At 38.5% G+C, this 132,235-nt stretch overlaps 4 protein-coding genes across 6 annotated transcripts; 3 read left to right on the top strand and 1 right to left on the bottom strand.

The window, feature by feature from the left end:
* Nucleotides 1–909: 909 nt before the first annotated feature.
* LOC120720130 lies at nucleotides 910–13,661 on the top strand. The gene is made up of 13 exons (XM_040009760.1): nucleotides 910–1,042; nucleotides 1,643–1,847; nucleotides 2,454–2,627; nucleotides 3,025–3,104; nucleotides 3,547–3,663; nucleotides 3,829–3,918; nucleotides 4,105–4,251; nucleotides 9,639–9,756; nucleotides 9,853–9,915; nucleotides 10,412–10,565; nucleotides 11,414–11,554; nucleotides 12,787–12,913; nucleotides 13,017–13,661. Exons 2-13 carry the CDS (start codon nucleotides 1,661–1,663, stop codon nucleotides 13,149–13,151), a joined length of 1,533 nt encoding a protein of 510 aa, XP_039865694.1. The 5' UTR covers nucleotides 910–1,042; nucleotides 1,643–1,660; the 3' UTR covers nucleotides 13,152–13,661.
* A 3,507-nt stretch (nucleotides 13,662–17,168) lies between these two features.
* LOC120716202 (complement C1q subcomponent subunit B-like) lies at nucleotides 17,169–21,300 on the top strand. Of its 2 annotated transcripts, none has more exons than XM_040003650.1 (5): nucleotides 17,169–17,299; nucleotides 17,731–17,896; nucleotides 18,144–18,360; nucleotides 19,909–20,029; nucleotides 20,860–21,300. In XM_040003650.1, the coding sequence occupies exons 1-5, from the start codon at nucleotides 17,297–17,299 to the stop codon at nucleotides 21,067–21,069; spliced, it is 717 nt and encodes a 238-aa protein (XP_039859584.1). In that variant the 5' UTR covers nucleotides 17,169–17,296; the 3' UTR covers nucleotides 21,070–21,300. The 2 variants fall into 2 exon arrangements, with proteins under 2 accessions (XP_039859584.1, XP_039859590.1); XM_040003656.1 differs by having other exon boundaries at nucleotides 17,179–17,299; nucleotides 17,708–17,896.
* Nucleotides 21,301–25,742: 4,442 nt separating this feature from the next.
* LOC120716214 lies at nucleotides 25,743–33,644 on the bottom strand. Its single transcript, XM_040003666.1, has 5 exons — nucleotides 33,573–33,644; nucleotides 32,902–33,080; nucleotides 32,338–32,515; nucleotides 26,899–27,001; nucleotides 25,743–26,009 (listed from the first exon to the last, which is right to left on the bottom strand). Exons 2-5 carry the CDS (start codon nucleotides 33,075–33,077, stop codon nucleotides 25,891–25,893), a joined length of 576 nt encoding a protein of 191 aa, XP_039859600.1. The 5' UTR covers nucleotides 33,078–33,080; nucleotides 33,573–33,644; the 3' UTR covers nucleotides 25,743–25,890.
* A 13,122-nt stretch (nucleotides 33,645–46,766) lies between these two features.
* Nucleotides 46,767–121,312, top strand: mtss1 (MTSS I-BAR domain containing 1). 2 transcript variants are annotated; one of them, XM_040003674.1, is made up of 14 exons: nucleotides 46,767–47,590; nucleotides 67,744–67,805; nucleotides 75,673–75,746; nucleotides 93,138–93,222; nucleotides 95,378–95,469; nucleotides 95,554–95,628; nucleotides 106,743–106,900; nucleotides 107,011–107,118; nucleotides 108,081–108,178; nucleotides 108,795–108,870; nucleotides 111,519–111,647; nucleotides 113,711–113,861; nucleotides 114,361–114,387; nucleotides 115,680–121,312. In XM_040003674.1, exons 1-14 carry the CDS (start codon nucleotides 47,519–47,521, stop codon nucleotides 116,825–116,827), a joined length of 2,355 nt encoding a protein of 784 aa, XP_039859608.1. In that variant the 5' UTR covers nucleotides 46,767–47,518; the 3' UTR covers nucleotides 116,828–121,312. The 2 variants fall into 2 exon arrangements, with proteins under 2 accessions (XP_039859608.1, XP_039859617.1); XM_040003683.1 differs by lacking the exon at nucleotides 114,361–114,387.
* Nucleotides 121,313–132,235: the final 10,923 nt, after the last annotated feature.

Consider the following 132,235-nt stretch of genomic DNA (forward strand, 5'->3'; position numbering starts at 1 on the left):
GTTTATAAAGCGCCAAATCACAACATCAGTTGCCTCAAGGCGCTTTATATTGTAAGGTAGACGCTACAATAATACATACAGAGAAAACCCAACAGTCATATGACCCCCTGTGAGCAAGCACTTTGGCGACATAGGAAAGGAAAAACTCCCTTTTAACAGGAAGAAACCTCCGGCAGAACCAGGCTCAGGGAGGGGCGGGGCCATCTGCTGCGAGCGGTTGGGGTTAGAGAAGGAAGACAGGATCGAAGACATGCTGTGGAAGAGAGACAGAGATTAATAACAAGTACATTTGAATGCAGAGAGGTCTATTAACACATAGTGAGTGAGAAAGGTGACTGAAAAGGAAAAACAGTGCATCCTGTGCAGCCTATGGCTATTGCAGCATAACTAAGGGAGGATTCAAAGCCACCTGGTCCAGCCCTAACTACATACTTTTAAAGCCTAATCTTACAAGGTCATTAAGATAAGATCGGGCCTGATTATTTAAGACCTTCTATGTGAGGAGCAGGATTTTGAATTCTATCTATCTATCTATCTATCTATCTATCTATCTATCTATCTATCTATCTATCTATCTATCTATCTATCTATCTATCTACCTATCTATCTATCTATCTATCTATCTATCTACCTACCTTTGAAACTGTGATCAATAAACCACATATCATGAACCATATTTTCTTGTTTTTTAACATCAGGTGTAACAGATTGTCTTTAAGTTTATAATGACACAGTTTATATTTAACTGAAACAGACTTGTACATCTCACAGTGCAGACAAGTCAAAAAGATCTTTGTGATGCTGAACTGAAACTATAACCTTTATTTAATCACTGTTCTTGTCGGATCATGAGTTTTACTTCCTTACTTATTTTGCACAGTGTGTGTGTGTGTGTGTGTGTGTGTGTGTGTGTGTGTATGCATGTCAGAAAGTGTCAGGATGAACCACTGACTCATTTTTTCAGTTTAATAAGAAGTCTGTTCACCAACAGAAGGAAATCCCGTCCTTTCATTGAAGATCCAACAATCAGAAAACCCGACAGGTGAGTAAAATAACACATCAACACACAGAAAACATGGAATATTGTTAAATATTTGTTTGTCAACAGCAGGGCAGTGTATATAATAGAAATGTTAAATAACTTAAAGATAAAGTTCACAGTGGGATCATCTCTGGACCAACTTTCAAGTCCTTGAGATTGTTAATCAAAGATAAATTAGCTACAATTAATGTGAACAAGAACAAAATCAATTTAAGCTGTTTGTAAACCAGCTTTCCCTTAAACTAAAAGCTTACATCAGCCACTAATTTTGTTATTTCTAGTAAATTAAATGTACCGAAGGATTATGAACAGTTATTATTATTAACGGTTTAGTCTTAAACAATACAACAATGTGATGTGTCATTTTATCCTCTATTCTATTCTAGTTTATTGAATTGTTTCAATTGAAATTTATGAATATATGCTTGGAAATAGCTGTTGTATAAAGTTTCTACAGGATTTGCAGAAATAAAAGTGAACAAGAGTCCAAAACATAAAGTGTCTTGAGGAAGCAGAATAAATGTAGAAAAAGACAGAATGTTTATGTCTTTACTTTGTTTCTTACATAGTTTCTTATTTGTAACTCTTGACTTTGACCAGATTCATCTTTGCAATCAAATGTTAAATCCAGTGTTTTGGACCATGGGTGGTAATTATGGGTTAGCGGTCTTGGTGGGCGTGGCCATACTTCTGGAGGCTGTCCAATGTCAAGTGAGCTGCAAAGGAGCTGATGGTGAGCGAGGAGTGAACGGCGCTCCGGGCAGAAATGGGTTGCTTGGAATGAAGGGAGAGAAAGGAGAGCCAGGTAACACCCTGCTAAATGCACAAACATTAACCTGCTTACCGCACTTGGTTTATGTACTTATTTTATCTTAACTGTCAATACAGAAGTTGAAAAAAATAAACAACAGAAGCTGAATAAAAACAACAGAATTTGAAGAAAAACAACAGAATTAGAATTAATCATTTATCTGCATTATTATGTTATTCTTTTAGAACACATTCTACTTTATCGTTCTTTCTCTCACTGTTAGTCCTCCGCTTCTTTTCAGCTCAGCTCAGTGCAATTCTTCACACGTTTCAGTTTCTGTCACTTTTGCAGCTCTTCCTTTACTTTATTGTCTCTCTACTGTTGTGTTTTTATTCAACGTCATTCTGTTTTGTGTGCTTTTGCAGTGTTTTTCTATTTACTGGTGTGCTTTGAAATTTTAGTTTACAGTTTGATGCTCCGTGTGTTACAGAACCACTACACTAAAGAGTCAGACGTGCTCCACTGATAATGAGTGACATTGTTACTCTGTAATTGCTGGATGTATAAATAAGAAACAAAGTCTTCACAGGTGCTTTTGTCACCCCTCAACTGGTATAAAACTCAAAGACTGATGTGGAATAATTCATTTTCTATTTGTAGCTGTGATGATTCAAGGTCCAGTGGATACAGCCAGCCTACTGAGGCAGAAAGGAGAGTCGGGAAATCGGGGCACGCAAGGACCCCAGGGCCCAAAAGGTTTCCGCGGAGATTTGGGGAAAGAGGGTGAGGATGGCCCCCCAGGTCCTCCTGGCCCAGACGGCAGGTTGTCCCAAGGTAACGAAGAGATCATTTCTGACCTCGCCATATGCTAACATACAGAGTATATCTTTTAAAACACAGCAAACATAATGCTGAACTCATATTGAGTACACAATAAGTTACACAATGGATAATAAAGCAGGGCAACGTGGAAATGAGAGTTTCTTTTCTTTACTGGTAAGTTTAAGCTAGCATATGTAGTTAAACAGTTATCCAGCATCTTGTGCATAATTTGTGACATTCACATGTTACTCATAAGCACACATAGTGTAACATCAGAATATCGAGTGACCACCAGCATTGAGTGTCCAGTCTCATAACATAGCCATGAGTTCTACCTTATAAATTACACATTAAACGCATCATTCATACTTGTGTGTATGTGTGTGTGTGTGTGCGTGTGTTCTCTCAGCAAGACACACCTCTCAGCAGGAGTCCCGTTCGGCCTTCTCAGTGATCAGAACCGACAGAAATTATCCTGCCTTCAACCAGGTTCAGTCTGATGCCCATCACACCTTTCACTCCCTCAGATGTTTCATTTCTCATATTCTTAGTCTTAATATCTGGACATGAGTCCCTCTTAATGTCACACACACGAGTTTGTCACCTCCCTTCAGCAATATTTACCCATGCAGATATTTTCAGTTTTATCAAGTCACAGTTTGTGTGTATAACACAGAGTCCTGACACAAAATACTCTTTTAAGAACAAGGTCCAAATGTGACGATTACATTTTTTTCATTTGAAGCCAAACAACTGCCACTTTTTGACCTCAATCTCAAAATTTTGACTTTGAAATCAAATAATCAATATTTTTTTCTTTTTTTAATGCGGCCCTAATACTGCTTCATAAACAACAGCCTCTCGTTTTTCTCTTACAGTTTTTAGTTACAAGGTCATTGTTTTCCTCTTTGTGTGTGTGTTTGTGTATCAGAAAATAACCTACCAAAAAGTTGTGGTCAACACAAATGGTGATCTTGACACACGCACAGGTGTCTTCACCTGCAGAGTACAGGGTACCTATTACTTCAACTTCCACTCTGTGGCCAAGGTAACTTGCTCCTGTCTGTTCCACTGTAAAATAAATCATACATATTGTGCACATTAGTGTGGCTTATACTATCATCTTGACAGGCACATTGTGTGTTAAATGCAGTGAAAGCTTTATAAGCTTATCCATATTTCTTCCCAACATTTGTGTGTTGTGTGTTTTTAGGTCAGCATGTGCCTGCAAATAGTCTATGGTGGACCAAGAAGAACCCTGGGATTCTGTGATATTAACAGGTCAAACAGGCAATCTGAGCAGGTTGGTTTCAGGTCCAGTGAGAAACATGGAGGGAAAACATTTGATCAAACAACCACACAAATATCTGTTTGTCTAAAAGAAATCCTCCTCTAATAATATCCCTGTATATTGCCTTGGGTTATTCTTTACACTAACTGCAGCATTTTGTCACGAAGCCTCGACTTGATCGGCTGTGTTGCCTTTCAGGTGCTGTCAGGTGGTGTGGTTTTACAGCTCACAGTTGGACAGAATGTCTGGCTTGAGTCCTTTAGGGAAAACCAGGGACCTACTGATACCAGGGACAACCAGGAAAAAAAGATCATCTTCAACGGCTTCCTGCTCTTCCCAAGTCCAGCATAGAGTTCAGCTGTACGCTCAGAAATTTAACTTCACAATGGAGTCTGTGCTCAAACACCAGACTGCATCACTTTGTCAGTTTAATATCTAAAAATCTCATATTTCAGTTGTTGTTTTAAAAGCAGCATCACAGCATTAACATGCATTATCATCTAAAGAACACAATTTCATGTGAACATGTAAGCAGGTAATTTTGTGTCTACTCATGTCAGACTCATGTAAATTTTGATTATTAGCATTGACTAAATAAAATTGAAGGCTATTATTCACTGTGATTGTGTCTGCTGATATTAAATCAATGAGAAATGTACTTTCATACAATTTGATAAATTAAATTGTATTCATCTTTAGCATCCAGTAAAGTAAAAATACAGAAGATATAAAACCTCCTCAGGATCAAGGCTAGAGAGCCCCAAAAAAACCTATTTCAAATGGGAGGGGTCGCCACAGCGTGTTTGAGATACAAACCTCCCAGTGATTTGTATCTCCTCCTGATATTGAACCAGAGAGCTTTCACATGCTAGGTTAACTACTAAACAATGTACATCATGCAATGCAACAGACAAGGCTAGAGTTAAAGATTGATGCTTTTAAAGGTTTTTGTTTTTTTTCCAAATACATGCTCTTTGGATTCCAGTACTCACAGATATAGATTGTAATATATCAGTCAGCACCAAGCCCATTATTTCTCACTGAAGAAGATGTCGTCTGCAGGTCATCTCAAGAACATTCAGGAATAGTTTCAAAAATCCACTGCTGTTGTAGTTGTAGTTTTAGATAACAGTGTTTTATGCTTTGTTGCAGTAATGGAAGACTCAGTGGAGTGCCTGGAAAAACTGTAAAACTTGTGAAAATACAGTTAAAAGTCCAAAATGTATGGAATAGATTTTGTGAATGGCTGCAAAGTTTTTAACGAAAAACATAAAAAATTAAATCTTTGGGGTAGCCTATTTTTAAAAAATATATTCTAACGATGGTTAAAGGTTATTTTACAGTGACAGATTGGCTATCTCTGCACACTGTTGTTGTTGTGACTGTCCGGGCTGAAGAGAGTGGGTTGTACCGGAGCACTCTCCCTGGAGTTAATGGCCCATTTGCCTGTGTTACTGAGTAAACAGACAAACTGAGATCAAAGCGTCCGGTTCTTGAGAACATATGTGAACATTACAGTATATATATACATATATGTGTATACTGTTAATATGGCTGCTCATATTAAACATCGTCAGTGTTTTAATAGAGGTCAATGTAAGGACAAATCACACCACATCAAATTCCCCAAAATGAGTGGTGTGATTTGTCCTATCCAGGTGCAAGTGATGAGATGGAGTGATGCTAAAATTTTACCCCCTGAGTCTGAACTCTCTGTGTAGAGATGAAACTCCTCCTATCTCTCTCTCTCTCTCTCTCTTTTTCTCCAGCTAAACAAAAACAAAACTGAGGTAATAGTCTTTGGTGCCAAAGAAAAACGATTACAGGTCACCAGAGAACTTCAATCTATACAACTAAAAACCACAATCCAGGCGAGAAATTTGGGTGTAGTGATGGATGCAGACCTAAACTTAGAAAAACACATTAAGACAATAACAAAATCAGCTTCCTATCACCTCAAGAATATATCAAGGATAAAAGATCTGATGTCTCAACAGGACCTGGAAAAACTAGTCCATGCATTCATCTTTAGTAGGCTTGATTACTGTAACAGCATCTTTACAGGTCTACCTATATTTCACTCAGACAACTACAGCTCATTCAGAACTCTGCTGCTCGAGTCCTCACTAAGACCAAAAAAGTGGTCAGTTTATCAGTTCCCAGAGTCAGAACCAGACACGGAGAAGCTGCATTCAGCTTTTATGCTCCTTATATCTGGAACGAACTCCCAGAAAGCCTCAGATTAGCTGAAACACTGAGCTTATTTAAATCCAGGTTGAAGACTCACCTATTCTCAGCTGCATTTGAATAAAACACCAAATCCACACTGTTAAGCTTAAATTTCAAAACTAACATTTTAACTACTGATTTTATCTACTGTTCTGATTTTATCTACTGTTCTGATTTTATCTACTGTTCTGATTTTATCTACTGTTTTTTTAATCAATTTTAAATCATGCTTTTTATTTGTTTTTGTTCTTTAATGTCTCTGTAAAGCACTTTGAATCACCTTGTTGTTGAATTGTGGTATATAAATAAACTTGCCTTGCCTCTTTTTTTTATTTTTTATTTCTGCCCATGCACAAACAGCTTTTACTGCCCATCACCCTTTAGCTGTCTAATTTATCAAACAGGAATATTTCATGTGAGCCCCTCCTAAGGTGGTGAGGGAAGCGAAACATGTTCTGTTGTTCGCACTTCTTCTTTTGGTAAACTTTTGTATCTCAGCAGACCTCTAACTTCTGTTTGTGTGTACATTTGGTTGAATTGCTCAAATCTGTTCTTCAGATTCTGTCATGAGTCAGAAACGTTTCAGAATCTTGTACTTTCATAATCCCACTTTTTATACCAGTTTCACTGTGGTGGTTCACAAACGAATAACATTCATGATTAGGTGACCTTTGTAAAGAATCAGTCACGTTTGGTCAGGACCCCAAGAGTCAGTTTTTAGGACCATGGGTTAAAATTTTTCATTTGGCATTAACTTTGTGAGCAGTTTGAACCAAATCTCAAGTATGTATTTCTGGTGCCTAAGTATCCCGAAACTGGGTGAAAGTAAAACAATACTTTATACCGAAATAAACATCTCTTTGTATTTAGCTTGATGAGATGACGAGATTACAAATACTTTATTTATCATCAAATACTTTTTATATGATTTGAACCTACTGTGCGCTTACCTCTCATTGTCATGACTTCCTTTCATAGTAAAACCTACTTCACCCCATAACCAGCAGCAGGTTCAGTTTCCTCAGAGTCTCTTCCACCATGGACCTCACCAGCAGCAGCAGCAGCTTTATTTAGGTTACAGAATGTAAAGCAGAATGTGACAGACTATCACCCCGGAACGAAATAATACAAATACTTCCAAAATGTGAAGGCCGTCCTGTCTGCCATCACGCTAGCTGACCATAATGTGGACTAACGCAGCTGTAGGTTTAAATACACTTCATTAGCAAGTAGCAAAATAAAAAGTAACACAGACAATACAATGTCAGTTTGTTTATTTAAAAAAGTAACTAAACTGATCACATTGCTTGTAATTTAAATTACACTGAAAAACGAAGAGCTTGGTCTGAGGGCAAAACAGTAAGCACAACATTATGAGTAATGCAGCAGGTAGTTTTTTTCAGGCAAAATGCATCACCATGGCAACCATAAACAGGGATACAAAATCAGAGCTGTTCCAAATCTAACTTAAACCTTAATCTTTTCCTAAATTGAGGTATTTTGTAATGCTTAAATTTAGCATAGTTCTTATATCCTAACCCGATCTATGTTATGAATATAAAAGTCTTTATTTATCCCAGAAGTCTGAGAAACTGTGTTACAACAACCAGTTACATTAAAAAAAACACCAAAAGAACCCAAGACATCAACAATGATACAAAATGTAGATTAAATATCATTTTAATGCAGGTATTTTTGTATGATGCAATGTGATATTTTGTGTCCGCAGAGCTAAAACACACGAGAAAGGGTTCATGCCTTATAGGTGGCATGCCATGGCATGCAGCACAACCTTTCACCACATCCACAGTGATTCTGTGTCAGCTGATGGAGGAATCCAAACTCATTTAAACAGCAGCAACAATGACAAAATCCCTCAGAAAGCAATGTAGAAGCCAATGATAATTCAAATAACAACATATTGAATTTGAGTCTTTGGCACATGCCAGTCTCCAAATGTTTTGGCCTTTAAAGTGGAAAATATTAAGCTTGTGTATATAGAGAGGGATTAATATATATAAGACCGTAAGGGACAGAAAATCTTGATTAGCAAAATGGAAAAAAATCCCCAGTAAAATTCATGTCCAGAAAAAAGAATCAATAGATTAGAGGTTGTGATTATTTCATTGAGTCTATGTGGTGTAATATTTTAGAATCGTGGAAAGGAAATTGAGTTGAAATGAGTTAAGGAAAAAAAGTGTACGGAATATTAGTTCAGTTTGTTCAGTTTGATGATGAATAGACAATGGTGTGGTTAATTTTGTTTATTTAATTGGATTTCTTGACAATGACAAAACCACCCATTTCCTTATGCATCACCAAGACCTCATCTGACAACTGCAGACAACATCTGAAATGTTCAGAAATCTTTTGGAAAGATTAAAAGAAGAAAACTGGAGCCTTTTTTTAGGTTCTGGTAACTTTGCTAACTTTCTAGTTTAGGATTTGCTTCTCCGTTCTCTCTTTCTTTCTTGTGCTTCCAGCTGTCAGTAAAACCCAGAAATGCAGAACTTCATTTGCTCAGCATAGAAAATAATCAGTGACGTAAAGTTGCTGAATCTTTGCTTTTGACTTTGGTTTCCTTGTGCGACTGTAACACGACTCCGAGCGTCTCTTCAGTTTGCGTTTAACTCATCGTGGTTGGTTTTATTCTCCCGTCTTTTCTCTCAGGTGAGGTTTCTACATTTATGATGAATTATCTGTTCAGCTACTGATTGATCTGTTTGTTACACTGAAGTGTTCATTGAAAGGGTCTCCTGTTTCCCGTTTGTTTATTATGTTTGTGTGTCCCGTGCATTAACAGAGGAATTTAAATTCAATAACTGATTTAAAAAAACCTTTCTGTTTCTGACAAATAATTTTGCACTTGTTGCTATTTCAGCGCTTGTTTCTCTCCTTGATGTTGTCCTTGTTTCCTCCTCTCCTTTCATTCCTCTTTGTCTTTGCTTTCCTTTCCTAATCCATTCTCCTTATCCATGTGCCTAGAGCGATACATGACTTGTTATAAATGACTTATTGGCCTATAATCTGTGAAAAATATGACTAACATTTTTCCCATGAACAATGTTAAGCCATTTTAAGCCAGAAAGAGTACATCTATCACAAGGTAGAAGCAAAGATACTGTTACATTTTGGGTACTTATCCAGGTGAAAAATGTAACTCACACTAAAAATGTCTTTTCAAGAGAGATCTGACCAAACATAAAATCACAGTTCTTTTAAAATATCTTAAGGAACCAAAGAGGGTTTGATTGATTATGATGTCAGTACAATAATGTGGAGCCATAAAGATACTTGCAAAATATTCATTTCTTCATTTTATATAAAACCCCTTCATAAATCCTCATCACTACAGTCTATCTACCAATATAAGTTAAGACATTACTAATAAAAAAAATTTGGGAGTGACATCATTGATTTTCCTATTTTCTTTGTTTTTCTCTTCTATTGCTTCATTATTTGTTTGCTTCTCATCTTTTTCCATCGCTTCTCCTCCCTCTCAGGATTTATCCATCATGCTCCACCATTGTTTCCTCACTGTTGGAGCCCTGCTCTCATTGGCAATATCCGGGCTAATCGCTATGGAGACCTGTCCAGCTACAGGGATGCCCGGAATGCCAGGCGAGTGCATTTTTGTGCACATGATTGTTGAGACTGATGTGTTTTTGTTCTCTATTGGTTTTTTGAGTTTCATTAGAACTTTCTGACCATCTTCAGGTATTCCTGGGCTTCCTGGAAGAGATGGTCGTGATGGACAAAAAGGAGAGAAAGGAGATCCAGGTATCTAGAACATAGCTGTGTAAAAGCAGGTTATGATAAGGGAAAAATCATTTTGTCACCAATGTATCCTCTACAAAAGGAGAGAACAAACAAAGCGCTGTATTTAGGTCATTCAGCCAGCGCTTCTTAGGCCTGCCACACATATATTGCTGGGTCTTATCACTCACTTAGAAGCCTTCATAACCAAAACGATTCCACTGCAACCATAGATGACCATAGATGGCTCTGGAAGCAATCCCTGTGGCTAATGTTAGCAGCAGAGCTATGAATGCACAGATTCATACATCTGAACATTGGAATTATTGGGACTTGCACGTGATATAATCATCTGCAAAAGTCTGTCTGCTGAAACCAAAATGACTTCTGTTTAAGTGCTGGTCAGATTTACGGCTCCTGGATTAATTCAACTAAATGTCAGATTGTAATCCCTTACGTTACTGATCACCGAGGAAAGTAATTACATTAATGTACTAATGCTTCGAACTTGTTTCTTTAGGAACAAAGTTGCAAGGTGGTCTTGGGCCTCAGAAAGGAGAGAAAGGGGAGCTCGGCCCAAAGGGGCCCCCTGGTAAAAGAGGTCAGATTGGGGAGTCTGGGAAGCCAGGTACCCCAGGAACTGCCGGACCTCCGGGAGAACCAGGAGAACAAGGGTAGGTAAACAGTTCAACAGTTTACTCAGTAAACTGTCAAAGCTGGATTATACCCTGGCCAAATGAGACAACTGCTTGCAACCTAAAGCAGGTTAAATGCTGCTCCAGCTTTATGTGTGCTACATTAATTATATGAAACAAAAAAGGCCATTCCTTGATTTAACTATATGAAATGTATAACTGCTAATGAGTTTATTTTTTAAACCTATGTTTAATTCATTCATTCATTTTAATTAAATTTTGTGTAAATAGTTCCAAATCAAAACAATAATTGCTTCAAGGCACTTCATATTGTTAAGTTAAGACTGTAAAATAATGTAGGAGCGAAGCCCCCCCCCCCCCCCCCCCCAAAATCAAACAACCCCTTATGAGTAAGCCCTTGACAACAGTAGGAAGGAAAAACTCCCCTTTAACAGGAAGAAACCTCCAGACTCAGGGAGGGACAGCCAAATGAGGGTCGTGGCATTTGGGAGGTGAGGGAGGGAAGGAAGACAGGACAAGTGGAAAGTGTGGAAGACAGCCAGAGATTAATAATTTCCCCACGGGGATCAATAAATTATACATTATCATTATTATTATTATTATTATTATTATTATTATTATTATAAGTAATGATTAAATGCAGAGTGATGTATAAACATGATGAGAGTCAAAAGAGGTGAATGAAGAAGCAGAATCATGCATCATAGGAAGGCAAGTATTGCAAAGGGAGGATTCAAGATGAGAGCATTATGTTCACTGTTAAAAACAAAACAAAAAAACAGTCCACTGCAGTTGTTCTGCATTAATTAGCTGCTTTAAAAAAATGGCACCCTCTTCTATTAAAAAAATACTCTCTGTTGCTGCAGGGCTGTTGTAGTCCAGCAGCAGGCGGCCTTCAGTGTGGCCAGAGCGACAAACCAATACCCGGATAAAGCCAGCGTCATTAAGTTCACAGATGCAATCACCAACATCAACGATGACTACAACACAAACACAGGACGCTTCAGGTGAGACATTTTTCTTTCAGGCCAGACCGATCACTGTAGGTGTGTTTGCCGGTTTAATGTTGAATGATTAATGTTAGTTTTAAAATTGTACAGACTCATTCGGCAGTGAAACGTGATGGCAACAATGATTCCTGCTCAAACTTTCATAATAATACATTTCATAATGATCATAGAGTTCAAGCACTCATACTATAACAATCAGAGACAACACTACCACACCATCATAATTAGGATTTTGGAGGACTGCACATGAGCATGTCTGCTATTTTATTTAAATAGCACTGAATCACAAAAACTGTTGCCTCAAGGTACTTTATATTGTAAGTTAAAAACCATAAAGTAATACAGAGAAAAAACTTGCACTTGGTGACAGAGTGAAGGAAAAACTCCCTTTTAACAGGAAGAGGCTCTCAGCAAAACAAGGCTCAGGCAGGGGCACGCATCTGCTATGACCAGTTTGGGGTGAGGGGAGGAAAACAGGACAAAAGACAAAATGTGGAAGACAGCCAGAGATTAATAATAAGTAATGATTAAAAGCAGAGCGGTGTATAAACCTGCATACATCAAAACACTACAGGGTCATGCACAGTTAATTCCAATCATCAAGCTCCACGTTCTTCTTGCTTCATGAGTTACACCAAGAGTCTTTGCATCCAGTCTTTGCGTCTTTCCCATCCACTTGATACCCCAGATTTAGCACTCTGTGGCTTCCTCTTGCCAAAAATCTTAACCTCCTAAGACCCCAGCTCTTCCATGGCATGCATTTTTAATTTCTCTTTGATATTTGGGGCATATTGGGACCTGATGAATGTAAAAACAAAGAATTACCAGAGGAGGTTAAGGGTTTAACAACAAAGGCTTTGAGGTTAGATTGGGTCTTCTACTGATTGCTCTAGAAAGCTGTCCAAATGTGCAGAAGCAAAGGAACTGAATTGAAACAGGCGTCAAAAGTCTTGAAACTTTATGGTCTCACCTTGTAGTTGCTGAGACACACTACATTGCAAAAAAAAAATATCACTCATCCATCCACATCACTGAACTGAGGGCATACCACCGGTGGAAGTCCAGTCCTGAAATTTCCTTGTTACCAAATATTCCAGAGTTAACTGTGAATAACATTTTGATAACTCCGCTGTTTTGAACAAAGTAATTCTGCCCAATATGACATAAGACATAAGACACAAATCCACTTGTATAGAATCATCTTCATTGTGTTGTTGTGTCGCATGTAGGTGTCGGGTCCCAGGAACGTACTACTTTGTGTACCATGCCTCGTTAGATGAAAAACTGTGTGTGTTGCTGAAGCGTGACAACATGCTGCTGGCATCGTTCTGCGATCATCGGCAGGGAGGGAAACAGGTACAAGCATCAGACGATAACAATTCCTATTATTGGGTCAGAGTGTATTAACCTCTGAAATAGATATATCCTCCATTTAATTTTTGAACTCCGCTGATCCTAGGTGACTTCTGGTGGCCTGGCGGTGTACGTGTCAAAAGATCAAGAGGTTTGGTTGGAGACTAAAGACTACAGAGCGATGAGAGGGACACGAAACGGATACAGCATCTTCTCTGGCTTCTTGCTTCACTCTCACTGACCACCCCCAGGACAGGAAACAGAAAACAGTTTGACAGCTGAACGACTGAAACAACATGAAAACATTTTCTTACTGTTTCTTCACAATGATCATTTACCTTTGTAAAAGGCACAGAATGTTTATTTTTCATTTTCATTTTTATTCAACGGCCAACATGCACCATTTTATTCTCTTTCTGCTGAATCAGCTCTGAGTTCCTATCAGTTGAAAAGCTGACACTTCAGATGGAGAAGATCTTTGTGTCTGTAACTGACTGTCGATGGTTCTGTCTAAAATTTGAAGTTTCTCTTGTTCAGTTTAATAAAGTTGGTTTCATACTCAGACTTTCTGCAGACTCAGTTGATATTAATGGGTGTGATTTTTAAATGCATTTCCAAACACAGTTTGATTTTTCTAATTTCCATCATTATCTCGAGTTCACATTTAAGCACAGAATGTCCCATCAGCTCCGTGCCTCGCTGTCACATAGTTTAAACAAACAAACTAAATAAAGAGCTGAGCATCAACCAAGCCTTTGTGTTGTTGTGATTCTTTGAATTAATGTCTCCATTTATTATATATTTTCCTTTTCTGTTCACTTCAAAAATGACCACACTTTCAATGATCACACACACACACACAGCAAAGAGAACAAAATCAGTAAAAGAAAGTCGCATTTGAACAAACTAGCAGTAAAATTGATTGTCAGAGACTACATACACCATGAGGGAGAATACGACAAAGAATAGAGGGAGACAGACACAGGAGGGGATTAGGGCAGAGTGGACACACCTGGGAAAACAACTGGACAGAATCTAACCGATGGGACAGAGGAAGTAAAAGTGAACGCACACGAGAAGACGTAGTGACCAGGACTAAGACATAAGAAGTTGACAGAACAAACAAAACAGAACACAGGGAGACCAGCGAGACACAGGGACATGACTGGGGATACAGAAATGGATCACAAAAAGAGAACAAACTAGGATATGAACAGACTACAAACAGAGGATATGATACATGACCTGGGAAAACAACAACATATTAATATTACCAAAAAACAAACTTAAACACAAAAAAACCAAATACAAAAAAAACTTAAAATACTGAGTTGGAGACCCAGGATGATGACAGGTACTATGTGATGTTCAATAAAACCTGTGGAATAGGTTTAGATGATTGTGGTGCATTAAGGTAACAATATCTATCCTCCACACTCTCAACTGCATGACCAGAGCAGAAATACAGGATTTGCTTTGGTTGCTGATGAAAGGAAGACAGTCAGGGACTTAGTTTCCCCAGTATGAAGTGAATGAATGTGGAGGTGTTTGTTTACATCCAGCTATGAATGACTTATCGCACCATAGTTAGTGACCATGAGTGCACACATACATTACATTGTCAAAAGCATTCACTCGTCTGCCTTCACACACATATGAATGTCAGTGAAATCCCATTTTTAATCAGCTGGATCTAATATGACGTCATCTGAGCTTTTGCACCTATAACAGCTTCAGATCTTCTGGGAAGGCTTTCCAAGTTTACAACTGTTTTTATGGAATTATTGATCATTCTTCCAGAAGTGCATTCGTGAGGTTAGACTGATGTTGGATGAGAAGGCCTGATAGTCTCCGCTCTAATTCATCCTAAAGGTGTTCAATCAGGTTAAGGTCAGGATTCAGTGTAGGCCAGTTAATTTCTTCCACACCAGACCTGCTCATCAATGCCTTTATGGGCCTAACTATATGCACTTATGTGCAGTTACGTTGGAACAGGACGGGATCATCCTCAAACTGTTCCCGCAAAGCTGGGAGCATGAAATTGTCCAAAATGTAGTATGCTCATATGTATGTTGAAGCAACATGAGTTCTTTTCACTGAAGCTAAGGGGCTGAGCACTGTAGCGCCACTGGGAAAAACATGCTCACACCATAATCCCCCCCTCCACCAAACGTGGCACAATGCAGAAAAGGTCTCCTGGCAACTGCCAAACCCAGACTCGTCCATCGGATTACCAGACGGAGAAGCGTGATTCGCCACTCCAAAAAATACATCGTCACTGCTCTAGACTCCAGTAGAGGTGTACTTTACACCACTGCATCTGGTATTTTGCATTACTCTTGGTGAGGTAAGACTTGCCTGGAACTGCTGGTCATGGAAACTAATTTCATGAACTTCTCTGTGCTTCAGGGAATGGAGCTAATCTGAAGGCCAACTGAAGTTTCAAGGTCTTTAGCAATGGAGTTGGCGAGCTGGACACTACATGTCTCAGCATCTGCTGACACTGCTCTGTGATTACATCCTACCACTTCGTGGATGATTTGCTGCTGCGATCTAAAATGCAAGAAATGAAAAGAGGATATGAGAAGAGAAAACGCCAAACTAGCAAATTAACAGGATGCCATTATTAAAAATAAACACCAGCTACATAATGTGGAGCAAATCAAATATTTTGTGGAACAGATACCAACATCCAGAATGAGGTTAGGAGTTCAGCCGCACACTGCCTGGAAACACTGTGTTTTTCTGACAATAAAAAAGAAGTTGATAGAAAAACAGAACAAAATGTTAATTTAGAGGAAAGATTTTTTTTAATCAGATGCACTCAGTGATGCTTCATCATCAATTCTTCATTTGGTGGAGACTTCTCTGACCTTATCTGAAACAATTTCACTTCCTTAGAAGGTTTCAGAAAAAAATTACTTTCTTGGGTAAAACTGACTAAATGCAATAATCATAAAGAATCAAATGAGAACAGAACAAACAGGAAAAAGTAGATAAATTGAAATATATAACATGCTGGAAATTACTGGTAGACTGTAAATAAGACTGATGGATGTAATTTCCATTTTGTTTTGCTATATTTTCACTTCACAATATTTTAATAACAATATATATTTGAGCCATTTAATTCAAAAGTTCTTTATTGATTAAATTTGGACTTAAAAACATAAAAACACAAAGACACTGATCAACTACAGCTGTCTTTGTCAGGACATTTGTCAATAAACATCATCCAAACTGAGTTATCCTGGTGGATGAGTTCTAAGAAATTTCCCCCACCCTGAGTTGTTATGAAGAAGGGGCCAAAATATTTTGTATCATGTATTTCAGCTTTAAAGTTGCCACCTCTTTAAAAACAAAAAACAAAAAAACAGTTATTTCCCTATAAAAATGTATTTTTGCTTCATGGATCCAATCAGTTTCACATGGGTTGTAAAATGATATCTGATGTGATGATGTTGGTTTATATTCCTCCAAGATAAAAAAAATAGTCTTAAACCAGTGTTGAATAAAAAATAAAACTGAATAACTGACGTTATATTTTTAGATGTAGCAGAGACAGGGCCTCACAATCTTTTTTTTTTTAAACTGTAAAATCAGTGTAGCATTTCCAAACATGCAGTTAAGAGTATGTACAATCATATATATAGTTGAAAGGCAAATCATTTCTGGATGTTCATGATGCAAAAACAATAAATCTCTGCTCAGTTTAACACTTCAGCGCTTCCTCCTTGGTATTGTTCATAACCAATGTCAAATTAGATGTAACATTTATTTCATTCATTTTTTGTGATTATTGGGTGTTTCATTTTGAATAAGTATATTTAGAGATGCAGTGGTTAGTAATGTTACTTCACAGGAAGACAGTCGTAGGTTTTAATCTTGAGGTCTGTGGACTCCAGTGTAGTTTGCATGCTCCCCCATTTCTGCATGGGTTCTCTCCAGGTACCCCAGCTATTCTATTCACTTTTTTTCACACACCACCAAATCACAACAACATCATCATCTCAAGGCAATTTTCATTGCAAGGTTAAGAGCCTACAGCAATAAAGAGAAAGCCCAAATAATCAGACCAGACCATATTTCTCTGGTGACCTAAACGGCCTATTAAAGACCTGCTGCAGTATCTTCAAAACCCAATAGGGGGGCCACAGATTGGATTTGTCCCTGTAAGTCCCTACAGAGTGAAGAATTAGTGTTGTACCACAGAAAGGATTAATAGTGACACCAATAGTTTTTCTTCTTGTTCTCTTAAGTTTCACTTCCTCTTTTTTCGCCTGATTGAGCTGTGGCAGTCACAGTGAAGCACAACGAAAAGTCTTCATCTCCGCTCCCCATCAGCTTATCGCTCCGCTGCAGCAGGAAACACTTTATTACCTGCAAATGGTGAGATGATTTTTACAGATACTAAAAAGCTAGCCAGACAAAACTGTACAGACTTGTACAGAAGTGTTGGGTTTCCTCACATTTCTTGCTGAATGGTTGTTCATGTTGGATTCAAATCTGTGTCAATTATCTTTCACTTTTTCAGTGTAGTTAAATGTTTTAGAGTTCTTGTCTTTTACAGATTTCTTTTTAAAGACTCAAATGTACTTATCCTAAACATTTTCCTGTATTTTTTGTATTTTAATCTATTATTTTTGTAAGGATTCAATACAATCTTTAAAAAGTTATATCTTCAGTTTGTAGCTTGTCGCTCCACTTAGATGGAAATTCTTCTGAAAGCTTTATTTTATTTTATTTTTATGTTTTGGTTTATTTGTTTTTTTATATGAGGGTCTATTTTTTTGAAAGGTAACTCATATCTGTGTGATCAGGCCCTCCAGTGGCTGAGCTGCAGTACTGCAGTGTTGCTGTTTCTGGTTCACATCACCCCAGCTGACATGCAGTCCTGCAATGGGGGAATCCCTGGGATTCCTGGGATACCAGGCACTCATGGGCCCAACGGCAATGATGGTGCTAAAGGAGAGAAGGGAGACCCCGGTGAGCGCAGACTGCACATGAAGAGAATAAATACTCAATATTAACTGTACACTATATGGAGTGCAGGTTTTCGTTCCTATTACTAAAACATCTGTTTAGTCAGAGGACTTCTTCATTAACAGATTTAAAAACACTTCATTGGTGCATTTGCCAAGCTGGCCAAAATATAACTGATTATCTTGTACTTCAGTTTCAATTTCCACTGATATTTTTATGCTGTGTAATAACTGTTTATTTGCATGAGCAGGTGAGGTAGATCATACCATCAGGGGTCAGAAAGGAGAACCTGGTCCAATTGGTCCTCCAGGGCGACCTGGACTGAAAGGGGACCCAGGCCAACCAGGCAGTAGGGGGTTACCAGGTCTACGCGGGCCGAAGGGAAGCCCCTTTGGCCAACAACAATCCTATTTCTCCTTGAAATCTACGACATCATCAGTAGTAGATACTCCCATCATCTTCAATGGGTCAGTGTGCTGAAAGTTTTAAATCTTCAGAATGAAAAAAGAGTGATATTTTATTTCAGAATTGCTAGGTAAATATAGAAACTACCCAAAGCTAGTGGTAAGGAAACAAAGAGGGAAAAACTTTTTGATTGGATGACAGATAAAGTGACCACTGAGCACCTGATTAACTTAGTTATTCTATTTAAAAAACACTGACTAAAACAGCGGCATATAGTAAAGTCTCCACACATAACAAGTTTTAGATTTTTGTTTAAAAACATGAACAGTAAGTAACAGATTCATCAACACTGTGTAATCTTAATTGAACCATAGACTGTATATGAAAGATGGCAATAGCTTCCAGGTTTGAAAAATGCAGCCACTGCTTAAACTTGCATTCTTTCTACTGGCCAGCAGGGGGTGACTGGTCCAAAAAATCTGATTAATAGAAAAACGACACTCAGCTCCTTCGATTTATGACCTCATTAAACATCATCCTGAGGTGGTTATTGTTTCAAATAGTGTTTTTTAAACTTTTTCAACCCAACAAGATGTTACTCTTTTAAAATGTGGTTTTAATTAGAGTAATACACACTAGAGGGGGAGCCGAACCCGAATATGGTATTCGGAAAGGCACAAATAACGTGTTTTTTACAAATATTTATTTTGAACAAATATTTTTTTAAAAAATTTGTGTTCGGGAATAAGAAAAACTTTATTATATTATATTATATTATTATATATTAAAAACCTGAGTTTCCTTATGAGACCGCAGAACATGACTAGATGAGTGAGTGACATGTGAAAGAGGTGACTGACACGCACTGCTCCACACAGCAACAGAGAAGGCTCGAAAAAAGAGTGAACTGCTTCATGATGTTTGCTGAATTGATATGTTTGTACCTTAACTGGGTTCCAGTTTATAACTTTTGCGAAGATCGGGAGATTATGCCATTGTGCTGCATCATTGACGTCTGCAGTTGGGTGCTCTGGTGTTCCTTTGTCTTTACATAGCTCTGTTAGCTCAGTAATTTAGACAATAGGCTGTTGACAGAGTAACGTTAACGTTCGGTTAAAAAGGTTAAAACAATGCTTGTGTAGTTGTCACTCATTAACTTAGCTGAAACTCCCCACATGGATTTGGGGAACTGAATAGAAGAATGTTGCTGCTGCTGAGCCATCTGGCAATGACGTTCAATGACGTTCCTTGTTACATGTTCATTGCTGGATTTATGGGAAAACATCAACTAATATTGCATATCCATAATTATTATAATGGATATAATTAAAGAATACTTACACTATAATGCTTGTTAAAAGTGCAACGCAAAAAAACTGGATTTTTACGCATTTTTAAAAAATATTACTCGAATACAAATACAAATACTTTTCCCTCCTCAACAAATACAAGTACAGATACAAATACCGGCTGCTTTGCACATCTCTAATACACACATTGCTATGAATAAAAAATAACCACAGCTCTTTGTTTTGTAAGAACTAGCACAACTCAAAACTTAAAAAAACAGAAAAACAAACTATCGTTGTTGATCTGTAAATCTCCCACAGACCAATTTTGGCTGAAGAGAATGAACCGTTTCGAGGAGAAAGACTGACAAATGATACAACGTACATCTGCACCGACAGAGGCATATATTTCTTCAGTTACCACATCTCAGGAAAGTATAAGGTGAGTATGAATAATTTATTCTTGTAAAACTACTCTGTATTTTCTGTTTCTGCCAAGTTCGTGTTTGTCCTTCTCCTTTTTAGTGTTCCAATATTGTATAGATTAAACTGCTGTCATGTTTCCTACTCAACTTTCAAGCTCAGTACTTACAACTTAAAGTATGAATATTAAAAGCCTCATAATAATTCCACCTGATAGTAAAAGGGAACAGTATCCACAATGAGAACATTGATATCAAAGTTTTCTTTTGCCTCACTATATTTAAATATCTCTTGAATTCTTACTTGAAATTAAATATTTCTACATTAACAAAAAAATACTTCATTCTGGATTTTGATTCCAAATTGGGAAATATTCAGAAAACTATAAATTAATATGCATTATCAGGGAGGGGAAACTACAACAACTCCAGTGATCAAATTTCATACATTTTGATAGGTTTGATTGTTTGCTTGTAAAATTCATTGTTAGCAATGATTGTTAAACATTTTGGAAAAAGCCTGTAAAAAAATGATTTTTTTTTCTCCATTACTTTATTTCTGCCAGTCTTTAAGCCAATCCTTGTCTTTTCTATTTTTGTATTTCCTCATTATGTTGGAAAATAAATGTAAAATACACAAATCTTTTAGAATATAAAGTTGCGATGATTTCCATGATTTCTATTATTTACAATATTGTTTGTTTTTGTATTATTTAGATTCTTACAAAAACAACTTTTGTAAAGTTTATTTAAATGCAGTCACACCTCTTGAAATAATTCTTATATAAGGAATGCTTGTTTACAATCTTATAATAAATAAAATTTCTGTGTGTGACTTGTGATCCTCTAGGTGTGCCTGAAGTTGGAGAAAAATGGTGTAAGTGACATGGAATTGTGTGACCAGTATAATGGGTTTCTGGTCGTCTCTGGCACGGCAGTTCTGGAGCTGGAAGTTGGCGACGTGGTCTCACTGAAGACAGTCAAGACGAACACCATCCTGACAGGCCAGGCCAGCGCCAGCACCATATTCACTGGCTTCCAGATCTTCCCAACCTCCTAAATCTGCAGTCTCCACAGTTTAATAAATTACAAACCTTCTGGGACAGTTAAAGGAACTAAATGATATTTGTGTCTTCTTTAACAGAGCAAAGACTATCCACATTTGTAAAGGTTAGCTCTGTGTTGCAGAATTCATCCCATTACACTAACCACAAATCATGTTTTACTCATGCATGCATTTTTCACTGGTTTACAAGAGTATGGAAACACAGTAAACAATTCCCCAGTTTTACTTCACTGTGTCTGTAGTGTTTTGTTAAAGGTCCAGTGTTTACTGCTTTCACATTAACTGATATGGAAATATTACAATAATGTGTTTTAAGCTTAAGTTTAGTTCTTTTGTTTAATTATAAGTTTAAGTCTATGAACACATTTAATTTTAAGCTCTTCTTTCACATGCCCTCAAAGTTTAACTTTCTGTACTCATAAAATTACTAAATGTTACTTTCATGATGTTTTACTATTATCAGATATTTTACAGGTTTACATGACTAGCAAATTCTTCCCTCTTGTGGTCAAATGTAAACACTCAAATGCAAATGTTTTTCATGTCCGCTGTGACACATCTTAAAACAGAATGAATTTTGTTAAATGTATCAGAATCAAAATCAGAACACTTTATTAATCCTTAAGGAAATTATATGGTTACAGTGGCTTCAAGACAATAAGAACAGTAACGCACTAAACTAAATTGAATAATACAATATATTACAATTATACAAAATATAAGAAATAGCTCTAATATATACAAATTACTAAATTATACATATCCAGAACATCACAGAGATTTAATATGTATGATTTACATTTTACTCTAAGCTGTAAAACTTGTCATTTGTTATTCTCACTGTAGAGGATGTGCACAGGAAGTAACTATTGCAATATGATGGAGGACTTGTACAGGGAGATGGCCACAAGCAGGAATGATTAACTGTGTCGTTCAGTGGTGCGTTTGGGTAATCTCAGTCTCTCACTGAACATGTTCCTGTGACTGGCCAACACGTCATGGAGTGGGTGGGAGGTATTGTGCAGCATTGTCCTTATCTTGGATAACATCCGCCTCTCCTACCTTAAGGTGCAGTGGTATTTTTTAACTCAGTCCAGTTTATTATCAATGTAAACTTAAAGGTATGTATGGTCCTCCACAATGTCCGTATCGACCCCCTGGATTGAAACAGGGGTCACAGGTTTCCTGGTCCTCCTAAAGTCCACAATCAGTTCTTTGGTCTTTGTCATATTGAGCTGCACCACATGACAAAAGAGAACCACAGCCTGGTACTTTGTCTCATCACCGTCACTGATGCATCCAACCACCACAGAATCATCAGAAAACATGAAGATGGCTGGTCTCTGTGCGGTGGCTTAAGTCTGTGGTGTAGAGGGGAAAGAGGTTGCTGATCACCGTGTGAATGGGTGGATGACTGGATGTGTAAAGCACTTTGGGGTCCTTAGGGACTAGTAAAGCGCTATACAAATACAGGCCCTTTTTGTCAGACACACAATGCTGAAGACGCATATCTTGGTCTTCCTGTCAGAGAGGCATCTACCTGCATCACTATCAGCTTATCACTATGGAAGGTCGGCCTGATGGTATTGAATGCACTGGAAAAGTCAAAAAACATGACTCTTACTGTGCTTGCCGACTGGTCCAGATGGGCATAGACACGATTGAGCAGGTAGATGATGGCGTTCTCAGCTCAAGGTCGGGCTGGTAGGCAACCTGAATGCACACCATAAAACTAAATCCAGGTTCTTATTTCAATTTTTATATACCATTATAAAACTTTGGCTAAACCTTTTAGCTCTACAAATAGCTAATATTCACAGTGTACTTACTACTAGTCATTGTCTTGAACAACAATTTGAACAACACAATTTTAAAATTAGCTCCACTGACTCGTTCTTATAAGGTTGTTATTGCTCTCAAATTTCTCTCTTTCTGGGCTGGTGATGGGGACATGGAAACTTATTTTAAAATAGTGGTAAGTATTATATAATAATAAGTGACAGTAAACGATGAACAGTAAATTGTTGCTGATTGAATCTGGGTAAGTGTTTTTTGACAAGTTATCTCTCAAGGTTAGCTGCTTGATATTAATTACAGTGATATGACTCGTGACATCAGGCACTGGCCATTGACTACATATAAGATGGAGCTTTTGTGGCATTAGTCAAGCTTCAAGGTGGATCCCTCTGTGAAACTGAGGGATGCTGTACTTTTAGTACATCGCCAACTTCAGGCCCCTCTTCTGTGGAACCAGCTTCCAGTTTGGATTCGGGAGACAGACTCTATCTTTACTTTTAAGATTAGGCTTAAAACTTTCCTTTTTGCTAAAGCATATAGTTAGGGCTGGACCAAGTGACCCTGAATCTTCCCTTAGTTATGCTGCAATAGACGTAGGCTGCCGGGGAATTCCCATGATGCATTTAGTTTTTCCTTTCCAGTCACCTTTCTCACTCACTATGTATTAACAGACCTCTCTGCATTGAATCATATCTGTTAATAATCTCTGTCTCTCTTCCACAGCATGTCTTCTATCCTGTCTTCCTTCTCTCACCCCAACCGGTCGCAGCAGATGGCCCCGCCCCTCCCTGAGCCTGGTTCTGCCGGAGGTTTCTTCCTGTTAAAAGGGAGTTTTTCCTTCCCACTGTCGCCAAAGTGCTTGCTCATAGGGGGTCATATGATTGTTGGGGTTTTCTCTGTATCTATGAAGCGCCTTGAGGCGACTTTTGTTGTGATTTGGCATTATATAAATAAAATTGAATTGAATTGAATTGAATTAAAATGAAAACGTGAGTACCAGCTCTCGTGGGCATCATAATTACAACTAATGATAAACAAAACAACGATAGTGAATTCAGTGAGACCTAAAACTAGAAATTGAGACCACAAACACATCAGAAATGTGTTTACTGAGATCATAAATCAGCTGAGCCGCAGCATCATTCCCTCATGGATGTCTAAATGCTCAGGCTTCTTTTGGCAGCCCAATAAGTCGCCTCCTCCTGGCCATGAGTAAGAAAGCAGGTCACAGTGGGTCGATTTTTTAGACACCATCCATCTTTTATCTGTGAAAAAAATATTTCCCCCCTCCTCGATTTCATTATTTGTTTGTTTGTTTGCTTAACTTTGTGTTGAACATTGGGGGGGAGGGGGGGTAAATCTGGGTAAACTCCTAGATGATTAAACATGCAGCTATTTTGCTGGTAATACCTGAAATTAGTAAATAAAATCAACAGTCTATTTATGCAAGATAATTCATAATTTTATTGGGGGGGTTATATTGGTTGGGTGTTAATATGGGGGGTGGGGGGTAGGGGGGGGGGGTCATAACCCCCCTAACCCCCCTGTAAATTACGCCCCTATCCCCCCCCCCCCATGAGTGAAATCAAAATTTAAAAACTGCATTTTGTAGATTCTGTATAGAGTCTACTTCCTCCACAAAACAACTGGTGAAAGTGGTTTTGTGAAATTGATTTAATGCACTTGTGACAGGAGTTGCAGGATTATAACATTCACTGTAAGATCAAACAATGTATGTGATTAATTAACAAAAAACACACACAGCTGACCTTATGAAACACAAACGCCTCAGTTGCAAAACACTCAGAGAAGGACCTTTAGCTAGAAATTATACTGATCTATTATTCTTTTTTTCTTCTGTCATATATGCTCTTACATAATTATAATGAAGGAACTGACCTCCCAGCCCATTGTTCCTTCAGTGGGCTGGTTTCAGTCATTATGCAAATGTACTGTTTATAAGATTGGGGAAACCTGCAGTCAGCTGAGACTGAAGAAGTCACTTGGATGAGTGACAAAACGTTTCTCCCACTGAAAATGCCACGTCCAGATGAACAGAATCAACTTTTGGAGATGCTCTTACATTAAACGTGACCAGACTGCTCTAAATGCCTGCTTGGTGTCAGGCAGTCTTCTTTATAATTTTGGCTCAGAATGAGCCATAACAGATAGGATCCACTAATATGGTCAGTTCATCTTAAGCTCCACTCACATTCTGTTTATAAGCAGCAGCAAATCAGAGGAAAGTTTCCTTTAAGATGAAGGAGCTGGACAACTAGTTTCAGACAGATGATAAACTGAGGAGCTGCACCAAACCCCAATAAAAATTAAAGAAGGGTTATGTTGTACTGTGAGTCATGCACTATTTGTACAGTCCAAGAGCAATTATGGAGCTCAAAATGAGCAGAAAATATAGTCTTTAAATAATTATGTTTAATTAGGAATCAATACTAGCCTGTGCTGTGTAACATTTCCTCTGGTGGCTCATTGGAATACACCTAGTACTCAGGTTTCAGGTGTATAAAGGTCAGTTGCTTCTTCCGGACTCTTTCCAGGCAAGATACTCATTAAATATCCAACACTTGGTATCAGGTTATTAGACACTTAACCCTACAGCCATGTGCATCGTAAACAGACAGCATTACAGGAAGTACTGGATTTCAGGATGGATTGATGGGCTGCATGTGCACTTTTTATTCCCATCACCATATTTCCTGACAGGACATTTTATCTCATGATAAATATGACCTCTTACAGGTGTACTCATGTATCAAAGCTTTGTTTTGTCTTTTGTTTGATAGGAAGTCAAAATCTAAATAGTTCAACACGTACCTTCGAAAACTTCTAAAACAAACAGAAAAAAGATACGATTTTTTTTAAGTAAATGAGTTTATAATACCAGGAAATTCCCAAATCACATTAGCCTGGGGTTATAGTTGGACATCTGTTGGCACGATTGCCTTTGAAGTGCTCTTTACCCTCATTAAAGAGCAGCCTCTGGTATGGGGTAACAGAACCTCAGCCTAGGGTGTCGGTGGCTGCTGGGCGGCTGAATACCCCGTTCTTTGCATAGAAGGTGTTCTTCACCAAGGATGACCTGGCGCTGGATGGAGTTCTGTAATCTAGCGTGTAGTCACCTGTGGATAAAGGAAGATTACAATAATCTGAAGAATTACAAATTTGAGCGGAAAGCATCTACAGATCTACAAATCTGTGGTGGCAGACTGGAACTGAGCACATTCACAGTAAAACCTGTCTGAGTTAATCACAGTCATGGTGTGAATGTTGTTCAGTTAAACTAAGTCTGACACTGGCCCAGTGACCTCCACAGGCTGGACCCAGTGATGCACTGAATAACATTTAGTTAATAAAAACTCAACAATTTCTATTACTACAACTGGAAGAAACTGACCTAATAACAAAAATCTGAAAAATATGATTTTGTATGAGTAGAAGCTGATAAGGTAAGCTAGCAAAAACTGTGCAGAGAGGATTGTCGCTTTAACTTTTTTTCTCTACGTTAAGGCAGGACCTTGTGTTTTTCTTTATTTTCATCATACATATATACTGTTTCAGTGGTGGATGTTCATATTAATCACGGCCAGAGTTTCAAATAATCTGTTCAGCACATGCACATGTAATCTCCCTGCATCAAAACCTCAGCTTTCAGACTGCTCTGAATACTCTAATTTACTTTTTTCCCCTCCTCTTGGATCTGTATGATGTTTGCGAGAAAGGTGGGACATGCCTGATATGAGGCACATACCTCTGACTGTGATCAGACTGGAAAAAAAAAACACCTTGCATTGTGTAACCTTTAAGATATTTAAATTCCAAATAGTGACTATAGTTTAATCATTCACTGTTACAAGATCTCCTGGTATTAAAACACAGGATTACTACCGATGTTATAGTACATTTAGTACCTAATGGTGATTTTTGATTCAACAAAGTTTATCTTTCTTAAGTTTATGCATCATTTTACAGTCACCACACCACAGGGGGCAGATTGTGACTCCATCGTACCAAGCCTCCAGCCATAATCCCAGGAGGAGAGCAGGGGAAAGTTAAACTTCTCCTCAGGTTTAATGTGTCCACGTCTGTGCAAGTACAGAGTTCTCCCTTTGCCCTGCAAAAGACACATAGATTACATAAAACATCACTTTTACAAAAATGTAGGAATATAGGGATATACTGAATAAAATTACTAAAATGATAAAATGGCAGGGTTTATTTTATTATAGCTAATTATTAGGGGTGCAACGATACACAAAATTCACGGTTCGGTTCGGTTTGATACTTTGGTGTCACGGTTCGATATTTTTTCGATACAAAAAATGTTCATGCCTTTTTAATTTGTCATTTATTAAAATTATAAATATACATTTTAACCCAAAAGTACAGTTTTTAAATTTAATGTTGGTGAAACAACAAAATAAAAAATAAAAAATAGATCTATCTGATCGAGGAATCACTCATCTTTGGAAAAGAGAGTTTATTACAGAGAAATGGCTCTTTCCAAAATAAAAGCTATACTATACGCTTCTTCTGAGCTATATTCTCAGCAGCATATTAAACATATCAGGTCCCCATAAGGAGAATCATGTGCTAACGGCTGTCTAAATGACTCGGGTAAAGTTTGTAGCATGCGTGCTTGTTGTTTTTGTCTGCTTCCACTTGTCTTTGCACTAGGATGATGTCGGAGTAAATGTGCAGTCATATTCGTTGTGTTCCCACTAGTGCTGTCAGTGTTAATCTCGTTAAAATGACATTAACGCCATAACGCGGCAAATCTCCGTTAACAAGTTACCGCAGATCGCCCCGTGCGTGGGGCTGGACGGTGTCAACACGTTAACAAGCTAACTGCGCTAACGCACTAGTTCCCACCAATGTAATTGAGCATTGCGTGGCACATCCGACATACTGTTTTACTTTTGTCCATGACGCGCTTACCTTCAGGGTCATGCTTCACATGAAGACCATGATAGTTCCAAACACCAGATCTGAATGAGGGTGGGGGAGGTTCAATTTCGGGTAGCGTTGAGGCAGTTGCCATGTTGCAACGAGCTTAGCTTCTGTCTTGTTAGCTTGCGCTGCGCTCAGTGGATCTGCACTCGACAGTGCAGCCTAGGCGGAGTAGTCGGACGCAGATCCACTGAGCGCTCAACACAGACAGCATCGTCAGAAGAAAAGTTGATAAAATAAATAAAAATGTTTGTATTGTTCGATACATATGCGTACCGAACTGAAAGCACTGTATCGAACGGTTCAATATTGATACGAGTATCGTTGCACCCCTACTAATTATCTTTCCAAGTATCTCAAAGGATTAAAGAGGACATTCATCATGGCTCCTGCCACAGCAGATACTTGCAGCTCACTTCACTCAGTTATGCTACAGTCACACTGTAGAAAACTGGAAATTGTGACACAACCAAAATATCGTGAACTTGCAGTCTGATTGCCTGAAACGGTTGATTTGAGCACAGGGACAGGTCTGTGACCACTTATGAGTTGCTATCTTCTATGTGTTGTCAGCAAGATGGAGTCAGTCCAACAGAGAGAGGTAAGTGGAACAGAGAGAGGTAAGTGACGGACAAGGTAAGCGAATCATGTTGTAACTGATGTCAGACCCCAGAGATTTTTGTGGAAAATTAAAGCGAATGGTAGTTTAGAATTTAGAATTGAACAAATTCCTTTAAGCTTCAGTATTACCAAATACACTTATCAATTGTCTTATAACTAACAACATTTGTCTAAATCATCTCCAACACCCTGGAGAACAACGGGGAGAGTTTAGAGGCTCTCTAAGATTACATCAATCAGTGCTTCCAGGATCTGGTAATGAAGAAGGCCCAGAGTGCATCTTCCCTGGCCAAATCTGAGACACCGTCGTCTTAAAGATGTCGCCCGGCAGATTCCCCCGGCATAACATCGCCAGCCGGCAAAGATATTGCCGACATACTGGAGTCAATCGACAAACGACAAACTGCAAGTCCAGTTTCGATGCAAGGCTGTCCTTGGTGGAGATTCCTCACTGGGAATTTAAGTCCTTGCAAGAATCCCTGGAGTTCAGCCAGCAGCAGGTGGAAACGCTCGCTGCTGAAAATGCCACGCTAAGGGAGTCGGTGAAATGTCTCACAGACAATGTTACCCAGCTAAATAGAGAAAATAAAAAACATAAAAGAGACAGTTATTGATCTACAAGCTCGTGGCATGCGTGATAATCTTGTATTTTCTGGTATTCCAGAAGCCGCTGGAGAAGACGCGGAGACTACGGTGAAAAGCTTAATCAAAACCCACGTGTGGGGGTGCCTACTGGGGTCAGTGGGGAAGCTGGCCCCAGGGATGGGTCACTTGCCCCTCCCTTCCTTCCCTCCCCATCTCCAGCTGCCTCCCTCTTCCCGCTCCACCACAATCACCCACACATGCAGGGCCTTGGGGTAAAGATGTGTCACCAGGGTGCAGGGGAGGCATCCCCCCCTCTGTCCCCTTCTGGCTGCCTGTGCCTCAATTTTATCCCACAACTTAGACATTCACATTACTCACACTCTCATAACACATACATATAGGATCTTGGGGGTGGGCACGCTACACGGAATCCAAAAGACCATCAGGGTGTACAACCTCACCCCTGGCGTCGTTGCCCACCTCTCAATTTTAAATACATGTAGACACTGAGGGCTATCAGGAGGGGCTATGCGCTTACCTGCTGCTCTCTGGCAGGTAGCTCCATGCCCTCCTGGGTTTTAAATGCACCTTAGAACACACATGCATCAACACTACATATGAGCGGGCGGAGGGAGGTTTGGAGTCTTCACACACCCCCGTTCTCTGCGACCTGCTGGAGCGGGGGGCTAAGAGGAGGAGTTGGCCGTCTGATTGGGGTCTGGAATGTGGGGCCTCCCTGCTGCTGCCGAGTCGGGGCAGTCTGCTTCTCTCCACCCCAGGGAAAAGGGTAACACTACCTGGGTCTGGGTGCAGTTTCCCCCTCCAGGGGCAAGGGTACCTAGACCTGGGGCTTAGAGTACGCTTGGGGAGTGTGATCGTGTGTACAGTGTCTCTTTATGTCTGTCACCACGTTGGGTGAGTGTTGAGTAATTGCATATGAGAGCATGAGGGTGGGAATGGATGTTTGTATCTGTGTGTGCCTGCATGTCTGTGTCTATATGTCAGGTTGGGTATCAGACGCCACCTCTCTAGGGACATCTCAGGTCCTCCAAGGTATGGAGGCCTATCTCCCCCCACTACTTCCCCTGCCAGTGGTAGATGCCCTCAGACATCGGTGCGTTGGCGGTTCTTTGTGTCCGGGGATGGGCGTCCGGGTACACACCGGCTCACTCCTTGGTGGCTGCCTTTCGGGCCCTGGAGCCTGGGGCTCGCTCGGGCCACTTTGGGGGTGGGGTGCCCTCAGCCTCTCGGCCTGGGGCTCGGTCACTCTGGCACAGCTGGCTGCCGGCGGAGCTCACGGGCACGTCACTGCAACCCCCCCGGCTTCTGCTCCGCGGCTGCTGAGTGACCCCTCATCTGGGACTCTCCTCAGCTCTTTCTGGGACAGTGGCGCGGCTGCCCCTCTGTTGGTCTCCCTTGGTCTCTTGTGTTCTGGGGGCCTCTGGATGTCTGGAGTTTTGATCTCCTCCATACCTGCTTCATGCCCTGGAGGACGGGGCTGTGGCTCCCCCACACCCTCTAGCACAGAGGTCGGCAACCCTAGGCACGCGTGCCACAGTTGGCACGCAAAGGGTTAACTGATGGCACGACCATAGCTGGACTGGCCATCGGGCATACCAGGCATTTGCTCGGTGGGCCGATGATTTTTTTTTGTAACGGTATAAACAATGAAAGGTGGTGGATTGGCCAGATGCTGGCCGCTGTGTAAAAATAACTTAGTTGTATGGTGGTGGCTGTGGCGGAGCTTCCACAGATTCAGTAAAATTAACAAGTGGAGGCCAGCAGGTGGATGAGGGAGAGGAGAGACCCGAAGAGGAGAGACCCAAGGCAGCCGATGGTCCGAGTGTGAACTGAACTTCAGGTAAGAAGTTATGACCTGCAGTCTATCTGGGTCAGATATAAACCAAGTTTTGTTTATTTTCGTTGTGCTGACTTTTTACAGTCAGTTACAATAACTCGTACTGCGTACTAGCTAGCATGACAGTTTCTATACAGCTGGGTGGGTGCTATGATGTTACTGATAGTGAACTTTATTTTATTCATAAGGTTAGTTAGTGGAGTTGCCAACCGTCCCGTACAAACGGAATCGTCCCGCATTCAGAGAAATTATTGCTCGTGTCGTGTTGAGCTGAGAAGGGACGCAGTTTGTCTAGGATGGAAAAAGACACAAAGGTGGATTTATTCTGTCGTTATGCTGCACAGCTGCCTCTTCTCTCATTCTCTCCCCCTCTCTCTCCTGTTGCTACTTTAATGATCAATGAGCAGCTGATCGGCTTTTCTCTCTTGTTTGTTTATCGCCCACTTTGCGCCAGAAAGAGGAAACCGCCGGTTGTCGTGCTAAACAGCAGCACGTTTAAGCTTTATCAGCTGTTGTTAGAATTTATTTAATATTAATTTCTAGTATCAGCTGATGTTTGCTGGAGCCACAGCTGTAAAAGCTGCTGGTCATGATATCGGTTTGTATATCTGGTGAGAGGGAAACATGAAGATGAAACCAGGAGATGTCCTTACTGAATCATCAGAGCTGAACAGGTGATGGAGAAACAGGTTTACCTTTTAGGTGACATGAATGGGTTGAAGGGAAGTTATGAACTGTTTCTGAGAGACAAATAACACCAGGATCCTTTTTTATGTACCTGACAGCTGGTAACTGTGCAGGGGCGGGTCTAGCAAAGTGTTGCCAGGGGGGCCAGGCGGGGCATTAACAGGGAAAGGGGGGCACAAAGAAATACTTTCTTATTCTCTTTTAAAATGTCGGGCTGCTATTAAATAATTATCTGAAGCTTACAACCAAAGTTTTTATCTGACATAAAATGTATAGAAATCATACATATACCAACAAGACTGTACATCACTGTCACAACAACGTTTGTTTTCATTCAAAGGCTTAATGGCTTTAATACCTGGTGGGCCGGTCTTTAGTCAAGCCCGGGCTGTTTTTTTGTCCCGGTCCAGCCCTGGGCACGACACGCAGTGAATTAATCTGAGAAAGTGCATCAAAAAACAAATGGCCGCGCCAGCGGTGCGCATCGCAAATCAGCTCGCATAGACACATTAGTTGTGCCTCTTCTTAATGACGGTATCTTAGCTAACAACCCAAACTACCAGATTCAACTTGTAATTGGCTAAAAATAACTTAGCCTACTGGTAAGAGGGATGTTGTTAGCTTTCCATATTCCGACACTTCAAAAGCTTCAGGAGCTTTCTGCTGAAAGCAAAAGTGATGATATTTATATTTAAATGTTTAAATGTTAATTTTACGAAAGAGAGTTTGACTGTCAAAGTGATACGTACATGGTGAGAGGAGTCCTGATACAGAGCCTCTCTGGTGTGGGGCGAAACCGGCCTCATTAGAGGAGGCACACTGAGCTGCTGTTCACCTCCCACAGAGCACACAGGAGGAGGAGAAGGGCGACGAGGAAGAAGGTCGCTCTGCTTCTCAGTAGTCCTGGCAACAAGAGGCACAACAGCCCTGATGGAAGATAAACAGAAAGTTAATGTTTATTTTCATGCGTGTGTAATGTCATGGTCGCTGGAATCTGTCATGTTTCTGAGGTTTGGACTCTTGGTTAATATTAAATCAAGTCACGTTTATTTATGTCCCACATTTAAGGCCAACAGACGCTGACCAAAGTGCTGCACAGCAATCATCTACAATGTTGGTTAATATTAGTGTCACATTCATGCCTAGCTACCCCCAGTAGGTTTAGTCTAATTATGTGGGTCTCAGTAACATCAGATAAATCTGCTTTTACCCAGACCATGAAAACAAATGATAGCTGAGCACATGTGGATACTCAAGACAACTAAGGTTTTAAATCTTCACTCTTCCACTTTAATATAAATGAAGGGGCTCACTGAGGGTCAGCAGGTAGCTTTGGCAGCTGTGTGGGCTCTTTGCTGTTGTTCCAGGGATTGTAGCAGGATGGGTAGAGTTTGGCATAGCGGCTCCTCCAGGTTAAACGGGTCAACATCTCCTTCTTGATCTGCTCCCTGTAAGAGTTCTGGCTCTGAGTCGTCAGCAGGTCGCGCATTTCCTGCCCGGAAAGCCAATTTTAGTGTGAGAACATCTAACACAGACGCACAAGTTGCTTTCGACATTGTTTTTCTGAAAGATTAATAGTTAACACATAGAACTAGAAGAAGCCCTCTCAGATAATGTTTACGCCCTAATTTTGAGTTTTAAAGAGCAGAATCACAATACCAAACATCTGTAAGATGCAAATAAATCACAAATGTCACTGTCTGGACAACTTTTCATACTTACAAATAATTGTGCATTTTAATTTAATTATCTTGTGTCCATTTTTTGATCCTTCTTAAGCTGGAGCTAGCTCTGAAGCTCTGAGTCCCTTTTATTTAAACAGCAGCTCCACAGAAACAACACAACAGCCATCACAAACTGGCCATAAGAACAGTCAATGAAAAAGTCACAACAACATATCCTACCAGAGTTATAAAACAGCAGATTATATTTTTATAGTATAAACAAATGGCAAAAGATAATTGTTAGATATAATATAGTTTACCTTTTGTTCAATGCCGAGCTGTGCAGGATCAGTTTCTCACTGTGGAAATGAGCTGTGGATCAGATAACGCTGGGGAACGCCAGGAAACACGACACTCCCTGTTTTTCAACTCCTACTGTGTGTTTGCAAATAGATACCATTGTGGGCACTAATATCAACTAATAAAATTCCTCACAAGTTTCTGACTGATAATTTTTCTTTAGTCACAAGCTAAACTTTTGGCAAATGTTGAGCAAATGGGAGGCCCTGCCTTTCAAAATAAGTCTCACACATGCGTTTTGGCAATTGAGTTTTTCTGTTAAAAGCTTTTTGTTGTTGGAAATAGGCAAGAATAAAGAAAGACAACAGAAAAAAAAGAATAAATCATTCCACAATCAATCCAATATAATTTTACTAAAATTATTTCTGTACAATGACTTTAGTATATTAGTCATATTAAAAAAAATAATCAGGAGGGGAAGTGCCAGATACCATGTGATGCTAATTAAATGCATTTTATTAACAGCAAATCACAATTATTATCAGCAATCACCTTCCCCCAACAGGGCGCAATAGATGGATGCACCTCCGTCAGCCTGGTTCTTCCAAAGGTTTCCTCCTGTCAAAAGAGAGTTTTGTCCTTGCCACAGCAAAATATTAGTAAAAGCTCTCCAAAACTAGAATGAGGAGTTGATTCTGATAACTGAGGAGTGTTTCATTTTGTGCCATTTAAAATGAAATCCAACAAACTCATTTATTCATGGCTGTTAGGAAATCTAGAAAAATCTTGGAAAGGAAGAGAACCATAATGTAGAAACTTATAAAGTGTCTGCTGTCATGCAGTCCTCCACTCATGTTTCAGCCCCATATTCTCTTGAATGCATCAAATATGAACTCTGAAATTTGCATCATAGAATTGAGTTGAAGTAAAGCTAAAATGCATCTTTACTTTATACAGTCAATGATTGATGACAACCCTGGTTTAAAAAATCTGTAATATTGCAATGATTTGATAACTTGACACATCAAATATTAAAAAAAAATATCACAGAGTTTGTTTGTTTTTTTAAACTTTGATTGGTCAAACAGCAGTAGTGTTAAAAAGCAGTTGCTTTGCTGAATCTTGGTGGTAATCTAAATTAAATCTCTACCAGGTTTTTGGAAACAGAGTTGTAAAAGAAGGCAGCACAGTGGCTCAGTGTGGTCTCACAGGAGTCAGGCTGGGGTACTTTTTGCAGCATCAGCTTCTTTCCGTGAAGAATTTCCATGTTCTTCCCATTCTGAGAGGTACACCCCCACCCCCACCCCTTTCCAGAAACACACTGTTCAGCTGGAAACTCTAAACTGGTGAGTCAGTTCTTAACTGGAAAATAAAATTGAATATTGAATCTGTTTCTGCAACTTGATAACGTTTGCAGTAAATCTCATCAACCACTAGATGGAGAAGTTAAAAGTACAGTCAGTGAGTATATTTACTGGATGGTTAACAGATTTTTTTGTTTTTTGAAATTTTCGGCTCAGAAGTAAATGGCCTGTATTTGTATAGCGCTTTACTAGTCCCTAAGGACCCCAAAGCGCTTTACACAACCAGTCATTCACCCATTCACACACTGAATGATGATGATGATGTGTAAAATAAACACATTACAAGTCCAGGTTTCTGGGCACCCACATGTCTGCTGATCTCACCTGGACCCATGGATCCACCTCTGCCAACCCTGGAGGCCATCATCAGATCCTCCTGTGTCAGAAAAGCCAGGGCCATCACAGGTGACTCCTTACACCCCACCCACTACCTGTTTGACCCGCTGCCTGATTGACCTGCCTGATTGACCTGCCAGGTCAATCAGGCCTGGATCAGGTCGTTGAGGTTTTTTTTTTTTTAATTTATAAACTGGCAACTCCCATCGTTTCTCCTCTTCCCACCAGTTCTTTAGAGACTCCCTCCTCCCCAGAATGGAAAGAGATCTTTTCTCCAAGTGAGGCTGACCTGCCAGGTCAATCAGGTCCCACATCTCCAGACTCACAAAAAACTTCTTCCTGTGCGCCAGTCTGGCTGTTAACAAGCACTAGAGCAAATCTGAGCGTCTCTCTGCTCAGATCCCAAATCTTTGTACTTTTAAATCATTTTCCCTCACTCAAGCCTAGCCTTCTAGAAACCAAAGAAGCTTTTTAAACTGTTTATTTATCTCCTTCGCTGCCTGCTGGGCCTTAATGTGTTGTGCTCTTTTAGCACAATTTTCTTTAACTTATTTGAGAGGATTTCAGATCCTACTGTAATGTGTTCAGGGTTTTCTGAAGCTTCTTTCTGTGATCCTGTGCAGCCTCCTTGATGGGTCTGTGAATTTGTGGTTGATGGGTGTTCTTGAATCTCAGCAGATGATACATGCTGACTCCTGATGGCCTCAGCTAGGTTCCTCAAGACCAAGTCTGACCAAGAATGTGGATCAGGTCGTTGAGGTTTTTTTTTTTTTAATTTATAAACTGGCAACTCCCATTGTTTCTCCTCTTCCCACCAGTTCTTTAGAGACTCCCTCCTCCCCAGAATGGGAAAGAGATCTTTTCTCCAAGTGAGGCTGAAAACACACGAAACTTTTAGTTGGGTATTTAAAAATGTTGCTTAATGCCTGCCGAAGGTGGAAGTGGTAATTTTCATTCAGCATACCAGTACTTCATCTATCAGCTGAAGTTGTGATTTTCTGTATTTATTTAGATGAATCTTCTCATGGTCCCCTGAAACGTTTCTCAGAAGAAGAGCTCTCAGACCTGAGTTTTATCTATTTTGTGTGGATCATCACAGCAGAGATGCGTTTCATTTTAAGGTGTACATTTGGTTTATCAGAGCATGTTTGTCGGGTCAGTCTTTTCATTTCTTCAAAGTTGGCTGTTTGGTAGTCTGTGATTTATAAATAGGAGCAAATTAGAAAGAGACAGTACACTTATGCTGTGAAATTACTGCTGCCACCTTTTACTACCTTAAACATTAGTATGTTACTGATGTAATCCAGATTTCCATTTGCATTTCTTTCTAACTGCACCTTTCTGTACTTTGGCCTTGAGCCCATGTTGCTTCAAAGACTTCATCCCCGCTCCTCCAGACTGTTGCTATGAATGATGACATCATCCAAATAGGTGGCTGCATATGGAGTTTGGAGGCACTTGGTCCATGAAGCAATGGAAGATGGTTGTAGCCCTAAATGGAAACCTAAATTTAAGTGTCATGAGCTCGTAAGTTTTTTTTTCCTAAAGGGAGTTCACACAGGAAGTGTGCAGAGATGAGGTGATCACATCACCACAGACCACAGAAAGTCAACCAATGATGGGTGAAGAAAAGGTTGGTGATAGAAAGTAGGCATATCCCAAGTTTAACTTCTTTCAACTTTGAGGCAAGTGACTGAGCGACTACCAATGAAAACAAAGGATACAACTGACTGACATATGATAGATATGTTAATATATTACAGGGTTACCTAGGCAATGCAGTCTTCAATCAACTCTTGCAACCAACCGCCAAAGGGACAAAGTGATGGATGATGAGCAAATCAGCTCCTGTTTGGATGTCCCTTTGGGCTCTGAAAAACCTAGGGATTAATCTGAATCCTGAGTCATTCACTTGACAAAATCCACACAGAACTGTACAGACCAAATCTTCTTAACCACAAGAACAATGAGGCTAGATAAGAATATCGTAACAACCCATCTTGCATTTTCAGACTAGCTTTCAGTTCTTTTTTTAATTTTCTGCAAGAACTGGTAGCATGTTGATTGCACTGACACATACAGATGAGTCTCACTCCCCCAGTCTCACTGTTTATGATTTTTGTTTCATTCGCTGTGACACCACAGAAGGTGTGTCCCACTTGGTGAGCAATTTAGAGCTAGAGATGAAAGCAATATAACTATCTCCCCTTGCAAGTTTTCTAAGCTTGGTATTGTAATGTTGCTGTTTCTTGCCCTGGAGCAAATTATGCAGTGTAAACTACCTTGATAACTCTCAGAGCCAGAACATACTGAATGTATGCCTGCCCTCCCTACCAGTTTTCCTAAAGTAGCCAACAAGTGTTTCTTTTCCCATGGAACCCACCAACAACTCCTGCACTGCAAACAACATAAAGTTGAGCCACTGCATTCATCATTGTGTATGAACCTACAAGTCATAAATTTTATATGCTTTGTCTAATATTCAGCAGTTCATACTTGGGTCCAGTGGCGGCTGGCCCATAGGGGGCGCTCGGGCTCCGCCCCCCCAAATGTGGAGGAGTAAAAATATATATTTTTAAAAAATTCATCAATGATAGTTTTACTATGTGTGTGCCCATATACAGCCAGGCGTATTTTAACATTTTCACCAGCTGACTCATTAAAGTTCAACCAACAAACGGTGTTTTTCTTCTTCTGGGGCGCTCGTCAAAGCGCCCTTGATATGCACCGAAATAGCCTATCATTAAATGGTTGCCAGGGGAAAATAATAAATATTTGACCTATCAGCGTCGCTGAATTAAATGGTTTGGGGGCGCTTAAAATTGCGCCCCTGCAGAAAACGCGCGAAGATTTGCTGTTCTAGAATTTTACCTCAGTCAGTAGCCTAAGTGAGCTATAAGGTCAGAGAGAGACGATGGCAGCGGTATTGTTAACGGTTGAGGCACAGCCTCCCCCAAATTCGGTTAGATCGCTTCTAACCTACCCTTTTGCCAGAAGGACAATGGCAGAAAAACTGCAAGTTAAAGAGTTGGGACCTGACAAGCCCGAAATTCAACTAACCCAGGCAACGAAGGAGAAGTCAAAAGCATACAACAGGACTTTTTGTCGGAGTTGGTTCCAGCGCAAGTCGTGGCTGACAGGCTGTGCATATTGATTTATATGATGCAGCCGGCTTTATATTGTTGCTTGATTACACCACACAACATTGGATTGATGTAGCCTAAGTAATGAGTAAGTGGACACATTCATTTTTGCTTAAAGGCTACTGGATGCTAATTTCTTTCGCTTTCTACCTGTAACTTATGTAGCTAGAGGAAAGCTTTCTGTTGTGTGTTGCCATCTAGTGGGCATGAGGTATCACTGTATGAGTTAATCACCTAGCAACAAATTAAAATTGTGTTGTTTGATGTACTCATTAAATGGGTCATTTTAGTCGATATCATAAAAATTGCCCCCCCTGAGATTTTTTTCAGGAGCCGCCACTGCTTGGGTCACTACCTTTGCAGAGATGTCGTGTAAAGGGATTGCTTTAGCACATTCCATTGCACAGCAAACCATCACAAAACATCTTTTTTTGCACACTTTGGTGAGACCTCTATTTAAGGTAAAGGATCTTTTGGAATTGACAGCTTATTAACTAGTTGTAATTCGAGACATATTAGCACAATACGACACAGCCCAGGTCATTATTCTATCCTGAGTTTTATCATATCTCATTTAACCAGCCATCAAGTTAGAATGAGCCACCTGGGAAATAATTTCCTGGTGCTTTTTCTTCACCAACAACTGAGTGATTTCTTCTCCATGTTCAGTCTCATGGCATTACTCTATACAGTCTATAGAGACAGCAACTGATGTCATCATCAGGTAATACTAAAAAAAAAAGACAAACTCTTGAAACTCTAACTCACCCATTTTATTGTTTTATTGTCAGAACATTTTTCTGTTGAAGAGTGAACTGGTTTGCAGTAAAATAAATTGACCACAAGGTGGAGACAAACACAAACGAACTTAAAGATGCAACCAGAGATGAACAGCCAGCAGTTTGTGGTTGAAACCAAGCACACCATTGTTTTTCTTGTGACATTACCAATAAGTTTGATGTGTCACATGGCCCTCTTCCTATTGAAAAAACAAAAGTTGTATTCAAGATGGCCGACTTCTAAATGGCCACCATGGTTACCACACATCTTGAGGAGTTTGCCCCTCACATATATTAATGTGGCACAAACAGGACTTTAATATCACCAACCATTCCCATGTTATTACGGTGTATCCATATAAATGGGCCACCCTGTAGATTAAATTTAACAATAATTTTCTTACATGACATTTGACAAAGGAAACATTGAACCCTGTAGATTAATCGGTTATAGATATAAAATACACACATCAAATGAGTTTATGTAAAAATATGTTTCAGGCATTGCAGTGGAGAACAAACAAATGTTTCCTGCAGCATCACTTCAAGTGGTTATAATTAGAGTAAATCTGCTGCTGGTTATCCTCCTAAAGGATATTTTTTTTAGCTCATTAGAAAAACTGTCAGTTTAACAATAGTGGTTTAGTATGTCGTAGTATTCAACCTTATGTGTTGATGTATTCATTCGTACAATTCAAACAGCAAAAAAATCATTTGATATGAATAACTGGTTTAAAAAACGCCTTAAAATATAATGCAACACATTTATACTTCAACCTAAAATTCATTTTTGAATGTTTTTCCTTGTTTCTCTGATTATTTTACTTGAGTACAGAATCTGATCTCTTTCTCCACAACTATTTTTTTTTGTTCTGTGTAACTCATGTGCTACCTCTGAAAAGTCTAACTTTATTTTTAAAAAATGCACAATGATGTTCAGTGTTTGCAGATGTTTGATCAAATTTCTAAGTGAACCTTCTCTCTGGTTTAAAAATAGAACAATTGCTGCTTTATTGTTGTTACATTATTCTGAGCAGATGTTTTGGTCTCCATGTAAACCACATTTGTGTTTGGTATATGGTAGTCAGTGATTAGGCACAGGCACAGGCACACACACACACACACACACACTTACTTACTTACTTACTTACTTACTTACTTTCAAACATGAGCACGTACCATTGTGGCATGCTGGTAGCCATGGGAACAAGATTGGTAGGAAGGCTGGTGTAGTGGTGACTCAGCTTGTTGCCGGGTGAATCAGGAAAATACACTGAGACACACACAGATGCACGCACACACAAACATTCGTACACACTTTGTGTTTATTATGTACTCGTTGCCACATAATAAATATGGAGTGAATGTGAACAGCCTGCATGTTTGATTAAGTGAACTGACAGCGCATAATCGCTAGTGAGTCATTTAATGGTGGTTTCCTGTCGCTTCCAGTGGTGCTTAAAACCGGAACAGACCAACACAAAAGAACTAAGTGGGACATCTGAGAAGGCTTTAGCATTTATCAACAATACCCAAGCACATATATGGACATTTTTAAATGCTCATTAATGTTAAAAAAAGCCTTCTATGAAGACCTCTTTTATGTTACAACACCTGTCTCCAATGGGAAATGGGAGCATTTTCCTTCATTACGCAGACTACTTGAAATTTGGGTCATCTTTGAGACATGCAAAAACAGTACATGTGTACATAGTACAAAATATGCAGCCACCACATCATAAACACAAGTATCAACTACAGTTTTACTATTAAAGATAAGTGATTCTGAATATTCAAAGCTCTTTAGTCTATGAGCCACATTTGCACATTAATAGCATGTTTTGTTCTATTAATTTTATCTGCCCCACATCCAAAGCTAATTTTGAATCTGGGAGGAGACTGTATTTTTAGCATTTCCTACAACTAAAGTCATACAAACTCCACACAGAATGACCCCAACCGCCTAGCCCTGGGGGCAAAGGTAACACTAAAAGAAGTCATTTTAAGAAGTCATATTAACCCTCCATTGGGCATGGGGAGCAAAATTTTATACACACAAAAGGGAAAATGCTCAAAAAAGTTCGGATGACCAAAATGCTGAAAAAGAACAACATGACATCAGAGCTTAATCTTTACTCACATCCCACACAACCCTGACTTTATTTCCTATGTGAAGTCAACTAAGGTTTTAAGGTTTATACAGCTTTGTTCAAGTTCACTAGCCAAGCATGCATTGCTCATGAGGCCTATTTTTAGTAGGTAATAAAACAATATTTGTGTGGCTTTTCTGTTGTCTCATACTAACAACAGCAACCACATTAAAAAAAAACCCACAGCAACAAGATGCACTCAAACTTATACATAACCCTACATAAGTAAAGGTTTTGTGAGAGCTGTTCGCAATAAACTTTTGAGCTGAATGACTGAGTTTGGATTTACAAAAAAATCAATGCACTATTTACTTATATCCAGTTATAGTAACATTGCAATGCTTTTTTATGCTTTTAATGCTTTTTATGCTCATTTCAATCTCGATATTTTTTTTTATCATTGGACTCTTCTGCAGGGGCAGCAAGGTGGGGTAGTGGTTATCACTGTTGCCTCACAGCAAAAATGTCCTGAGAAGATGGCCTCTGTGACATCATCAAGAGCAAAGAGTAGAAAAAAGCTCTTTGCTCTTTCTAAGATAGAGCTGGACTGGTCTGAAGTGAATTTGTAATTACCATATTTACTTGTGTGCATGATGATCTCAGTATGTGAAACTTTGTGCATAATACGAACGTCCAACATGACAATATAAAAATACTGAAAACCATAATAGGTTCCATTTATAAATATTAGCATTTATTAAATGTTGTTCTGCACTTATAAACAAAAATCCTGCCTGCCATAAATGGCAATAAGAGCCACATTTTCAGAAAGTCTCTCCTCTAAAGCATTTATGGTGCTTTCCTCTGGACTGTTCTCAGTCAAAAGACCTGCGTCAAGAATGAAAAAACAGAGGTCAGTCACCTACTTTCACATCTGGCTAATTGGTCCATGGCTTGGATGTGACTGTTGGGTTATTTGTTTCTTAAAGCTGCAATCTAAAAAAAAGTCTCACTCAGCTGCAGACAATAAAGAGGAAACAGCTGGACACCACTATAATTACAAGAAAACAAATGACTCCAAATGATTAATTTCAATTTTTTTAAGAATTAAAAACAGCAAGTGTGGCCTGTAAGATAACATGACCCTTGAGACACCTTTTTCCTGTGCAGGCATTATGGTTTGAGCACACTAAACCGTTCAGAGACAAGGATTTCTGAAGCCAAATGCATCTGTGGCTCCTCACGGACAAGAGTGCTATAAATGTAATGCAACTCACACAACTCCCAAATTTTTAAATAATCATCAGGACAAATGTGGAAAAGACAGCTCAGAGGCGAAGCGTTAGAGAATAATATAAGCAAAACCTGGTAGCAAACCATCAGGTGGCCCTCACTGAACTGCAAACCAGGTGTTGGAAACTGTAACTATTTCCTCTTTTTTAATTTCACTTCATTTAATTTCATATGCAGCGCCACTTCACAACAGTCGTCTTCAGGTGCTTAATACAATAAATAAAGATCTTTCAACATTTGAGAAAAACTAAAACAATCTTGTAATCCACTATGAGCAAGCACTTGGTGGTAGTGGGAAGACAGAACCTTGTTTATAAACAGGAAGACACCTCAAACAGAGGCATATAAACACATGGGAAGTGAAAAGAAGGGAGTGGAGAAAAGTGTTGATTACATCACGGGAAGTCCCCCAGCTTGCTGAGTCTATTTCAGCATCACTAAAAGTTGGTTCAGGGTCACCTGGTTCAGCCTTAAATACAAGTTTTATCAAAAGGGAAGTTTTAAGCCTGATCTTAAAAGTAAAAATGGTGTCTATCTTCCAAATCCAGACTCGGTGCTGGTTCCACAGGGTCTGCCTCCCATCCTACTTTTCAATTCTCTAGGAACCACAAGTAAGCCTGCAGTCTGATAGCGATTATGCAGCGATTATGTTAATATTATTACTATACTATACTATCATACTATTACTATGAGTTCTCTAAGATATGATGGGATCTGATTGTGAGAAAGAGATTTTTAAATTCAATTTTGGGTTTAATAAGGAGCCAATGAAAATAAGCTAATATGAGAAAAAATATGATATCTCTTTTCTTTAGTACTCTCACTTACATGTTTTTGATCAACTGAAGGCTCTTCAGTGAGCTGTTAAGGCAGCCTGACAATAAAGAATTACAAGAGTCCACCCTAAAAGTAACAAATGCACTTATTTTTCTGCATCATTTTAATTTAATGCTGTTTTAACAATAATGTGCAGATGATAGAAGGTATTAGGGCTGGGCCATATCATACCGTTCATGGTAACACCGGTATAATGTTAGGCAACGATAAGAAAATGAAATATCGCGATAGAATATGGGTAAAACGAGCGCGCAGTGCCTTTGTTTTCATACACACATGGTGGAAAAAGCATGGTGGCGACAGAGAATTAGAAGGGCGAAAGTGGATCGTTGATTGAAACAGATAAACCTGAATTGGTTTGTAAAAATTAGGGGTGGGGGAAAAAATTGATACTGTGTAGTATCGTGATATTTTGTTTGCTAATAATGTATTGATACAGGGACAGCAGAAATCGATATTTTGTTACAAAAAAAGTTTTTGTGGACTGGAACATGCTCCGACTTCAGAGCATGTTGATCCTTTTTCTGAGCAAGAATCCTGACATTCCTTCACTGTCCAAATGTGTTTAACTTGTTTTTTGGCAGCAATAAACATGACAGTTTACTTATTTTAATTTAAGACATGTTTTATGTTAATTAAGTTTAAAACTTTTTTTATTTAATGTAAAATTATATTTTGTTTTAATTTACTTTCAAATTCTTCAGTTGCTGAAGGGGCTGCATAGTTTTCATAAATTGCATAGTTCAGAATAGCTATAATTGTACCAGATGGTTGCATTCAGTTAAGTTGGACTAGACTGTAATACAAACTGTTCAGTTTGTCAACAATAAAACTGACTGAAATGAGAGAAAGACTGAGTGTGAGACTTTGTTATTAGAGAAAATGAATATTGATAAAGTTTACCTTTATGTACAGAATCTGAATATCGCAAAATATTTTTAAAAATTGCAATAATATTGTATCGTGCGTTAAGTATTGTGATAATATCGTATCGTGGGATGTATGGTGATTCCCACCTCTAGTAAAAATGGTGGCAACTTCAGTGGTGTGGAACTGGTTTGGTTTTTGTCTGTCAGATACACACCAAAGCACAATTTTTGGTAGAACATCTAAGCAGCCAAAAAACCTGGGGCTGCACAGCGTCAACGCATTAGCGTCCAGCCCCACACACTGGGCGATCGCGTTAACTCGCTAAGGCGAGATTTGCAGCGTTAACGCGGTTATGGCGTTAATGTCATTTTAACAAGATTAACGCTGACAGCACTAGTTTTAATATGACTTTGATAAGCTACAAAGCCGCAAGGCTTGATTCATTGTCGGAGTATTACGGCTACCATTTCAGGAGCCTTGCGGAGTGATAGGTACTGTGCTTCAACATAATATTATGGTTATGGATATTATACATGGTTATGCTCAGGATATGTCGGCCAATTTCCACTGGAAATGATTTTTGGTTAAACTGTCAGCAAGGAATTTGCATTTGCGCTGTTAAAATTTTATACAGCTTTAATGCACATAAAAAAGAACTGCTTGTTTAATTGAAAATATATTGATGGTTTTTTTTGCACTAATAAAGTTGTGAAGTGTGTAAAGCCTGTAAAGTATTTTGTCTCGCGTCAATTATATCATTATCGCAAATGTTCAAATATATATTGTGATAAATATTTTTGGCCATATTGTCCTGCTCTAGAAGGTATTCCTAGATATTTGTTTAATATGCAAGTTAAAGGACCTACCCTGCTCCAAACTCACTCCAAGGTTCCTCACAGTGTCAGTGGAGGCTAAGGTAAAGCCTTGAGAGTAAACACCTCGTTACACAGTGCGATTCTCAGATTTTTAGAGACAACTTGCTACAAGTCAGTTTTGGCAGAAGTGATGAATAAACAGACACACGTACGTTTTCTGCAAAGACTCCATTCGTGTTAAACTGGCTGAAGACCAGTTTAGCTCTTATTGTCATCTCCCAGTAAAGTCACATTAAAGTCACAGCTTGTAGCTCCGCCCCGGCAGACTGCCGCGTCTTCAACACACAACAAACCTCCACTATGCACGGAGGCAGCAGCTTCAAGTGAGCCGAACGCTGCTTCGACAGGAAATTACGTAGCACTACAAATAAAAAGCCCCAACAAAGTAAACCTTTAAAAACACATTTTGACTCAGGTCTACTTATCAATGCATTTCAAATGCAACTTTTCAAGATAATTTCTTGTATATAAAATAAGGGATTGTGCAAGATGTTAAGGACAAAAATAAAGTGAGTTATTTTATTTGTTTGCTTACAAAATAAAAATGAATTGCCGCCACTGGAACTTTGGTAAAAGTATAATGGTTTAATAAACTTCACACAGAGGCAAAATATCCATTTATCACATTTAGCCAAGAAGACTAATTTTCACTTGGAGTCCCCAGCCAGGAAGAGTTTTATTAGAATAAAATAGCAAAAAAAAAAAAAAAACCCAAAATAAATTTATAAAAGTTATCCCAAACAAATAAATGTTGTTGCTGTTGTTGTCAGATCATGTGACCTAATTGATTGTTCAATAGGAAACATTTTAAGGCAACATATTCATATTTGGAGGTAATAAATTCCAGGCAAGAACTGCTTGAGATGAGAGTGCTGACTGGCAAAAAAATTGTTATCCATAATAATATGCAACAATTAGCGGTTAAAACTGACCACATGACTCAATCTGTAGATGCAGTCACAAACTCCTAAAGTACTGATGGAGCACTCTATTTAAAATTTTACTATCTAAGAGAAGTCATCTTAAATTAAAAGTAATCTCATCTCAAATTACCAGTTCACAAACTAGTTCAATGGGCTTCAGGTGCTTGCTGGCGTGTGGTTAGGCAATTAGTAATATGAGAAGGGATTGTATGCTATTATCCTCCATGTACAATATTTTTGTATTTCAAATGCATTTTGTTTTAAAGTCTCATTTCCACACAGGAACAGGCAGGTAATTTTAATCAAGTAAAGCTGCGGAGAGCTGAAAAACTTACCTTGCTTTAATGTATAAATTTCCTGTAAAATAAGAAACAAAAAGTGCCTTTTAGAATTTATTAAATATACTGTTTAACGTTACATGTATAGATTTCAATGGGAACTGGAAATGTCCATCTCAAAATTTTGAGCACATGTTCCCCCGCCAGTAAAAACATGAAAGAAGCAAGTAAGAAAACAGCAAGTGCTTTGTGAGTTTGGTCCTTTTTTAATTATAACTCGCCGAAACGTGAAAACGCAATTTCGAAATGACAGAAAAATTAAAACTAATAAAAAAAACTACAGTGACTGAAATTTTAGATTGATGGCTTTTATTGTGAAACTCTTGACGGGATGTGGGCGCTGTCACTTCGGCTACCTTGATGCGCAGTTCGCGGACGCGCTCATTCACTTCAGGTTAGGACTCCCACTGGAGTAAGGAGAGAAGGACGGGGCAGCGTCTGTCGTTAAAACTCGCAGGAGGAAAACGTAAATCACTCGGATACACTCCTGGAAACAACGACTTTCAGAACGTTAAACCTGAGCAGCACACCAGCTGAAAGCCGCGTCGGTTTATTTTTGGGCCAACGGATTGATCCCGGACTGTGTGTGCGCGCGTGTTTTCCTTTGGATGCACATACACACACAAACACGCGCGCGCAGTCACACAGGTTGCTAGCGGAGTTAGCCGGGTTTGCTAGCTCGCTGTGGTTAGCTGGGCTTTCCGTCCGCAGGGAGTGAACGCAGAGCGGGGTTAAAGTTTAGAAACAGTGCCCGACATTTTCCAGACAGAAGGCTGCTGGTTCAGGCATGATGTGTGGGTTTTTCGGAGGTTTGTCAAGTTGGCCGGCTGGTAGCATTGGCTGACTGAAGCCCAGCATTAGTACCTCGGATTGGACTCATGTGTGTTCCCCCCTTCTTCCTTTTCCACTGCTGTTTTTAAACAGTTTTTTTTAAAAAGCGGACTTTGCCCTCGGGGTGTTGTAACTCCGCTCCCTATATTAAATAAAAAGCCTCAATTGATTCTTCTTTTGGAGTTTCTCAACACTTTGCTGGAAGTTTTGATTTCTTTCTCTTCAAGGAGGAGGTAAAAAAAAGTTGTTGGGAAGTTGAGAAGGATTTTTCCAAGCCTGTGGAAAAAATGGATGCGGGAATAGAGAAAGAATGCAGCGCCTTGGGAGGGCTCTTCCAGCTCATCATGAACGACATGAAGGTAAAAAAAAAACGGACATACAAGTCATCTCATTACATGTCGCTACTCGCTACATCTTTTTTTTTTTTAAATCAAGCTGTTTTTTTCCCCTTTATTTTTTACATACTTATCCCAATATATTGGGTTACCTGTAATATCAGTCTTCAAAAGTCATATCTGCTTCATATTAAGTAACTTCATGGCAGTAGCCTGTAATATTGTAAGCCTGTTATAATATTGTATTGAAGATTTGACCCTTGCAATGCTGATTTGGCAGTTCTATTTATTCTCCGTGAGACTTACACTTTAAAAAAAAATATATATATATTTTTTAAAATTATGACTGTCATGAACTATTTGATTGGGACAGATTTGGACATAACATCTAAAAAAAAAAAAGCATAAACAAAGTGGAATTTAAAATATAGAGTCTCAGGAAAGCACGAGTAAGCTTGAAATTTAGGTTATTAAAGGCTTGACATGGGATTTCTGGATGTGCAGTGCTGCTGATGTTGATTAGGTAATGAATGAGCAGAGGTTAAAACTGGAAGTGGGCCATCTGAGAGGGTAAGAGAGCTGGATGGGGGTGGATTTTACCAGCTGTGCACCCTTTGATGTTTGTCAAGCACTCTGCCCTTTTGCTGCCTGTCTGTCTGAGTTCCACTGCTCTCAGATGTTCATAGTTAGCAGCTTCTCTTTTCCAATCTCATCTCTTCTTTTTTTTTCTTCCCCCCCTTGGTCCAGAATAGGCAGCAAATGGCTCTGGTTCTACTGGCCTTTCACGTACTGGCACTGGCATGGGCATGGGTGATTTTTACTGATCAGGTTTAGCCATTTGTTGACATTTTGGAATCTGTTAATCAGACTTTGGGAGTTTTTAAATTTTACTTTTCACTGTGGATTTCCTTTAAACTCAGCTTATAAAAATAGATGCATAAATATGATCTGAAGTAAACTCAGCCTGCTGTACTTGTTTGGGCTTTTAGGTCATGCCAAAATGAAGGTAATGTATGCAATGCATTAAAAACATAGGATAATCCCATTGTGCTATGTTTAAGAAAAAAAAAAGGTGTCCGGTCCAATTGGTGTGCCAAAATGTCTATATTTGGGTAAGGTTGGGTTGAGTACAGTGGGTCGTCTACCAATGGGAAGGTCAGCTGATCAATCCCTAGCTCTTCCTGTAGAAAGGAGTACCATTATATAAGTACCAGTCTGTTTACCAAATCACCAAGAATTTTCTAACTTTTTTTAAGTGACCTTTAATTTACAGAAAAATCCATAGCTTACTGTTAAGTAAGGTAACTTTGGCAGTCTTCTAGAGCAGTTTATGTTTCTCATTTACATTTTTACCATAGAATTACAGATTAAAAGATGGAACTGTATACTGGGAGGCATATTGAGCCATGTTGTTGGACCAGGAGGTGACCATGAAGGGAGTAATGGATGTATATTCAGTCCTGTTCTTGGTTTTTATAGGGATGATCTCTGTACTTTTGAGCATGGCTGTGTACTTGAGTGCACCTGTTATTAATTATTTATTTTTAAGCCCAAATGTCCTTGTTCTTGATATATTTCTTCAATAACAACATTTTTTTTTCTTTGTCAGTATTTGCTGTTATGTATTGTCAGAGGGGGTGGTAAGAAGTAAGATTAATAGGTTAGCAAGGTATTCCAAAGCTTAAAGTCAGAGTTTTCTGTGTCATGAAAGTTGCTCTCTCCTTACCTGGCTAAATCACCATCATAACTTCTGCTGAACATATAACCAGAGCAGGTTATGTTCAGAGTCTGGTTTGAAATCGCATGTAAGCTCCAGGTTTTCACTGTTTCCTTTATTCATAGCACGTTTTGTGTGCAATATAGATTGTTTGTTGGGGAAATGTTAAAATGTGCAGCCTGATGAATAAAGACTGCTTTGTATTCTCACTGTGATGTGCAGGATTCAGCTGGTGATGCAAAAATGTGTACATATTTTAATACTTCATTCTGCAGGTGCTAGAACACAGAACAAACAGCAAGAATACCAAGTCAGTTGGTCAAATTAATTAATTGTCTACTTTATTATACTATGGGACAGTAACATTTAATGTTTAAATGTGTCTGGTTAATGTACCGGAACTCTAATGCGCCACCATCTTGTTAGAAGCACATACTCAGCCATAAAATAATAATGAAAACTGAAACGTTTTACTAGAGTATTGATTTTCTCCAGTAGCTTGTCTTATTTGTAACAGCGTTGCATTGTTATACATTTTTATGTTTCTTATAGGTCATCATTATGTAGATAATATTGTGGTAGGTGGCACTCATAGGGATCATTTTGTTATATGACATGTGAGCGCGCACAGAGCCTGAAGCAGATGCTTAACAGAGGAAGTTGAAAACCACCGTTGTGTTACCTGCCATCTCCAACTGGGGGTTTTAGCTTTTGTCAAGCCTGGTAATGCAAAAGAAGGTTGTTTGTGTTGAACTTGCTTCACTGTATCTTTATGCGTGCTCAATCATCCAGATAACTCATCCAAGTGACTTCTTCGCTACGTGCAGATGAACAGAAGCAACTTGTTGGGATTCCTTCATTGTACACTTTTCTGGTGTCCTGTTACGAAAACGACCTACAGCAGATGATTCAGTCTTCAGAAATACAGCGATATTGTGTAACAATGGATCTTCGGGTGACTCACGGAAGCTATAGCAGCTCTACTTTGAGCTGTTTTTATTTTTCTCAACATTGTAATGCACATTCTTGGACTGAATAATACACCTCTGATTGAAGCAGACCTTCATCCCTAATAGAGGGGTCATGTTGCTGTAGTGAGTGAGTGTTTGTTGTCTGTTACTGGATCTCTGTGTGATGAAGAGTCTGAGGAAAATTAGTTAAACATTTTGCGTGTAACATGATGGAACTTGCAGACGTCCTGTGGTGAGAACAGCAAGCAGTACACATGAGTCACTTCTGCTGTCAGATAACAAGGAAGCGGAATGGTTATGATCAAGTGTATGTGCGTGCGTGTGTGGCATCATATCCTGGTTCGCCAACATGGCACAGACCCAATAGGGGCACGGCTACCATCTGACTGACACACACACACACACACACACACACACAGAGAGAGAGAGTCATGTCTAATTAAGTAGAGTCTCTCTTCAGATAAATCTCTCCTCCGGGCATCATAACATGCCTGTGAAGATCTCACACTTCTGAATTAACCAATAGGCAGGGAGGCACAGATGCTTTTAGCAGATTGTAGGTCATTTTGTGATGCACTGATCCAACTTCTTCCAGTTCTGTTACTAAGTACTGATCCAGTACCGGTGTTAATAGTCAGGATTATCCCTATGTAGATTATGCTTTTCATCAGACTGTAAGGAAGAACATGAGAATATTATTTCCTGTGTAAGAGAATAAATCAGGAACTAGCAGGACCAGGATGGATTAAATAAAAATAAATATAACCATGTTTTTACATTATTTACCTAATTTATTTACACTAGTGTCAATTCAGCTCTGTGTGAGAGTTTTATACTGGATGCTGTTGTCATTTAATGTTAGCACATCTCACTTATGTGTTTAGACGAAACTTCTCTCCCTCTTCGGCACTTGTACAAATGGGACTTAAGAGTTGATTGGTGCAGTAGTAGTCCTGCATTTCCTCTCCCCATTGGACGGCTAGGAAAAAAAGTGACAGTGTTTCAACTCATGGTGGCCATGAAAAAAATTACATAATGGAAAGGAGAAACCAGTTCAGTTAATCTAGTTACATTCTGGATTATTAAGTAGATATTAATGGTAAATATAACTTCATTTCCCCCCCCCATGGACTCCTCAGAAAAAGGTGATGGGTGTGTCATGACATAGCCCAGCAGAGTGAATCATAATAGCACCAACAGCCCTCTTTACTTCCAGGCTATTGTCCACACATGTCCTGATGTGGTTATGCGTTGCTCCAGTGGAGTGGTTATTCTTACACTTATTCTTCTTTCTTACAGCAAAAATCTTAAACACAATTATTTTGCGAAATATTGGGTTATGGATTATTTGATTGATATTAATTACTCACTGACTTTGGAGAAATTGTGGATTGATTGAACTCTTCATTGCATTTAAGTGGATTTCCTTGAAGTTTATTTATAATTTTTATGAAAACGAGAAAATAAATGAATATGAGCTTAATTAAATTTGTCTGCCAGGGCGTTAACTTTGAACTCCACAGTGTAGCAAAAGCAAAGGAAAGGGTGTCATGAAAGTTTGAGTTAAAAAATTGCACAGCACAAACTTGCATACAGCAATTTAATTTCTATATTTAAATACAGCTTAACTGTGCTAGGTAGTGGCATTGTTATCTGCTTTACATTTGGCCATCATCGTTTAAAATTAAGAGAGAGCGAGCAAGGGCTGCAGCATTGGAAGCTTTGACTAACATGCACACCCACACCCAGGACCGGATGTTGCCTAATTTAAATGGACTATGGATTGCAGTGAAATATGTGGTTGATGTTTCACCATCATCTCAAAAATGTGTTGGATTGTGTGTTTTCCCCACATTATTACAATGCTGAATCAAGCATAATGAACTTTTAGATCCGAATGCTCCTTCAGTTCCCATTGGTAAACGAACACCGAGACGCTGCTGAGAGTTAAAGTGTCTTTCTCTCTCACCTCCAATAAAATAAACAGTGTATGTTCTTTAGGTGTTTAGGTGACATCCATAGATTTGGGGGGGGGATTCGAGGTCGAGCAAGTTATGGTCAGGCTAACATAAAAAAATTAGCACAGGGGAAATGGAGGATGAGGGTAATTTTTTTTCTGAGTAAATGTCCATGTTGAGGGTCCTTGATGGACAGTGATAATTGGCATCATAGAAAAGAAAGGGGGAAAAAAATGGACCAAACTTTAGCCAAGAAATCATCTGAGATGATACAAGATTAATAGTTCAAGTGTTTCCTTGTCGTTTGGATTATTTGGTATCGGTAAAGTCCCGATCCTAAGTTTAATGTTCACATAGAAATTTTAGTCTGACGAAGGGGGAATATTTTCTGAAGTGTTCTAATAGCACGAGTAAAAAAGCTGGAGAGTCCGAGAATAACTGTTGAATAGTTTTGCGAACTTGTGTCTGACAGAGCTCGGCAGAATGTTTACATCATCAGTTAACACACGGACTGTCTTAACAGCATGTGTGGAAATGCGTCCAAGAGCTAAAGAGGCTCTCAGTGTTCATTCACTTAAGACTCCTTAGCAAGCAGACTTTCTGTGCTGTCTTAAATTGAGGCTCCAGTCCACAGCTCTATAAGATAATTACATTATCTTATAGAGCTTACAAGTGGTCAGCTGTGTTTTAATCTCAACTCATCATCTCATTATTATATTCTCCTCCAACTTCCTCTTTGATGCAAAGACATGTTACCTATCAGAAGAAAATCCATGCTGCTGCAGCTTCATTAGACCTTTGAGTTCTCCTGGAGAGAGACAGACGGATTATTGATTTCTGTCTCGGCTATATCAGGAGTGGCGTTATGAGCCATCGACCTCCCACACTCATCTGTTTTTGCTCACATCTATCCTTCCATCCTGACATCCTTGGTACTTCTGTTTTCATGCTCTGACTGTATCCCCCCCCCCCCCCCCCCCCCCCGTCTTTATTGGTGACGTCACACTGCATTTGTCACATTGCTCATATAACGTTTATGGTTCCTCATAGTTTAGTGTGCGTGGGAGCGGCTGATTTCAGGGAAGTCTTAGTGTTGTTGACAGGATTATAGGCAGCCTCAGGTGAATGTGGGCGAGGACACACACTCTTAATGAGCATGCGTTTCTTCAGAACTAGCCAAACAAACTCACATGTAAAGGTGTGTCATCTGTGTGTGTTTATGTTGTGAGGGAAGGAGAAAGAATAATTAAAATGAGAGCAAATACAGAACTGAAGGAGGGACATTAGAAATAACAGGTTGAGAAATGGATAATTAGGAAAACGGAAGACAAAGAAGAAAAAGAAAAAAGTAAATGAAAGAAGAGATGTGCCTCAGGTGATGTTTTAAAGTTGAGACAATGAACAAAGACCTGAGCCTCCTCCCTGGATAAAATGATCAAACAAAGTAAAGCTATGATGCATTCAGGTGCTTTTAAATCGATCATTGTCATCAGTAAGCTGCCCTCTAGCGCATTAAAAAACAGTAAAATCCTGCTGAGAAAAGCTTAGTGCTCACCAGCTTTACACTGTTATGATTTTTCTTCTGAGCATATGATAGATTAGTGTGCAGAGTTCATTGCAGCTCTGAACTTTTCCAGATATTACTCAATGGAGCTGTAAGGAAAAAAGTGAACAAACTGTGCACATTAAAGAGTGCTAGCTTCCTGAGTACAAGGGTAAAATGATGTTTTATTGTGCCAATGTGAGAATAAGCTAGCTAATTGAAGCTAAATGTGGTGTCAAGTTTCCTTCTTTGCCAAAAACCAGTGTATTTTTCAGGACTAAGAAATGTCTAACTGCGTGTTGAGCTGGGGAATTGATAAGATTTTAATTTCATGAACAGTTTTGTCTTTCATCAATTATGAAAACTAGACAATCAGGATAAAAAAACAATACTTTTTATGTTTTCTTTTAATATCCCTTTACAGTTGTGCCCTGTTCTAGTTCAGCTAAAATGTCAGAAAGGTTGTCTGCAGCTGACTTTGTCTTGAGGATTACCTGTTCTAATTTTGTCAGCACATGACTGAAGTGTTGGTTGGGTGTATGCTCTTCGTTGCTGTCTTCATGGCTACCATGCAAATCCCTGTGAATCCCTGTGAGCAGTCTAGACCTCTCTTTCCCCCGTCTGTCTTTTATCTCCTTTGATTTTATCAAGAGATTTTTTTAAAACTGTAAATATACATGTAATTTAAAAGTTAAGTAAATTTTAAATTTCAGTAAGTATATGATATTGAAGTTAATAAATAACTGAACAAATGAACAACATTGAAAATATTGACTAAAAATAATAAACATACACCTTAATAAAAAGGTTTTAATGTTATTATCCAGGGCTTTTATTCATGTGGTCTACTTCTGTTCAAGCTGTCCTTTATGAGGCACTAAGATGTGTTAAACATTCTGGCCTAGCGTATTGTATTTCTTAATTACTGAACTTACAAGTGAACAGACATTAGCTGCAGTATTAAGGTATGACATTAACCTTATTTATTATCTCTTTATCAAACTTCCTGTTTTGTTTTATGTGTAAAATGGTTAAAGGCAGCAGTAAGATAATAAGTTTATAACTTTTCTATTAAAAAAAAAAAGAAGAAAGATTATTAGGCTCTGTGGAAGGTCACCTTAGGTCATGTAGGCTGCTGAGCTTGCAATACACTGGTTTAAACCCTGAGTAAACTAACCTAGCCTCATTGCCTTAACTATATTCGAACCAATAATGCTTAAGCATACAATCACCCCTGAAGGCAAATTTGAGCAGGAAAAGTCCTGTGAAGACAAACTGATCGTGCCCGTCTTATTCAGTTAAACAGACTACATTTCTCAGATTTTACTGCAGCCTTTCAGATCAGGCTGATCTGTTCTAACGTGCAGAAACGCAACCTCACGAGGATCCAGCTGGTGAATCACGATACAGCAACAGACTTGACTGTGCATGGAGTTCAGCTTAAAAGAGGGTGTTGGATTTAACTTACAAACACCTGGATATCATTACATACATTACCTATGAACAGTAGTCATTACATACTTATTTGGTAGTTCTTGATGCAGAACCTTTAATTAGGTGCAGGAAAACAGTTGAAAGTTTCTTTCAAGAACTGGAAATTTTCATCATTTTTGTTTTTGTAGCTCTGTAATGCTTAATGTTTTTTATGAGATGTGGAGAAATGGATGCCTAATCAGAAGGAGATTAAGTGGCAAGACTGAAGAGAAAGAGATACTCAAATCATATGCAAAGAAATGGTCACATGGAGATCTGCTGTCCTTTACTTCCTCTTCTCCACCCTAACGGGAACCCCTGTCAGCACTTTGGAAAACGACAACTGAAGATTAAGGAAAGAGCCAAGAAAATTACTTAACTGCTAGTTTGAGAACATGAAGTGATGAAATATTGAGCATTTCAACATGAAACTACAAGGAGCCACATATTCAGAAAACATTCAAGGCATCTGTTCAGTCTGTCTACAATGCATTAATGAATTTTTGTAACTAGAGTTAAACGAAACTACAAGTACATCAACTAATGGGCCTAAAATAATATAGTAAAGAGTTTAAAGTACTACAATGTTTTTCCACAGTTTTATGTTCTGTTTGTTGCAGGGCAGCTGCAACAAACGCCTATGATATCAACCAAAGCTGACTCATAAAGTGGTAGATAACAGACTTCTTGAGCCTGGGGATTTCATTCTTTTCTGTAAATCTATAATTAGCAATTTAAAAAAAAGTACATTTACCATTTACTAAACAGGGCTGAATGGGGACAGCAACAATTATATTTTGATCTGCTATGTTATCATCTGAGCAAAAGCAGCCTGCTTAGGGTCTCATCTCACCAAAATTAAAGAACTCTTTAGACTCTTTATTCTCATTCTCATTAGACTTCGCCTGTGGTAAAAGAGAAGCCATACACAAAGGGGGGTTAGGTTTAGTCTATCGCATTTTGGAAAGCAGATGGTTGTCCTTATTCTGCACTGCAGCCTTATGGGTCCTGGTTTGATTGATCTAACCAGGACATATCTAGTACCAACTTTTTCAGTTATGGAGAGGAGAGTTGGAGTATGACTGACTGTGAACCAGGATATTCTTTGGGGATGAAGCAGAACACTACATTTCTACATTTCCAAAATGAGAGTGATACATTCTGCACAAAGAAACTGGCCATGGACTGTGTTGGAGAGATGGAAAAATAGAAGTGCTATATCTTGGAGTCACAGCTTACCTGATATGAAAATTCAATGTTGAGATGAAGTGTCTGATGCAAAATGGCCACTGTTGTATAAATGAAGAGGAAGCACATGAATAGAGAAATATTATCTCTCATCTCTTTTAGTTCCTATTGTACTTCTAACGGTTCAGCATAATATTTTTAGTCTGGAATCAACTGACTGAGCTTGGCGGGTGTTTGTGGACCCTAAGGAGTAACCTTTTTGGCTCTTAAATATAGCAAACTACGTGAGCAACTTTATGGTATTACAAATGTTATATGAAGAAAGTAGGGAAAGATGCAGTCCAAAGGAAAAAAAATCATGAAACATAGGAGAGAACAACAAAGTGTACGGGAGCAAACTGAAAGAAAAAATATTTGCGTGACATCAAGGAATGTATAATAAAAGAAGAGAAAGTCCCTTTTCCCCTGCCATTTTCTTATGAAAAAGAAATTCAGATAAAAGATCAGACTGTCGAGTGTGGACCACGTAGACTTTATAGAACAAACCATTAACTCTGCGTTGACACATCCTTCCATCAACCCCCCACTCCTTTTTAGTCTTCTGTCTTTGAGTCAACCAGTGTTACTCAAACATAACGTCAAACAAACTATCAATGTGCTGTTTGAACAGTCTCACCCTCTCTCCCCTTTGCTTTCTGATGCCTTCAGCACAGTTCCTTTGAGTGCGCCGACTGCCTCCGACATAATTGGCAGGCCAGTGGACAAAATGTCTAGTTTATATTTCCAAATATATATATTTAAGCTAACGTAGTAATTATTAAGTTAACTTCTAAGCTTCAGCTGTGCTTTATCCCAGATGAGAAAACTTTGTGGTTATGTTCTAGTTTATTTAAAAAAAATTCTTTTAGTATCGCCATACCCTTCCATTATTGAATGAACAATCTCAAAAACAAACACTGATATTCCTGTGCCTTAAAAGTGCGACCAAAATAGGGTTGTGCCAGTGAATGATGGTCTTTTATTTCCAATAGCTTGCTATGAATCAGTCTTTTATTTAAAGAAAAAAAATCAAGCACATTCCATTTCTTTCTTTACAGTTTTGTGTTTTTGCTCTTCAATTAAAGCTCACTCACATCTTAGTTTGGCTCCAGTCAAGAAGACTAGGAAAGCCTGTGGCCAGCAAGACAAATCGATAGAAAGTAAAACTCTAAAGGTTTATGTGGGTGGGATTATTGAAGGGTGCATTTTTCTCCAAATTACTTAGGGTCTCTCAACCTCCATGACTGATGGCTTTGACGATCCGTCACTTGCACTGTTGTTACCATGCAGATCTCCCAAGGTGTGAACATCTGCTGCCCCTGGGACTTTATAGTTTGTGAGCTTTCGGATTATTGCTACTGATTTTTGTATCGACAGATGTTTTGCCAGATTACTTTTTGACATACTACTTTGGAAACCTGTGGTTCAGTTGATATTTATAAACGGGACAAGTTCTTTATAAAGAACACACAGAGATATAAATTGTTCAAGCAATTAAAATGTCATTTATTTAGCTGCAAACTCAGATTGAATTTTCCTGAAGGAAAAGGCTGTGTCCAAAAAGCAGCCAAGCAATATTGCAATCAAGAACAACTGGACTCTTCAAAATTTCCTAACTTCACCGTCTGCAAGTATTTTTGTGCCCGAAAAATGTAATTTATTAAACAGTTTGTGTTGCATAGACTGCATAAATTGCACTATTTTGACTAAAATCCTCACCCAGCGACCGTCTCAGCTACCAGGGAAAAACGCACAGTCAACCCGCCAGACAGTGAAATTTGCCCCCTTTGTGATGCTGGTAACTTTTCCATCTTCAACCTGTGGGGACTGTGGTTGCTCAGCGGTTTCTTATAAACATAGTGGAGTTGTTGTTTTTTTTGTTTTTTTTTTTTCATTTTTTGTCAGAAGTTCAATCATGTAAGAATGTGCTACAAGTGAGCATTTAGCCATTTGTATTTCTAATAAATAATACAATACAGTTTTACATTTTTAGGTTAAGAATTGAGCATAGATACATTTTTCAAACCTGAAAAACACAAATTCTTTTTTGAAAAATTTCTTTTAGCTGTTTTAGTATAAAATTTTCACAAATGGGTCAGTCTAACTCAAAATGTATATCTGGGTTTTCTAGATAAGTTTAAACATGCATCCAACAGATTTTTGGAGATTTATTGAACAATATAAAACAAACAAAAATAATGACGCTCAGAGTAAGAGCTCATTAGAACATTGTGTGCATTATCGAGTAGGTCAGTGAGATACTGAGAATGAAATGCAACCAAAAAGCCTACAACAATGTTTTCTGTTAATGAAATGAAGATGAAATGAAGGTAAAACTTAAACATCTTAGTGGTGTGTAATCGCCAGGTTTCGCTTTCAAACTGGTTTCTGTGGAATTTCAGCCATCATATTGTTTTAGCAAATAACTTTTCCACGGTGTGACACTCAGTGATTTATGAGAAGGTGTGTATCAATTGACCCACACATGTCAAGAGTGGATTTTTCCACTAATAAAACTGTGGAATTAGAAGTAAAAAATGGGAAGGCTTGCATTAGGTGATCAGATGTTTTTGGGTTTTTTTTTAAGTAGATTGATGCTTTACTCAAACAGTGATTAGTTTCCGATGGTTAAGTTAACATTTAAACGGACCATTCTGCATTCTTATCCGATAATCTGAGACTTGGTGAAATTGGCAGCGAGTAATCTTCTAGGTGTACTCAAAGACACTGAGGTCATAGGTAACTGTGGGTTGTTTGGGCAGTTTGCAGCAATGCTTTGTTCGGCCCTGCTGGTGAAGCAAGACAATTGGTTGATTCAGCTTCCTATGTGAAAGATGGAAACCAAACAATGCCTGTTAATCCATTTCACTAGGGTAAACATAGGGTTTTTCCCCATACAGAACTGCCCTTTTAGGGAGTGAATATGGATGCAAGTATGATTAGTCCACATTTGAACTGATGAGTCTGTGTCACCTTACCATTTCATCAAAATGAAACTCAAATAGAAAAACTTTAAATTTTTTTTAACCTCTTAAAAATATTTTTTTTAATTACAGCTGTCTGATTTTCCTTTGGAGGATGGTCAAAGCCTCTTCCATAAAATCTCTTTAAAATTTCTTATTTTTATTTTTTTATTAGTCTTTTTTTGCCTATATAAATTAATGGCATTTTTTTTGCATGTTGACTGATGGAGTGAGGTTTAGCCTTAATATCATCCTTTCATTAGGTTAAGCTTGTTCACTGAAGTTCATGTGAAACCTGCTTGTCCTGGAAAATAACAGCTCCTCTCTGTCAGTAATACCCACATCTACACAAACTCTTATCAGTTTATTTGTGTTTTCTAAAAGATGGAGCATAAAAAGCACACACACAAACTATGCAGTGAGCTGCACGCATGGCTGCACAAGTGCAAGTAAGACCTAAAGTACTTAACTATATTTGTACAGCAGCAAAATGCAGTTACATGGACTGAAAGAAATTCAATGGAAAATGCTACACAGCGCAGAAGAAAAGCTTAAAGATTATTTTAAGTACTCCTTGAATTATTAAGTAAAGTAGACAATACATAGTAAATAAACCAGGCGCTCTCTCTCTCTCTGTATGTGTGTGTGTGTGTATATATATATATATATATATATATATATATATATATATATATATATATATATATATATATATATATATATATTAAAAAAAAAAAAAAAAAAAAAGCTTCTGTTCTTCTTAATCTCTTGTTGTTCTAGCACTTTTGCTGTGCACTGCAGAAGTATTAGCTATTTTTCCAGACTGTTTTGGGAACGTCTCAGACTACTTGATGCCTTGATTGTACTTTCTCGGAGAGCTGGAGACATGACGGCCAAATAGTCATTCCTGTTATTATACTCTGTTCTTATACTTCTTGGAAGTCCACCACATGGACAGAATGCATAGTTCATGCAGTGTAACTTAAAATCTCTGTTGCCGAATCCTTGCGGCAAAAAACGAACAAAACCTCAAAGACTCACAGGTCTGTCAGACTCAAGCAGACCGTAGTGAACTTGCAAGTGCAGAAAGTGTAATTGAAACATTACCTGTTCGCATAGCTTAGGTTTGGTTAATTATGGTTAATTTACACTTTTGTGTTGAAGCATCATTTATACTTATTTATACTTATGTATGTGGTGTGTGTATATTGCTTTGCAATTTTGCCACCAAAACAATACTTGGTGCCGAGTTTGGCCTCTTCCAGTCAATTCAAATATTGGTGGTATCTTTGGAAATGCATAGGAGGTAGGAAACGCAATCGCAGTTATTGTGGGTTTCACTGAGGTGACATGTAGTCTAATTTCTGGGGAAGTTGGGGCATAGGGTTTCAGGAGGGTTTGATTACAAAATAGTTTTGGCACTGAAGCATAACCTCTTTCAGTATTTCTGACATGGCTTTGTTATTTTGATAATCCCATTGACGTTAGTATGTTGCACCAGTAATTGTGCTTTTCACTGGTATCTGAACCTCATGTTATATCTCTGTCTGGCTGATTGAATGAACCAATGAACTCTTGGCTCAGTGGTTGGCTGACTAGTTGAGTGAGTGGCTGAGTTAATCCTTGACTCTAGGAAGGTCACCAGGGCAGTATACTCACTTTCCTGAGATGTCACGTCTATCTCTCCTCTCTCGCTGCATCATTTCTTTGTGTTGGTCAGTAGAGCAAGTCAGGATTACCGTGGTAGGATTAGATGCTAATGGCAGGTGACTACACACACCGAGGTAATTCTATACCTATTAATGCTGCCCGGTTGACTAAGCAGATAGGATAACAGTGTGTGTTTGTGTGTCTGTCTATGTATGTATGTATGTATATGTGTTCTCTACAAGGAGAGCTTAGGCTGTGTGAATAGAGTTTACTGTGTCAGTGCCAGTGGGGGTTAGGTACAGTTTCCACTCTTTGGGCAGAGCTTCAAGCAGGTATAAAAGCTGTTTGCTTAAAAGAAGGGAAGATGTATAGTAATTATCAGACACCAAACCTAACACTGATTTTAAAACAACTCAGGGATTAAATTTAGGTTTCAACATTGGGGGAATTCCCCTTTAAATGTTTCCTTTAATCGTATTTATAGACTATAGGGGAGGGATACTAGCGATTGGAAGTACAGTATGTCCTATTCTTATCTCAGACTGTGCTTTGTCATCCTTTTTTCTGTCTTTGTTTTTCTTCTTCTTTTTTCTTTTTCTTTTTCTCTTGATCTCCTCTGTCCCATCACGTCACCACCTCAGCAATGGTCACAAGTTGAACAGCTTTTTAAACAGTATTTACATAAACATATTATAAGCCACTTAACCAAGAAATGTATGTTTGGACTAATGGTTCACCTTGGCGTTACCTATATAATGTTCTTGAGGATTCACATCGTAAACGTTGGCTTCAGTGGGACTTACGTTTGAACTAACCCTTCCAGAGTCAGTTGTTTTTTGCTGAGGTGTTTCCTCATTGGTTAATTTGCATTTTAGCTAACTGAATAGCTTGGAGTTTGCACGTTTGAACCTGCTCCATCTGTCTGCCACTTTTCTGCTGGAACACCTGAATTATCTCAATGAGGAACAGTAAAGGATATTTCTGTTCTGTTCTTTTCTATTCTATCTGTGTACATTGGCAAGAGTTTCATTCATATCTAAGGGAGATTTTTAGTCTACCTCTGCAGCACTTATTGCCAGTTGTTGTACCTGCTAGATTTGCAGGTATGTTGATATTGTTTACAATACCTGCAATTCAGAACTGAAATTCAAGCCCTGCAACCAGGTCAATAATTTATTTAGGATTTTCTTTAAAAAAATTGTAGACAAAATATTTATTCATATATAAAAATAGATTCTTATATAAACACAAACATTTACTAAGAGTACCTTGAGTTTTAACTATCAGAGCTTTTTTTTTTTTTTTTTTTTTTTTTTTTTAAACTGTAGATACCCATTACCAGTTGACCAATCAAGAAATCTTTTGGCTAATCTGCTGAATTTGTATGTGAGGGGAAACCGTCAATATTTCAGGACATCTGGTGAAATCAGGAAAGAAAATGTAAACACATAGCAAACAACAGCTACCCAGTACTTGATTTCCTGTTCCAGATGTTGCTCAATGGTTTTGTAAGCAGATAGATAAATGTAAAAAGCTAATTAAAAGCTAAATCAGCATACAAAGGGCTATTGTTTCCATGTTATATTTCGTCAAATGCAGTTCCCCTTGTTTTCCACGTAATTCATTTCAATTTGGACTGAAAGTGGACTACGAATGGAAACCAGAAAGCTTCCAAATCAAGGCTCTTTCACACAGATGGCTCATATTTCTACGCTGTGATATTCCCATGTGCTTAACAACAGCAGTGTAAAGAGTTACCATTTTGTTTAATTAAATTTGCCACTCTTGGAAAGGTTTTGGGAGCTTCAATAGGTGCATCTCTTTTGATGTTTTAGAAATGGACAATTTCTGATTTGGATTTAAACTGAAAAAAGACCCAAATGGCATTTTGGAGTAACAGTCAATACCACTAACATTTCCATTTGCATTTTCTACTAACACTCCAGAAATGTAGTGGAGTTAAAATGTAAAAATAGCTGTCCAGCCAGATGAGAGTAGACAGTTGTTTCATTGGCAGCTGTCTCAGGGAACCCGCTGGACATCATCAGGGACCCTAATTTAGCAACCACTTCTCGAAACCTCTTAGTATCAAGCTGCAGTGGACCCTGATACTCTGGCTGCCTGCGGTCTCTTCAGCCCTGCCTGCTGCAGAACCAGTGCTGGAATATTTTGTCTGCAACCGACTGTGACATTCCTGGCAGTCACAACAAAGCCAGGCAGAATTTTAGGTTTAGCCGAGAGGTGGCAGGGGAACAAGAAGAGGCCTCCAAGAGCTGCACAGACTGAAATACAAGCAGCGGGATGTGCTTTTTATGGTACGCATTCTTGGTTTGTAGCTTGACGTTCTTGTCCAGGATGACGCTTAGTGTCTGCTCAACTTTAAAATGGAGTCCAAGTTTAATTAGTATGGATTAGCAAGATTTGTAGGCAGTATAAAAGGAAGACTAGATTTGACTTCAGCACATTGGTCATAATTTCTACTTTGAAATTCAAGGAAATTTTAACATAATCTATGGGAAAGAAATGTCAGTTTGACCAGATTAAATTTATATGAACGCTAATAAACCTGGGTAAGCATATGCGAACCCAAAAATGATCAGAGATTTGCAGCAACACAATTCAACAACCATACAGTACAAAACATGCATATACCCAGGCACAAGAGGTCAGACCTCATGCTATTAGATGTTAGAAATTTATTTCACATCAATTTCAGTGTTTCCCACAGATTTAGTATAGTTTCTTAAATTAACTATCAAATAATATAATTTATAAGTTTCCCTTTGAATATTTTGCCATGTGAAACTCAAAATCTATTGCTTTGGACTGCCTGACCAGGCTGGTCCTAAATTTGCAGAGTATCTCCAGAGCATGCAATGGACTACTGCCTTATTACAAGTCAGTGTTGTTGTACTCTGTCTAGTCAGTGGAGGGAATCGTCACTGGGAATAAATCTGAATAATGTAGAGCATAGGTCTTCAGTTAAAATTTAAAGAGGTCAATTTAGAGAAAATGTCCTCAAACAAATGTCCAAAATGAGAGACACAGCACTACACAGCACTACTCTGGAATCAACAGGGTAGTTGGAACCATTTTTCTGGAGAGCTCATGGTAAATATTAGGGATGTTCTTGATGATCAATTTATTAGTTGATTAAACTTGGAAAATAGAAAAGCAGAAAAGCCTCAGAAAACATTCAGAACTGAGCACAATCAAATGGACATGTTTAAACATTGGCCATATATATTGTTGCTTAAAAATTTTAAATTTAAAACAATTTGATAACAAAATTGTAGTGTTTTAAAATGTTTTAAATGTCTCTGAAATGAGTGTCACACAATGCCACGCCTATGGAGAAAACGGTTAGGTAGCACTTCAGTCAAGTGGTTATATTGTTTTACTGTGACAAAGGCGACATACGACTGCTTGTTTTTGACATTAAGGTATTCCAGAAACGGTGCTGCTTTGCTCAGCTGCCATCTGCTTGCTTTGTACCTTGTTCATTTCCAACCTCCCATCACTGAAAGAGGGAAGGGTGTGGTTGCCCATCAGTGCTACAGCCCTGGTTAATCAAAGCTGCATCAAAACATTGTTAAACCAACTGGTTACTGCTGTTATACTTTAATATAAATAAATATATCAAGTTGTTTCTCCACAGATCAACTCTGTACTGTGTTAATGCCAATGCTGATAGAGATAGGATAATTAAAGTTGACTTAATTTGAAAACGTACTCGCTTATGTATATGCTAGTATATATAAGTTTTCAAATTAAGTCAACTTTAATTATCCTAAGTTATATAAGCTTTTTCTTAAACCCCAGTACAAATTTACTCCAAGTTCATTCTATCACTCCTCCACCCACAAGTCAGAAATGGATTTGGAGTGTAGTCTTTCCTTTTCTCTTAATTTTTGTAATTTTCTATTCATCACAGGCTCGCTGTTAGATGTTCACCAGAGACATTCTGCCCACCACCTGCAGTATTTCATCATGCACAGCTAAATCCCTGCAGCTAGTAAACCTGTCAGCCCCATGCTGCGTGCATACTTGGCTAGCTGTAAAGCGGGGGCTGGCTAACGGCTTTAGCAGTGTAGAGCTAAGAGGCTAATGTTGTTGTGTTAGGGGTTAAATCGGTATTATCCTCTCCTTGGTGGACCAGCAGAGACAGAGGACAGATAGGGTGACTGGGTTCATGAAAATAAAGAGAGAGAAAGTGGAATCGGACCTCTGTTCGAGCAGGGCTTTCCTGTGTTTTAATTCAATAACCAGGACACTGCACCAGCAGCTGTTCCTTCAGATATAACCCAAGGTCAGAGCCTGCATGAACCAGCGTTACATTATATAATCATTCAGCCGCTTTTACAAAATGTAGATAAAGAAGTAGCTTTGACCCCTCAACGGTAAATGCCAACAAGATATGTTAATAATTAATCTTTTTTCCAGCTCCAAAACAATGGTCTCTTTATTTTTCTTTTTTGTTACAGAGACCTGCTGTGATACTAGTGTTAAATTTAAAAGCTGTTTTACTCACTTTGAAGAAGTGCCTGAGCAATTATTCTTGTGTCTCAATCAACATCAAGTTCGACTTAAACATCACTTTCCCAACTTTGGAAGTTAAATATAAAAGGTTGAACTGAAATGATGTGAGTGGAGTTGACTGCAACATGTTATGGTAGTGCAAATGCAATAAAAGCTTCCTAATAAGTGTTAAACTAAAAGTACTGACAATGACACAGAGAGAATGAAGTCGACAGGGAGATTTTTTTTGTTTGCCACACTTTAACGCACTTTGTTATTTAAGTCACAAACAAATATACAAACTGCAAAAAATATTAAACTAAAAATTTTAAGAAATTATACAAAAAGTTAAATTATAAATAAATCACAGATATGACACACAACTGTTTTAATAGCTGAATATTCTGGCTTTGTAAAAGATCCCTGAAGCAAATTCAGTTAAATTTTTAGTTTTACATTTTTTTCCAGACAGAGTAGAGGGAAAATGAACACATTTCTAAAACAATTACTCGAATAAATCTGAATATGTAAATCAGTTACCAGAGCATGTTTGCAAACCTTGACAAGCAGTTGGACCTGGCTGATCGAAAGTAAGCATGGCCTCAAAAAGAGAGCTGGAATGCATTATACAACTCCTTTCAAAAAAGAAGTCAGTTTCTCGAGCAGTTCAGGCTGTTGACCAAAGAACTGATTATGATATATATGTTTAAAGATGCAATTAATTAAGCTAATTTGATTTGCTTGAAGTATGTTTCACAAAAAACTAGTTTTGCCTGTTATGTGGGATGTGTTTATTTGCTGCAAGTAAGCACATTTGGTGCTCCCATGATTTTTGCCAGGGGTTTGTACAAAACAAAACAAGTAGCCATGACAAGTCTCCAAACTACTAACATTTTTCTAACTTTGGTATTTTAATATGTTGGCTTTCCAGCTAGCAGTTAGTGCACTGATGACGTCATGTGAAGTAGGTTTTGCATTGAGATCCCTGGTGTTCATGCCATCTTTTGTTTTTGTTGAGCCCTTAGGGTGTGTTAAATTGGTAAGGAGATTTAAAGCTTTAGGGATTAGGCAACTAATTGATTAATCAGTTGAATTTCTCATGTTTTCAGTGTTTGTTTGTTTTTGAGTGCAGGTTAAAACTGACATCATGAACATTATGATGGATTCAGAGTGTGAACTGCAGTTTCATGGCAAATCAGCGACATCTGCATAAGAACATTAGTTTGCTCATGTTTAGCGCCACTCGGGTGTTTCTGCTCATTAGTTGTCAGGCTCAGAATCCCCATCCCCTGTCATAACACGCATCTAGAAGCAAAAAGTAACATGCCGAACAGCTGATAATTGCTTTGTTTTTTTTTTTTTTTTGTTATGTTAGAGAAAATCTGGAGAACTCTAAATATGTGAATGTTAGATCCCCTAGGATTCAGTTAAGAGCTGCATTTATTGCTTAAATCTGTCATTAGTTAACTGAAAACTGGCAATAAATTATCCAGCAAAATAGAAAACAAGGTTTTTGTCAAACGTTTCACTTATATTCAGTATTTATTTTTAGATTTTCCATCTCATTTGACCTAAATGTTTTACTTTCTTTAATACCTTCATGCTGCCCCCCCGCATTTGTACATTTCAGACCTCTGTTCTCTTTCTGTCATCCTGATTTTCATTTTGATTAAATCCCAAATTCATTTAAGTGGAGTCCATTAATCCTCACTGGATTTAATACTGCAGCTGTAATGCTCTGCTAAAGCACTGACAACATATTTTCTGTAGCGCCTTTCTTTCTCTTAACATAGTTTGTTGGAATATGAACTCCCCTTAGGTTTGTAATTTTTCAGTTTTTGTTTCACAGAGTGTTGATGTTGAATGCTCCTGTTGGATTCAAATAGGTCAAATGTTTCAGCTTTACGCGTCTCTGTTCAGTTTTGTGATTTGTTTTCTGCACATTCCAGTCCTGTGCAGACAAATGTCTGGCAAGTTTAATACTAATACCTAAATAATGCCCCTTTCTCCCTTCGTTAAGGCTACAACTCCTTCAGGATTATGGCTGTGAAAGAAATATTGTTAACATCTCTTTTAGACTTAAGGAATCTTGTTGCATCCTGACTTGTGTTACAGAGATTTAATGCCCTCATTTGTCTTCTCATTTCCCCCCCGCAGGCCAGTTATCCTACATGGGAGGACTTTGTATCCAAAGGAAATAAACTGCAGTCACAGCTCAGGTAAAAGGCACATTTTAACCCCTTTTTTGTGTGTGTTTTTAAATCAGCAGCTCATTATTAACATGAAACATTTTCACCTGTAGAGCAGATTAACCTGTAGATAAGTATGGGCTCAAAATGTGGTCATAAATATTTTGTACTTGTAAATCAGTTTTGTACTTGTAAATCAGGATTTGTATGTGTAAAAAGAATTTGTGTGCGTAAAAAAGATTTGTGTGTGGACTTAGCCAAAAAACCCCTGCAAGTTACAACTACGAATTTTGACCCTATTTTTCTTCCTTTCATCTGATTGGTGAATGTCATGTCAATCACAAATGTAACAATCCAATCAGAGAACAGATGGGTTTGGCTGTCGGAGGGGCGCTTTTTTTGAACTGCAGGTCTTTGAAGGGAATAAATGCCCTTTTACATGCCAACCCAGCGTTTTACTTCATCACCACGAAGTAAAACAGTCTGTGGTCGTCCGAGTTTGGTGATTTTTGTGTCACAGGACTACGTGTTTAATACAGGGACTTCCACAGCCTTTTCACCAGCGCTGCGGACGCGGGGGGGCAGTGTTTTGGAAATGACAGTCTTCATTACAAAGCTTTCTTCGTTATGAATTAGCATACATGTTTTTATTGAACATTTGAAGAACTAGCAAAAAACCCCACAAACTCTTGTAGTTCACATAAAGTCAGAGATAAAAACGACAAGGAGCAGGTGCATCTAGTACAGGTAGAGCTGCTGCAAAAACCCACAGAGCTCAGCAGCCAGCAACAAATTCTGGATCCTTTGCTTTTAGTTAGCAATTAGCATTAGCAGCACATCCTGCGTCCGATGTGAAAGGACTTTTATGCTGCGCACTGTGACTCACAGCAATGGTCCCGGGTCAGCCCTGACGTTGTGTTAAACTAATCCTAAAGTAATAATGGTATTTCTAACCACTGACATACCACAACTTTATCCTTTCAACAGCTGCTGAAAGTAAGGGGACCTAACTGCTATCGGATATTTATATAGAGATTACCCTTCAAGGACCTGCAGTTCAAAAAAGTGCCCCTCCAACAGCCAAACCCATCTGTTCTCTGATTGGATTGTTTAATTTGTGATTGACACGACATTGACCAATCAGCTTAAAGGAAGAAAAATAGGGTCAAAATTCGTAGTTGTAACTTGCAGGGGTTTTTTGGGCTAAGTCCACACACAAATCTTTTTTACACATACAAATCTTTTTTTACGCACGCACAAATTTTTTTTACACACAAAATTTTTTTTACACATACAAATCTTTTTTACGCACGCACAAATTTTTTTTACACATACCAATGTTTTTTACAAGTACAAAACCGATTTACAAGTACAAAATATTTCTGACCACATTTTGAGCCCATAGATGAGGTCTCCTAACTGTATCACTAATTTTTGGTCATAACCTATTGTATAAAACCAGATATTGCCGTTTCACGCAATGATACTGTTTTCAACCACTCATCAAATCATCAAAGACAAGCTGTTGAACATGTCATAAGTGTGTCACAGTGACATGTTAGTTTTAACAGTTTTGCATGTTTCTCCTCTATTTATTCTCTCACTACCGAGTGTTATATTTTTGTTGTTTAATAGTGACTTGCAAACTGTTTTTGGTGTTGGTAAGTAAGGCTGGGCGATATGGCCTAAAATCCATATCGCGGTATAATTTGAAGCATTTGCAGTAATGATATATATTGCAATATATTTTTTCTGCCGTATTTTCTGCACCATAAAGGTGGAATTAAAATCCTTTAATTTTCTCGAAAATCGAAAGTGCGCCTTCTGGTTGTGCTTACTGACCTTGAACCGATTTTATGTGTAACACGGCCCTCAAAAATCTATCAAAAATGTTTTAGTACCACTTTGGTAAACTACGAAGCCACACCACTTGATGGATTGCCGGAGAATTACGGCTTCCGTAGTCAGGAGCCTCAGTATATAATATATAATGATGTGCTACGTGATTGCTAGTGACACAGCTATGTTAGCATAACATAAACAGTGAAGCTAGAGGATGAACGCTAACTTCTTTCCACTCGATAAAAGTTAATGTGAGGGTCAAATGCAATCGCATGGCAGGATGCTGTAAACGAACCAAACTTCAGTCAGGACAACAACTGAGATAATCCATCCACAATACGAGGTTAGTTATTAATATACTGCAACAACATGGGAATAGAGCAGCTGCAAGAGAATTCAACATTCAAGCGCAGTTTTTGGCTTTCTTCAAATTCCAAAACGTGCTTCCTCTCTTCACTATTACTGTCGCCCGGCATAATTTGCAGATGATACTGCTTGCAGCTGCTGCGATGCTTTCGACCAAAGCAGGCGCAGCTTGATGACACTATCAACATGCGCTTTCGCGGTAGAGCGGTATAGTCAAAATCTCTACCGTTGGCCAAATTCATATCGTTTCTACCGTATACCGTTTCTACTGCCCACCCCTATTGGTAAGGGAAATTATTTATCTTAAAAGGGAAAAAATTGCTAAATGAACCAGAATTTTTTTTTAATAACTTCATAGTTTAAATATATGAAGGTCATGACCATCCCTGTTTAAAATAGGAATGTGACTGTTTGATATGTTTTATCAGTCAGAAAATCTTGTTGATCATCCTGCAACTCAGCAGAACATTGTCAGTTTCCCTGAACTATAATTGGATGGCATGTTGCCAAATACTTAGTCATGTTTTTTCAGTTCGTTTTTCCATAGAAAATATTTGCCCACGATGACAAATCAACCGCATCCTGTCTTGTGTCGTTGTGACATCAGTTTTAGGTCGCAGATGAAACACTAAGAGATTTGGGCTTTTAGAGATTAAGAGACTAAGAGATTTTTAGAGTGTAAGGTAGGGCTGCACGATTTTGCATAAAATGAGAATCACGATTTTTTTGGCTTAGAATTTAGATCACGATTCTCTCACGATTTTCTTTTCCAGTATAAATATTTATTGCACTTATTAACTGCACATCAACTTCGTAGCAGTTGAGACTGAACATAAAAACAATAAATAAACATAAAAACAACAAATGTCTCACGTTTTGTTGTTGCCGCAAAATGTTGTACTGCTTGAAATTCCGTCTCCACCGTTGCTCGACACTGCGTGTATAGAGCAGGTAGTGCAACAATAGAAAAATAGTTGCGGGACGGCACTGTGTAGCGTTTGTCTAGGGTGTTGATCATTTTCCTAAATCCCTCGTTTTGCACAGTGTTGATGGGAGCCATATCTTTGGTCAGGTGATAAGTGATAGCCTCCGTAATTTCTTTGAGTTAGACGTGTATAGGGAAGCGCTGTATAAGGTTCCCGTTATTGATGTTTGGGTGGTTGACCGGGACGGATTTTCTCCTGTCACTTTCTCGTCATCCCTGACGTGCTCTCCGTTGTTTTTTTCCCTGCTAATTTTAGCATCACACAGCACAGCTTCTGTATCACGTGGTATAAGGCTCCGCCCTTGTCATTTGTTGAGCAGGAAGAGTGAGCGCTTGTTTTCATGCAGATTACGTCCCGGATCAAAATGCGGTAAAATCGTCGTCGTCTTTTTATTTATTTATTTATTTATTTATTTTTTTTTAAAAATCGTTGTCATTTGGAAATGAGATCGCACATAAGTATGAATCGAGATCGCGATTTTCTAATGATTAATCGTGCAGCCCTAGTGTAAGGTTAAGGTGTGTACATGAGAATGTCCTGGGTCTTTTCACGTGTATTATGAATAAAGCTTCTTTTTTTCGGTACCGGTACTAGTTTTATTTTGTTGTATTTATCCGCCACACATTAAAGGCCAGTCCGTGAAAATATTGTCGGGCATAAACCGGTCCGTGGCGCAAAAAAGGTTGGAGACCGATGTTTTAACCGATGCATGAAACTATACATTTTTAGACATAAGTTGTAATGGCCGCCGTTTTCTTTGAGTATTTATTACACGGCGTGCTGCGGGGAAAAGCCTGTTCTAACGTTTGAGTCTAAGGTTTATTTTTAGCACCTGGCGGCTCTTTTTTTTTTTTTCTTCTCATCCGTAAATAATCTGCTCTTTCATGTGATTCAGTTTATTTTGAAAAGTCTCAACAGGATCTTGAGCTTTATTGTGAAAGGTTTATGTGGAACATAAACAAGCGGACACGCGATGCTGTTACCGTCGTTGTTGCTAACCACAACGCATAAAAACAGGCGCTTGTCCGTCTGTAGTGTGGTTATATAAAATCTAAGAGAAAGAGAGAACTTTAAGAAATTAATATAGCTACTACAGTGACCATCAAAACCATGATCAAAAGGGTGAAAAAATATTGCCGTAAACAGTTTATTTTGCGACACCACGAAACAAACGATAGCGTAAAATGAAACGATAGACGTTTTTATATCGTCATCCAATATATATCGTTATAACAAACAGCCCTACTGGTCATTGTTGTATTCTGTCGTTTTACATGAAAGCTGCACATGTTCTGACCCAGGCTAATTCTGTCCAGTAGCTGGCTTGGTTTAATGACAGTATAATTGCTGAATTTCCCAGTAGGCCAGTTTACTTTGATAAGCATCGCTCTGCTTGCTGTAGCCAGTCACAGTCCATTAGCCCTGCCAGTCAGCCAGCTATGCACACACAAAGCTACAGATACAGGCATAAATAAAGGGCATCCACTTTGCTCTAATGTTTAATGCTACTTAAAAGATCAGCTGTGGATAATTTGCACACACAAATCTTTATTTCACACATTAACTTCACAGTTATATTTATTCATACAGCCACCAATAAAGATTGTTTGTTTGTTTGTTTGTTTGTTTGTTTGTTAATTCACTTTTTCTCGATACCTTCTAGCCTCATTAACACTAAAACTTCACCAGGTAGTATTTCATAGCTTGAATTATGAAAACACAAAATACAGGCATGTCATGATTTGCAAGAGGTCCAAAGGCCTCAAAATGGAACATTGTCTGATGCAGTTGAGCTGGTAAAATGCTGTAATCGTAGTCAAAAGGAGGAAGTTTTGACAACAAATAGCTTGAGGCATGCAGAAGTGTTGGACTCTTCTGCATACTGGGCACACATTTAGGATATATGTGTAAATATAAATATTCACTGGAATTCGCATAAACGTATTTCCTTGTAGTACAGAATTGACAAAATAAAGTTTAACTTTCAGGCTGATCATCGAGGGTGATGAAACAGTTAACTCCATTTTTCCTGTCTCTTTTCATGCATGAACTGTTAAGCTTGACTAGCAGAGAAATTTTGCTGATAACAGACATGATGACATAACACTTCTTTAAAAATGAAAGATTCAAATGAATTTACAGTTATAATAAATATAACAAGTCCGTTTCACTTGACATCTTTTATCAGTGATGGCTCATTGCTGCACCGTTTTTAATAGCAAAAAATATGTTTCTGCAGTTGGGCTAATTAGAGATTTCAGCTAAAAAACAAACAAACAAAACAGTCAGACTCTGGTCTGTAAATCTGTAGTTTAACTTTAAAGCAACAGTTACAAGCTGAAAAGACAAGCTGAAGCCTCTCTTAGGCTCCAGTGGGGTTTTCAGTCTTGCTAAAGTATTTGGGACTCTGTGTTTTTCTGCAGCACCACCAGAGTGTTCATTCAGTGAGGGATTTAGATAGAGAAGATCAAATACATATTTGCACACACAGAGCTTCAAGAGTGTGTTTAATTATATTATATATTTCTTGTAGTCTGACTGTGTGTCTATGTGCTACAACACATTATTGTCAATGCTGGGACTGTCATTAGGTGTTTTTGGAAAGTTATTAAATTAAATTATTGTTAGTTACTTCTGTTCAGTTATTATATATAATTATGGACAGTGTGCACCAATTAACATGTTCTCTGGTTAATGCACCAGATTTATTCCTACCTTTATAAGTCTACTGCTGGTGCATTGATAGGACAACATGCAAAATCATATGGGCACAGCAAATTGGTAAATACGATTTAAACAGTGTGGTATAATAAAATATATTTAAAGGCACTTGAGCACAGACAGTTAAGAAAACACGACTCTGCTGTCTTTTTTCAAGATGGTATAAAGTTGGTATGAAGATGGAATTCATTAAGTGGATCTAAGCATCATCAACTAAAATTAAACCAATCTCTGCTACACTTGATGTAACCTAACTCTGACCATGAAACCACAGCCACTGTGCACCAGTCCAATACACTGTTGTTTACTTTAAATCCATCACAGTACAGCAAACTAACCTGTATCCTGCACTAACCTGCAGAATGTTTAATGCAATCTTTAAATAACAAAATTAGTCTGTCTCAGTTTGTTTTGCAGCATGTTTCACAATAGGAAAAAACATAATGTCACAGATACAAACCCAATATCTGATTTAAAAACATGAGGACTTAGATGTGAGCTTTATATTTCCAGCTTATCAAATAACCACTGAGCAGTGCTTGTATAGCATTTACTGTTGTTGTTGTTGTTGCTGTTATTATTATTATTATTATTATTATTATTATTATTATTATTATTATTATTATTGTAATTGTTTCATTAATTTGTTGAGCCATTTGACTATTCATTTTTTAATGTTTACACTTTTATTCTTCCATATTTTCTAAAAAGTTGTTGTAAATTGGATTGTTGTCTTCAGCCTATCGTGTGTGTGTGTGTGTGTGTGTGTGTGTGTGTGTGTGTGTGTGTGTGTGTGTGTGTGTGTGAGTGAGAGAGAAAGAACTCTTTGGTCTTAATATGAAAGAGAATTTCCACTGAGGTCAGATGCACAAACTAGAGACAGGAGTGTCATATGATCTTCTTAGTTTGGTTTTCAGAGATAATGACTGTGTGTGCGTGTGTGTGCATACATGCACTTGCGCAGCTATAGAAGCATAGACCTGACTGGTAATTGACACACATACACAGACAAAAGATCCATTGATGTAGCTGATGTGCGCCTCTCAAGGTCTCCAGTTGCACTCCTAACACTGGCCTTTGCAGGTGATTGGACTCATTTATCTTCACCAGACTGACTTTCATAATAAAAGTGTTTTTTTGTTTTTTTTGGGTTTTTTTTTTTTTCCTCAAGTAGTGCAGAGGCTTGTTCGGGATGCATCTTCTGATTTTTTTGTGTGTGTGTGTGTGTGTCTTTCAGATTTAGAAAAAGTTCTTATGGTGGCACTTATGTGTCTGATTACCTGACCTATTTATTCCCACTGTTGCAGATTTTAACAGTTTGTCCAAACCCCAAAGGTACATACTGTATGCTGTAGTCACTTTGTTTATGATTCTGTATCAAATAACCCATGCCTGATACCAGTGTGCACCCTCTGAAATGGGAACTTCTGATAAACACTGCTCAAGTGTGAACTCATTTAAGATTTTGTCCTTCTCGTCACATCTAATTTGTTTGCGTTGGCGGCTTCGTGGTCCCTCAGTGAGTCTGAGCGTGACCACAGTTCCAGCCTCATGCAAATGTTCATCAGAGAGTGAGAGACTTTTTTCGTTTTAAACGTTACCATCCAACGGAAGTGTGGACGCGATGCCCATTAAATTGTGAGCCTGTGTCTCTTTGAAACTTGATTGAGACCCTAAGCACAAATAAGCTCTGCAAGACACCTCATCAGTGCGATAGTAGAGCGTATTTACTAAAGCTAGTAAAAATCTAAAAAGGAGGTTTTTGTGTGGTATTTAACTTAATCCATCTAAAGAGTTGTTGGTTCTTTACAATGTCATGCTTGTGCTTTCAACCAGTTGCCATGACACTGTGTGTTGGGCTTTTCTTGGAGGAGTTAATGCAGTGGCGTCTTTTGCTTTCTAAACCTGAACAAATGATAGCATGATGGAATGATATTATGTGTACATTCAGCACGACAGGTAACACATGTTGTTTGTTTCAGAACGACCATCGTGGTGACCGGAGCCTTCCTGGATGCTTTTCAGAAGGTGGCAGACATGGCGACCGGAACCAGAGGTAACCACACACAGATCCACACACAGACACACACACCAACAGTAACGTGTCAACTACACGTTACTCTCTGTGGCCCAGTTGTTATCATCTTGCTCTGTGTTTTTATGTGACTCACAGCAAATCAAGATAAATGTTTTCTCTCTTTCTTTCTCCTCACAATGTGATCTTTCACTGTTTCTCTTTTTATTATAAATAGTAAGATCATGAGGGAGCTAATTAGCGCTGTTAACTCTCCGTGGACAGTATGTGGGTGGGATAGAATATCAAGTAAAAACCATTAACCATTGTGCTACTAAAGGATGGTATGTGGCAGGACAAGCCCCTAGCTAATTGTCAGTACATTCCTCGTTCTATCTGCCTTTCTTTGATGGCCCAGTGATTGAGTGGCAACCTGTCCAGGGTATACCTCCTCACTATAAGTCGGGCTAAGTGACAACATGGCTAATTTTGTGTGTTAAAGAACCTTCGATTGCGTTCTATCAGTCAAATGCCATAAAGTGCTCTAGTTCACCAGAAAAAGCTTTTTGCATATCAGGTTTAATCTAATGCTATTTGTTGTTTACTTCAACTAATGAAGATTATGCTGTTGATGTTAATAAATAATGAACAGTTAATTAAACATTTTTAAGAGCTGTGATTAGTCTGCTGGACATACTCAACAAAAACTTGAACAAAAAGCAGTCACTAATTCAAATCCTACTGTAGCCTGTGGGTGCTTTTCGGTTTGCATGTCCTCAGGTAACATCTCAGGTCATCTGAGAAGTCTAATAGTTTTGTTGAAAATGTATAGAAGAAATGCAAATTTGTCTGTAACTAAGGCTGTAAAAGGCTCTGTGTCATGGTTAAGACCATGACACATTTTAATGTGGGATTCTCTGTTTAGTCTCAGCCAAGATTTTGAAATGATTTCTTATAGTTCTGGTTATTATTGGAAATATTGAATCAGGGAGTGCTAAAGAAAATGTGTGTGTGTGTGCATAAGTGAGAGGGTTGACAGTGAATTGATTAACAGCCTTTAGGATACAATCTGTAGACAAAATTTGTAAACCGCCTCATCACGTGTTTCCTTCATAGGTCACAGATAAACTGTAGTTCCTGCTACTTGAATCCAAGTAGCAAAAAAAAAAAAAAATGAACGAACATTTTTGCGTTCTGAATCGATCAAAATCTCCAACATATAAGGTTTACGGTTTTTCATATACTCACCCAGCTGGCATAGGCTCCAGACCTCAGCAACTCTGAATCCATTAAGATTGGATTAATGGTTGGAATTTCCCAAATGTTGTTTTTTGCTTTTCTTTGGTTCAGAGAATGGGAAATTGAATAACTTCTTAAAACATCACACAATTTTCTTGGCTAGTTCTGATCTTCGCTATACGAAAGTCCTATTATTTATTTATTTATTTTTTAGTTTATTTAAACTGATTTTCTTTGTAAGAACTGTCATTGCCACCATAACCAATCAATGACGTTTGTCTGTTGGAAATTCCAAAATCTGTTCAAAAAAGAATGAGTCAGAATAAATAAACTTTTGTGTTTTCTCTAAATTGGCAGCAGATTACAGGACTTTTTGTCAGTCTAAATTAAAAAAAATAAAATAAAGTGTGATAGGCTACTAGAAGGAATTACTTGTACAAATTAATTCCATATAAACATTATTCAAATATGCTTACCAATAGTGTTGTAACTAGTGTTCCACCTCCCACATGCTTGTTGGTGGGAGGGTTATGTTGCTGTGTTTAGTATTGGTGTGCAATACTGCAGATTTTGGTATCGATCCAATACCCAAAAAAAATACAGAGCCAGTATTGCCAATACCAATACTTTTAACTTATAAAGGCAGCATATGTAGGGGAGGGCAGTGTGTAATGATTTATAGGGTGAATCATAATCGACCACTAAATCACTACGATTTACAATTTCCACATTAATAAGTTAACACAACAAAACACAACTTTCAGCTTCCGTATTTTGAAATTGGGGTTCTTTGAGACCTGGAATGTAAATGTGCCTGTTTATAAAGCACTTTGGGTCATCTTCTGTTCCTTAAATGTGCTAATGGATTTAAATAAAATAGACAGTCAACTCAAAACGTTCAGATCTTTTTTTGGTGCATGTTTAAGGTATATTTTTTCATTTCCTAAAAAATAATTTATTTAACACAATTCAGTGGGCTACATGTTGTACTTAGAGGAAAAAAGTAAAGTATCGATCCTGTCATGATGGTATGGATCCAGTACCAATACCAGCGTTAGTATCATGTCTGACTTGTAGATGTTGGAGAACGGTCACTTAAACAGAAATTACAGCATCATGAATTACAGAAGATAAACTTGCATACAGATTAGTAGAGTGGTGAAAATGTGGAAGGTTTTAGATACATTCCTCTTGACTTGCATATTCAGTTTTTCCAGTAGTGTCACACTACAGTCATTCAGTGGTAGACCCTAACATGCCAAGAGAAACTGCAGTGTGCCAAGAAGTCGGGGCTTGATTGCAAGCTAGTAAACATGGATGCTGTAGGTTTTCCTTTTTGTTTTCTTTTTGTAAGACTTTTGCAGGTGGCTTATGGCCTAGAAAATAGTGCAATTCATTGATCCCCCAGTGAGCAATGTTGAAGCATAATTTTAGTTTACAAGAAGACTTCATACAGCCTGTCAACTCATTCAAGTTTGTTTAAGAAGGCACAAAATGTTTCAGTTCAGGTTGAGAGAATTGTTAATCAGAACCTATTTGGTACAACATCAGAAGTCTGTTCTGCCTTGTATAATCTGTATCTTGGTATTTCTGAACTTGCAACAATTATATAAATGACATAATCGCAGGGTATTCATAGTTATTTTATATATTTATATATTATATATTTTATATTCATTTTCACTACAAAGCTTGTGTTTTGTTTATTATTTCATTAAAGACTAAAGAATTTAGAGTTTCTAACTGTCACTGATGCCGCAGTGTTTGTTTGAGTCTGGAAACTGAAGAGGTGTCTGGACTCGGAAACTGCTAATGATGTATGATGTAAGAAGCAGATGGTCACCTGCTCACCAACTTAGCCGGCACCCGAAATCACGTGCTGTTTAATACAGCCCTAGAAGAAGGACATTACTCAGCAAAATCTATCTAGAAGAAATAGAATTTGTAAAAAGTTTTAAAATGTGAATCTGTAGAAATGTTTTTTACTGTTTATAGCTATAATAGTTGTCTCTGGATCTGTAAGGGTCTATCACCCAGTCTGCATTTGGTGCCACATGACTGAGGGTTGGGTTGCCTTAGGGCTGTGCGATATAACGAAATATACTAGATGCCAAAATTAAAACATCTATCGTTTCATGTTACATGCTATCGTTTGTTTAGTGGCGTTGCAAAATACACTGTTTACGGCAATATTTTCTTTCATTGTTTGGATGGTCACCATACAGAGAATAACAGCATGGCCAGTGAAGATGAGGCAGAACCAGGTAGCTCCAAACAGAAGGACCAGTCAAAAGAAATCGAGGACTTTATTCCTAAGCAAGGGGCTACCTCTGTAGCATTGACATGGTTTGGTTATGAAAAGTCTGACATGGACCAGAAAACTGTACTATGCAAATTATGGCGCAAACCGGTCAACACCGCAGACTCAAACATGACAAACCTCTTCTACCACCCACATGAGAATCGCATGAAAGTGTATAAAGAGAGTTTATGGATGAGAAGCAAATAAGAGCGGTCAGGTGCTCAAAATAAACCTTAGACTCAAATGTTAGAACAGGCTTTTCCCCGCAGCACGCCATGTAATAAATACTCACAAAGAAAATGACAGCTATTGCAACTTATAAATATATACTTTCATGCATCGGTCAAAACACTCGACTCCAGATAAACGACGTCCAGATGAAAACACTTCACGCAAGTAGAGTTGCCCGAGTTTCACAGAATTTACAGAAAATGCACTATTGTATGAAATATATCGTTATCGGGATGAGAAATGTCTTATATTGGGATATGAGATTTTGGTCATATCGCACAGCTTTAGGTTGCCTTGTTTGCAGTCAATCAGCCTCTGTTTGGCTGCTGTGGAGATCTCCAAAGAATGTCTTTTCCTGTTGTTTCCCAATCTATATGTTGTCAGGAGGGAAGGCAGGGACCAGCTGTTGCCCTTTTAAGATGGACTTTACATCCAATACTTTGCTCTGAACTTTGTGCCAGACTCCTGTGTATCCCTCATCAAATCATCCACCTGGTTTTTTTTTTTTTGGTTTTTTTTTTTTCCCATTTTATGTTTGTTTTTCAATTAAAATGGGCTATATTTAAATTTATATTTAAATTTCTTCTAAAATGTCTTATAATTCCTAAATATAAAATAATTTGGAGCTCACCTCAAGGGCTTTAGGAATGTCACCATAAGTGTAATTAAAACAAATGGTATTTAATTCACTTGCACTTTGTTCATCAAGAAAATGGACATACTAAACATCCAAGTCAGACCCCCTGTTTTAACTATATTGACCACGCACCCTTTCATGCTTTTGTGCATGGTCACACCTCCCAAAGGAAAGTGTTAATTTAATGAGTAGTCATGCTAAATAAATGAAATTATAATTACTATCCAAATTATAAAAATTAATTATACTTTGTGCCGTAATCAAACCTTGGTTCTTGTTTGGCACAGCGGTGGATGTAGGAAGGTTACCATCTGTTGGCACTTAGTTCAATGTGAAGCTGATATAGCCTTCACACACTGCGCGTTGATGAGACACATTCCTCTGTTGTGCGTGCGCGCGCATCTGCATAGTGTTTTGACAGCTGCCTCATCCCCCTCATTCTCTGCAGTCTCAACTCAGCTGTCCAGTGTGTGAGAGAAAAGGCAGACAAAAGAAAAAGGAACAGCTGACTTTAAGCAGGGCCAATGCATTTAACACACACTCCTACACATGTTCACTTTTAACACTGGCAAGTCCTGGCATCTTGTAAATTCCTTAATTGTTTTCTCCTTTTCAGCCCCTTGAATTGCCTGCAGGGGACTACATATATGTCAGAACTGGTTTGGCGGGTCTATGTGTAGGCACTTTGTTTGCTTTTCATGGTAATACTCATGATGTCATAGTTTTGTGGTATGGGAAACGGAGAAGTTGTGCATTTGAATTTTTTTTTCTACCAGGACAGACAGACATGAGTGACAGGTATCAGTTGGTGTCTTGGTCAAAGGTGGCATTGTTCAGCATTGCTGAACACCCCATGTTGCTGTTTCTCAATGTGGAAACGTGTCAGGACAACTTTCAGTGACAGCTGACTTTAATTGTTCGTTATCCACTTTCATGCTTCATAGACGCTGACAGCATCCTTGTGTTGTGTCAATACCTGTAACATCAGTTGTTGAATACAGCCAGAAAAGGCATGCGAAATAAAACCACACAGGTAAACTGTTGTAATTGAAGATTTTATTTTTTGACTGGACAGTATAGCTTTATTTAAAGTCTGCTTCCCACATATGCAACTACCAAAAAAATATGAAACTGTGTCTCCCTCCAAACGTCATAAAGTCACATTTATGCCATAGGATGCCATTTGATTGATGGCAGCTGATTCTCATGTGTTGATTTTTTTGTTATAGGTTCCTATTACAGGCATTGGCACACTTTAGTAAACATCCAGTTTTTAAAAAATATTCTAATAGGTGACCTCACAAATCAGCAAAGCCAGAAAATCTTTGTCCTGTCAGACATTTCATCCTCCTTTATCTGCTTTTGTTGTTGCTTACCAAACTAGGCACTTTGGCATGATTACAATTGAAACTGGCAGATTATTGCTAAATCCACAGAACTATGAGGCATCTTTTCTTACTGAGCTGCAGCTACTTCAGACCTTAAGGTGGTGTGTTAATATCTATTCATGCATTCATTTTCATACGCTCCAGTTCAGAGTTGTGGGGGCTGGAGCCTATTCCAGGTGTCACAGGGTGAACGTTTGGGAACGTCCTGGACAGGTTGCCAATCTGTCACAGGGTTAATGTGTTAATGTAAGGCCCCATAATTCTCAACAAGAAGCTGGTTTAGAAAATAAGTCGGAGCTTTTAAAGCCACTTATGAACTCATTGCATTGAGCCATTGCTTTAAAGCAATCAACACCTGATTGGTTAGAGTATCCCTAAATGGAAGAGGTGATACTGTCTAAGGCTGCTGACTGGCTAATGTCACCTCTTTTTCCGATGCGTGTGTGTGTGGGGGATAGGATGGGTTATCCAATTAAATCACATGTGATTTAATTCTGTTATATTTCAGTAAACAATGATAAAGGCTCTCCTCTGTCTCATGGCTTTAACTGCTGCTCCATCCATTCAGAAATATCGCTAGAAATAAGCGATGGATCAATTTATTAGTGCAAATTTAAAACATATAGAATAACAAAATACTTTGTCAATATAGTTTCATGTTGTTTCCTTTGACTGCACTCTGACCCACTCAACAAATTTGTCCACCAGCAAATACACTAATTTGTAAAATTCCATAGAGACACAAACTTAAAAAGGAACTGAGGCAACGGTAAATGAAGCCACACTTTTTGCAAGGTAAAATGACATGGTTAAATTCAGTTGGTGTATAACGTTGCACCTTCTTGTCAGAATTACCTGTGAAAGTGAGGTGAAAATGTTTTAAATATAGTGCACACAAATTGATTCTTGTATTGCTAAACTTGTAGCTTTACAACAACCCCATTTTCACCCATTTCAAAGAAACAGAAGCTCTGTACTGTTTCAAGTAGACATACTGACATGCAGACATGAATCACAAGCTAAAATTCAACGCTCTCGCTTAATTTAGGAAAAGAATTTAGGAAAAAAAATGTCAAAAGGGGACACAGCAGTCTCAGTGAAGTTGATATTAATCTTCTGAATCCTCATTCAGGTAACACTAACATTAGTTGGATGAAGTAGTAGTCCAAAAATAAGTTTCAGAATAACTAACCCAGAATGTACAACAGTGACGTGAGCTGCTTTCTGAAAAGAAAGTCACAAAAACAAATGTAGACAGGGGAAATTACAGTAAAGTTGTATCTGAAGAAAGAGATGGAACGCATTGGAATTACGAGATGTACAAGACAGTTTTTACCCCTTAGCTGTAAAATGTTGATGAGGTATTGCCATCACCCTGGCAGTGGGGCAGGTAGCATGGCCGCCAAAGAATGCAATAACTTGAGAACGAGGCAACGTAGGATTTTGAAATTGATACCTCCAAATCTCTGAAGAGTTTGACTCCTGGTGACCTGGCGAGGTAAAGTTTTCTGAAAATCTTGGTGAATATGATAAATCAAGAAGGAAGTCTCCTAGGATTTTTAAATTGATGTCACACATGCATCTACTAAGAAACCAAGGGGTAGCACCGACAGCCGCCAGTAATTTTTTTAAATATTAATTTAATGACCTGTAGTGATCAGAATGCTATGAAACACAATGGAGGGGAATTATTTAATATTGCTTTCTTAGAAAATGCCAAGATACATGCACTTTGTTGTCTCTGCTCGAAAATAAGATTATACTTCCACCACTATGTGTGCTGTTTAAGAATTCCTGCATTGATTTAAAGTCTTTGAGTGTCTTCCTCTTCTAATTTCTATGAGTAAATGAATGCCAGTATTTATTAATGTTAATTTTAAAGTGTGACAATAAGAACAGCACTAGAGTTGAATAAATCTCATCACAATCAGCTGATTTTCAAAGCAGGTTCCCTTCGTCTCTTGATTCCACATGACTGGTTTCCTCAGTAACCAAGGAACTGTTGACGTCTTTAGCATCATGGGGCTTTCAAAGCACACACACAGTTACACACACACACAGAGATCACAAGACGACCTACTGAGTCCTGACTAATTCCACCAGAGGTTTCCTAAGGTCAGCTTTCTCTGCATGTTTGCTTGCTCAAGTACTGCAGAGGTAAACATGCAGTTTTCTCTATATTGGCTGGTCAGCTGGTCAGTTAATCAATAACAAGTGGATCAATAGAGGGGGAAAGGTTAAATGAGCCACAGTGCATGCAGAAATTGAAAGGCCTTTGAGTCTAAACTGATCAACTATGTAAACTCATGATACATAGGGTTTTTTTCTTCTCCTGATGGCCACAATCACAGTAGGTTGGGAGGAAAAGAAAACACTGGCGGCTAGTCTTGGTGGAACAACTCGGGAGCATAAAAAAAAATGACAGGAATTAATTCACACATACACACTTACAGGCTTTTCTGAAAGGGCCACATTATGAGCAGTGAGGAGGAGAGTGAAGCTGGAAAATCTGGGTTTAGGAGAAGGACGAACAGCCCCTGCACTGTTTCTCTGGCGTCGTCTTTGGAAAATGGAGGGAAATTATCAGTGACTGGAGTTTTGTTTTTCCTTTTTTTTCCACTTAAGACTGATTGTAATCATGTAATTCTTATTTACTTACATATATCTTGTTTTGGTGAATTATATGTCAATATTTTTAGAACTCTGTGTCTATGTCTATGGTAAAAAATCCTAAATAATAATCCTAAATTAGACAAAAATAAGATCAAAACAGTTTGATGCTAATGCTTTGAGTATTAATTTGTCTGATGTGGTTTCCCGTCAAAATTTTGGAGTGTGTCCTTTAAGTATGGCTGGGCATTTGATCAAATATTCTTTTCAGTTATTATTTATGGCTTCTGATAGTTGAAAGAAAGTCAGTCCCAGAGACTGGTCGGTGATCACAGGTTACTAAGGAAAAATTGGTATTCCCCAGCCAGTTGGCGAGTAGTTGCTAAAAGTGACATAAGTTGCAAATAGGTATAAAGTACTGTACCCCTCCTCCTCCTCCTCCTCGTGATTGTTTAGATCTCTAATAGATTGCCACAGTCGGCCACAACGCCAGTTTGTTTCCAGTTTGTTTTTTTCATGGTTTCATTATCACTCAGCAAGCAGTTGGTGAGTGTTTGCAGACGTCAGTGTGTTCCATGTAGGCTACAGGTGACCTTAGCAATCTGCTAGTGACAAAGGAGTTTTTAAAAATTTATTTTATTTTTATTGCAGAACCCTGTTTGTGACTGATTTCACCTAGCAACAGCAAGGAGTGTCTAGCAACTACTTGCTAACTAGTCAGGCAGTAAACATTTTTCCTCAGCAACCTATAGTTTTCAGGTGTTGCTGATGGGCTATAAGCTTGTGTGATTGAAGCCTAAAATAAACAACCTCTATATACGATTCCTGCTTCGTCTATGGGCATGTGAAGTTTAACTACTGGTGTTTTGCCAAAAGGATGTGGAAATCTGTGTTGGAGGTCATTAAGGATCTTCTGTAAAGTGGAAGTTACAGAACCACATTTAGGGTGGTGTTTTCAAACAATAGTGGCAGTATTAATGTTATTATGTCAGCTGATGTAATACACATTCCAGCTAATGGCTTCACACAAATCTGCTGGCACACAGATGGCAGCAATATGCCGTCTGTGTGTTGGCTTTCTGTGCCAGAAAATTCAGCAAAGAACATCACAAGTTGAGCAGGATTTAATTTAAGAAAGAAATGCTCCTGGCAAAAATATTAGAAATGGACCGCAAATGGCATATATCAGGCCTCACAAAGACACAGCGTTGTATGATACCCATGGTCAAGCATGATTTACTGGTAACCAAATACGTCTGACCTTTTGGTGTATTTAAAAAAGACTTCAAATTCATAAATGCAATTTCTAAACTGCTTCAGAGCTTTAAATCTGCATTATGTCAAATTCAGAACACAACAAAATGTGAGAATCAAAAACAAACTCACTCCCACACTGATCTTGTCAGGTTACATTTTTCTCTGAAGTCATCTCCACGCCACACGGAGCTCTGTTAGACATGTCTGAACACAATCACAAGAACCGCCCACACTGTTCAATACCTGGTTGCACACTTTTGTTTCACTAGCCCTGTGGGTATTCTTGTTGATATATTGCATTTGACCTTTACACTAAAATGATCCATGAGAGCTGATTGCCTAATCCCAACCTTTCCACAGCCTTTTCACACCATGTGTGATTCATGTCTTATTAAATAAATGTTCACACCATGTGTTAGGGTTAAAGGTCTTTGATTGTTGTCTTATATGGAGGCAAAATAGTGGGAGGGTGTCATAACTGTAATTTCTAGGAAATGATGGAAGCACTGGGTTATTTGGAAAACAAAATGAAAGCTATCTACATTGTTGCTTTAAACTTTGGAGACCTGAAACTGCCAAATGGAAATGTAAAAAGAAAACAAAATAAATAAATAAAAATGGTAAATATGGGAACGTCTGAACGATGCTGTGAGGAACGTTACCTTAAAGTGATCCATATCTAACTCAAGCTGTCCTTTTTTTTTTTCTTTTTTTTGTTTAACCTCTGCTACAGCTGTCAACAATAACAAAAATATATAAATCAAATTTTATAAATTAATATTTCAAAAGAAATGAATATTCACTTGACAAATATTTAACTGTTAATAGTACCAATAAGTGCACTGTATATGCATCATGGTAGTACAGTAGTTAGCACGGTCACCTCACACCAACGCGTCTCCTGGTTTGAACCCCAGGTGAGGCATTTCTTTGGAGTTGGCATGTTTTCCCTGTAGCTATGTGGGCTCCCCACAAGTACTATGGCTTCTTCCCATTGCCCAAAGACATGCATGCTAGGCTGGTGGTTAATTGATCAAAGCTCTGTATACAAGTATGTATAGTTGAAGAGAGAATGATTAAACTCTTCTTTGGAAATACTTTGGATGTTGGACAGAGGATGGCAAAAATGTAGAACTTGAACTGCACTGACTGAACAGATTGAAAAATCTTTATCAATTAGCTCATGATAGAAGCGTCATTGACCGCAGCTGTTTTGATGGAAAGGTAATTATTTTTCTTTATGTGAATGTACTTAACTATGACCTATTTCATTCTGTGCAGGTACCGGTATGTATGACATGTTTAAAACATGTTCAAGACATTCAAACCTGTGTGAAGTTTTTGAATGATCTGGTTTATACAGCAAGGGTTATTTGAGCTTAACTTGAACCATGACACGAAACTAAATTTATCTAAAAAAGCCCAGAAAATCTTAGAACTGAGGGACCAGCCCAGACAGTGTTCATTTTCTGTCTACTGTAAGCTCATTAGCCATCGTTATGTCTTAGAATTTTAAATAGAGATTTAAAATGTATTTAAAGACTTAAAAAAATATTTTTTAGGCCTGTTGGAACATCTGCTGTAGCTGTATTAAGATAATGATGATATGACTGTAACATTTAAGATTTAATTGATACCTGAGCTGAGAACTTGAAGTGCAATAGGCAAATAAACACACCTCGCCTCACCCATGAAATGAACCTAAACTTCATACCTGAGAGTACATGTTTATGAATGTTACACATGCTGTCCACCATGTTGCTGCATGTGTTGGGCTCATAATTATTTTGTTTAGTTACAGCAGAGAGGAGGTTGAAAGGAAGTAAAGGGGATAACAGAAGTCTGGAGGAGAGGGGGGGGGCACTGAGGATGGATAAGAGAGAAAGAAAGAGGATCTATAGAGGCAGATGAAATGATGGACGATTGAGTGAGTGTTAATATGATAGTCAGTTCAGTTTTACTCTTAAATTGCTCTGTGAGTGGATGAGCAGACACACCTGATCTGCCAGTGTAATTGTCCTTTTGTTTTAAGCGTGTCAGGTATGAGTCAGCTTTGCAGCCTATGTGAGCCTTCCTGCTTCCTCCCTGTGCAGGTCTCTGATTTAGATATTCAAACGACACAAAATGAGTCAGTGTGAGCTCACACAGCTCAGTCTCTTTGCTGAAAATCTGCTGTATCACTTTCATCACACTAGAGCTGAGTAAAGTGGATGTCACTAATTGTTCGATTCAGTGTCAGAGTAGGAGAGCTGAAATCACAGAACATACCCACACAGTCACAAATCATCAAAAGACCTTTGCTGGAGGCCTGAAAAACATTGAAAGCACGTCCACATTTGTTTTAAAAGAAAAAGGACAATCTTGCTCCTCAACACCATTGCAAACTCCTCTCTTTTATAGGTAGAATTAATGGTTCCATAGTAGTGTCTGTTTTGTTTTTGGATATGCAGCCGATACAGACCTGCTTGAGGCCTGCTTTATATTTAAAAAAATTGCAGTCAGGTAGTATTAGTCAGTGTAAATAGAATGGGTGTGCCAAAAATGCCAGTTAAATGTCTTATCAAAAGAAAACAAAGGACCTTGAGACAACAGCTACGTACTTTCACTTGCATCATAATTAACTTAATTTTAGCCTTGATGACTTTGTGCCATTTATATCTTTTAGACTTCTTATCAACTGTTTAGCACTTCTAATCAGCTGCTGCAAATAGCTTGGAAAGGCACTTTTCAGTTCTTCAAATGAATTTATATCCAGTTTTCACTGAGTACTCCAGGTTCCAGACATACATGTTAGGTCCGGTTTATTGATGAATCCTGTTGGTCAGAATGTAAATTGTTGTATGTCTGACTCTGGGTCATATAGCATATTGCCGACTCATCCAGGGTATACCCAGCCTCTTGTTCTTTGAGAAATAAGATAGACCCAGGGATCTTAAGTTAATCGAATAAACAGTTAAGAAAGTAGGTGGATGGAAAAGGATGATTGACCGACCAGATCAATCTAAAAAAACCCAAAACAACTTCCACATGCCTCTGGTGCTTAGGATCGTAACCAGTTTAGGAATGTAACTGCCTTTGGGTTTGTTTGTTTTTTGGTTTGTTTTTTTTTAAATTTGAATGAATTAACAGGATTGCTTTGTCAAAAGTTGTCATTTTTGTTGTACAAAAACACAAACAAAACACAACAAAAGGAAAACGGGCTGTGGAAGTAACGGTTCTGTTTGTTTGTCTCAGACGCTAAAACATTAACAGTTTAACAGGAAGTGTTGTGTCCACAGACACACTGAGTCACACAAAGAAACCTTTATGATGAGCAGAGGACGACAGAGGACTCACTGTTGAAATGAAGAGGCATTTCTGTCCCCCCTCTAGTTCTTCTGCCTCAACATTTATGTGACCTCCGAAATGTGGAACAAATCTGAATAAAGGTCCCATACACCTACCAGCCACTTTATGCCCAACTGCTCTTTATAGCAAATACCTAATTGGCTAGTCACGTGGCAGAATCTCACTGCTTTAAAGAATGTAGACATGGTCAAGACTACTGCTGGAGATCAAGTGTAGCATTGGGAAAGGTAGTTGAAACAGCATGTGTGTCTTTTTCAGAAACTGCTCATCCACAAGGAATTGAATGCGTACTCACCTTTAGGCTTCACATATCTGACATGTATATCTATCTATAGATATCTACCTATCTCTCCATAATACAGTTACAGAAAGTCTTAAGAAACAATACAGACTGTAAAAAAACTGGGCATGTATGATAGATATCAATAGGCTCAACACAGTGCAACCTGGATGAACCTTAGATATTCCTTTTAATAATACAAACATATGCATATAAGCATCTCTGTATACATTTTTGCTGTATCATTTAGATGACAGCGTCACAATTTGGTGTAAACAGTAAAGAATGGTACCTGTCATGATTGCATTAACATCTCATGCTGCTGTGGTTTTTAGCCTCATGGTGGCAGCTGAGCAAGATTTAGTCATCATAGCCTTTCACAGTGTTGTTGCTGACCATGTCTGGCCCTATATGACCACAGTGAACTCATCTCTTAATGACGGCTTTGAACAGGATACCACAACACTCATATCATCCCAAGCTGGTTTCTTAAACACGAGTTCACCAGGGGCAAAATTCTGTACTAAGAAACACTTGGTATAGAAACTGGTCCTGTTACACTGACTTGATGTGTTACGTTCATGCGTTTTCTATGGTGTTATGAAAATGTTCTGAAGTGGTCCTAAGGTTACGTAAGCTTCTTCATTGTCTAGTCATTCTGTCATCCCTGCTGAAATACACAAATAGCTGCCAGAGTTGGACAAGAGATGCCATCAGACTGCACTAATGGCAGTGCTATCCATCTTTCATACTGCGTCCTGGGTGGCCTACAAGCAAAATGTGTAACCACAGAGAGATGGACACACACTGAGAACTTTATTTCCTACTTACTTTACAAAGGAAAGGAAAGGAAGCTATATCAGCAGGAGAGCTTTGTTTTTTGTTTGCTTTTTAACCTTGAATGAATAGGCCTACTGTAATTAGTGACCATTAGGCTACTGAATTAATTTCAGCTGATCAGCTAAAATGTTATTAAATCATAAAACTTGCCTGAATTGTGTGGGTTTTTCTCCTCACTTTTTTTTTTTCTTTTTTGGGCCTGTAGTTCTAACTCTTTTAGTCTGGTTTTTGTGTGTAAATTGGCTCACCGTGGCGTCCCCACAGACCTCACCATTTTACTGACGAAAACAATCCCGGTGAAATAAAAAAAAATGTCTCTCCAAACTAGGGATGTCTCAACACCAGAAATTTTGTAGTCAGTATCAATTCCACCAGAATTACATGATCCTCAATCATGACACTCAACTTGATACCAAAACAAAGTGATCATCCCACATACAAAACTCCTTTATTAAAAGCTTGTTTTAAAACATAGACGCAGTGGCAGATCTTTAATTACATTTTGTTGGAGAGGCTTTAATGAAAATGTTAGGATAGTTTGCTAATATTATAGTTGCATTACATTATCATAAGCATTTAATACTAGGCATTGCAAACATTTAGCCTATGGAGCAGAGTTGATTTCACAGCGGCAGTGCCAGCTGTCTCAAACAAAATTGATAACATGTTTTTCAGGAAAACATATATATTGGATGTCGGTCTTTTAGGTGCTTTGCTAAATTGTAAGTATTTCCTCCCTTGATCCAAAATACACGATAACATCATTTGCATATTTCCTTTTGCAAATCAGTTTCACCCCTTTGGTCATTCCCCCTCAAATGCAAATTACTTCCCTAGCCAGCTCAACCTTCCTTATCAATTTTATCAGTGTGTCGCAGCAGAGCTGTCGTGGCAGCTGCACCAATCACCATTTTCTACGTGTACTTTTTACTGTTCTTGTGGGGTATCTTTTTATTTTTCGTCAAGTAAAGTTGGACTACAACACTTGTAGCTGTACGCTGCCTGTTTCATTTCTAGAAGAACTGTCACCTCAGTACATTTGGTACTATGGTAACAAAGAAAAACAAGTACCACTGCCTTTTCAGTATTTTGGCATCTATTGGTATTTATTCTGGTATTTATCCCTACTGCAAACATAGTGTTACATCAAGCCTAAATATACAATCAAACTAACAGATGCAAACACTTCTCTCTATTTCTGGTTTGGAGATTGTAATGGATGTGTTCATATATGATGTCTTGATTCATAACATGAAAAAATCACAGCTCTGGGCTTTCACCCACTCAAATCATTGTTCTTTAAAGTGGGAGCAAAATGGGGAATACCTTTTATAAATGATATAAAGATGGAGAAAGAGACTGAGAGAGCTAACCTCCTGATGTGCACACAAGCTCATTATCAAATGTGTATTAGTCAGTGTGTTTAAATGTGTCCTGGCTGTGTTTGCATTTGTCATGCTTTTGTGGGCATTTCAGCATGAAGCTAACATTGTAACATCATATAAACCCACTGGTTATTAAAGGAGGTGGTGTCTTTCTTACATAATTTTTTTTAACAAAATGAGACACACACCTATTATTTCAACACACATTACACCACTCGTCATAAGATTTTAATCCGATTGATTTCCAAATAGCCTTTAATGAAGCAACAACCTCACACAAACTGCTACAATGTTCAAGAGCTTCAGTTCAGCTCCTGTTTTTGTGTTTTACAGATCATGCAGGCTACGGGCAACAACTCATTTACTCATCTCAGAATTTTTTTCTACTACAGTTTTACTCTATTCACCATTTTTATTTTATTTAGCATTTGTATGTTTCAAGCTCTTTACTAGACTTTTTAAACTTCATTTAGCTTTTTTATGACATGTTTGATTTTGTTGATAATTTTCATTGATTAGTTTTTGTCTGTTGTCATGACTGCAACTTAGTGAGCAAATTCAGCTCTACTGGCGAAACATAAATACACTTAATACCTCTTGTCAAAGTCCTTCTATGTCTTCACTATGTATGTTAATATAAATCTGGACAATCAGACATAAATTGCTGCTGCAAGGGTTGCCAGACACTCAAAATCATGATGTGGAAATTCTGTTTAGTTCCATATAGAGATATCGTTTAGATCAGCCAAGCTCAGAAACCTTTAGATTTTTGGAGCCCTTACGTTGTTTTGAAGTATAGAAAGTTTAAGGTGGTGTGTTATACAAAAACCTGACAGATATCCTGTCATCTGCTCATAATGATCTAGGTTATGATCTAGATTTCCTTCACTGGTTTTTCAGCAGCAGCAGCAAAAAGCTTTAAAAAATAAATAAATAAGAGTCGCCACATTGATGATAGTCATCTGGGTAAAATCGCAGTGATAAGAGCTCCTTTTAAACTGACAGAGGTGTTGACTCTGTCTTATGTCTGGCCTTTCAGCAGCTCCTTTGATGTCTTTCACAAATATACAGTCAGCAAATACCAACAAAATCCAACCAAATCTCTCTAATAATGTGGATTACATGTCAATTTATTTAATTCATGCTAAGAGCATGCATAGCAACAGGTGTGCGTCTTGATGAACACACAGATTTTTTTGCATTACTGGCAAATCCTGGTTTTCCTTAATGATCAACCTCTGCACAAAAATGTTTGAAAACCACAGAGCTGGACTAGCTAGTTAGCTAAGATGGGTTTTTCCTGACTCGGACAGGAAACTTAAGCGTGGGGGTGGACTCCATCCGTAACAATGATCAGTCCCAGGCAGTAAAGCCACTGACTGTGCTTCTCACACAAAGTGCTATTTCTCAGATTAAAAAAAGAAATTAATAAATGCTTGGGTGAAGATATCTTTACTGTTTTTATTAAAAACTGTAAAAACATGTTGTTCTGTGTCATTTTAATTCATTTTCCGTCAGGTCTGGTTGAAGCTTTTTGTTTTTATGTGGATTCAAAAAAAGGAAAAGAATTCCTTGGTGCAGGAATCATGTCCTGAAAGGAAGATTGCTCTTCTCCTCTTGTGTTTTTTGATCAGCAGTGTTGGACCCTTAAAAAAACAACACTAACACTTGTTAGGAATTATAGATCAATAGAGCCGTGACTGATAACTCCTGTGGTTCTCTGTATCCATTTGTACAGTTAATCTCATAGAAAACAACTATATAAGCTACATACCGTAATGCCAAATACCGGAATGTAATTTATTTACATTTTATTATTAAATTTTGTGAGCACTTTAAAATTAACTCTATTCTGATTTTTTTTTTTTTTTTTTTTTTTTTTTTTAAAAATAAAAGTTATTTTCTGATTGTTCCAGGTGCCACCAAGGAGATAGGCTCAGCGCTAACCAGGATGTGTATGAGACACCGGAGCATCGAGTCCAAACTTAAGCTGTTTACCACGTAAGACACTAATTCTCACCCTCCACTCACACACAGCTTTGAATATAATCTTTATGTAGGAAGGAGGTAAGGCAGGTGAAGGTTTGAATGATGGTGCGGTGACACCATTTATCAGGCAGTGTGGGAATTGGGTAATTATTTCCAACAGACATATGTTAACACCAACTGTGTGTGTGTGTGTGTGAGAGAGAGAGAGAGAGTGTGAGAAAGCTGGACTTGCATGCTATCCTGATTTCACCCATTATCACTGTCACTGCAACATTACAGCTGTCCTGTCATTACTGTCTGCTGTCATTAGCAGAGGTGTCAGTCAGTGACGCATATATTGTGTCTCATGTGGATCACGGCACATGCACTCAGAAGCCACATTATTAGGTGTACCTGTGCTGCCTGTCTGGAGTCCCCTACAAGTTTTGTTCTTCCATCTTCTTTCATCTATATAAATGAGAATGTTAAAGAAAACATCTTATTTAAAGGTAGCAGATATCTGCTATTAAACAGCTGCATTATTAAATTGTAAAGTTGTCTCTTTCCAGCCTGCTGAGGTAATGCTCAGGTTAAATTATTCTGTCCCTTACTGAGTAATAAAGTTGTGGTTTTACAGCCTTATTTAATATTTAACTCAGCAGCTTCATAGTAAAGACACAGCAGCAGCACATAATTTAGCATCAAGTGCACGCAGGCACAGATTCCCAGTTCAGTTATTTGAACCACTCATTTGAAGAAAAAGAAGTCTAGATTAAAGTTACTATTCAGATTGTTTGTTGTAAACTGCTTTTGTAGGGTGTGGCCAGTTTGTTTAAATTAGGAAAAACAGTACAATGGAAGCACCTAACACATATACCAAAACACATTTGGGCTCTCATTCACTAAATATGGGGCCGTATTGTAAAAACCTTGGTGTCATTTTTGATCACTTCAGTCACAAAAAGCTTGTCAGCTCAGATGTTCGGTCATGTTTTAGGCAGCTCCGGAGACTCAGTAAGGTCAGCTCAGTTTTATACAAAAAGGAAATCTAGAGATGGTCATGGATGCTTTTATTTCCTCTTTTATTTTGAAAGTTGTTATACATGTAAGTCTACATAAAGTACAGCTTATTCCTATCATTCTTATTACCATGTAATTTTAGAATTGATTTTAAGGTTTTAATTGATGACTTGTTGCCAGTCTTACTCAATAAAATGTGTGAACCATGAGTAAATAAAGAGTAAATCAGTAAAGATTGATACAGTTTCATCACAAAGACGTTTGGTGCCGTTTCTCTCCTCCAGATATCCACAGTAACATGAGCGTATAAAAGCATTGAATTCTCACACTGAGTTTGTGAATGCGATAACTCAAGAACAAGATGATATGGGCGCTTCAAATTGATACCATGGGTGCATCTACTAAACATTTTGGATCTCAGTGACTTCTGACCTCGACTGACCTCTGGTTAGAGGTTACGTTTTCTGAAAACCTTATGAATGCGCTAACTCAAGAACAAGATGATGTAGGATTTTAAAATTGATACCATAGGTGTATCTACTAGGAGGCTGAGTAGTAGAACCTACAATTGCTGGTATTTTTAAAATTGATAGAGCACTGGTCAACATGTAATTAAAGTTTTGTTTACTATTCCTTTAGTTACTGTAAACGGATGGACAAAAGTCAATTTATAAGTATCTTGATTCATTCTCAATCATCCAGGAAAGTAAATCTCCAAAAGTTGATTCTGTTCATCTGGACGTAGCGTTTTGTGGAAGAAACGTTTCGTCACTCATCCAAGTGACTTCTTCAGTCTCAGCTGACTGCAGGTTTCCCCAAATCTTATAAACGGTACATTTGCATAATGACTGAAAACAGCCCACTGAAGGAACAATGGGCTGGGAGGTCAGTTCCTTAATCATAATTATGCAAATTCTCATGACCATTGATCAACAACCACTGACCAAAACCCACTGATCAAAGACCACTGATCAATGGCCATGAGTACCATTCACAGGTAGTTGGGGAATGGCTGCAATCACAGCATTGTAAGATGGCGAAAGATGTACCCTTAGGCCCTTATTGGAACTTCACTAAAGTGCTCTTTTGATTTACAGTGTTAATTATTTTTAAAAAAATGTTTCGGCACAGTGTTTTAGAAAGTGAGTCTATATCTCTTTGCCCTCAGGTCCCTCTCAGAAGGTCTCATCACACCTCTTGAGTTGAAAATGGAGGAGTGGAAAAAAGTGGCCAGTCAGCTGGATAAAGACCACGCCAAAGGTATGTCAACAGGCTAGCACGCACTCACAGACACTTAGGCAAAGACAAAAGCTTCCTCACTTTCTGCTTTTTCCTGTGGTTCAGAGTACAAGAAGGCCAGAGCAGACATCAAGAAGAAATCTTCAGACACCATCAAACTGCAGAAGAAGGTGAAGAAAGGTAAGAATCACCACCTTCATTTCACCTCCAGCAGGTTTTCAGCTGCACTCAGACAACAGAAAACAAGAAAAGGACAAAACAGTTTTTTCCCCATGTGTATATATAAGTTGTAAAACATGGAGATATTACAGCTTATTCATAGAAGGCTCCACCTTCTATATATGTAAGCCATCTTCCACAGTGAGCTAATCTCCGTAGTAAACAACATGAATGTTTTCGATCCTGCCTTCATTGTGTTAACATGAGTGTTGTCAGCTCTCTGACGGATTATTTCATGGCCATCCTTCTGTCATCTGTGCCACAAGAAAAACCCAATCTTAAAACATATTTATGTATTAAAAGAACAACTATGCACCACTTTGGTTTTAAGTATATAAAAAAATGAGCTCTTTCAAAGTTTTGACATTTTAACTCAAATACTGTCTCACCCCGCAAATATCAATAGTAAACAGTCATCCTTGCTTATTTCTTTGTACTAATTTGGAGCATCTGGAGAAATAGTGGTCTCAAAAACTCATCTATCAAATATGATACACCTAACTTTATTGGGTTTAGAAATAATCTGTAGTACTAAAACTGAAATGTTAGTTTTGCACTAGAAATTCTCATTGACCTGGCCTGTATGGCGATGGAACTTGTTGTTCCTTAAATTGTGTTCGGACTTTGGGGTAAATAATGACTTGTTGACATGGGGCTTGTTGTTGCTACCTTGCGACTGTTTGCTCTTATCTGAGGGTGTATCTCCTTCGGGCTTGTTAATCTTGTTTGGTCTTGTTGGTCTTGACTTTAGAATTACGTGGATTTGTTTCCACTTACTTTGTGCTTCTTGGACTGCTTGTGTTTGATTTGGGGCTTGCTGCAATCACCTTACTGTCGTAAGGTAATTGCCACTTTTAGCACAGTCAATATGAGATTAAGTGTCTTCCCTATCCAAAATGGAGGGGTATAGTCAGCTATTGTGCTTATAGTAATTTTGTAATTGATCATTATTTTAAATCTGCCAATATTTTTTCACTGAATAAATACTGTGAGAGCAGCCTCTGTACAGTGAGGCCTGAGGTCAGACTCCAGGCTTGTCAGTTGGACTTGTGCCAGAAACCAGGCATACTGGCAGGCAGATACCTGTGCCACTCCCTCCCCTGTTATCAAAGTAACACACCCTGCAGTTGCAATGGTTGCAGCTAGCCTTGACATCCCATTACCAAACAAACTGAAAGCTTGCTAGGAAGGACTGCAGAAGGCCTTGTATGCTAGAAAGAAAGAAATTTAAAAAACAAAACAAAACAGAAATGCCACAAATGCACATGCTTGCATTCATAAACACACATGCATACACGAAGATTGAAATGCAACCTCAAGGCCTCTATACAAATATCTTCTCTGTCCTGTGGCTCTACAAAATCCAATGGGCAAATGCAAAGATAGAAAAATAGTTTGAGCACACATCACAAGTGCAGACCCGCCCAGGGTAAACAGTGATGCCTGTGAATTTAACATCCCTGAACACGTTTCTGCTACTGCTATTCCTTTTTGGTCCTTAATTCTGTTTTCTGTCTTTTTTCTGCAACATTCCCTTTATTCTGACTTCTGAGCTCAAAATGACTGACCACATTAGTTTCAGGCAGTCTAAAAGATCAGTAGAAAGTCAGAGCATTTGAAGAAAAGTTTGGGTTAATTACAGCTTGGGTCTATGGTTTCAGCTGTGCTTTCTACTTGTAATGATAACGCTGTGCTGAATATGTAAAGTTACAGATCTCACGTATCCGCCCTGAGCTGGTGCTGTTATGCGGGAAATTTTTATCTAAAGCTAAAAAGCTTTAATCAAGTTGATGCTAAAAATGTAGCTTCTCTGAATGTAGGTCAGTTTGAAAGTGACAAGCATATAGATAAGGCTGGCAGTGTTTCTAATCATCCCATGTTTTACTGTAACACTGAAAGTATTATAAAGTTCTCTTTGAAATAAGCTTGTCCAATGCAGTAATTGTTTATAGAAATGATGGACAAGGCTGCAAAAATTGAAATTGAGGTTTGAATGAACTGTACGCTCTCTATGAGAATTGCAAAGCTGTGAGAGACCATAAGTAAACAAGTAAGCAAAAGCAACTCAAAGACAGAGACTGAACCACAGCTTCACATGTTGTCACCACGTAATCACAGAGCACACACACACGCACATGAGAGCATTTTTTTTCCCTCCCCTGCACAATGCACCAAAACAGTCACCAATCAGGGCTTCACATTATAATTATCCTGCTGTACAGTGCTCTCTGTGTGTGTAGACACCATATAATAAGTAGGGACAGACTGAGAGACTAACTGCTGAGCCATTTGTTGGTACAAGAAGTCTTAAACAGAAATAAAGCCCACCGCGTTTTGTCATTTTATGGATTAGCTGTATTGAAGATGTTGTTTTTTGTTCAATCTTGTTCCCAGTGAAGCTTTGCAGTATTGGATTTTTTCTGCGCGATCATAGTCCAGACATTGATATTGTTGTATCATAGTTACACCTACATGAAACTATGTTGAGCTCCTGTATTTTTAGCAGTTTTCCTCGCTGTGCAATCATCTTTTGCCTCCTCCTCCTCCTCCTCCTCCTCACAGGCTCATTTTTGTAGTCTGTTTTTGCTGATGTATGTTTGAATTAAAGGAAGACCTCATAACGGTAAACATCTGTTCCTTCACTAATCATCTCATCCCATATGATTCTCTGTGTGTGAATGTGTACAGTCTATCATTATGTGGTGCTTAACCACTTTCGGATAGGGAATCTACAACTGGTGTGCGTGCGTGCGTGCGTGCGTGCGTGCGTGCGTGCGTGCGTGTGTGTGTGTGTGCGTGTGGGAGAGAGGCAGATGATGGGAAGAGTATTGGGGAAACATAAATAAGACATAAAGGTGATTTTAAGTGTTTTAGAAAATTGATGTCATGTCTTTTATTGTCAACACTAGTTCATAGCTCGAGTTTTACTTGTTTTCACATTTTAAAAGTTGCAGTACATGTCATCTAATACCTAAAAACATGTTCGGTTGAGTAGAGGTTAAGTTGCAGAAGTTGCAATGATTCACTGCATTACAAGTGTTTTCATCAGTAAACAGCACTTTCAAATTGCTGTTTTTCACAGGCGTTTGTTGGCAGCGCAGAAGATGTCGAGGAAATGTCAGATATTGCCAATCAAATTTGAATTTCTGGTAATTTTCCAAGCACAAGAAGGTCACTGCCTCAGCCCCTTAGGCCTAGAGGAGGTTTTTACATGTAAATAGCCATTCTGTGAGCTATACAGATGCAAATCAGGATAGTAGAAGTTACTTCAGTTTCTAAAAGGTAGTTTCATCTTTTATTTCTGTACCATTTATTTTCCATAATGCATTGTAATCAGTGATTGTTAACTAGACTTTAATAGTTAATTTTAGGAAATTGTTATGTTATTTTATTATTGGTTCAACGTTCTGCCCTCTAACGTTTGCCTCTGCCACCTCACCAGCCTTATATTTATGCATTTTATACTTGCTTTGTGTTTATGCTTTCTTTTACACGAGAAATATAAACTTAATTTATAACAAAATGTAGATACAGAAGAGGGTACATGGCAAGGAAATGAAGAGAGATTAAACAAATCTTGCATGGTTGATAAACTTAAACATCCTTGTGTTGCTCTGTTAATAGAGGAGGAGGAAGAGGATGAGAGTGATGGGTTAAAGTCATCATCTCTATGACTCAGCTGTGTTTACTGTATTTAAAAAAAGATGGATAATGGAAAAATGCATTAAGAGGAGGAGAAGTAGAGAGATTTGTAAAGAGAAGACAGTTGAGACAGAAAATGTGACGTGTAAACTCTGGAAATGGAATAAAAATAAAAGATAAAAGGTGGAAAGAATAACTGATGCCATCAGACACTGGGGATGACGACGTTCATAGTGAGGAGCAGGAGGAGGAAGCAGTATTGTTGCTTTGCTCTAAAAGGCAAGAAAGAGTTAAAAAAAAAAAAATCCAGAGTGTAAGAGAATCGAGCGAAGCTTCATGGCTGAAGATGTCGAAGAAGTGAAGAGAAGTATTTGATGGTGGAAAATGGTGAGGACAAAGGAAGAATTTAATAAAGACGAGAGGTTGATAGAGCTAGAAAGCAGAGTAAGGTAAAAGGACAGCAAGAACAATGAGGTAAAAAGGAGGCAAGTTGATTTAAGAGATTAAGAGCAGGGAGGTTAAAGGACGTTAAATGTCCTCATTTGAATATCCAGACAGTTTTTGCATACAGCTTGTGCTGGTTTCAACCTGCCTTGGAGAGTGCTGTAGAAACCTTTGACATCACCTAAAACTGCCTAACCACCTGTCTCACACCAAAGACATCATCAGCATGTGACGCAGATGGTCTAGACTGTTTAATGAGTAAGCTTTTAAAAGCAGCTGAACATCAGCATCAAAATTAGTCATTGTGCTTCAAAAATATTTTGCAGGCATCATTTGGCATTACAAGCTGTTGAAATTGAACAGTCTTCATAAAACTAAATACTTGCCCTCTATATTTTTTTTTATTTTACCTTTGTGTGCAGAGAAAGTCATTTTGGTTATTCCCCGTGCCCTTTTTTTTTTTTTTTTAAAGCATGGATGTTTTTACACTAGTTTTAGTTCTAGTTAGCTATAATAACCTTGCACTAAATAATGAGAGATGGTATCAATATATGGATATAATTAAAGAGGTCTTAATTGATCTGCTAAGCCTCCAGTACCCAAGAACCAGGTTGGATTTGCTTTCTCTGAGTGAACAGATCATATTTTGGCTCAAGTCTAATTCCTTGGGTGTGTAGTTGGGTATGTTTTTAGGAGTTCATTTCAGATTGTGGTCCATTTGTGTTCATTTTTGGTCCATGGAAGATGTAGTGGTGGCTGGGAGGTTTTTGAATTCATACTTGAGCCGAGTTACTGTTGTCACTATGAGGAATTTTTCAGATGAACTCCACTAACAAATGATAATAGCAAAGTTTGATTAGGAGAAATCTTAAACATTAAGTTAAATGACAGTCATGTCCTTTTTTATTTTCAATTTTCAGTTTTGTTAGATTTTTAGATTCTAAAGTCTAACAAAACTGCAAGTGACACAGAGCAAAGAAATGTTTGTTTTTTAAGTTTGATGTGGAATCTGGTTAACCATATTTTAGACACAATAATTGCATTTAATACAAAGAATAATTCGTTTTATAGCTGCCCACAGCTGCTTTTCCCTTTTGGGATTCTGTATTTTTTACAATTAGTAAAGTTGTATACAGTAATACGAATATCTTCCACATCTGCATTTACCTTTTCACACTTTTGTATTTGTATTTATATTTTTGATCTTTATAGCAGCAGTTTAGAGCAACAGTTACATCAATGCACTTAACATATGGGAAGATAAATACCCTACAACATTGGTGAGAAAACCCCAATGGTCACATGATCTTACTTTGAATAAGTAGACACTTCAGAACCAGGCACAGTAAAGGGGGAGTGTTGTGCAACGGCTGGTTTTGGGGGTAAGAGGAAAGATAAAGAAATGGGATCATGGAGCGATGAGGCCAAAATACAAATTAAAGGAAAGAGGAGACAAAAGTTAATGACATGCATTAACAGCATATAAACACACGGGCGGTGAAAAGAGTAGTAGTCTGAGCCTATAGCAGCATAACTAAGGGATGGTTCAAGGTCTCCTGATCCAACTTTATCTGTAAATTAAAAGGAAAGTTTGAAGCCTATTTTCAGAAGTAGAGAGGGTGTCTGTCTCCTGAAGCCAGACTTGGACCTGGTTCCACAGGAGAGGTGTCTGATAGCTGAAGCTCTGCAACTAGTTCTACTTTGCAAACTATAAGAGCCACAAGGCTGCACTTAGAGAGTTAAGTGCTCCAGAGATAATATGATACTATAAGATATGATGGGGCCTGATCATTCATTATTTAACCTTGCATTTACTGCAACCGCTGCCTGATTTAGTCTATTCTTTTGTGTCATTAAGTCTTATTGTTGTACAAAAATAAAAATGCACTATTCAGCCATGCTGTTGCAGTTTACAAAGACAATATTCACTGCAGCTTGTGTGGAAGCAGCTCCACACACTGATAAGTGACCTCTTTCCTCATACTGTTTGACTGACAGATGATTACAGGGAAGTGCAGTCCAGAGGAAAAAGATTCCTCTCATTAACTTCTCAGGTTACATGTGTGTGACTTGAGAAGAATTAATTTAGGTTTAGCTCGGTTAGATTTTGGCTTGCCTGAGGCATTTTCGTTTGTGTGTTATACATTGTTAAGCCATAAAAATCTAGAGATTGAGAAAATGAATGTCAAAATGGCCACAGGAACAAATTCTCAAACGCATTGAGGTAAGCTGGAGCTACATTTGGAAGCATCCATGAGGTGTTTTTACATTATGTCTCCCAGCTGGTGAGAATTAGCTTTGCCTGAACTGTGTTTCACCTTTAACGGCATGAATTTGCAGGATGGAGCTTCTGAGTTCAGGTCTTTGTGTTTTTGTGGGTGTTGAGCTGGAGCCTTGTAGAAACAGCAGCCTGTGTGTGTTTCCACAGAGCCTAGAAGTCAGACTAACAGCACACACGGACACTGAGCTTCTGTTAGCAACGTGAAATTATCCTCAGTCTTCTCCATGCTCTCACACACACCTGAGGGAACAGGCTGTGTTTAGGTTGAGCTTAACGTCTGCACAGAGTCTTCAGTGTGTGTGGGTTTGTGTTTGGCTGTGGAAATTGCTTCTCACTGTTTTTCACAGGACTTGCTGTCCCCGTCTCTGTTTTTCCTACTTCTCGCTGTTGAAGTTTGAAAGAGGTCTTGTTTGCACCATGTTTGCTGGAAAAATATTTCAAGCTTTATTAAAGAACAGTTGAACAGAAATCTGGTGAACAGATAAGCCCGGGGATCAGTTTGTGGGATTTTGCAGGTGGCTGTGAGCTGTAATATGAGATGTTAGATGGCTGTAATTCTTCATTTGAAACAATCATCTGCTTGCAAGTGATGGAGTTCAGTAAGAAAATATTGCAAATAAAATGTAGTCAGTATGAAAATACTCGCTATATTATATAGCCCAGTGGCATCTATCCTAACTGATAGTGTTTGTTAACTTACCTGCATTTAGGTTCTCAAACTAAAATTCATCTAAGGCTGACAGATAAAAGTGTCAGAGACTATATAGATATTCTTTGAGCAATATCAAGTTAGAATAAAATGAAGAAACTGTGTATGAAACATGAAGGCTGCTGCTTTGCAAAACATGATCCTTTGAATTCTTTGAAAACTTCTTTCACCGCCTCTGGGCTTCATTTTTACATCCAGTGGTTGTTTCCACAGTTGGGTGGTCTGCAGGTCAGAACTCTGTTTGTCCTCTCTACCTGTGGGTCTGAACCGCCAGACTCAGACCAGACAACACTGTACCAAACAGTTACACCTACAGACTCTGTTATTCCTCAGTGGCACTTAATTATTCCTGAAGGGAAATCTATGAGAGACTTTCTGTACCACTAAACCTGGTAGTTAACCTCCCTCTGCTCTCAAAGAGTGTGTTGTGTTGTGCTGAAGCATGTGGAAAGTAGAGCTTAATACAAGTTTCAAGTCTGTGGAGGCAGACTTCCCACTTCAATTTTCAGTGTAGGGGGTTGCCTCTTAATTTGAGGGTATTTAAAGGCTTGACATCATTGCGTTGTGGGGATGAGCCACAGATACTGATTGTGTTGTCACTTGTACTGAGCTTTGAATGCAGCCATACTGTGACTTCACATATCTCTAGTAGAAATCTAGACTATAGTGGAAAAGGTTTTTAAACTGACCCTTTGCCTTTAACAAAGAAATAAATAAATAATCCATCCAGGAGCTTTGGACTGACAAGACTTGCTTCTAAAATTCATTTGGTTACATCTCTGCTCTGTCACATTCTCCCCCATATCCTTTGAAATGTTTTTGTAACATTCTCCTCCTCCAGTGACATTGAATGATTCACAGTTCAGAAATAATCCTTATTGCTTTGGTGACATCAAAAATCTGTTGAATTTTGTGGAGGAGCAGTTTGCACTGACATCGACTTTCTTTGTGCTCACAGTGGCGACACATGGAGCATGTGTTATAAATGCCATAAAACATTTAAGTCATGTCTTTTACACACCATTTCAGATTGCCTGAAGTGATTTTAGCTTAACTTCAGTTTCAGAATCTTTCTAGTGCATCAAATCGGTCAGATTCTTAAGGGAATCCTGAAAATTATCCTGAAGAATTTGGTCTCAAAAATGTGCTTTGCTTTTTGTTTCTCCACTTGGATGTTTGAACTTCGCAGCAGAATGACGTATGTGCCGGTTTTGACACCAGAAGGCTGTTTTTACGTTTGTCTGCTGAAGAGGGGAAAGTTTCTTTGCACTCACCTTAAATGAGTTTAGCACATGTACGTACAAGCAGGTCCAGTGTGCAGCTTACAGAAGTGTGATGTGGAAACTTGTGGGCTCCAGTGGAGAGACGCTGAGAATCTTGCGTGGAAATATCTGTTAGTTATGCAGCTTTGACCTTATACTACAGCCTGTCAGTGTGGCATGAAGACTGTTAGTTTGGAGTGGAAAAGAAAGAAATGAGGGAACGGATTTGATCACAGTTCACTGAAGAGACAGAGCCTTCTGTCAGCTGGTGAAAAAAAAAAAAAAGTTCTTTGACTCAAAAGTGTGTATTCAGGAGTGTTTTGGTTTTTGGGGTTTTTTTTAATGGCAAAAATTACATTTTGATGATTGTCAGTGACGAGTCCATATTCATAAAAACAGCCATGACCGTGTGTGCTGGTGCAGGATACAGTTGGCACATTGTAAGCTAGCTGAAAGCTGATGCAGCATTTAAATGGATTGTTTTTTGTATGTAATCTTTATATTGGAACCTTGGAGTGCACCAGACTGAATAAATTTGGAGAAAAGTTGATGCTTTTTGAATCAAGGATCCAGGACGTTAGGATTTCAGTCTACCAAATACTTGGCATTTAACACAATTCAGCACTTTGTGTGTCATATTTGAATTCAGTTGTTCATATATAAGCCTTTGCTCACTTTATCTCAGTTAATGTGCCCTCTTCAGGTCTAATGGCTGGCGGTGTAAAAGAATAGACTCTGTATCAAAGATTAAGACAAGATGATGCCACCCATTAGTTACCGAAGTTTTGTTGTGAAACTTTAAGCCGACTTTTTTTTTTTTTTTTTTTTACAGTTGCCATCTTGGTGTTTTCTAATTGAGAAACTAGGGGATACTACACACTCATAAGAGGCCAGCTGCTTTATCTTACTTTGTGAGTCAAATGAGGACCATAATGTAAAAAAAAAAATATAATTTGGTTTTAATGACACTCGAAACCAGCATTTGAGATCAGAGTTTCACCTGGAAAGTGTTTCCTAAGTTTATAGAGCAATAGGGTAATTTTGTCATGGACTAACAAGGAGTTGCTCCCTAATGGCCATTAGAAAGGTTTCAGGGTTTAGGCATCAGCTAAGCATAATACCCAGTCTGCTTTACAGGGAGGAATAAGAGCTAAAATGGTGATGACAGAACTGTAAAATATCATCTTCAAGGCAGATCACTCCTGAACTGTCCCATGGCTAGCTTTGTGAAGGCTATTATTGTCTAACAAAGACTCGAGGTTGTTGCAGTGGTGAGCTGGGTTTCAGGGCTTCTCATGACTCATGTGACAAGCCTGGTATGGTTCACATGCTGGCATAGAGTCCAGTAAACAATGTAGTAAATCAAATCAAAGGAGTCAGAGAAAGGGAAACCAATGTCCGTTTCTCTTCCTCAAACTCAAATTCCATCCCACTCTAAAGCACCTCAATTACTCAGAGCCTTTTACTGACACGTTATTGAAGGAATTCTAAGCATGCAAGATGCCTGTTAACCAACGACAAAACGCTCGTCTCTTAATCTGAGCTGGGAAATCCTACATTGCCACACTAATTTTCACATTTTAGGCACTTATCCTTCTGTGTGCGCTGAACATAAGGTCAGGCAGGGTGTGTGACAAACAGCTGACTGCGTGTGTGCGTGTGTTTGCATGTGTCTCTTCACTGCTTTTATGTGGTGCTGTTCTACCCTCTGGTGGTAGCATATGGGTAACACATTGTGAGCCTGTGTGGTTTCCTTCACACACAGTATTGCTCATTATAAGGAAGAGATGTTGCACTAATGTTGTTTATAAGAACTGTGATACTTGCTTTGGTTAACTGCCTCCACACCATGAATACACCAAAAGCAAATATTTTTAGATTTAACATTAGCTGGTTGTTATATTGCAGTAGAAAGCTGATCAAAAAGTTAAGGATGGATTTGTGAAAGTTTTTACCACAGATGGCGTGGTGGGAATTTTTTCACTGTTGTGTAATCAAGCATCAGGACATTTGCATAATATCCTCATTTTTTGAAAAACAAATTAACGCCGAATCAAATTAAAATTAAACAGTGGGAAACATTGTGGTGATAATGTAATTAAGTGCAGACTCACAGCTTTCATTTGATGGGTTTTACACAAAATAAATGTATATACTGTTACAAAATTACAGATGGTTTTTAAACATAGCATTTTTCACAGGTTTAAAAGTGTTTGGAAAACTAAAACGATGCCTATCATTCATTTGCATGAATTTCTATGTAAAGTTTCTGTGTGGTTTCCTCCACACACAGCTGTTTCATTCCTTGGGATTCTTTTTGAGATCTTTACTGCAGCTGCCTTCTGTTTCTGCTTGTTTGTGGTAATTTTATTCTCAGTTTTTCCTTCCTGCAGTGAAAAACATTTTTAGATGAGCTGAAGTGGAGAAGTCAATTTCTTTGCCTTAAGGATTTCTTGAGTTGCGTTTGCTGTACGTTTAGAGCCATCATCCGTCTCTACGATGGCTCTATCATGAGCCTTTTCTTCTACATACTCTTGTCCTCTCATCATTTTGCTATGAGTTAATCTTTTTCATCTATCCAGAGTCTTATTCCAGGAGTGTGTGTGTGTAATACTGGTGATTTGTATCATGAAGCTAAAATATCAGAATTGCTTTGGACTAGAGACATTTCTGCTGTCTCCATATATTTCTATCATCTGGACCGATCTACCATCAGTTCCTCCTGTTTGTGTTTTAGGGAAGGATGAAGCTCGGGGACAATTGGACAACGCGCTGCAGGACGTCAATGTGCGCTACGCTGTGCTGGAGGAGACCGAGAAGCGAGCTGTGTGCAGAGCACTGATAGAAGAAAGAGCTCGATACTGTAGTTTTGTCAGCATGCTGAAGCCTGTGCTGGTCAGTTGTGTGTGTGTGTGAGTGTGTGTGTGTGAAAGAGGGATACAGAACAAGACTTTTTCAGACTTTTCTAACCTGGCAAAGTAAAATAAAAGGAGCTTGTCTTGTAGGACCATGAGATCAACATGCTGGGTGAGGTGACACACCTGCAGACCATTCTGGAAGATCTGACAAACCTGACAGCTGAACCCAATAAACTTCCACCAGCCAGCGAGCAGGTACCTTAACCATCTTCTCCATCTTTACTTAGTGATCTTTCAGTTTTTCTCTAGCACCCTCTGCAGGCCTAATATTACCTTTTTAGTGCTATTACTCTGTTTCCCCCAGATTTGGATTCTCTGTGGTGGGAGACTCTCATCCACAAATATTTTAATTGCCAAGTGCTGTGACAAGTTGACAGTAGCTCTTGTTCTGCAACCTTGGTGAACTTAATGTTGCAGCACACAAATCAGTTTTTGCAACAGGTTATGATTTGTGGCTCTTCCGCTTACTGCAGATCAAAGCAATTCAACACATCGAGGTGGGGCTTCTCTAAAGAAGTCGCCCAGCATGACAAACCATTTAATCAGCAGGTCCTTGTCATTTAATTAAAAAAAAAAAAAAAAACCCAAAGAAAAAAACGAATTTGCATAAAAAAATACTAATATTTCCTTTTCCCCCTTGAATGAAAAAGATTAAAAGAACCTTAAATTTCAACATAAGAGTGAAGACATTGTTTTCTCTGACAGATTATAAAAAATGCTCAAGCTGCCAGAAACATTTAGGTGGCTGTTAACATGCCTGGAAGGCCCCGCCCAAGTACATTAGCAATTTCAAGGCAGATGATGTTTTGTTTTTTTATTTTGTGTCTTATTTTCAGCAAATGTCAGAAAAAGACTACGACCAACAGTGATTGGCTCTACTGAAAGTGCTGTGTATGTATGCAAAGCATGGTTTATCTGCGGAGGCCCATCTTTGTCCAAAAAAGTACACACTGTAGTTTATTTTGACCCACACTTTCATTAACTAACTTGGTTCTGGTAATACCCACTGGAGTTGCAAATGTGTATTAATCCACCACTGTATATAGTTCCAGCTTCAGCACTTCCTGTATTTCTGAGCTTTATGCCTTCAGTAGAAACGTCCCAACTTTGGAAAATAAAAGGAAAAACACCACAGCTGTCTTTTGTGTGTATTCCAGGTGATCCTGGACCTTAAAGGTTCTGATTTCAGCTACACCTATCAGACACCTCCAGCTTCTCCCAGTAACACTCTCTCCAGGAAGAGCAGCATCAGCAGGTGGGTTACACACCAAAGCTGATATCAGTTTACAACACACAGTATTTCATATCACTTCATTTCACATTCTAATAATATCAGTGTGCATTGCTGCTTTCTTTTCATTTTGATGTTTTGTCACAGTGTTTGTAACTTTACTGTGTGTACTGCACTATATTTAAAAAATCACACCTTAAACTTTGTTTCTGTGCAAGTTGATGCAAGTCAAAGTTAAATCCAGGCTCAGACTACATATTTTTCTGAGTTGTGATAATCAAAGTGTCAGATTGGACAGTTACAGTCATAAAGTCGTGCCTTTTTATGACTGACGCACATGAGAGTGTGCACGTTCTGCAGAGGTGATAACTCGAGATGTCCAGGATGAGAGTGTAAACAGACAATCACAACAAAGCGTGTTATATTACTGGCTTTCGGCTCCATTTCAAACTTTCACTGAGCTTATACCAGCAACTTCATTCCTCTTTCACTTTGTTGTGTTTTGCAGTGTTTATGGCTTTTAATTCTTAAATAAGTTCTTTATTATGTGATTTTCACATTCCAGACAGTCGCTGCTTCTTTTTTCTTTCTTTCTTTCTTTCTTTCTTCATTTCTTAATTTTTGTGTCTTTGCCTCATAGCTACCAGTCAGGATCAGTGAGACATGTTCCCTCTTTGGACTCTATCAGCTGTGCTGTGGATGGACTACACATGCAGGTAACGCACTTTTTAACCTTTGTTACAACAATTTTATTTCTGTTGTTCTCAAAAATACTGTTAAGAATACATTTTACACTATGTGGCCAAAAGTACATGGTCATCCCTTTTCACACACTCCTGTGTCTTTTAGCTCAGTTTTTTTTATTTCCAGGACAGTAATGGTAAATCTTTATTATATAATTGTAGAAAGCAACTTCCTTCTAATTCAGATGAACTTTCTGCACTGCATCCATACTGTGCTTGCTAACGTTAACAGAGAATCACTTCATCCTCTTGTCCAAATATTTTAACATTTGGCTAAAAAAGGTGTATATATGTAAAATGGCAGCACCAAAAATGCTGTACTGACAGTTCAAAATGCAAAATATAGCTGAGGGCACGGTGGTTATGTCCATCTTTCTTAAATAGCTTATGGCCGACGCTTCCAAAGTGCATTTAAAATCAGCCTGACAGTTGTGTGTGTGTGTGCGCTCAGCTTTAGGCCAGATCCCCCAACCTCATTGTTGGACTTTAAAACCTGTTTGGCTGAATGGGAACAAATGTGGGCAAATGTTAGCAGCAGATTAATGCCCAGAAATCACAAGTGTAGCATTTGGGGGTGTCCATATATTTCTAGCCATATACTGTACATCAGAGATATTAAGATACTCTTATTTCATTCAAACTTATATACTTTATAGTTTTAAATCAAATTTCCGCAATAAATAAAGCAAATTCTGGTCAAATATTTTCAATATCTTTAAAGGTGCATTTCACTTAAATATACCATTCCTGCAATGCTGTACACTCCACATTCTTCAGGCTTCATCCACATTTTAAAATGACACTGTCAGCTTTAAGGATCTTCAAAATAAAAGCTTGTAACAGTAACAACAAAAACAAACACATGCCACTCTAACCCTTTCCTGTGTGTAGCGCTGCTCCTCCCCCTATCTGCTCACCGGCTGCGATGAAAGCGGTCGATCTCTCAGCGAAGGGAACTCCCCCTCTCGCCTCGGCCGTCACGGCAGCCGTGGTCGCTATGGTTACGCAGCTGGCTATGGCCACCGCCCCGCTCAGAGTCGCCGCTTTAGCCGCAGGGATTTGAAAACTGTGAGGAAAAAACTATATAACTATTACATTCCTCCCGACCACCCGAGTGCCGTCCTGTGATTTTGACCCTTTTGTCTTCCATTGGTGTGAATCTGGTTTCAATGTCACATTGGCTCCAGCTATTTTACCTCTTTTGTTTTTTTTTTTAATTCCACATTTTTTCATCAGCTCACACCTTCAGTTTCACCTTTAATTGTCTACGGCCTCCTCCACCCTCAGTGTCCCAGGATGGACCTCATATCTCAAATCCATTTTGTTGTAATTTTAGACGTAATTCTTGATCCCATTCCATAAAAAATGTTTCTGAGCTTTCACAAGTACAGTTCTAGGGACTGTAATTGTGTGAGTATTTGCAGTATTTGTTTATTTATCAGTGTCTTTTCTTTTCTTTTTTTCATTCTCTTTAAAAGTGGTTTTGTGTCAACTTTTTTATGCTTATGTTTCAGATTTATGTGTTACAGTTAAGTACTGTACTAATATTCAATTAAAAAAAACCCTTACTTTTCTTGATAGCTTTTAGACTCAAAACGACACTTCTTTAGAGTTTTGTTTTTTTAAGGTCAAGCTCTCAGGAGCACAAAAAAGGTCTCTTCCCTGACTGCTTTCTCTAAGCCAGGAGTTTAGCTGGAAATGCTGTGGTCATTTTAGCTTAGTTGATGTTGGATTTTTGGATTAGGAATTCTAAAAAACTGCCCATGATATATTTTTGATATACGATCACCTGGACATTTAAAAGATTCATAACATCCCACTCCTTATTTTCAGTAGCAGTGAATGTAATAATTTGTTTTATTTAAAAAAAAGAAAAAACAATCAAACCCGTCCACTAATGGCTTTACACAAAGCCAAACGTGACATATTTATTTTACTTTTTTCCTTGTTAACACTGTTATTTAATAAATAACACGATTGCTTCATCCCACCTCAAAAGCAAGCCTTCTCCTTATCTCAAATACCTGTTATTTGTCTCCCGCCGCTAAGTCACCCTTTCTGTTCTTGAATTTTGGCGTAATGGCCTTTTAAACTGGTGTCATTATTGCTGTCAGTGGTGTCTTGTCAGTCGTCCTGTAATAAAATTTTTATTTAATTTAAAAAAAAAAAAAGTTTGTTTTAAATTGAGGAAATTATCTCAAAATTATGTGAAGAAGAACAAAATCATTAAGGGTTCATGTTGCTGTTGAATGAGGAGCTTTTATTGATATTTTTAAAATGACAAATAAGTATTTTCTGTGTGATGTTTCTCTCAGTAAAACGCTGGCTGAACTGCTAACATGTCGTGTTGATGGTCTAACATCAGCAGCCATTATGCAAGTCTGATATATAGAAAATAGAGCTTGTTTCTTACACATCTGATTAAAACTGATGGCTGTGCTGACATGGATGTAAGTTACAAGCTTTTATTACAAATGTATATTCTGTCAATTTCTTTCCACCAGAGACTTTTATGATGGCTGAACAGAACTATACTCTCTGTACTCTCTGTGGTTGATTTGTGATTCTACATTTGATGATTTGTACCTTTGATCCGCTCTGACTTGGTTTCTTAATGACAGGATTCAGTTGGGTCCACCAATCAGCTGGCCTCTGGGGGAACTGGAGGGGCGGAGAACGGCCTCTTGGCCCCTCCACACAATGCCTACATACATGGAGAGCGAGCTCGCGCCATGTCTGCATCTGGAAAGGTAAAACCCACAGAAAGCATATTTAGATTCTGGTGATTGTTCTTGTAAAATCTCATCTGTATCTTTCAGTCTACATGAAACTAACTGAAACAGTATTTGTGTGCTGTCTAAAATAATTTAAAAAAACAACAAACAAACTGTGTTTGCTTGGAAAGCATACGGAAGGAATTGATGCCATCTTTATTGAGACTGGGAGGGTTGTTTGTGTATTATAATGTAAACCTGCAACACTCACAACACAAATGTTAAAACAAAAACCCAAAATATTAAACATTTTTAAACATCAAAGCTGTAGCAGCAAACAAACAACACTAAAGTGAAAAACTAATAAAAAGCTAAATAGAAATTAAAAGAAAAATACAAAACAATACATGAATGTATTGAAATTTCTGTTTAAATAAAACAACAAAAAACCCACAAACTAATAAGAGCTGAATTAAAATGAGAAAAACCACTGTGGAAATTGCTGAAATGAAATGGAACTGTAACAAAAAAATTCCCGAGAACGAATTAAAAATCAAAACTAATGATAAATATTAAAGTAAAATAATACTGTACTAAACATCCCTGAAGACACGAGTTTATTTTACGTTTATATTTTTTGTTTACTGATCCAGTCAATGAACTAAGAAAAACTGTTTATTAAAACAAAACATAATAAATAAAAGTCAGAAAATGCATGCAAGTGTATTTTCAATGGTATATTATAGAGTTCAAAAACAGCGGAATTGGATCTTTAAAATAACCAAATCATCCACCAGAGGGCAGCAGGAGATCAGAGGACTAAAATGATCTGCACCCCTAATCTTATGGCGGCTCCTCTTCTCTTTTGTTTCTTTCTACTGTTATCAGTACCTTGTCTGTTTTGCTTTCCTCCTTTTCTTTGTCCTCCCACGTTCTTGCTTCCTGCTTTCAGGGAGTGACAGGAAGAACCAGGAGGTGCTGTTACGGCACTCCACTGTGACAGTTTAAGTGCTTCGGGGAAAAAAGAGAAGTTCTTTGTATTTCATCTGTGTGAAATTGTCACAGTTGATGTTCTCAGCCAGCATACAGATCCTTGTGGTGAACTGGTGTTTTTGGTGCTAAACAGGCTCTAAAAGGTGGTTGGTGGTTCTTGTGCAAACATCCTGTGGTTAAACGCACAGGTGATGTTCTGAGTCTGACAGTCATGGAGTTAAAATTACAAAGATGACATTCAGAGCGGGCTGCTCCTGTGGTTTTTCTCTAAAGCAAAAAAAATAAATAAATAAAAAAACTTGTTCCAAATACTCAAATTACATACATCACTAATTGACTTTATGAATTAAAAGACACCTGAACTTATTTTACCTGGAGCCCTGAACATGCAGGCATATTGATAACCCAGCAGGAGGCAGAGGACGAGCATAGATTATTTAAAAAGTCTCAAAACTAACAAAGTTGTGAGCCACTTTGTTAGCTTTGTTTGTTAGCTAGGTTGATCATATGCAAAAGCTCTTTTACAGGGATTTTCCTCCATAGAGGAATTTTTGGTGTCTCAAGTTGTTTTGGCTGGAAATAATGAAAACATTTACAGAATGTTAACACTTTAAAAAATGAAACGTTAAATAAAACGTATTTTTATTTTATTTTTTTAATCCTGTCCTCTCTGGCAGCTTTTGCAATCATGATTATGATCTAAATGCACTGCCTTTACTATATTGTGCTTATTTACCTCGTCACAATCCCTGAAGGCCGATTATGAGCCAAGAAAACGCCTTTCTGTCCTATTTCTGCTATTGAATTTTATTTTTATAGCACTTTTCAATCCAAAGTAGTTTATTATTAAAAAAATAAATAAAAGGGTTGCTAAAAATTAATGCTGAATACGTTTAAAATATTTACATAAAATAACACAAACACCCCCTCTCCTCCAACCACACTTTCAAAAGCTTGACAAAAGTTTTGCGGATGTCACTTTGGACAGAAGCTTTGACCGCTGGATGGTCAACAGTGAATGAGAAGCATGATCTTGCGGGAGTATATAGATCTTTCATTAGTTGAAAAGTTGTAACCTCATCCGTCTCCTTCTTTCACTCCTTTAGCACTGCTTGGCCCAGGATCAGCTGGCATTGTCACTGGGTGCGCTGAATTCTGACGCCCCGAGAAGCAGCAGAGATTCTCTGCACTGTTCCAGCGGCTATAGCACCCAAACAACCACCCCGTCCTGCTCCGAGGACACTATACACACCCACAGTGAGTACATTAAAGCACAACACTTCTTTATATTTATACTAAACACAGCTCACTGTGCTGTTAGGATTTTTTTGTTGCTGTTGTTTTTGTCCTAGAGATAATAGAAAATCTAATTGAGCTCTTGATTAAAAGCTGTTTGAAACAACTATGTGGCCGAGACGAACATCATGTGATCCAAATACAACCTAAAGTGGCAGCAGCACCGCCAACAATAAAGCAATTAGATGTTGTGTTTATTATGAAAATGGAAACCCATTCTCTCATGGAGCCATAACCTTGGTGTGAATTGCTGCTTGTCTGGCTGAATTTCTCGGATTTACCCTTTAGTGGGTGTCATTTCTGATTTCTGACAGTGAAACTGACTCTCTTGACCTGCCTGCTGTTCACTTGTTTTTTCTGTGCTTTTCTGGTGTATCAGCTCATCTTTACTTCTTTTCCTGTTGTATTTCTTTGAGTAGTTTTGTGTTTTCTTGGTTAAACTGCCTTCCTTCTCTTCCAGCTGTAAAGAGAGATCCTCCTATCTATGGTAGGTCTCTGACTGCCTGTATATCTGCCTGCCTGTCTGTCTGCTTATGTCACGTCCAACATACCATTAAATCTACTTTTGGTTCATCTATTAAAGATCTTACATCAGCTGAAAGAGCACTGTTTATTTAAAAGAAGCAATAAACATTGTCCTTATTTTCAAATATTAGAATCTTTTTGGCAACGATAAAATTATTAATTTTGGTGCCTGTCAGGGCACTTGTATGGCCAATTTTAATAACCTAATCATTAGTGGCTGCAGTTTCCTCCTGTTATCTCAGTTATCAAGCACAAGGAAAATAAAATCTCTCTTCCCACTTTTACGGTGTTAGTGTTACAAAACATAAGCATTTTCTAGGCTTCAGGACTGCGATTTTAAACATCAGCAAATTATTGAAGATTCACTTGTGAAGCATGGTGCCCAGGAGGCAACACTTCTCTGGATAGTCACTTCTTGCTTACCCAGCAGATCCTTTAAAATAAATAAATAGATAAATAAATAAAGCTTCTTTTGTATCAAAGTATAAAGTGATGTAAAAGTTGGCTAAATCTTGTGACACTGCTGTGAGGGCATCAGGCGGACAAGCTGACATTGTTTATTTTACCCATTAAGTTAATTAATACATTTTTGGATACAACGTTAATCCAGGTATGGAATTTATTTATTTATATTTTTTTTAGCTTAGTCACCCAGCTTATAGGAGACTGAGGTTTCTCCCATCACACTTGCTTGCAAAGAGAAGACATTAATTACTCACATTTCATATTTCTGGTGTTGATGCTAGCAGATGAGAAGCTGCCAGAAGCATTTAAATTACGTAGTCCCTTTTTTTTTTACTTAATTTTGGAACCCAAAACAAACAGAACATTAGAAACAAATTCAGCTGCTTTGTCTGTAATTTACTTCCTCCTGTGTGTGTCTGTGTGTGTGTTTGACCTTTTCAAATTTAATGTCGTTGCCATGAATTGCCGTCTGTTTTTAACCTTATTATTTGGAACATTGAACTGGAGTTTTGCATGCGTTTTAAAAGTAATTAGGTTGCATGTTGCCCTGTTTTTGTTTGATAAGAGTTTCCACAATGATGCATCCCCTAATTGTTCATTCACAAACATGACAGTGAGTCACTGATGTGATTATGTGCTCCTGCTGCTTCTGTTGTTTGTCTGTCAGGTGAGCAGATGAGAACCCTTTACAAAAAAAAAGAAATGTCACTGAGATAATCCAGAGGTAATGAAAGGTCTGCCTGAAAGCAGAGCAACTAACATTTTAACATTCTCTCCCCATCTCTGCAGTCGACTATGAGTCCATCTCTCTCCACGGAGACACTGACTCTATCTCCTTACATCACCTCTCCCACGGCAACAGCCAGTCAGATTTCGACAAGTCATCGACCATCCCGAGAAACTCCGACCTCAGATTCCAGTACCGGGAGTTCATCCACTCCAAGCGTCCTGCCTCTACTGTCAGCCTATTGGCTGAGTCCGACTTGAGTGGTGTGTCTAACCGCCAGATGCCATCCCACACGGCAACCATCAGGCGCAAACCTTCATCTAAGCCACCTTTTCGCAGAGGAACAATCAGTGGTGGGGTTCCCATCCCCATCTCCACCCCACAGGTTCCACTCAAAGCCCTCGGCGGAACCAACGGAAGCGATGAGAACGTTTTCAAAGTGCCCTCTTCTGTAGGTTTAGGTCACAGTAAACTCTGCACCTCCACCCAGAGCCTTAGTGCTTTACCACCCTCCTCCTCCCCATACTACCAGATTGTCCCAGGCCAGATGCCCATCCCAGTGCCCGTACCCACTGTTCCTTCACTGCCATCTGAGGGAGGGAACAGTGTCAAACAACAGCAACAGAGGCAATACCAGCAACATCAGCAATACAGTCAACCACAGCAACAGCACAACCAGCAATTCCAGATCCAACAGTTCCAGCAACAACAACAGATTCAGCAGCAACAGATTCAGCAGCAACAGATTCAGCAGCAACAGATTCAGCAGCAACAGTTCCAGCAGCAGCAACAGTTCCAGCAATGGCAACAGATTCAGCAGCAGTTTCAACATCAGCAGCAGCTGCAGTTCCAACAGCCCCAGATTCAGCAAGCCCAGCAGCTGCAGCCTCAGCACGATCAGTATCAGCTGCAGTTGAACCAGCAGCAGAAACAGAAGCTGTTCCAGCAGCAGCAACAGCAGCACCAGGCCTACACTACTCAGGCAGAGCCCTCCGGTGTGCCCAACAACATCAACTACCAGCCCCAGGCTCCTCCACCCTCCAGCCAGGACCAAAACCCTGTGCAGGTCACCCTAGAAGAAGAAGAAGAAGAAGGAGATGGAGGAGGCAACAGAAACATGTTGACCCTTCTTAGAGGAGTAAAGCTCAGAAGGACCATCACCAATGATCGCTCTGCCCCTCTCCTACCCCCTCCAACCAATCACAAATGAGGCTGACCAGCATATTTTTATTTCTCTGCTAAACTGTTAAGTTTAGTTTGGTTTCTGAAGAGATATCAGAGTGTGTCAGCACAGAGAAAACTCAAACACACTTTGAAAGTGTTGACAGATTGATTTTTTTCGCTGGAACTCAACATTGCTTGTTTTATTTTATAAATTTACTTGATTGCCCTTTTAAATTGATGTTTTAAGCATTTTTGAGACTTTTCTGTTGTTGCAGCAACCGTCTTTTTGCCTTTTTTTTTTTTCATGCATTTTGATTGTGGATAAAGTTTTTGTGTGACTCAGTCTTACAGAAAGAACTTTTGATTTGATTATTTTAGTTGGTACTCACTTCCTGGTCAAAAAATGTCATTAGGCAGAACAGGAAGCTGTTAGCGTCTTTGGCCTGGCTGTGTTTGATTTGCTTTCTGCCTAGTCTCCCAGGATGGCGGGGTTTATCAGTTCAGTGGACTCACAGTGGTTGAACCATGATCGTGGAGTTTCGAATTTACTGACTCGGGGTCAGTGATTGTCTGGTGTATTTGATCTGAGTATTTAGTTGGTTTCTGGTCATCTCAAAGAGCCAAATGCTAACACTCGTGACTTTGCATCTGGCTTTAGATTTAAATAAGGTGGAACAAGAAAGAGTTTGAGGACACAAGGACTGGGTTGTTTTTTTTTAAGTGGCACATGGTCTGAGGTCACTTGGTTGCTCTTACCTTAGATTGGAGATTTGTGCCACTCCTGGGACTCCAAATGTTTCCTCTGAACGTGAGAGTTTGTGGAATACAATGAAAAATGTTACTGTGGGGAAAAACTCTGGTTTGCTGTGTAAATAAGCATCAAATTTTTTTTAGAGCAAAAATCACAAATAGACAGCGGTTTGTTGGCAACTTTATGAGGCAACACTGATGTTTCAGAAGAAGCGGCTTGACAAATGTGGGTTGCATTTTTGCTAAACATAGCTGGCTATGATGAGCTGAACTGTAGAACAAAACTACCACAGGGGACTGATGGTTTGAATGTACTTTATAAGGTAAACGCTGCCATGTTTCAAGACTTAGATTTAGTCTAGACTTAGTCTTTAGATTTATTTACACAGATATTTGCATCAACAAGAATGCTTTAAACATCATTTTGTTAAAGAGATATTGTGGACAAGATACTACATGAATACCAAGAAATAGGTTTTTGGCGTTTCTTGTTACTTGGTGACCAACATATACATTAATCCAAAACAACTTTAAAGTAATTGTTTGTAGTTCTCTTTATTTCCACTATTATTGGAACCCACAGAACCTATGCATCAGTTTATTCTGGTGTCTTCTGTAAATGCATGACTGAATCTGGGTGGTTTGTAGGCCATGTCGTGATAATTCATGTTATGTGGCTTTGAAGTCCACTTGATGAGTGTGCATATCCTGGTTACAATATTTTAAGGAGTCCTCCTTGTTGTTGTTCCCCTGTATAGTTATAGGACATCAATGATGCGGATTTAAGCACAGCTAACATGTTGGCACGAGGAACATTGAATAATACAGTTTTATTCACCAGTAGTAAAAGTTATGCTGAAGTTATGTTTGAAGGGCATCAGGAGCAGATGTAACTTGACAATTATTTCGATTTTTAAAAAGAGTTATATTATTATATAAAATGTGAGAAAACCATAAAAAATGTCTCGTTTTTCTAAATTACTCAGATTATATTAAACTAAGTTATTTTTTCAGCTCTAGTTACAGGTTTAAAAATTGTTTTTGAGTATCGACAAAGACCTTGTGATTTTTCCATATTGACTATTGGAAAATTCAGAAGCTACTTATAGCACTATGCTTTTATCATTTAGACAAACAATTTTCAAATTAGTTTCTATAAACAAAGGATCTGCTATATTCAGTGAAGTTTAGGTTTTGCTTGAAGTTTTCAATTCAACTCCACCCACTGAAATATCTCTGAAACATTCGTTTTAGTTGATTTACTGTAATCAACTCGGATAAAATGCTGCTGAGCCTCAAACTGTCGTAACTTTAAATTAAACATTTTTTCTACAGAGTTTGGTTGGACTGAAATAGCTGGTTCTATTTTTGATCTTTGTTCCAATTTGGTAAAATGTTTACCTCTGCTAATCATGACCTTCTAAATCTTATGAGTCTCTTTATTTTATTTTTTATTCCCTGTTTTGTTTTTGTTTTATTTTGTTTTTTAGTTTATAGTCCTTTAAGTCACACCTCAGATGTTTTCAGTAATTAACCTGGAGTTTTGTCTTCTGATGCACTTCAGTCTAAGGCCATGAGAAATTGGGGGCGCTCACTTCCTGTGCTTGAACCAGAAAAATATAGCATCAAGTGCAGGTTAATAAAAGTTGACTAAAGAAATAATTTGTAGCTTAGCATATTTTTACCATGGCAGCCTCATTACTTGGGTGTTTCCTGCTAATACAGCTGCTAAACCGATGTGTTGCTTCTAAAAGTTGCCCATCTTCTTCATTTGTGAGCTGTTAGCATGTTGGACTCAGATTGTCCTCAGTTAAAGATTAGGCGAATTTGAGTGGTTAAAATAATTTTTGTTGGAGCAACAGCTGATTACTTTTATAATAATTTAATGTGGTAGTTCTTCTGTTGATTAATCCAACAATAATTAGGTTTATAAAAGATCAGGAAATGGCACAAAACAGTCAAATGTCCAAAATCCATAAATAATCAAATTACAATTTTAGAAATCAAAGAAAAAGTTTTTTTTTTCTTTTTGTGTTGGGGGGTCTTTTTTTTTTTTTTTTTAATAATTGATTAATGAATTATAAATTTTTCCACATTGTTTTAATTCTTACCTCAAAATTTTACATTCTAATAAATTATTTTCTCTGATTCTTAAAACTTAAAATTTTGGTTTAAAATTTATATAAAACATGGACGTAGCTTCTATGTTTAAGTGAATACCTGCATTCTCGCTAACAGCCAACACGGGGGACAAATGTTAGAAAAAGAAGTCTGTGGACAAACAACCATACTTCTTACTTATCTGTGATCTCCCTTTCCTGATGAGTTGTTGGGCTCTGTCACTGCTTTGAATACAACGTTATTTTCATTTTAATTGTTCTTCCTATTAGTCTCATAAAGCAAAGTGAGGGTTAGTTTAAGCTGTGCAGTGTTTCTGGGATTCTCAGATTGCCCTCTTGCTCGTGCCAGCAGTGGGTGATTTCAGAGGCTACATCCATCTTTTATGTACAGTCTGTGCCTATTGGACAGAAAATTCTAACATGATAGCAATTATGATACTTTCCACCAAAATTATACCTGAAACTGCTGAGACGACATTAGAGCAGAAAAATTTAAGTTAATTCAACTGGTAAATTTTTTATTTTGGTTCGTAGCTCCTAATTTCTTTGGTGCGAGGAGCTCTGGGCCTCAGTATTTCTAAAGTTCTACTTTGAAGCTGCCTGTGAGAGACCTGCTGCATGCTGGGAAATGCAGTCTGCTCTGTGGTCAGCTGGTCCTGGTCAGTTCCCGGAGAGACTTTTGTGTATTTTAAGACTTCCTGCAGCTTCATTCTGATTCGTCTTTAAGCCTCTCTTTTTGATTGGACCCAATGAGCCCCACAGCAGTTGTGTATGTATATATTAGTGCTTCTATTCCTGGGAGAGATCTAAGTCTATAAATCTATATAAAGATGTACGTATACGTATCCTGATTGTACTTTTATTTTGTTGATTTATTATTGATCTGATGACGTGGTTGGATCTGACGCTGCCAGTGATCGTCGCTCATCATATTTTTTTTGTAGAAAAGCTTTAAAGGAGGAAACCCAGTGAACTTCCAGGTCTTTGAGGATCTGATACCTGATTGGACATCAGACTGTTAAACAGAAGGACTGAAAGGACATCTAGATGATATAAACCAAGAGAATGTAGACATGTTCTGTTCTTCATGTTTTGACGCTCGCTGTGGGATCAACAACAACAATAATAATAATAATAATGCTGATGCTGATTGGTTCTGGTATTTTCTTTTGTCTGTGTTCTGTTTACTGTACTCTTTACACCTGTAACAGTATAAATTTACTGTAGGAGTGCTCTGTTTCTATAAAAAGTTCAATATGCAGAAAACTGAAGGACTGCTGACAGCTATTCATAGAGCTGAAACTCTACAAAATAAGCAGTTCTGATAACTTTGGTCAAACACTGCAAGTAAACATTCATCTTTTGTTTTTGTCCTTATTTTTGTTGTATTGCAGCTACTTTATCATTTACAGTACCAGCCAGCACCTCCTCTAACTGAAGTGCTCTCACATGATCCTCTGGGGTGTGATTTAGGCGTGTGTGGGGTACAAATACAAAATCCTTTCCACGGAGTACAGCGAACACACATAACAGTGTCCTCAAAAGGGACCCTTTACGCTGTTCCTTATTTTCTGCCATTTATATATTCTGTTAGTGGGATGGATGTTAATGTTAAACATGGCCAAAGTTTCAAATAAAGAGTTCAACATTTTTACAAGTAATCACCAAGAGCCAAAATCTCAAAGTGCTTTAGTTCTCTTCTACTCTTACAACTGTATGATGTCATTAATAGCATATATCCCTATTTTGGTCACCTCAGGACAGAAGCCCCACCCACATCAGAAGATATGTATCCTAAAGGGGCCCTGTTCTGCGTATTTGTTTGCCCTACTACAGAAGCTCAGCATGATTTATCCTGTAATGTTCACGCTGCCATGCAAAAGCAGTGGTACCTGTGCTTCTGTAGGACCAGTGAAGTGGCGGACGAGTAAAAAGCGATTACAGTTGTGTTTTTTATTGAATTTATTGAAAGGATCCTCAATAATCTGAATGATGGGCAGTAAAAAAGAAAAAACATTAAAAAATGCTTTTTTGTCAAATCAGCTGATTTCATTGTGTGAAGGGAGGAGGAGAATGGTGGAGTCGTCTATAACACCTTAGGAGCGAGGATATGACCACTTATTTTTATTTTCATGGTAAAGTCCAAACTGCATCCAGGATGCAAATGGCTATATTATACTCCTGACACAACATTAGCTCTTAGCATGCTGTCCGTGCAGATGCTTGCAAACACAAAGGCAGCAAACAGTCCAGTGTGATGCCAAAGCTGAGTGTAAGCTGACCTGAGCCTACTGGCCTCATTTTCAGCAGGTAACAAAAGCATTGGGGCCTCAGGTCCTACCTGCACGTGGTTGGTGATGGCTTTGAAGTCTTATCGGGCTGGTTTTTGGTTTTGTGCTCAAACTTGAACACTAGAAGGAAGATCATGTGTTTGTGCTCAGTAGGACGTTTGGGTGGGGCTGCAGCTTAACTTTTATATTCCTAACTGGTTATCATCTTACACTGAATTTCAGAGCATGTTATGGACTGACACAGTAATGTAACAACACTGGCTACTGGGAGGCTGTTAGCACCCATCCTAGCTAATGCTAATAACATTCATGACCTCAGGCAAGATGAAGAGGAAGCATGGGCTTGCTGGCAGGTATTTTCCCCACACAGGTGACTTTGATAAGATAAGATAAGGTAACTCTTTATTGTCATTGCACAGTCATAAATAGTATAATGAAACTGGAAAACTGTCCCATGTCGGCACTATGTACAACATGACACAGTAACTTAACTTGGCTGCATCTCCCCTGAAGTCTTCACCTGTAAGCATGACTACTACATTCACAAGAGTATGTGTTGTTATGGTTGCAGTGGAAGCAGTTGAACTTGGAATTTAGGTGAAAGTTGAGGTAAAGATGGCAGCAGCTGTGACTGCAGGCTAAAGCAGTAACTCTGCTCATGTTGTCCTTTCATAAGGCACTGAGTCATCTTTTCATCTTTGTCTTTTCTTTCTTCTTCTGCTCCCCCTGCTTTGTGTTGCTCAGAGTCATCTGATGCTCAGGGGCAGCAGGTGGGAGGCGAGGGACTTGAATTAAGGACGCGTGCATTTTTTTTTTTTTTTTTTTTTAAATCTTTGTGAGAACAGTTGTTGGTATAATGTATTCATTAACCCCTCTAATCCCAGCCTAAACCAGACTCTATTATGAATCCTGAAACCGAGACCAAATTCGCAAAAAAGCGCTTTGAAGATTTGAAGTCAGCACAGTCCAGACCCGTTCTTCTCTTTAAGAGGTTCAAGATGATACTTGTCCACATAAGCATACAAAACACACAAAAAGACAGGTGAGTTTGTCCACTTGTAAGGAACTTAGTCACTGTTACATAAAACCTTGAAGCTGTGACAGCGGTGAGTCATGCTGACCCAAATACTGAAGTAGGCAAACTCTGCTCAGTGAGTCAAAGCCCACATCACAGTGACAGTGCACAAATTTCTGTGTTACACCAGTGTTGCAGCAGATGGAGTTTCTCTCTGTACCAGCAGAGGATGCAAGAGACCAAAACAGTATAAAGCTTACCCTTTACACGCACCTCTGAGAGTAAACATGCTTAACTCTTTTTCTTTTTTTTCTGTAATTTCACCTCTGATTCTTTGCGTTTGTCCTGTTTCACACTGTCCAACTCTTTGTTCTGAATACCACAATACTGAAAATAAACTTACGGTATTATTTATGATAAAATATACTCCTAATGATTAAACTACATTTTTAATAGTGAGACAGTCTGTGAGCAGCACTTTAGATACTGTAAGTAAAAGTTAAAGCCATCCTGGTACCTCGTATAGCCCACAGTATTTAATATACTGTATATAACATGATCCTCCCATCCCTTTTCTTCCATTTATTGGATTTCCGGTTACTGTGGGTCTGGAGTACATCCCATCGGTCACAGAGTGAAGGGCAAGGATCACCCTGGACAAGTCACCAGGCTGTCTCAGGGCCAACACACAGAGACCTTCTCTCATTATGAAGTTTTGAGCTGAGGCTTTTCGCTATTTTGTGTTTAAGGTGATTTGATCAGACAGAGAATGTGAGGAACACTGCAAGCTCATATCGCACAAGCGATATGTCGATCACAAAACTGTTTTATATTCCTTTATCACCCCTCAGCTGCAAAAGACTGATTATGCGTCATCGTCATCCTGGCGAGGAGGTGACGTGGACACCCAAGTTTGTGAATGCGATAACTCAAGAACGAAATGACGTACAAATTCCAAATTGTTACCATAGCTATATCTACTGAAAATCTTGAATGTGACCTCAGTCTTAAGATCAAGGTCATAGGTCAAGTTTTCTGAAAATCTTGTGAATGCGATGTAGGAATTTCAAATTGATACCATGGGTACATCTATTAGTAGGCTGAGGGGTAGCACTGGCTGCTGTCAGATTTTTTTATGAATCCCAGTGGAATCAAAATTCACTAAAAAAAAAAAAAAGAACATATTGTATTAAAAAACAAACTGAAAATAGCACCTCAGAACATGAACCTGTCAGAAAAAGTGTTAATGCCCCCTGCTGGCCATTACATTTCTGAGCTCAATTAGTCCATACCATTGACTGTAGAAAACAGTCAATGGTCCATACTAAAAACAGATTTATCTCTATCCTGTTAATACTGCCATCTCATCATGTAGCTTTTAGGGGTTTTCAGCTTTTGCTAGCATGCTCTTTTTTTTTTTTTCAGTAAGTTGATGCTAATCGTCCCCGCTTGATGAAAGCATCATTATTTTCAAGAGGTTTCCCCTCTTTGTGAGAGAGAGAGGATTGAGGATCGTGCCGAGTTGTTTGTTCCTTTGTGTGTTCTTGTTCATGGTTTTGAAATAACATTTTATGTGAATGTCCTGATGAGTCATGGTAAATGGATGATGGTGAGATCAACTCTGTGAACATTCACTCGGAGCCGGTGACTCATCCAGAGTGAAATGAGCTACAGCCTTCCCTGCGCTGTAGCACAGACACTAAAGTCCTTTTATCCTCTTCCAACAACACTCAGCTGGGTTCCTGCTGTGGATGTACAGAAAACTTGAAAGATCTCCACATATCTTTTTCCTGCTACTTGTTCTGCACCTTTTTTTTCATCCGATTTTTCAGAATGAAGCCCAGCTGATACTGTATAGTTTAGAAAGTGTCTTAAAGAGATGCTTGAAAAAACCTAATAAAACATCTCTAATCACTTTAATAAAAACACTTGTGCACCTGCATATACAGAATTATCCACTAACACAGTGTATGATATTCTAGTGCATCCCATCTTGCTGATACTTTCCGGATGTTAAATGTAGGCAGCTGATCTCAAAACAAAAACCCTGCAAGGTGTTTAATCTGCAGCTCTGTAGATTAAACACTTTGCTGATAACAAAAGTCACCGGTCATATAGGTCTGAGCCGACAGAATGGCTTCAAGAACTCATGAAACCACTCTTTACTCACAAAATGTATAACCTTGATATGACGGGCTCGAACGGAACATAAATACGAGAGTGCAGTGGACACAAACCTGAAGATCATAGACTGTATATAAAAGATGGACATAAAACCACAGTGAGAAAAACATTAAAAGCTAATGCTAACAAGCCCAATTAGCAACCAGCATTTTTAAACTGTATCAGTACAACGCATACACAGATCTGCTACCTTAAGAAAGGCTTCAACAACACCAAGACAAATGGGGAGGTGAGATGAATTGACACAAGTAAACCTTAGTAGACAGGTATATGGTATAGCTGCACACAATGGCACACCTGTCCATCAAAGCAAGCACATGTCCTTAAGCCTTAATAAAAACCAAAAAAAGATGAGTCATTGAAAACAATCCCCGCACATACAGCTGATAATAATGGAAACATAGCTGCAAGGAGTAGAAAGTGAACGTTTCGGTTTTAAGTTGAGTTCTTAGGGACTGACTTACTTTGGGAGCCACCCTTTTCTTTTCTTTTCTTTTCTTTTCAGCATTTTGTGGGTCCAGACAGCTTCATGGTTTATTACCTCAAGTTTTGCCTCCACTGCAGGAAGACCTTTCTTCATCATTTGATTTTGACAGCATGGTCAAATTTCACACGATGTGGACAAGCACACCGGGGGGAAAAACAATAAATGCAATAAAAATATAGCTGGATCTGAATTTAAAATCTGAATTCTGAATATTTAGTCTGTTTTCCTGTTAATGTTTGGCTTAACTGAGATTATAATAATAGGGAAAAACAATTTTATAAAGCATAATAAAAATCAGTGTTTATTACTTTTCTGATTTAATAAATTCATGTGTCTCACAGAGACAAGGATCAACAAGGTCCTTGAAATACTTTAATAAAGAAACAAATAGTTGGGCTTTGTGATGCTTAAAAAAAAAATGATGCTGAAGCCGAACCTCTGAGTTTAAAGTCCACCGAGGAAAAAACAGAAATTAAGGAAATAAAACATGTACCAAAGACAAAAATGGTTGATGGAGCTGTTATCAAAAATATTACAGATACAAAAACGTTTGCTCTGTCTGTCAGAATAAAGTTGAAAGCAGTTTGAGATATTCAGTCCTCTGACTTCCAGCATGATGTCTGAAGGTAATCATCATTCTGGAGGATCGTTAAAAATTAATTTACAATTGTCTGATTACTCACGCCATTTAAAAAGGATTACTAATGACATTTTCAATGAATTCATTTGAATGGAACAAACCAGATGTCGCAGCCGAGCTCATTCTTTGTTTCAGTGTTTAAAAACATTTCTTGTTCCTGGTGTTTTCATTAATAACACTTTTTGTCACTGAATGTTACTAATGATGTTTATTAACATTAAAATGTGATTAATATACATTAATGTTTTCATTAATATATCGATTTTTCATTTTGATCCTTTCAGGTCCTTTTCCTGAGATGACTTTATGTGACTGACCAGGATTTGCTTCAGTTCTGATCCTTGAAATTAAAATCTCTCATCTGCATGATTTATTGTTTGTCCCCAGTTCTGCGTCATTGTGATATCACTGAGGGAAATGATGACCAGATTGGTGGTGCATGGATAGGAAGTAACACTGTGCTATTTTTAGCCGCTTACCTCAGAATGATGATAATGCGCTGTCATGGACAGAGTGAGTCCTATTGTTCGTGTGTGATCGCATAGACTCGTCCCTATCAGAGATGGGCGCTAGAAGCAGTTTGTGAGGATGCAGGGTGAGTCCACTGTGGAAAGCATTGTGACTGGACAGGAAAGTTCAAAGACTTCAGGCTTGCTTTGGTAACGATTAGTGCAGTGCATTCGGGGGGTTATTTTGGCACACCGAGTTCCCTGAGCGTAGAAAAAATCCAATGCCCCTTGTGGAAGTTGTGACTCACCATTAATCATGTGCCTCATCACATGAGTCAAGGTGTTAAAAAAGGTGTGGGTCATTTTCAGCAGAGGTTTTGGGTGAAACCACCATGTGAGAAATGTATTACAAAAAGTACCCAAAGTTTAATGTGGATTCTTTTTTATCATTATCATCATTATTGTTACTATTAATGATTAAAAAACCAAAATCATCGCAGTAAATGGGCTGTCAGCTGACAGAAAAAGTTTGATATCCACTGTCTTAATCTGTAATAAAGGTGGCTGTGCAATTAATGTAAACTGTGTATGGAAACATACTATTAAGGCTGGGATGGCGGTAGTGCAGGTCACCTACTGATTGGAAGGTTGGTGGTTTGATCCCTGGCTGCTCCAGCCTGTGTGCCAAATATCCTTGAGCAAGATACTAACTCCAAGTTTCTCTCTGATGTGTAAATGTTTGATAGAAACCACTTAAGCCTAAAAAAAGTGCTTTGGGTGAGCGAGGTAAGTGTAGAAAAACGCTATATAATAACTAGTCCATTTATGGCAGGTCACTCGGCGCTTTAGACATCAGCTTGCAAAGTTTCGTATTGTTTATGTTTCTGAAAAGGTTTAAGTGCTTTGCCTAGATTATGTTTATGTTTATTCTGAACAGTGCAGACTGCTGGAGCTTAGTCACACATACACTGTGACACACAGCATACTTTTGTACTCTGTTGTACTTTTCAGACGCCCATGGGTTGTTTGCTTTTGTTTGATGTACCTGTTAGAGTCAGGTTTTGTGATGTTGCTCGGCAGGTGTTCAGCGGATGTAAGACGGCTGATGTCAGTATCTCCATGAGGGCGACAATTGCTTTTAAGTTCAGCGCAGTTTGGGAGTGTAACGTTAAAATTTAACACTATTTATACGAAACTGTCCCTACAGTGTCTAACTCAACCGCTGCTTCACTAGAAAAAGCTATCATGATTCTTTATCATCAGCGGTGGCAGCAAAGTCAGGATGAGTCACATTAAAGGCTTACTGATAACATGAAAATCAAACACTGTGTGCTCAACCTGCCAGTTATCTGAAACTAAACAGCGGCAAGACAAAGGAAAAACTTGGCCTTTAAAATCCCACAGATAACGCAGGGATGATGAGGAAAAAGGAAGAAGAGAGAACTTTAAAGCCTTTTAAAGAGAAATGATTTCCAGACTTTCCCTCACTTTGCCAAATGTATGTATTTGAGAAACACGCACCAGAGCAACCCAAGCTCTGCCTCAGGTTTTGAATATTTGTAGATCTAACTTTTTGTAAATGAATTACTTTTCATTTTTCAAGAGTGATAAAAAATCTACAATAAAAGTAATTCAGTGTTGCTATAGGAACCAGCCAACTGAACTCTGAGTCTCAAAAGCAGATGTGAAACCTTTGAGCCAACACTAATATAATTTATGTTTGACATTATTACTTGAAAAAAAAAATCATTTTAAAAAGCGAACCTCCTAGACTTTGGCATGCTTATTTACATGTGTATGCTGTTAGAAAGGATGTTCATCTTAAACATGGCCCAAGATGAAACATTGAGGTTCACGGTGTCGTGATTTTAGCCAGAACAAGTGGATCCAAACGCAGACGCAGAGACACCAAGCAAGTTTCCAGGTATTTATTACAATGACTGGAGTTAGACTGGATGCCAAAGGGACTCACACCAGGGGGCAGAGGTGGAGAGCGGGTAGGCAGGTACATTCTTCCAGAGGTGACTTGATTTTCCAGAGGGACCAAACCTTTTCCTACAACTGAAGCTGTAACGATGTGGTGGATGGAACAGCTGAGTGGCTGAACCGGTTGTGTCAAATAGTCGGAGGATGAGAACAGGAGCTTGTGGAAAGACATGCCTCATGGACATATTTTCCCTCATAATTCTCTGAAATTAGATAGTTTAGATTTCGCCCTTGGAGAAGAAGCGAACTAACCAGTTAATGTCAGAGAGCAAGTGGACTGAGGGGCTACATCAAGACCCAGCTTAAGGCGAATAAGGATTATTTTGAATGTAGGATCATACAAAGCTGCTCTAGTGGGTTATGAGAAAAAAATATGGAGTTGGAAATGATCAAAACAGATTCTTAAGAATTCAGTTTATATCTCCATTACATGAAAAGTGGCCACTGTAGACGCAGACATAGACTGCTTCTGCTCTGACCTTCACCCGGATAAGCATTACAAAACGATAGATGTCAGATGAATACACCAGATTTTTGAGCCTCTGTTTGTACACAGGTGGTGGAGAGTTACCTGTTTGCCTAACTGTTTATGGTTTAGTGTTTGTGGTAAGGACATTCAGCGTTCCTTACTGATAACAGATGGGACACAGAAGGGCTGTATAATGGTGATAAAATGTGACCAGGTGATTGACTCTGGATCAGCCTGTGTTTACATTGATTAAAACCATTTCCATCACTATGAAGACACAACTACACACTCGCACACTGTGTTTTTGTATACTTGTGAGGACACACACTGTCCTACATGACTCCCGATTTCTCTTAATCTAACCTTTACTGTGACCAAACAACCGATCCCAGCTTCAAATCAGTCCCTAAGCCAAACCTGAGTGTGTTTGCTTTCTATCTATAAACACTGTGTAAAGGAACTCTGAGTTCCTCTTGCTTTTTTTCTTACACGACAGTGTGAAAGTATAGCCTTTACTGTGAAACTCATTCATTTTGGGCTCCAAACCAGCTGAGCTGTCCTGAATCCACCCTTTTCCTGACTGTTTGGATCAGGTCATTGCGGTGCTGAAAGATGACCTGCTACACCAGTCTTGACCACACACACAGACACACTCAAACACAGTTTTCCTGCCAAACTTGGGTCAGCTTGGCCAGGGGACAGCATACTGGCCCTTTCAGGGTGCCCTCACCATGGAAACTATTTGTGTCATGTTGCCGCCACACCATGTGACAAATGACCGTGTGCAGACATTAAACAGACCGGCACACACTGCTGACCGTGATCCTTTACAAACGGTCGTTTGTTAATGTAGTTACGAGCAGAGTTAAGTATTTAAGTATTTATTTGTGTAGCAATCATATAAAATATGGCTTCATAAGAGAAGTTCAATCAATGTGAAAAATTGTTGATTATTAATTATTAATGACTTTATAGTGACTACATCATCATCTCACTAAATGCTGGTATACTGTTAATAAATGAGTGCGTAGAAAGCAGTAAAACGACGGACCAATGGGAGAATATTTAACAGCAAAGAAGAGCTTGAGGTTCACATAAATGTTGTTTTTGGTGTTGAAATAAACTTTTAAAATGCTTTTTAGTTTTCTAAAATTATAAAAAAATCACCTTTTACCACTAGAGGTCCTCAGTGGGTCAGTTTGGGCTGACTTCATAACAAACTCTTATGCTGCTCTTTCATTTATTCTTGCAATCCCTTCCACTCTGATCCGTTGACTAAAGACAAAACCCCTGATCTGTCCAGTAAACACACGTCATCGTGTTCCTAACGGCCTGCCAAGTTTCACCTCCCTCTGTTTGCTTTCATTGATCTGACGCTGGTATTCCTTTTTTTCCCCCTTTCCTTCCAGGACCTCAGGCTGAATGCATGTACACTGCTCCCTTACAGCTGCTGACTGGATTTGAAACCAGAACAAACTTCATGACCACCTGCTTTTCCTTATTAAATTTAGTTAGATAAAACCAACGGGCAAGAAAAGAGAGAGCCACTACACCTAAACTAATTCAGAATAATGAGGGCTCTGTCTCACAGAGCCAACTCTCTGATGGGATGGAGGAAAAGGAAGGGGAAAGAAAATCTAATAAATAATTTACTTTTCTTATGAGATGTGTTCAAACCCACAAAACAAATATCAGTTATTTAAGATCATTTCCAAACAATTTATCCGGCTGCTTGAAAAAGCTCTAAATCCACCAAAACATGAAACTATCTTTGTTGATTAGCTTTAATGGCTGGATGTTCCTGATGACGCCTCGGGGGTTTGTGTACTTTTGTGATCCCAGGAGCTCTGCTGTCTAGGGCAGTTGGCCCCTGGTAGGGTCTCTCAAGCCAAAGACATCAGAGCGGGTCATCTACTAATCGAAAAGTTGTTGGTTCGATCCCTGTCTGCTCCAGTCTGCATGCCAAACATCCTTGAGCAAGGTACTAAGTTGCTCTCAGATGCATCCATTGTTGTGTGAATGTGTGTGAATGTTAGACAGAAAGCAGTTAAGCATAGAAAAAGTGTCTGTGTGAATGAGGCATGTTGTATAACGTGCTTTGAAGTCTCAGGTAGACAAGAAAAGTGCTATATAAAAATAAGTCCAGTCTAGTCATCTCACCTGCAAGTATCTCTTGGCCAGATCTTGGTACATGGTCCTATGTGGACGCATAATCTGCATTAGGTGCCATACAGAACTGGTACAATGTGGACCCAGCTGATGAAATTGGATCTTTGAACATTGTCGTTTGGTAGGGGGCTTGGAGTAGAACTATTACTCCACCATACTGAAAAGAGCCAGCTGGGGTGGTTTGAGAGTCTGAAAAAGCTCCATCGTGGGGACCTCTTAGGTGAGGTGTTCCATGTATGTCCGATTAGAAGGAGACCTGCCGGAGAGGTTATGTGTCTGACAGGGAATTCTGGGCATCTCTGCCACCTGCATGACCCCAACCGAGACAAGCTGCAGGAGATAGATGAATGGGTGCTGTTAATTTTTTAATTAAAGAGACTTCATCCTTGAGCAAACAATCTATATCGACCTGGTAAAAGCCTACACACAGCTCACACAATGTGACATGGGTAGCAAACAGTCATTGGGCAACCTCTTAACCCAAAAACAGTTACGCTGATGATGATGATGGTGATGATTAGGAGGGCGATATTTGATATGTGGTTTTACAACTTCAGGATATTTATAAATAGGAACATCTATATTAACAAGTAACGGTAACATAGAAGGCAACTTAACTGACCTAATTCTAAAATAAACCACCTGCAGCCTGAAGAGCCGTCACAAACCCATCTTTAAAAATAGATCACACATCAAGTGGTTGATGTCACAACTGCCACCCGGAGTTTGAATGCAGCCAAATTCAAATAATTGAAACTAAACCTTTGTTGTCATATCTGTCTTTATGTACCAGCATCAGGGCAAATTTCACTTGGGTTTGGCTCATATCTTGTCTATAAAAAGAAATAAAATAATACATTTGGTCCAAGACTGTTTTTGACCCAGTGAAATTGT

Source organism: Simochromis diagramma, unplaced genomic scaffold, assembly GCF_900408965.1.
Source record: "Simochromis diagramma unplaced genomic scaffold, fSimDia1.1 OVJJ01000320.1, whole genome shotgun sequence".
In the NCBI taxonomy this organism is placed as follows: Eukaryota; Metazoa; Chordata; class Actinopteri; order Cichliformes; family Cichlidae; genus Simochromis; species Simochromis diagramma.

Bases quoted from the DNA above. Each gene is read 5' to 3' on its own strand.
- mtss1 (XM_040003674.1), top strand. From the start codon at position 47,519: ATGGATGCGGGAATAGAGAAAGAATGCAGCGCCTTGGGAGGGCTCTTC. The intron at 75,747-93,137 runs GTAACCACACAC...TGATTGTTCCAG, and splicing joins CATGGCGACCGGAACCAGAG to GTGCCACCAAGGAGATAGGC. The intron at 95,470-95,553 runs GTATGTCAACAG...CCTGTGGTTCAG, and splicing joins GGATAAAGACCACGCCAAAG to AGTACAAGAAGGCCAGAGCA.
- LOC120716214 (XM_040003666.1), bottom strand. From the start codon at position 33,077: ATGCGCGACCTGCTGACGACTCAGAGCCAGAACTCTTACAGGGAGCAG. The intron at 27,002-32,337 runs GTACGTATCACT...TGTCTTTTGCAG, and splicing joins ATCAGGACTCCTCTCACCAT to GGCAAAGGGAGAACTCTGTA. The intron at 26,010-26,898 runs GTACGATGGAGT...CTTTATCCACAG, and splicing joins GGATTATGGCTGGAGGCTTG to GTGACTACACGCTAGATTAC.
- LOC120720130 (XM_040009760.1), top strand. From the start codon at position 1,661: ATGTTAAATCCAGTGTTTTGGACCATGGGTGGTAATTATGGGTTAGCG. The intron at 3,919-4,104 runs GTTGGTTTCAGG...GTTGCCTTTCAG, and splicing joins CAAACAGGCAATCTGAGCAG to GTGCTGTCAGGTGGTGTGGT. The intron at 4,252-9,638 runs GCATAGAGTTCA...CCTCCCTCTCAG, and splicing joins TCCTGCTCTTCCCAAGTCCA to GATTTATCCATCATGCTCCA.
- LOC120716202 (XM_040003650.1), top strand. The intron at 17,897-18,143 runs GTGAGCGCAGAC...TTGCATGAGCAG, and splicing joins AGGAGAGAAGGGAGACCCCG to GTGAGGTAGATCATACCATC. The intron at 20,030-20,859 runs GTGAGTATGAAT...GTGATCCTCTAG, and splicing joins ACATCTCAGGAAAGTATAAG to GTGTGCCTGAAGTTGGAGAA.